General features: G+C 26.4%; 2 protein-coding genes across 3 annotated transcripts; one reads left to right on the top strand and one right to left on the bottom strand.

Moving 5' to 3' along the window:
- Positions 1 to 4956: 4956 nt before the first annotated feature.
- On the bottom strand, positions 4957 to 6110 carry LOC136073985 (uncharacterized). The gene is made up of 2 exons (XM_065786282.1): positions 5975 to 6110; positions 4957 to 5861 (listed from the first exon to the last, which is right to left on the bottom strand). The coding sequence occupies exons 1-2, from the start codon at positions 6108 to 6110 to the stop codon at positions 4957 to 4959; spliced, it is 1041 nt and encodes a 346-aa protein (XP_065642354.1).
- A 20191-nt stretch (positions 6111 to 26301) lies between these two features.
- On the top strand, positions 26302 to 102194 carry LOC136075036 (NACHT, LRR and PYD domains-containing protein 4B-like). 2 transcript variants are annotated; one of them, XM_065787258.1, is made up of 10 exons: positions 26302 to 26608; positions 42169 to 42216; positions 48342 to 48389; positions 56089 to 56205; positions 65405 to 65452; positions 67997 to 68044; positions 70202 to 70249; positions 72344 to 72391; positions 86303 to 87649; positions 101502 to 102194. In XM_065787258.1, exons 1-10 carry the CDS (start codon positions 26362 to 26364, stop codon positions 102077 to 102079), a joined length of 2577 nt encoding a protein of 858 aa, XP_065643330.1. In that variant the 5' UTR covers positions 26302 to 26361; the 3' UTR covers positions 102080 to 102194. The 2 variants fall into 2 exon arrangements, with proteins under 2 accessions (XP_065643330.1, XP_065643329.1); XM_065787257.1 differs by having other exon boundaries at positions 65405 to 65464.
- Positions 102195 to 144179: the final 41985 nt, after the last annotated feature.

The raw sequence follows: 144179 nt of genomic DNA, 5'->3' as shown, positions 1-144179 counted from the left end.
TCAGTTCTCTATCTCCCTTTTTTATATAGAAAGTAGAAATTTTTGTCCAACAGCTTTTGTGTGTTTTTGCTGAGTTTGACATTTTGCTAATTGCTAGCTTTAAATAATGAAACATAAAGAAAAGTTGTATTTTTCAAAAATTTTTCATAATTGTTTTTTTTTAACCAAACAAGGATTAAAACCAACTGTTAAAAGCTGATGAATACGGTTTCAGTTTGGTGAATACTAATAGTTTAGCGCTGAAATTACAAAAAACATTGCGTAATGTTTATTGAAACCATAGCAAACTTTATCAACAAAACTACTTAACATCCGCCTAGATAACGACGTAAACAGAAGGCAAATTATTTGAAGGTAGAATAGACAAAAAAAAAAAAATTAAGTTAAAAAAAAATTGAAAATAATTTTTTTAGGAAAAAAACTAAACAATAAAATAAAAGGAAAAACTGTTAAAGAAAAAGATTGAAAGTACAAAAACAATGGTAACAATGGTTTCTGTTCATATTTAGCTGATGTGATTCTAATATAAGCATTATATAAAAGATTCTTCTTATATTTTAAAAACATTATGATATGGCATTTATGAGATTAACAAAAACTATTTAAAACAGGAACTTTTTTTCACTTTTGTTAAAACATTTGTCATATATAATACGCGCAACATACGATTGCCCATATAAAATCAATAGCAATTTATTATGGGACTTGTTAGGATCCGCTAACAGAACAACTTTGGTACCTGTTGGGGAAACCAAGATGTTTCCTAGATTTTGCTCTGTAGGGCTCCAGCTAGGAACCCAGGAGTATCTATTAGTGAAATTGAAGCATATCTTTTTATATATTTTACACCAATTCATCGACGTAAAAAAGATATAAAACATACGTTTTAATTTGTTTTAAAGTATATGCCTTTGGGATAAATAGATTATTTTAAGGGATACGTTTTTTGGGTTTTAAAGGATACGTTTTATTTAAATTACGCAACGCTAAGTTTTACTAATTAACAAAACAAACAAGATCAAAAGACTGCCGTCGTCGAGCGTTAAGAAACATTAAAAATTCAAATAGCATAAATGAAAATCATTTTATTTAGCATTAAGTTTAACAAAAATTGCCGCGTAGAAGAACTTAAGATCTCCTACTTTTATTTTTAAATAAGTTTTGCGTTGCTTATTTTATGGACGATCACAATCCAGAAATTTCAGTAAAACTCTTATACAGCGCTTTGAATTCAACTCGTTGACACAAACGAAAAAAAGTAGACCAGCCAAATTTAAAAAAAGTCTTATCTAATGCTTTAAAATAAATAAAAAAATTTTTTATTACATTACAACTCACAAACAACCTCGAATATCAAAAAATTAAAAATCACTTTTTATTTACCCGTAACATACAAGGAAAATTTAAGACATGAACTGCAATAAAAATGTAACATGAGAAAACTGCGGAATAATTTGTCAATAAAGTGGGTGTGTGATATTGTTTAAAAGTCAAACAAAAAATAAAGTAATATAGACTTTTCTTTGTTAAAATTTTAGCCTTTGCATTTGCTATTAAAAGAAAGTTGAGTTAAAATAGTATGCTTGCATTTTTGATTTTAAAAGATGTTAATAGTTGAATGTTTTCACTAAATAACATTTAAAATATTTATACTTTTTGTAACTTATTGATAATATTATTGTAACAATAGAAAAAATAAATTAGTCAATTTAGTTTATATTAGTATGTAGTATATCTATATATATATATATATATATATATATATATATATATATATATATATATATATATATATATATATATATATATATATATATATATATATATATATATATATATCTATATATATATATATATATATATATATATATATATATATATATATATATATATATATATATATATATATACATATATATATATATATATATATATATATATATATATATATATATATATATATATATATATATATATATATATATATATATATATATATCTATATATATCTATATATATCTATATATATCTATATATATATATATATATATATATATATATATATATATATATATATATATATATATATATATATATATATATATATATATATATATATATATATATATATATATATATATATATATATAATATAAGAGGTGGGAATTTTTTAAATTTTTCTTAAAATCAATTTTCCCTATTACTAACAGTGGAGAAAAATTATAAAAAGTGTTTTTAAGCTGGTAGTACCCCAAAAAACAGCCTGAAAATTTTTTTTTTCAAAATTTCAATTTTTACAATCTTCATTTATTTATTATGTCTACTCTTATAATAATAAATAGAAATTCAAAAAGTATAAATTAAAAGGCCTAAATAGATTTGGTACTGGATCATAAGCGCCTTAGCAACGGGCCTTAGAGATATATTTCTTGCAATATCTTAAAAAATACAAGTCTAATTTGTATAGTTCTTTTGTTTACTTATGACTAAATTGTTCCTTAAAATGGTTTTATTGACCACCATAATAAAGCAGAAGGTATTACATACAACAGTGGTGGTTTTTATTGTGTAAAAAACTTAATGTACTTTTAGTCTTATTTTTAAATTGTGTTTTTCAAGCGATTAACTTTTTGAGCATTTTTTAATTTTTTAACAAAGATAACATTTTACTGCTCATTAGAATTTTTTAAAATTTTCAGCAGTAATATAAAAAACGGATTCTGGGCCAAAATCAAAAAAATCATCGTTTGGCTTAGAAAGTATGATACATCTCTACCATATTTCAACATGTATATCATAAGATCTCTTCAACCAGAATGACATGGTAATAATTATAATTACATAATTATAATTATAAGGTGAAATCTAGCTTAATCTATAGCTCATTGATGACTTAAGCATAAATGTAATCTAGCTACGCATAGCTCATTACTTATGGCCTAAGCGTAATAGAAAACATTTCCTATTACAGTAAAACTTCCAGATTGCCCCACTTGTGCATCACCAGAGTTTAATGTTACAACTAATCTCCTTCCACTACCAACACTAGGCATGGAATCAGTAAAATATCTGCAAAATGAGATAGTAGTTGTAGGACCAATTATTGCACTTGATTGATACAATAGTCCAGATGATTCATTATTAAATAAATTAATATTAGCACCGTTCCACGAAGAAAGATAAAAGTTTTCTAAACCAGATGAGGCGTATATGCATACACTATTCTGATCAAATCCTTGAAATACTTTATAATTAGTATCGTTATATGGTGTCCAAGGGTTTATAACAGAGTTAGTATTTGTTGGAGAATTGTATGCATCATACAGGCGTACTCTAGATTCCCACCAATTTCATCCTCCAATAACATGCATTCTAAGATATATAAGATAAACACCTTGACCAGCAACGTTTGAAGCATCTAATAACATATATTCTTTACCATAAGTTTTGTTTGTAAATCTAAATGTTTCTGAGTATAATTTAATAGATGACAATGATTGAGGTATTGATGTAGTTCTTGTAATATGAGGTTGTATCCAATATGTAACTGGTTGACTAGTTTTATTGTATAATTGAATTACTAGACTATTAGTAAATGGTAAATATAGTGTAAAGTATCCTCCTAATGCAATAGCTGTATGCGCATTACAACCTTGTAAAGAGTTTGCATAAAATGAGTGGCCAAGTTGGTCAACTGGTGTAAATAAAAAATCACAGGCTAAAGGAATATTATTATCTCCAACACTATCTGTAGAAAGAAAAAAATCTCCTATGCAAAGTGCATGATCTGCGTATATTCTAAGAAATACATTACCTGGAACATTATGATTAGGATCTGATCCTTCTAATGCTAACCATAGTTTTCTGAATATACCAGGACTATAATATTGTAAAAAAACTGTTGTTGCATCAGTCCCTGTATTTGATGGAATAGTCAGTGATTTTAATCCAAGGCATGTTAAACTTGAATTTGGTATTATTCCTAATTCATTAAGACTAAGTGATTTATTATCAAAATAATTTTTTGTAGTAGCATCATTTGGATTTGTAGGTTCTGCTACATTTATTAATTTATTAGAATTCATATTAATGTTACTAGTTGCGTTATTTTGTCCATCTCTCCTAATGAACAAGTTATTAGCTTGAGTTGTTGTTAAACCATCTATAGCTACAGATGAAGCTCTATCACAACCGAATATATCAACAGGCATTTTATATATAAAGAAAAAAAAATTACCATAGATTATTAATAATATTCTGAAAATCATATCCCTCATCTAGTTTTTTCAAAACATATAAACACAAGTGTCCACAGAATAAGGTATTTCCAAACTGAACTCTTTTACTATTATAATAAACAGGACTTTTTAAATAATTAACAATTTCAACTGGCGGTGGTAGTCCATAAGAGTCAAAACTTAGTTTTTTATCTCCGTCTTTGTACCAGCAAATCCCTGCGTACTTGAATCTCCTGTATTTAATATTCCACATTCTTTTCTTTGTGTATTTTTGGGTAATTTATCTCTTACAAATACACCTCTAAAATGTTTTATTTTAAATTTTTTTGCTGCTTTGATCAATTGAAAAATTGTTCGTGGTTTATTTGGTAAAATTATTCCTTCAACATTGATAAGTTTATAATTGTTATTTTCCATTTTTACTTATAAATTGTTTTTTTTCTCAAAAAAACAATTTTACTTTTTCGGCTACCCTACCCCCACTCCTTGGGCTCCCCTACCCCCTACCCTATGGGCTCTTTGACCTATATGACCTATAAATTATTTTCTTTTAGTTTGTAGTGTCCTTATGCTAATGTGTGTATTCATCTAAAATAACTCTTTTATCGACTTCTGCGCTTAATGCTATTTTATTGACCTCTTCTGTGTAAATTTCATGTGAATATGATCTTATTACATTCATCTTCCTAATATAATCTTTTTTATTTAATAAACAATCTTAGTAATCTTCATGTGTTATATACTTTTTAACAACATTATTCTTCACTCCTTTACATTTTTTGTTATCTTTTCCGTGTACTTTGTAAGAATACAACTTTGATCTGAGTCCTACAAATTCTTTAATTTGTGCTCCTCCAGTCTCATCTTTAAACATTCTTATTACTTTCTTATTAAGACCAACTTTAAATCCTACATTATTAATTGCTGGGTGATTTGGGTTAAACTCACTTGTATCAAATTTGCATTCAATATCTTTAGAAATATCTGAATAAAAGTCTTTTGTTTTATTTTCGTATGCTAACGAATCTGTATCTGTGAATAATAGTTTTGCTCGATCAGCATTGTTTTCCTTTATGTAATCATAATGAAATTCATACATTAGAGTTTTGCTCAAATCTAATATACACATTCCTAAGTAAATTAGTTTAGCATATTTTAATTTTGTTCTTTTCATATGTATTGCGACAAAGTTTTCATCAAATATTGTTCTACTTTCAAAGTTTGGTTTTGATGCTAATTTAATAGCTTCATTTCTGTTTGTTACTAATCTAATATCAACTCTGTTTTCCACATTCTCCATTGTTTTTCCAAATACTGAATTGTTCATGAGTTTAAAAAAGTCTTTTTCAAAATCATTTGTTGTTTTAGTTCTAAGGTTTATACTTAGTTCAACGTATTCATTGAGCCATGTTCTTTCTTCAAATTTTATTCCGCTACAAATTTTAGTAATCTTTAATCCTAATCTTTCATACAATTTAAGATTTTCATAATGTACTATATACTTTTCCTTATTATTCAAGTTGGGCACTAATTTTTTAACTTTATCAATACTTAATCTTTCAGGTGCGAGAGGATAATCACTATGTTCATCATGTAGATATTCATGGTACTGTAAATCTACCTCTAGTATACATGGAATTCCAGTTTTCTATTTTATTTTTGACCATCCATTTAAAACCATGTGTTGGAAGTGGTTTACTTATTAATATATAAATTATATAAATATAAATTATTACCATCTAAATATTGGATAAATTTTGATGATTTGCTTTTACAATACTCATCGCCCATGTACTTATTATTAGAAGTTTCTAACCTATTTGATATCATACTAATTCCAGCTCTTATACCTTTCTTTATCGTTAGTATCATATCGTAATCACTAAGCAATTCTAATTTTATTTTTGTTTTCTTCAATGCTGCATCCCAAGCTAATTCTGGTAATGTAAAATACCAAGCAGGATCTAATTTATAAAATTTTCAAAGACGTCAGCTAGTAAAAGCACATCTGAAACATTGTACAAGTCATGATAATCTCTAAATGTTTTGCAATTAAACTCATTCCATGCATTTTGTGCATGTGAGTAATCATCATCACTTATATCTTCATCGTTCAATTTTGAAAAGAATGATTCTTTTGGTGGTAATTGTGCCTCATTAAATCTATTAATAGAATCAACCCAATCATATGGCTATACACCTTTTCTAAATAACAAATCTAATTTTTTGCCTGAATATAATTTTCCATTATTTTTACACTGGTCTTTTGCTAAATTCTTTGATAAAGCATCTAAACTAGAAGGCATAAATCTATAACTATATAAGAAACGAAGCTCACGTTTAACTTCAAATTTCTTACCTTCTTTAATAAACTCATCAACTTTAATTTCTCTAGAAAAGCTAATATACTTTTCTTCATTGTTAGGTATGCAACTCAATTTTCCTCCTGATAATTTCTTTATAAATAAGTGAGAATCATAACCAGATAAATTGTGAAATAGTACTGAAAAGAATTTTGGAATTTTATAACTTAAATTACAATTTTGATGATCTATATTTTCCCTTTATCTTTTCCAAGATTTTTTCCACAAATGTGACATAATATTGCTGCATTAAAATCATGCTTGTTTTCATTAGTAAATATCATTTTTTTTGGAAATTTAATCCTATTACAAATTTTTATGATACCTTTATGTCAACTATCAACAAAAATTTATTCAACATCATCAGTTTCACTACTTGCAGTAAATGTGACTGCACTGCTTTGATAAAAACTTTTATCAAAACATTTAATATAATAACAGAATGAACTTGGAATATGTTTTTGATATTGTTTAGTATAAGATTCATTCGGATTTGGTTCACAAGTGTCAATTTGTTTTATAATACTTTTAAAGTCTGCATTTACTACAAACGGAACTCTCATTGATTTATTGTGATTAGTAAATTGCATTGTTGAATTTGGTGGTGGAAGTTCAATACGTACTGAATCATGTGTTTCACAATACGATTTATGACTAGATAATGATTCTTCAGAATTAAACCCTAATAAACAATTTCTACAAAAGTAATTTTTACAATGATTATTAGATGTTTGTGATGAAAGTAATCTGCTTAAATTTTTTATTAAACAGTAATGGTTAGATCCTTCGGATCCATAAGAATTAGTTTGCCCATTTGAAATTAATAGTAAATCTATTAAATGTTTTCGATCATTATTCTTTGATACATTCAAAATATGAACTTATGAATTTTCATAACCATATACATTGACACTGATATCTGTATTGTTCTTCTCAAATTGTGTAATTTGATTTAAGGATATTGGAAATTCTATTTTATTCCAGTTTATTTTTTCAGCTTGATTTTTAAGCTCTTTATTTACTCTTTCAGGATGACTATCTGTTGGATTTAATGCTCTTGCGATACACCACTTAAAACATTGATTATCTTTATTCTTTATATTAATTATTGCTTTTTTAGTTGCTAAAATTTTATCAAGTGGAATATATGATTTAACTTTAATAGGATTATAATCAATAATATTGATATCTATTTTTTCAACAGAAACAAATCTTCAACCTGATCCTGTTTGTTGGTATAATGATAATAATTCTAAATTTTCTGCTTTGATGTTTCATAAAACTCGTATAAATCTGTTGCTTCTAATACAACACTACTTTTAGCAGCATTTATGAAGGTCAAAGCATCATAACCTTCTATCCCTTTAGCTGTAAAGTGTCTCGTCACATTTTTAATAGATGATTGAGTTAATTTAAATTTTATTGCATTTATGTCTTTATTTTTTTATTTTTTTATTGAAACAACTTTATTTTCAAGTTCAACTTTGTTTCTAACTTCCAATTTATTGTAAAAATTTTTAAATGAGTTGACTTTTTTATTGACTTTATTCTTAATTGTATCAGGTACGTATGACACAATCCAATCTGCAATAGAATCAGAATAGGTTGAATAGAATAGGTTGAATGGGTTGAATAGAATAGAATAGGTTGTGAAACTATTTTTGAAGATGCTTTATCAATTAATTGTTTTCCTTTTTCAACTGTAGCATTTCTAGCAGCTTCTATTGCTGATTTTGAAAGATCTTTTCCTGCTGATTTAGCAGCAGTTATTGCAGTTTTTCCTAAATCAGTAGCAGCCATCTTCTTCAACATAGCTGATGACACTCTTGTTACATTTGACGCTTTTATTCGTTTAAATAAATCTCTTATGCTTTCAAATATACCACTTCCTCCAACAACATGTTTCTATATATATCTCTTATTATTAACAATTAGCATTTTTTATGTACTATATATATATTTTTTTTAAAAAGTGTTTAAAGAATTCTACACTGATATATATTATAAATTATTTTGTATTGCTTTATACTGTGAACTATCTATTATACCTTGTCTTAATAATTCAATACAAATTGCAACAGCTTCATTTCTTGCTCCAGTGTTACCTTCTCTCCATGCAGCTATACATAAGTCAAGCTTTTCAACTAATGCATCAAGGTCGCTAGGAAGAAATAGTTTGTATTCTTGTTCTTATTCTTGTTCTTCCTCCAATTCCATTTCCTTTTGATTGACGGTTCCTATTTTCTTTTATGTATTTCCAAATGGGTGCTATTGTTTCTCTGGATTTTCCACTACGAGACGACTTTGGTTTGTATGGGTTTTCAGAAGTAATTGCATCTGTTTGTATTAATATATTTCGATATTTTTTAAGATTACCTTCACTATATACTCCTTTATTAGATTAAACTTTACTATCAATTCCCAAAGACCAGGAGTACCATAATATATTTCATCATCAGTAGTTATATTATTATCATTAATATGTTTTGGTTTTTTTCCGATATAAAATATATCATCTTTAGAATGTATTCCAAATGTAGTATCTGTAGATTTTTTACTATTAGCATACATTCTTAGATAGTCTGTTGCAATTTTTCCTAGTCTCATACCTTTATATTCTTCATGAGATGGTAAAAGTTCTTTAGTTTCAGTTATCATTATCTCTCTTTTTGCTTCAGGATAAGAATTTGAAAAAGTGAGTGCTAATTTATCAGCTTGATCTTGCAAATTATATATGTTTGCATTTATCCCATCTTGACTATCAATTAATGGCTTGTACAATTTTTCTAAGTCTGACTGTAAATTAGTTTCACCCATCTTTTCATTTAAATTATTCTGACGTATTCTTTTTTCAGTGTCTAAGAATTCTTTAAAAATTTTGTCTCTTTTTTCAGGATCTTCAATTTTTAGAAATGTCATTTTGCTTTTTTTATAAATAAAAATATAAAAAAAAACACAACGTAAATCGCTTTAGGATTTATGTTTTGTCGTTTACATTTTTACTAAATTTGCTTTGGAGTATTTTAATTGCTTCATCTCTTCTTTGTTTAATTAATGATTCTTTAGTTTATTCATTATTTAATTCTTTTGAATTTGTTCTAATTTGCTCAAGCATAGCTTTAAATTTTTTAAGTTCACTAAGTATTAGTTTAAATTCATTGTCATCTATACTTCCATCTACTAAAGCTTTAGAAATATAGTCACTTATTGTATTTAGTTTTGAATCAGCAAGTACTTTAATCTTTTCATGCTTTTCTGCTTTTAAATTTAATTTTTTATTAACTTGCCCTCCTATTAATGATAAAACACCTGCTACTAATGCCGCACCTTTACATGCGATAGCTACTGGTGCTGCAATTATTGTTGCTAAAAAGCCAATTCCAATAGTTCCAAGTGCCATAGTACTTGCTAGTAATGAATTATCAATGGCTGAAATTATTTTTACAGCTCTTTTCTCTTTCACTCTCTGTTCCTTTTTGAATCTCACTAATTGCGTTTAGGCGATATTTATGTGCACTAATAATCTTATTTTCTTCATCAGGTGCACTTGGAAGATTTGGATATATTTTATTGAAATTTTTATCTCTTGTATCATTTTGTATATCTGAACAAATATTATTACACAGCTTTTTGCAATTAAACTCCATTTTAATAATATTGTTTTTTTAATTTTTTTAAATTGTCCCTCTGAAATATTTATTTTATTATTAGTATATTTACTCATTTTTATATGTAAGTAAAACAATTTTTAAAAAAATTACGAAAATTATTTTACTTCTCCTATATGAAATCTAATAGTTAATTTTTCTCCTTGTAAATACAAAAGATTTCCATCTTGATCAAGCAATTTATTTTCCATTTTTGATATTTTTTTAGTGTTACTGTATAAGTAACGTAATTCGGCTCTTTAACAATTTTATATCCATGCATTACATCTGGAAAAAATGAATATTTAACGTTACTAGTTACTCCATTTACATTCGATGATTCTATTATATTACTTGTTACTAGCATACTATTAACACTTAATACGTTTATTATATTAGTTGCTATATAGTAGCCTGCTGAATATATTGCACTGTTAAAACCAAAAACAGTTCTAACTGAATTTGAAGTTGTAAAATCAACTTTATAACCAGTTGAAATAGTTAAAGATGCTTTTAATGTATTATTATTTGCTCCAATTTTAATATTTGAAACTGTTGAACTTGCATCACCGTTTCCTTTCATAATCGATTGGATATAATTATTTATATCATCAATTTCATAACATTCAACTGGAAATATTTATATCCTTCCAAGTTGATCCATTATCTGCGCTATATCTAAAATTGTTGTTTGAAGAATTAATATTAGGAAAACTGTAAAATGTCTCTATACTAACTAGAGCCATTTCATATTCTTTTTTATTATCAAATTCGATTGTAGCAGAAAAATTAGTTCTTATTATTCTGCTTTTTCCGCTCACTAATAAACATGTCATTTTTGTTTTTATATAGAAGATATTTAAAAAAATTTTTTATATCAATTTCGTATATAAAACAATTTAATCCACTTCTATATTTTCCATAACCCTTTTTATAAGATAGATCTATAATAACAAATCCATGAGGCTCTGACCAAGCTTTATTACAAAAATCTTTAAACTCATCTATTGGCATATCACTTGAAACATGATCATTATAAATGTAGTTTAAATTCTTTGAATCTTGAGGAAATGAGCAAATAAAATTTGTATTTTCTCGTATAGTTTGCCTTGACAACATAAAATAAATTTTTGCAAGATAGAAACCATCTACATTACTATGTCTTCCTCTTGTATAATATTTTTCACACTTATTTTCATTTGTGAACTGCAGATCATCAAATATCATCAAATTTTTGTTGCTACTATCAAGATCTTCAGGATCTGGTACATCATCAGCTGTTTCAAAAAACTTACACTCAATATCTGCTTTATCTTTCAAAGTTTTTGAAACTTCTTCAATTATAAGTGCAGGGCTTACGTTTAATTTTTCTATTTCGTCTTGTAGATCAAATATTTCATCAACAATTTCTTTCGGCAATGTTTTTTCAAAAGATTGGTTTAATATTTTGTATTCTGGTTGAAAAAGATATTTTCCAAAAACTTGTAAATTATTATAGTCTAAGCAACCAGGTCTCAAAAGTAAATTCAATAATAAAGTAGTTTTTCCACAACCCGACTTTCCAACAATAATTCCTCTTATACTCTTAGGAAACAACTTACTATTATTTCTCTTTTTTTTATTCGCTTTCCTTGAATAATCTTAAATATCATAAGGCATTTTATATACATATAAGAAAAAAAATCTTAAATATATAAAAAATGTACTGCGTTAAATGTAGAAACAAAACAAATACACTAAACTTGCAAAATGTTGTCAGTAAAAACAATAGAACTATGCAACGTGCAACTTGCGCTATTTGCAAAAAAACAAAAACTCAATTTGTATCATCAAAAACAGGAGGAGATTTAGTGAGTTCGATTAATTCGCAACAAGTAAAATAAAACTACCATGGTCGAAGTTTCCAGATGAAATGCATTTACCTGGATGAACTTTGCAGGTCCTGGCACTAATTTAGATGAACGATTAACTTCTACTGACGCATATAAAGAATGGAGTAAACTTATAGATAGAGTTGATAATGCAGCTTACCATCACGATCTAGATTATAAATACTTCAATGACACATCAAAAAAAAATTGAGCTGATAAAATTATGATCGAAGAAATGAATTCTATAAAAAATCCAACAATACATGAAAGAATTGAACGAGGTATTATAAAACCTATTATAGCTTCTAAAGAAAAATTTGGGTTAGGTTCTTTGAACCCATATGAATTAGGTGCTAAAACTACTCAAAAAAACTACAAACGATCAAAGAAAAAAACTTGAAATGGACTCACGAACTTGCAAACAAACTTTCAAAATTTCAGAAAAAGAAAAGTGATTGTAAATGGAGTCGATGAAATATGGGCTGCTGATTTAGTTGACATGAAATCTTTTTCTAAATTCAATGACGGTATAAAATACTTATTAATGGTAATAGATGTTTTTTCTAAGTATGGGTGGATTGTTCCATTGAAGAGTAAAACTGGAGTTGATGTTGCTAATGCTTTAAATAAAATCTTCCACAAAAAAAGTGTCAAAAAATATGGGTAGATAAAGGCTTAGAATTTTATAATAAGCATGTTAAAGATCTAGGTGTTGAGTTATACTCAACTGAAAATGAAGAAAAAAGTTGTGTAGTTGAACAATGGAATAGAACAACGAAAGATAAATTGTTTAAATACTTTTCAGCTAATTCTACTAGAAAATATATTGACGTCTTAGATGAAATGGTAAATAAATACAACAACACAAAGCATTCTTCAATTAAAATGACACCAGTTGAAGCTAGCGATAAAATGAAAATATTGTTTGGTTAAATCTAAATGGAAATGCACGATCAGAGTTTGTAATACTAAAGTTTTCAATTGGTGATAGAGTTAGGATAACTAAAAAGAAAGGAACGTTTGAAAAAGGATACACACCGAGGTGAACTGAAGAAGTTTTTACAGTGTCACAAGTTCAGTTCACAGATCCACCAACGTATAAAATAACTGATATAAAATATATAGTATAAAACTGATCAAAACATATTTAGGATTGAAAAAGTTATTCGTAAAAGTCATTAGTAAAGTGGTATGGGTATCCTGATTCGTTTAACTCATGGGTTGATAATAAAGAATTGATAAGTTTGATTTAATAGGAGTAATTTACTATGACATTGACGCTTAAGTCATCAATGAGCTATAGATTAGGCTATAAGTAATGAGCTATGCGTAGCTAGATAACATTTACGCTTAGATTACACCTTATAATTATATTTATATAATTATAATTATTACCATGTCATTCTGGTTGAAGAGATCTCATAATATACATATTGAAATATGGTAGAGATGTATCATACTTTCTAAGCCAAACGATGATTTTTTTGATTTTAGCCCAGAATCCGTTTTTTGTCCTACTTTCAGCAATTATTCTTGAGTATATTTGTGATGTGTTGAACCAAAGAAAATCAACTTTTTTATATTAAAGTGTTAAAATTTAAATTTTAGCAAGCTGTACTTATACTTTTTTCTTTTTATTGATAAAACTTAATGATTTTAAAGTTATTAAATGTTGTTTATTGTATAATTTCTAATTCAGAACATTTTCTGAACAAATATAAAACTACTTATAAAGTTTGGTTTGGACAAAAAAATGGATCTTATTTTAACAAGAAAATCTTGGTTCCCAAGATTTTCTTGTTAAAATAAGATTCATTTTTTTGTCTAAATTATGTTAATTTATTGGCATAATTACTGAGCAGGGGGTTAAAAAATTTATTTTGTTATTTTTCGAAATAATTTAATTTAACACTTCAGAAAAACATAAATGTTCCTATAAAATATCAAGTTTTAAATTTTTTTCCTCTTTAAGGGTACTACCACATTAAAATAATCTTGACAGCATCAGATTCAAAAACTCTTTGCGGAAATTTTGGTTTTTAAAATGATAAAATGTTTCATAAATCAATTAGTGCGACAGATTGAAAATTTTTGTTTTTAAAAGGAGTAACTAAATTTTAGTTAAAAAGAATAAAGCAACAAATTTAATTAAAGTTGAAAGTAACATACAAACAAAACTGTGGCTTGAAGGTTAAAGCCACTCATGTCATTAGGGCGTTAAAATCTTAAAAAACTTTAATTTCTAGGTGTATTACTGAAAAAATTCTTATATTTAGAAAAGAACTTTTTAGTTTGAAAAAGGGCCCCCAAATTCGCAGGCTCAGCATATTCTCTAGCGTAGATAGAGTGCATGCTTAAAAAGTACGCACAAAATCTATGTAACTTAGGGTAAAGATATTGTTTGTTGAGTTTTAATTTTTTAGTTATAAGTCTTTGAAAATTGTTTGGTGGAAGTAAATGTTGTTCAAACAGTAAATTAATTTATTACAATAGCACACATAGGCAGAGCAAAGTTATTACTGTGTCTCAGAAATTTGGCTTCTAAGTTTATGACGTTTCTTTGAAGAAATAATTTAAGTTTCACAAGCGACCTTTCCCACACTTCATTTTTTAATCATAACAAAAATGTTTCAAGTGATTATTTAAACGCTGCACACAAAATAAAAAAACAATGTAGTACAAAACGTGAAACATGTAAACACAAAGCATAAAGCCGAAGAAACACGCCCCAACAGACGCACAAGAAAACGCTACTGAAGCCGATTAGTACTTGTTTACATTTGTGTATTTATTTGTTAATGTTGTGATGCCGTACGTTAAAAATAAATATAAGTTTGAAGGTATATAAAAAAATCTTCTAAATAAAAAGCGATTAGATCTATCTTTAAAAATTAAATTATTGAATATAAACTAATGCAAAACAAAAAACTACGTTGCGACATAATTTGGACGCACTGTAAACGTAATTTAAGTCAAGATTTTGAGTAAAGATTTGTGCTCAAAACTGCCAAAACGGACCATTACGTATTTAAATGTGCTTGCACTGTCAGCGTTTAAATGGGTCATCATTGCAAAACGTTAAGTAAACATTGGCAAAACAAATGCCATGCATGTGACAGTTTTTGACTTTAAGATTCTTAGCGCTAAGAACATCTTATTTTCTTGTTCTAACAACTGAACACAGTTATTAGTAATGTTCTTTGGTGTCAAGTAGTGTGTTAAAAATAATTACCGACATTGTGTTGCTTTTGTTTACAAAGGCGCTGTGAAAATGATTGTTTAGAATATCTGCTATCTTATTTTGATTATTTGTTACAGTACCATAAGTGTTCAAAACAGCTTTTACTGATTGCTTTGTATTCCTCTGACTGTTTACATATTTGTAGAGAAGTTTCGGATTTGATTTTTATTTTATTATCAGGTTTCCTTCATAGTCTTTACTGGCTAATGTGGGTTCTTTTGATACTAATTTTGCTATTGTTTTGTATGCATTGACCTTTTCTGCATCTTTCTATTTGGTTGCTAAATTTTTTGTATCTTTGATCTTTTTCATTCTTACTAATGCTCTGTGGTTATCATTAAACCATAGAATTTTCTTGTGTTTGTGTTTTACATTAACATCAATTTATTATAAATCAATTTATATATAAATAACTCATATAGCTTATGTTTAATATTAAAGTATCGTACATTTATTGTGTTGTTGATTTATGAAAATACTTGTTCCAGTTGATTGAGTTAAGTTTTTCGTATATTTTTGTGTAGTTTCTTCTGGCGTAGTCAAAATTTTATTTTGGTGTTCTCCTACTCTGTTTAATATTTATTTCAAGTTTACATGCCAATACTAAGTGCCCCTTGTTTGTACAACCCAGTAGATGTGATTGTACATACTTCATGTGAATGTAGGTCATATATTCATGCGAATGTAGCTCATATATGTTACTATAAGTAACAGAATATATGAGCTACAATCACATGAACAAGTTTAAGCTGTGTTAAATATATCGATTTCTAATTTCTAAAAAATCTGAGAAGGTGGGGGTGGGGGTTGGGGCGAGAGAGGGGACAGACACTCTCCTGGCTCTTGCCCTCACTACGGATACACCTTTATACTAGCTTATCTATTCATGAGAAGGATAAAGATTGATAAAGCTGTTTTAAATTTTTTTGGTTTTCGCTTACAATTAAGTTTACAATAAACAATGTTTTCCTTTAAAAATTTTAATTTTTCAGGTTTGGCCAGTAAGGCGTGGGATTTCACGCCATAATATGTTATTTCTTTATAGTTAAGATAATTTTTTCAACGCGTAACGGCTGTTATGCGGTAAAAAAATTATCTTAACTTAACTATAAAGAAATTTATCGTTTAAGAAGCAAATAAATCTTCGTGAAAAAACTAATGATGAAACAAATAAAAATAACTTAACTAAAACTAATATAGAAAAAATTAAATTAAAACTTAACTAAAATAAAAAAACTATAATGATAAGATTATCTAAATTACGTTTGGAATAAATAATTTTAAATCATTTAGCTTTACTAATATTTTTATAATATAACATTATGCAAAACCTTTTTTTAATTAAGAAAGAACTTACAGCTGACGATTGTTTGATAAAGGCGCACATTTAAAAGTTTAAAAAAGGGTTCTTAACAATTCTTTGCACAAAAGAAAAAATAATTAAATCGTTTATTTAAAAAACTTATTTAATTTTTATTTATTTTATATTATATTATACTTATAATATATTTATATTATAAATACTATAAAACATAATAAAAAATAAATACCTATATAAATTGAATATATATATATATATATATATATATATATATATATATATATATATATATATATATATATATATATATATATATATATATATATATATATATCATTCATAAATATTTTTATCAAAAAAATAACTGGCAGTGATTTGTTACTTCATTTAAATGCGTTTCAATAATATAAAAACGTAAGTAAATATCAAAGTTATTTAATTCAAATGGCTTTCAAAAAAGTTTGTCATTTTTTTTATTCTGAACAAAATCTTTAACGATTCTTAAGACAGAAACCCCCTCTAATTTTAAAATCAATTTTTAGAAAAAAAAAATTCCTCAGATCAATAGCATATATAATAAAAATAAGAAAAAAGTACAAAAAAAAAATAAAATTGTAACATGTTGCTATGGAAACCATAAAAAATTACCAAAAAACAGCAAAAACAGGTTTCACGCCGGCCAATATTGTGGGCAGGGAGCAAAATAACCCAAGTTGAAATTTTTATATGGTGTTTATATAGAGTAGAAGTGTATTTTAAGTTGAACAGAATTTTTTTTTACAAATATAAAATTAGGTATTTTGAAGTCAAAGTCCAATATTCAATAATATGGTACTAAAACAGCATAAAAAGCAGGTGTAAAGAAAAAAAAAACTATTCAACTTAAAACACTCTATACCAGTTAATAAACAACCACTGAAAATTTTAGAAACGGCTCTTAAATGGTTGGCGAGCAATGTTGGCCGGCGTCTTATATACTTCATACTAAGAAAAAAAACAAATTAATAATTTTTTTTATTAAATAACACCAAAAAATGTATAAAAAAGCAATCATTAACCTCAATAAATCTAAAAAACAGTATTTAAAATTCTCCTGGTTCATAAGTTATACCCTCTTTTTGCAAATTATTGTCATTTTTAAAAATTTTTTTTGCTCTATTTAACTGTCGCCTCAACTTATTCTTTTCATTCATTCTAAAATTAGATTGTTTTATTCTTTTATTGTTTATTTTATTTGAACCTTTAACCATGAAAGCACCTGGTAACTGTTCTGTAACTGTTAATTGTTCAAAAACTAACACTGAAGCTTTCATACCAATATTAAAATTTGCTACCGCATCGTTTACACCAAATTTCAAATTATCGAGTGACACATATCTGGTCTTCGGTAATTGGTTCCAAATCATACTTTTGAACGATTCATTTGCATTTTGAGTTTTCCCATGTAAACATTTTTTTAGTTCTGAATCTTTGCTAAGATCCTCAAAAATAGATCTAGTTTTCAAAATTATGTTCATTGGAAGACCTGGACCCGGTTTGTAAGTGTTGGTTTTATTTGCTTTATCAAATTTGAACTTGCACCAACTATTGATGCGGGTAGGACAGTGAGGAAAGTGCAAGTTATTTGTTTTGGAAGATGCAACATGAAATAATGTAGCCAATACGCTTGCCTTCATACCTGCTAAGTTTCCAGCATTTTGCCTAATTGCAACGCCAAAGAAATTTTGCAGACGATTGATTAATGCATCTGTAAGACAACCACTCCCACCGAGTCCTTTTTCTCTTTTCTTTAAATTTCGTAGTCGTGTACCAACAGGTTTTTGGTAGTGTCCCACACATTCTAACTTATTAACTTGAATGCCAGGGTATGTATCTATGACATTAATGAAACTTTTACCGTCCTAAAAAATTCACATATCGCAGTTTGTACTTGTCAATAGATCTTAAAAACACACGTTTTGCACCAGTGGTCTCCATACCGCATGCAGATCCTTTGTAATTGTTTTTACAAATGTGAGAGTTTCTCAATTGGGCATAGGCTGCAGGGTTTGTTTTTAAAAAATCTTTCTTTAAAAGCAACCTTTGCAGAACATGCACATTGGTTTGACATCCAAAACCTTTCCAGTGTCCATTGATAATGCAGAAAAGACACCGTTTAATGATGAAAAGCCTCTTTTCTGTCAAGTACCACCACACGACACACCAATATCAAAAACTTCATCATTAGCAACATGTTTACGCAATTCTGCTACTGCATCAAATATGGTTTCTTCAGCAACTTTTTGTGTGACAGCACCTATTTTCACAGCTAACTTATCATAATTATTTTGAGTCATTGGTTGTGGCATATTCATTAAAGTGGTGAATATTTTTATACCAGAATGTCTCTGTCCAAATGCACGCATTGCGTATACTGTTCTACAATTAATATCATATCCTCTGTTACATTGTTTTGAAGTAAAAAATCTTATTTACATATTTGCAGTTAAAGCATTTGATAAGTAACTTTGAGGCAATTCCTTTTTTGTCTTGCATTTTTTCGGACAATGACAATGATTAACACTCGCAACATTGAGGGCATGCTAAAGCACTAAATATATCAGATAATATAGAGCAATCTATAATCCTATATCCAGATAATTTCATTCTTGTAAAAGCTCTGGAACATTCAATTGGCTTTACCTTCTTCGCAGATACAGATGTAGAAAATAAATTTAATCCAGATTCGTTATTTACAGAGTTATTATTGACAGTTGTATTACTTGAATCAATCAAAATTGTTACAGAAGGATTATCACTTAACTCAATTTTTAATATTTTGTTTGTCAAGACTGTTAAATTTCTTCCCTAAGAAACCTCTCCTCCTTTTTTATTTATTGTTCTTGATTTTATTCTACACACTTTGCCCATTTTTTAAAAAAATTAAGAAAGTTATGGTAACTTTAAAAGCTTCAGAATAACAGAAAACTGTAATCTGACTTGATAAACCAGACTTTATTTGCTCGCTGGATAAGTAGCCAAACCAAGCATTTTACTGCAGCTATTTAAAAATACACATAAGTTATTAGGATTTTTGATGAGGTGCTACACCGTTGCTATGGGCGTTGCTATGGTATTAATTTTAAGGTACCTTAACAAAATGCTAAACTTGAAGGATTTAATGATTAAAATCAGTAAATAAACAAATAATTTTGAATTCTGCATACATTAAAATGCATAAATAAATAAAAATATTTTTTATAAAATTTAGGTAAATTTAGAGGGGGTTTCCCCCTGAAGGGGTAAAGTTTATGAAAGGGGCCTTCGGTGTTTATAAGTCATTGCTTATTAAATTTTATAAGCCGTTGCTTATAAAATTAAATTTTTTTTTTTTAATTTTTACTTTTTTTATTTTTACTCATAAAAAATCTTGTATAATTAAAGAATATAAAAATTATACAACTTTCTATGATACTTTAACTAAAATCGCTAGCTACTTTACGTAAAAGCGTTTTGCCAATATAAAAACTTTAGTAAAGATAAACATGTCCAAGATATTTATTTTCAATGTAATTAAAAAGGATTTTTTTCAGCGCATTTGTCAAAAACCAGAGCCGTAGAAAGAATTTTTTGAGCAAACTCCAAACATTTATATGTTTATACTTATGTCAAATAATGAGGGTTTGCAAAAAATTGCGATGATTGGAGGCTGGGAACAAAAAAGCCCAAAAATTTTTGCCCGCCCTCCTGCCCCAAACGTGAGAGCAACAATTTGATGGAGTATTTTTTGTACTATTCTTAACTAGACTTATTCATCGATAAATTTTAAGTTTCATAGTATTATCTATTAGCGTTTAAAAATTACTGCAATATAAAATTTGCAACCCCCTCAAATTGAAGTTTTATTTTCAAATCATTTTTATTCTCGCTAATAATTTATAATATACCAAAAATAATAATATACAAAAATGCTTGGTAAGTTTATTCAATTTTTATTTTCCAAAATCTTTTTTTTACACATATGCAAAGTGCGCGCAAGTTAATGACAATGAACATTAAAAAATTAATATGCAAACAAACATTACTATACTTTAAAAAAATTTTAAAAACAAGCTTGCAAAATTTTATTTAGAATAGATTCATTTGCTTTAAACTTTTAATGTAATTGCCAATTACATACAAGAAACCATGCTTAAATATTATGAACGCTTTCTTCAATAAAAGAAAGCATTCGAAATGTTTGAGCACAGTTTTTTTTTGAAGTTTTGGCAAAAGCAATTTTGAGTAAAATTGTGCATGCTTTTGTGAGTGCTTGAAAAAACCATGCTAAAACATAATTTTTCTTCTATAGCGTACTTAGTTGTTTCACATATAAGTGACGCAATTGAAAAAAGTAATTATTTTTGGCTTTTTTCTTAAAAGTCTCTGAAAATAATTGTTTTTCATTTTAAATGTTTTTTATAATAAATAAAAAACTATCGATCGAAAAATTATTTTGAAAAAAAATTGCTGAAGTAATGTGTTCGTTTTGAAAAATCTTAATCAAACGGCAAAGTTTGAATAAAGAAAATTAAAGAAACGTGAGATGTTTGTTTTTCTGTCTATTTTTTAACAAAAGCGCACACGCTCGTCAATTTGTTGCGCCCGGTATTCTATTAACTTTTAAATAAAATTTGAAGTTTGCACCAGAAAATTTTATTAAATTTCATGGCACTTTTGCGTTTTTAAACATCGGTTTCAAAAAAATAAGTAGAAAATCTGAGGGGGAGGGGAGGGGGCAGCGGCTTTCATGACCCTTTTCCTCACTATGGATCCACCCTTGTATTAGCCTATTTATTCATGGGAGGGAATGATAAAGATTAATAGAGTTGTGATTAATTTTTTTAACTTTCGCTTACAATTAAGTTTACATTAAGTAATGTTTTCATTTTTCTGGTTTTTCTACTATATATTTTGTTATTCTTTAGGATTTTTATTTTTTTAGTTAATTTTTTGTTAATTTAGTTTAATTATTTTTTTCTAGATTTTGTTCTTTTTTATGTTTATGGATTATTAATTTTAATTTGAGTTTGCTTTGTTTTTTTAGCGTCTTTTTTAAAAGCGCTAATTGTCAAAACTTGCGAAAAGCTGAAGCCAAGTTGTCAAAACAAAGTCTTATATGCGTGGTCATATAAGGCGTACGACTGCATGCCTTTTAACGCAAAAGCTTGCATAGGAGATCGTCTGGTTTACTTGCTGCAAGTTTTGTGTCTCTTGATTTTCTAAGTTCTAAATTTTCATATTGCTCTGCTTGTGTCATATATGGTGAAATATAAATACTTGTGTACTGTGAGTTTATTTTATCCCTGAGTTTCTTTGTCTTGGCTAATATTGAGTTTCTCTCTGACTCATCACTTAGTTGTGATTAACACATTTTAGTTGTGATTAAATGTTATTAGCACTTTAATATTGAGTTTCTCTCTAACTCATCACTTAATTATAATTACCACTTTTTCTTGTTGTGCTTTTGGTGGTACCGTCTGTATACCTGCTGTTGCACCTCTTTGAAATTGTTTTAGACTTTCGACAAGCACTGGTTTGTTGGCTGCTCCTATATGAAAGTTTTTATTTTGTTCTATTTTGTTTTGTTTTATTTTGTTTTATTTTGTTTTGTTTGTTTTTTATCTTCACAAAAATGCTTCTGCCATCTTTTTTTTTATAATTTATATGATATAAATAAAACAAACAATTATGTGCAACTTTCATTGAAACTTTAAACAAAAATTGTTATCAGTCATTTGTTACTTTATTTGAAAGCCTTTCCCTCATATAAAGACATTAGTAAAGAAAAAAGTCTTGATTCTATTAATGACTTTCCAACATATTTCTAATAAATAAATATATAAAATCAATTTTATTCAGTGCGTTTTTGAAATGTTAATAGCCATAGTCAAATCATCAAATAAAATTAAACTTGCGTGGTCATATAATGGTGTGCCATTATATGACCAGCCTGATATACAGTTATATATACATATATATATATATATATATATATATATATATATATATATATATATATATATATATATATATATTATATATATATATATATATATATATATATATATATATATATATATATATATATATAAACATATATATTTATATATATGTATATATATATATATATATATATATATATATATATATATATATATATATATATATATATATATATCTATATATATATATATATATATATATATATATATATATATATATATATATATATATATATATATATATAAACATATATATTTATATATATGTATATATCTATATAAACATATATATATTATATATATATACAAACATATATATTTATATATATTTATATATATTTATATATATATATATATATATATATATATATATATATATATATATATATATATATATATATATATATATATATATATATATATATATATATGAATATATATATATATATATATATATATATATATATATATATATATATATATATATATATATATATATATATATTTATATATAATTATATATATTTATATATAATTATATATATATATATAAATATATATGTTTATATATATATATATATAAATATATATGTTTATATATGTATATATATATATATATATATATATATATATATATATATTTATATATATATATATATATATATATATATATATATATATATACATATATAAACATATATATTTATATATATATATATATAAACATATATATTTATATATATATATATAATTATATATAAATATATATAATTATATATAAATATATATATATATATATATATTATATATATATATATATATATATTATATATATATATATATATATATATATATATATATATATATATATATATATATATGAATATATATATATATATATATATATATATATATTATATATTTATATATATATATATATATATATATATAAACATATATATTTATATATATATATATATATAAACATATATATTTATATATATATATATATATATATATAAATATATATACATATATAAACATATATATTTATATATATATATATATAAACATATATATTTATATATATATATATAATTATATATAAATATATATATATATATATATATATTTATATTTATATATATTTATAAATATAAATATATATATATATATATATATATATATATATATATATATATATATACATATATATATATATATATATATAAATATATATATATATATATATATATATATATATATATGTATATATATATATATATATATATATATATATATATATATATATATATATATATATATATATATATATATAATCTTTTGATGAGATTAAACAAAAATGACAACATGACTTTTACTACTAAAAGTTTTATGCGTTTAGCAATCATCAGGTAATAAAAACCCTGCTAAAAGTGAACTTTGTCATATAAGCAAAAAATACCTTGATACTATAAATAAAAAAATAAAAACTGTATTAAGTTTAAACCAATGGAAAAATGCCACTGATTCAATCGAATGGTTTGAAAATATACCAGAAAAAAAAACATTGCGTTTTTATTGAATTTTACATTGTCGATTTTTACACCACTATTACATCAGAAATACTAAGTAATGCAATACTGTTTGCAAAAAATACACATGTATTAGCAAAGAGAACATCAGAGTCATTAAACATTGCAGAAAATTTTTGCTATTTTTTAAAAACGAAACATGGAAGAAAAACTTAGCACACGACTGCTTTGATGTCACAATGGGTTGTTTTGATGGTGCAGAAGTTTGCGAACTGGCGGGCCTATATATATAAGACTCACTATCTAAAATAATAAATAAAGAAGACTTTGGACTATATTGTGTCGATGGTCCAATGGTACTTCGTAAAAAATCTGGATCACAAGTTGATAGAATACGAAAAAACATAATTAGAGTAATAAAAATGATCGATTTTAAAATAGAGATCCAAACAAACCTACCCACAGTCAACTTCTTAGATGTATTCTTTAACTTACAGAAAAGCTCCTACCAACCTTTCAAAAATCCAAATGAATATCTACGTTACATCCACTCTGATTCCAACCACCTTCCGCAAACAATAAAGCAAATTTTCTATCAAATCTCTATCAACAACAGATTATCACAAAATTCCTCAAATGAAAAAACATTTAATTTATCTATACCAGAATAGGAAGATGAATTAAGAAAAAATGGCTTCACTAATTTTAATTTAAAGTATCACCCCCGTGTAGTAAAAGCGTTTTTACCTATGATGTACATATCTTCCTAAACTTAATCGACAAACACTTTCCAACATCCCACCCCCTAAGTAAACTATTCAATCGAAAAACCATCAAATTGAGTTACAGCTGCACCAAAATTATCGAAAATATAATAAAAAGCTACAACAAGAAAATTAGTTCAGAAAGACCAAAAGCATACCCACCCTGCAATTGCGTAAAGAAAGAAAACTGCCCTATAATAGGAAAATGTAGAGCCCTGATGTTATTTATAAATGTATAGTATCCCTTCCCTAACAGAAAGAAAAAGTAAATATTGGCCTAGCAGAAGGTGAATGGAAGAAAAGATGGGCTACCCACAAACACTCATTCACAAATAAAAAGATGAAAAATTCAACCACCTTTTCAAAGTATATATGGCAGATAAAAGAAAACTTAAAAATAACACCAAAATTAACTTGGTCAATAATTGAACAAGTCCCCGCCGACAGCAAAAAAAAAATGCTTGCTAATAATTAAACAAGTCTACAGCAACAACAGAAATGCTTGCAATATGTAAACAAGTCCCCGCCTACTGTAACAAAAAAATGCTTGCTTTGCCTTCATGAAAAACTTTGCATAATATCATACAAAGTACGCAAAAATTATTAAATAAAAAACCAGAAATTATATCTAAGTGCCGTCACGAAAACAAGTCCTTGCTTGATAACCACGAGCCCAAAGATTAAAAAACCAAACCACGCTCGCAAAGAGTTATAGTTTTATAATTGTTTTTAAACGCCACGATGTTTATTGAATACATTTTTTAACAAAAAAAACAATGTATTTTTGACCTGATAATTGCTAAACGCATCTTTTATTAGTAAAAATCATGTAGTTATTTTTATTTAATCTCGTCAAAAAATCATGTCAAAAATTTATATAGCTCTGATATCATTCATCAAGCACTCTTGCTTAATATATGTTCGCAGCAAAATTAAACTTACTTATATATATGAATATATATATATATATACATATATATATATAAATATAGATATATATATATATATATATATATATATATATATATATATATATATTTATATATATATATATATATATACATATATATATATATATATATATATATATATATACATATATATATATATATATATATATATATATATATATATATATATATATATATATATATATATGTATATATATATATATATATATATATATATATATATATATATATATATATATATATATATATATATATATATATATAATTTTATTATTTTAATAATAAATTCAATAAGTTGTATATTTATACTGAAATAATAATTTTTTTAGCATTATTATACATTGTCAAAGTGTTTAAATATGAAATATCCTGAAATATAGTAAAGTCATGGATGACAAAAAATACAAAGATATCTTGCTGAAAATTGGAGTTAATTTGTCGGATAAAGATGTTGAAGCAATTAAATTTTATTATTCAAAACAGATTGGCAATGCTGATCTTGAAAGGATTACAACTGCCATTAAACTAATTCAAACTTTAGAACAACGTATGCTTTTAGGGATCGATTATTGCAGTTCTTTTGTAGAGGTGCTTAAGAAAATCGGAAGGAATGACTTAGTTATTTATTTCTTAGGTAGGTATAACATATAAAAGCATGCAATTTATGAATTGCATGCTTTTATATACTTTTAAAATCTATCTTGTTTATTCATTCTTCCTAATATATATATATATTTATATATATATATATATATATATATATATATATATATATATATATATATATATATATATATATATATATATATATATATATATATATATATAAACATAAAAATGAGGTCGGCAAAAAATTGCCGACCTCATTTTTATGTTTTATGGTCAGACCTTTGTATCAAATAATTTTTGCCCACCTGGTGCCGACCTCTAAAAGATTGAGGTCGGCAAATTATTGCCGACCTCAAATTTCCTAATTCCGAGGATTGTATATATATATATATATATATATATATATATATATACATATTATATTTAGAAATTGTTTTAATATTGTTGTCTTGAAACTTCTACAATGATTCTTAATAAGTTAATTTCGAAAATTATTGAAAAAATTGATAGAAATCAAATACTTGCAATATTAAGAACTGAAATAAGAATTAAAGTTATCGAAATCATAAAAACTGAACTGAAGTTAGCTTCAAGAGCACTGATTGAAGAATCAAGACCTGAATAAAAATGAAAATAGCATTTATTACATCTGGATTAAAGCTCTCGTCCTTTTATTCCCACCCCACATTGTATTAAGCACCTAAGAGTAACTTGAAAGTAATGACACTGGAGTAGCTTTGACCATATCAAAATGTTCCTTTAGTTGTTGCTGACTTTGTTTTCTTGTTTATTTTATAAAATCTGATCTTAAATTTTAGCAATTTAATAAAATTTTACCTGGGATAAGTTGAATTACAAAAATGCATATGTATAGAATAAATTTTTTTTAAAAGTTATCTTGAATAACTTAGTTAGATAAATCACAATGAAATGGATTTTGGTCTTTTCTAAAACATAAATAAAAGACATTGTCAAATTATTATATAAATTTTAATGAGTAAATTTCAAAATTTTATTTACTATACTAAACAAGTTTTGACTTTCTAAATTAATTTTAATAAGTAATAAACAGTTGTTTTATTATTGATCAGTGGCCAACTATTATTTGAGACAATTACTGGTAAAACACATTAATATTTAATAAATTTGTTTGCTATCATATTCTCAATTTTATTATTTTATCACTTTTTTTATTATATGTGTCGCAACATATTTTATATGATGAAGCATTTATTATTTAATTTAGTTTGGGGTTATAAATTTACAGTTTATAAATTAAATAAATTTATAAATTTAAGTTTATAAATGTAAGATACACGATATTATAAATAAGAATATCATAACATGTATAAACAATCTACCTCAAAAAAAAAATTCAAATATATTTAAATTTGTTACTTATAAAACGGAATTATGAACTAAATTTATTCAGGACGACATCTAAAAAAAAATTGAGCTTCATTTTTGTAATTAAATACGCCTCAGAAAACTTGCAATAAAATTGAAAATTAGAGTTGAGTTTTTTTAAAATATTTTAACTGTTTTACTGGGTTCCTTACCTCAAAATATGTGAGTTAACACATTTTTAGCTTTCCGTTGCCCATAAAACAAAAATAAAGACCAAAACCATTTTTCAAAATGGTGGATTTATGTTGTTCCAAGACAAAGTTTGAATATTCATATTTTTGAAACCGTTTGGAATTAGATAACAAAATTTTGGAAATGTTCATAACTTATTAAAATCTTTGAGTGGTATAAAAATCAGTAACATCTGAGACTTAGGGTTGTAAGGTGTGGATGTTATAAAAATCCATTATAAAAAATATATATTAAAGTTTTTAATACCATGTTTATCAAAACAGTTTAATGGCAATTTGAATTGACTTTCTTTTTTTATAACAATTTAATAAATCATTTTTGAATAATAAGTAACTAGCAGTAGTTAGCATTAAAAAAAAAGAAAAGCACACAGGCTAGTACTAGAGTCTTTCTTCTATATATATATACATATATATATATATATATATATATATATATATATATATATATATATATATATATATATATATATATATATATATATATATATATATATATATATATATATATATATATATATATATATGTATATATATATATATGTATATATATATATATATATACATATATATATATATACTATATATATATATATATACATATATATATATATATATACATATATATATACATATATATATATATATATATATACATATATATATATATATATATATATATATATATATATATATATATATATATATATATGTATATATATATATCTATACATATATATATATATATACATATATATATATATATATATATTTATATACATATATATATTTATATTTATAAATATTTATATATAAATATGTATATATATATATATGTATATATATATGTATATATGTATATATATATATTCTTATATATATTTTTATAATTAATTATATATAAATACATGTATATATATTTTTAATGCAGCTGTAGTGCAGTTGTTGAATCTTGAAATCTTTTGGTACTTATGGATACAGGTTCTGGCCTGTTAAGCGCCATTGATTAGGAAGTAGGTGTGAACTTCCTGGTTAAAAGCTTTCAGCAGTGCTCTGTGATAAGAATGTTAGGTCTTCTTGAAGCATCTAACAAGCAAAGAAGTCTGAATGATCTTGGATCACCTAAAACTAAAATATATAATTATATTTTAGGTGTATGTGTTATCTTAAGTCTTCAGATTTGAACAATTAACTTGATTTTCAAACAGTAAAGATGTGTAAATGATCTTTTAGCAAAGGCTAGCGCAGTTGTAAAGCATTTTATTGATTCTTTGTTTTCAATGAACATGCTTCATAAAATTAAGCAACAGCTGAGTTTATCATTACATTCAATTGTACAAGATGTAGTATTATATTGGATCTAAGCATTTTCCATGCTAGGTAACCTAACTTTTTACATGCGAAGGCAACCTAAAATAAAATAACTTTTTTTAAAAGTCAATAATGTAGTTTGTCCTATCTTTTAACTTACTACCAATGGTTGAATTGCTCAATTTATAACTTAACACTATAAAATCAAATATTGAAGAGCATTATATGAAACTAAATAACAATGATTTTAAAAATAAACCTTTCTTTGCTGACTTGTTTGTATTTTTTTTAAATAATGAATACTTCATTGACTGTTGTGGAGGTTTGGGGAAATGAATATAACTAGAAAGAAAAAGAAAATATTTCTCATATTTAAAAGTGAGACTAGTACTGCTGTTACTTCTCATAACGGCTTTCTATTCAAAATAGTTATAAGTATATTTAATCAATATATTTTGAATGATTGATTCATAAATAAACAAAATTTTCAAAAAGTCAAAAATTTTTTTAAACAAAAATGGAAAAAGATGCAATTCAATCTCAAATCAATTCCGTCCTTGTATGGAATACTATTGTTATATCTGGAGCAGATCTTCCAATGATTCCCTTTCTCGTTTAGGCAAGGTACAAAAACGCATTATTAACATAGTTGGACCTGCATTTGCAGCCAACTTTCAACCATTGTTTGTTTATGCGACACAATGGTCTCAAAAAGTAACCAACGGAGCCGTCCAGTCACGTAGATCTGGGAGAAAATAGAAGTAGATTGTAGATGATGTCATTGGGTGAGAATCATAAATGAATGTAAAGACTATTTTGTAGGAGGAAGAAAATTTTAGGACTCAGGGATTAGGTGAACAATAACTCACGCTCTAGTCATACGAAACAAATGATAAAACAATGGTCTATGAGTAAACAAGTCAATATCGATCCGCTGGTTCATTAAAGACAACCATGGCTAAAATTATCGCACCATACAAAAACAATAAAAGAAGTAGATAATAAAATATAAAGTAAAATGATAAAAAAATATAAGTACAAGCAATATAAAAAGAAAAAATAGGCTAGTAAATGTGCTACTATATATGGTCTAAACTCTAGATAACAAACTGAAAACTGATAATCACCTGTGTGAGATAAAAGTATATAAATGTCGTTAATGTAACAAATTCATAATATAAAGCTCACAAAGCGCTATAATACGTGGGTGTAAGAGGTAAAAAAACGTTGGTGCCATGGTAATCAATCAGAATTAAGTAGTGGATAATGGTGATCTCCCTCCTTAGGAATGCACTGCGATCACCAATGACGTTTTGGCAATCTGTTGCAACGACACGCCACTCGTCGGGGGCGTGTCGTTGCAACAGATCTCACCGCCTGCACAACTTTTAACCATTGTCACATTGTTGTATTATTGCTTCTCTTTCTCTTTTCTTTAAATACTTTAATGGGCGCTGTTCTAAAAAGCTAACATCTCTTGTGCCATTTACTAAAAATCATTCTTGTGTTACTTGTTACTCAATAATATCTCATCCTTTTACTGTGTCTATTCCTAAGTGCTCCAAAAATTTTTTTTTTTCTTTTTTTTTTCCCGCAAACATCAGTTCTTTGGATTTCACTTCCTTTTTCTTGTTTTCCTGATTCATATAATTTGCAAACTATTAAATTGTCTGTTTTCTTTCTCATCATTATCTTTATCTTTCTTTATAAACTTTGTATTTTCTCTTCCAGTAACTTCCAATTCTAAAAGTGGTTGTTGGCAGCCTTGTTGGATGTAATGATGTTAAAAAAAAATTGGATCTAAATTAATGCGATAATGGTTGATTTTATCTGAATTAAAGTTCACCAGCCACTGACTGGCTGGTGAATTTTACATGGGTACACATGAGTTCACCCATGCTGTAGCAGAAGTGAAATACTTTTCAAGCTCAAATACCAACTCCAAACAATCGGAAAGTGTTGGCTTCTTATCATGATATAAATAAATGGTAAAATCATCAGCGAACAATGCTACCTTAGATGTGAGAATATCTGAAAGATCGTTAATGTAAATTAAAAAGAGTATAGGGCCAAGGATTGAGCCTTGAGGAACCTTGCAAAATTCACCACTTTGGTCTAAATGTAGCAATTTTGAGTAGCTTTTTTGTATTTATGGATTGTTTTTCTTGTATAATACATATAGTTCCTATAAATTATACAAAAGGAGTTTTTTGTTTATGAATTTTCTTTGCAATGCTTACAAAAACTTTTTTCCCAAGATTAGTTCGACATCACTTAAGTTAATACTTAACTATATGTTTTAATGATTTTGAATGAAGTTCTAGAGATTAAAATTTTGAAGATCTTTTTTTACTCTTTCTGTTTTTTAACATATTTAAACATATAAAGTGCTCATCATTTTGTTTACCTTAATTAATTTCTTTTCTTTTTTTCATTTTCTTTTTTTTCTGGGATATTCTTGTCTGGCAATCTTTTGTTTACAATATTTGCAGACTTTCTTGCCAGGAGGATATGTAAACTTTTTTTAATCGTAACTTTTTACTCTTTAATTGTAACTGCGTCAAGATTTTCTAAAATAAAAGAGTTGCATAAAGCTTGTTATCCATTTGTCTAAAACTTTAATTTGTTTCAATTTAAAATAATAGAATATTTAACTTTTACATTTACTTTCTTATGATTTTATTTGTGTTAAATGTATCAAGGTTTCTGCAAGATTAAATTTAAAATTTCCGCAATTAGTTTTTTTTTAATTTTAATTAAGCAATTTTTTGTCATTCATAAAAATATTTATTAAGGGTCATCTATAAAGTAGGTCGAGCTAAATTTAATTTTCAAATAAAGGTATAATCATTTGCTCTCTTGCATGGAGATTTTCATTAAACATAAAGCACTTATTTCTATTTTAAGGTAAGATTTTGGGTGATTCAATAAATGGTTAAAGTATATCACAGTAAATTTTTCTATAAACTGCGAGCAGTTTTTAGTTTCATCACCCCTTTTCCCTGATAGTACCATGCTCAATTTGTTTCTTAGGGTAGCAGCCTTATTTGTCAAGATTTGTTTTTCGGAGTTATGAGTTGAGAGAGGATTGTAACTACACTATAGTATCCTCTTCTATTATAGTAGTCCTCTTGGCCTTGGCGAAGGGAACAACATTAAAAGAATAATAAGAAAAAACAACCAGTTAAGTTAGTACAGATAGTACTTAGTTGTTAAATCTACCTAACATGCTCCAAAACATTTGCAAAAGTTATCCATAGCAATGTTTCTATTTATTAGTCTTCCTACCATTATTAGCAAAGTCTTAAAATCCTTAGTTAACAAACATAAAATATCTAATTATATAGAAAAGTTATATTGTGCATTAGGTTCCAATCTCCTCATTAATTTTGCTTCAAATAGTTTATCCGGAAAGGTTTTCAAATTATTGAACTATCATTCACTACTGATCTTTCAAAGAAATCATATATACAATATATTGCAAAGTTATCACCTGCTTATTTGACTCTATTGATCATGGATGCCATTTCCTTTGATTACTGATTCAATTCTCTTCTCTATAAGTCTTTAATTCCTCTCTTGTTCAAATGGAATAATGTTGTCATATTATTCATATGGAATATGGTTGTCAAATTGTTCATATGGAATAATGTTGTCATATTTTCGTTGGTTCTCTAGTTACTAAGCCTAATCCTGTCTCTTTGTTGGCATTTCTTTTTCACCTCTATTAATACTGCTATCAATCATAATTGTTTATACTCCCCATTCCTTTAGCTTTGACAGTTCCTTCATATTCTAAAACTTTTGTTTATTTAGTATTTTTCTTCAAATATTGATTTTTTTCCTTATACATCATTTGGTATTTTCACTTGCTTTGATGTTTTTCCAACTCATAAAATTTGCAGTCATTTGTATACTGCTTTCTTGAACTTCTTGTTTTTCTTTCTTTCTTGAACTTCTATTCTGAACTTTCTTTTTTGGTTTTATTAACTAAGGTATTTTATTATAGTAACAATAATGATGATGATTTTCATTATAATTATTGTGACTTGACCAAAATAAGTTTTTGAAGATATAGAAATCTCACATTCTGCCTTTGATTGTAATTTTATGTTTTTGATGTCAGGGAACTTTTATGATACCTTTGATAATTTATGATAACCTCCTATGAAACTTATGATAACCTCCTATGAAACTTATGATAACCTCCTATAAACAATATGATAACCTCCTATGAACCATATGATAATCTATTATAAACCTTATGATAACCTCTTAAGATCCTTATGAAAACCTCCTATGGACTTTATGATAACCTCTTTTGAACCTTATGATAATCTCATATGAAACTTATGTTAACTTTCTATGAACCTTATGATAACCTTATATGAACCTTATGATAACCTCGTATGAACCTTGTGATAACCTCCTATGATCCTTATGATAATCTCCTGTGAATCTCTTGATAACGTCCTATTAACTTTATGATAACCTCCTATGAACCATATGATAACCTCTTATTAATCTTATGATTATAATCATTGATACTTTGATGTTATTTATCTTTTTTTTTTATTTTGCTAAAGATTTTTAAAGCTTAATTTAATTTTTAGTAAGGATTTCTTTAATAAATTTTAACTAAAATAAATTTTATAAAAAATTTCAGTAAAAAAAAGAAAGGTTTTTATAAGTAATAACTTTAATCAGTTATAATTAAAAAGTTTGTGTCAAATATAACTTTAACTCAAAATAAACTTTTGTTTAACTTCAATCCTAATAACTACCAATAAAAATTATAAAAATTACTTTAATTCATAATATTCACTATATAATATTTACTAAACATATTCCTAATATTTTATTTTACCAGAATGTTTATATTTAGATGTTTTAGTTATGCATTATTATTAAACATTTTTAAAAGTTTAAAAATTAACAAGTAAATTAAAAGATCAGACGAAGTTGTTTAACTTTCTCTAGCCTTTTTTATTTGTTTACGTTTTTTACATTTGTTTTTTAATGTTATTCTCCATATAATCTCCATATAATCTCCATATATCTCTCTATATAATTCCATATATCTCTCTATATAATTCTCTATAAACCCATATAATTCTCCATATAATCTCCATATATAACTCCAGAGGAGGTAAATAACATTAAAAAGGTAGAGAAGTAAATTTTTTGTGACTTTTAAATCTGGAAAAGGACTCCGGATTTAAAAGTCACAAAAAAATTACTTTTTCATAGTTTTTGGTATCCAGGAGCTCTAAAAAGGGTACATCCCTGGTAGTACCGCGCTCAACTTGTTTCTCAGTGCAGCGACCTTGTTCGTCAAGGTTTGTCATTCGGAGTTATAGAGTTGAGAGAGGGTTATAACCACAATTAAGAGGTATCCTGAAGAATAAAATAGGTATGTTTTGGGGACACCCTAATATATATATGTATATATATATATATATATATATATATATATATATATATATATATATATGTATATATATATATATATATATATATATATATACATATATATATATATATATATATGTATATATATATATATATATATATATGTATATATATATATATATATATATATACATATATATATATATATATATATATACATATACACCCTAATATATACATGTATATATTTGAACACCCTAATATATACATGTATATATTAGGGTGTTCAAATGTATATGTTTTTGGGACACCCTAATATATATATATATATATATATATATATATATATATATATATATATATAAATATATATATAACTTTTATCTTTAGAAGATAAAAGTTAGATAAGTGTTTTTTACTAATTAATTATTGCTCTGTTCTTTAAGAACATTGAGCACTCTATTTGTAAAATACACTAACATAATTTACATAAATATATATATATATATTTATATTCGTAAAAATTCATCCATTTAAAACAAGGTTCGAATTTACTAAATATTCTTTTATATGCTATCGTTTTGCAACATTCTTTTTTTTTTCGTTTTTTTTGTTGTTATTTCTGATCAAATTAATCAAGTTTTTTCGTTTTTTCTGTTGTTATTTCTGATCAAATTAACCAATAATAAGCCCTCTCTTTTTATCCATCATTTTTATAGGTGTTGTTGGTGACTTTAATGGTCATTACACTGAATGGCTTGGCTCTAGTGTCAATGACTCTACAGGCGTTAAGGCTCACAACTTTTGCCTTTCCTATTCTTTAACTCAAATGGTCAACTTTTCAACCTGTTTTCTAATTAACCTGTATCATTTACCTTCTCTACTCGACCGATGTCTTGCTTCCGATCCTAGTCAGTTCTCAATGTCTCCACATTCACCCTTAGGTGCTATTATCTCATTCTTCTTCATCATAAGAATCCCCTTATCATCATACTTTTTTAAACAACTGTAAAGCTGACTGGGACTCTCTCCTTGATTTTCTTTGTGATTGCACTTGGGTAGAAATCTTATAAATGTTCTTCTTACATAACTTTTTGGATTCAAGCTGGCATGGAATATTTTATTTCTTTCTGATAATTCTATGTCAAGCCTTACTCTTCTACATTTTCCTCACATTGTTCTGTTGCAATTTCCTATTACAGTTTCCAGAAAACAGATGTCTGTTTACTATTGCTAAAAACCATTATAAAAAGGTTTCGTCTAATGCCAAAGCCCGCTATTCCCTGGTTACGAGTTCTTGAATTTTTATTCAAAAATTAGACTCTCGTGACTTCTAGAGTATCTTTAACAGTATTAATAATAAGGGCAAATCTGTTATTCGACCTCTCTTGTATGGTTCAGTATTTATCACCTCACCAAAAGACAAAGCTGAATTGATTGCTATGAACGTTTCATCAATATCATTTCTTGATTTCACTAGTTGCGTTCTACTTGATATTGGCGATTAACAATTTGATCCATTGCTTGACATTTGTATTACTCCAGCTTCTGTATCGAAAGCAATTTCCTGCTTAGACTTTTACAATATACCTGTTGTAGTCTTGCGGAAGTGTTCTTTGGAGCTGTTGCCTATACCTTCAAAACTATTTAACAAGTGCTTATTTGAATATTGTTTTCCAGCAGGAAGGAAAGCAGCACCTGTTATCTCTATTTTCAAAAATTGTGAGTTCAAAAATCTCAAATCCGTCCTTGTATGGATTACTGTAGCCATATCTGGGGTGGATCTTCCAATGGTGTCCTTTCTCTTTTAGACAAGGTGCAAAAACGCATGGTAAACGTAGTTTGACCCGCTCTTGCAGCCAGCCTCCAACCATTATCGCATCGTCTTGTGTTGCTTCTCTTTCTCTTTTCTAAAAATACTATAGCAGACACCGCTCTAAAAAGCTAGTATTTCTTAAGTTATCTACTAAAATTCATTCTTGTGTTAATCGTCATTCAATTAATTCACATTCTTTTACTGTGACAATTGCTCAAAAAACTCTTATTTTTTCAGTTTTTTTCGTCAAACATCAATTCTTTGAAATTCACTTTCTTCATCTTGCTTTTTTGATTCATATAATTTGCAATCTTTTAAGTTGTTTGCTAGTTGTTATCTTGCTCTATAAACTTCATCTTTTCTCTCCTTTTTTGTTAGATCGCAAACTTTTTTTTATTGATAAACATAATACCATGTTTGTTGCTCATATTGGAAAAAGTCTCCGTTCTTATCAAACACTAATATCAAACTACTTTCTAAAATTAAACTTCTTAATAATATCAAACTTCCTACTAATGCTACCTTAAGGAAGACTGAGATTATTTATGTGATTTTTATTTGGTTTTTAGGCTAATATATTTTATTGTTGTGAAAATTGTGGTTTCTTCTTTAATTTTTGGACACAGACATGAATGTATCTTTTCTTTCTTCTTTTAAGTTTCAAGTCAAGTTTCACTTGACCCTTTGTTTTTTTTTTTCTCTTGTGCAACTGCTATAGGTCTACTTGAAGCACCTTAATAACTAATTTTTATTTTTATTTTTAGATGAATGTGTGATCCATACTTTCCAAATATATACAACTGACAATGTCAAAAATGCATATCAGTCTGACATGCTTTTTGAAACATCAAAGAATGTGAATGATTTTATTGCTAAGGCTTGATTGTCACGATTGTCAAACATTTATACCTTCATTTATGGAATGTTACATAAAATTTAGCAAGTGATAAATTTACCATTACATTCAGTTATACAAGATGAAGTAACATGGTGATAGAACTCATCGTTTTACATGCAAAGGCAGCGTAAAAGAAAACAAAAATTTTTTATTAGAAATTATAAATGCAAAATCTAAAATCTTACAGCAATAATGAGTAAACAATATATACAATGAATATTTTAATTTTTAAACATTATAAGACAGCAAAATTATTGGGCATGAGAGTGTCTTGAATTAATTTATTAGAATTTTAATGGAAGCAGACCTTATGTAATTTTCATGTGCATAAAAGTGCAGGTGGAAAGAGGATTTAGTTTAAATGTTTTCCAGCTTCACTCATTAAAAAAAACTTGAACATTTTTACAGTCCAAGATTTGATCTGAATTATGTCATATCATATAAGATAAGAAATACACCATAAAGTCAAATATTGAAGAGCAATACATGAAACTAAACAACACTAAAAAACACATTTTAAAAGTAAACCTTTAATTACTCATGTGTGTAATAGTTTTAAAAATTATGAATAAACAATGTGTACAGTAAGTAAAAAAGTAGTTTTTGATTTTAGCTTACTAGCTAGTAGACTAATGGGAGTACACTCAGCTCACAAAATATAGGTTTGCAGTTTAAATCCACCTGCCTACTATAAGTCTTCATCTGACGATCTTTTTAAACAATGTTTGTGCTTTTGAGTTTAAAGCTGAATTGTGAATAAAATAAAAGTTGAAAAAAAACTTTCTTTGACTGTAGTAGAGTCATAGACTCTGGAGCCTTAAAGAGTTGGATTTAGTTGAAAATAAAAGTTGAAAAAAAAGTTAGATTAGTTTTTTTGACTGTAGTAGAGTCGTAGACTCTGGAGCCTTAAGTTGTTGAACTTAGTTGAAAATAAAGCCAAAAAACTTGAAAAGTGAGACTATAATTAATGTTACTTTAAAAAAAGTTTTTTGTTTAACATCATTAAAATTACACTCAATGTATATATATTTTGAAATTCCTTAATAAATAAAATTCTATTAAATTCTTAAGATTTGCTTTCATTCTTTCATTTTGTTTTACCATTATAATATCATTGTTGTCAAATTCTTTTATTTTCATTAAATAGTTCCAGTAATTGTTCAAGTGGTTATTACAATTACAAGTGGATGAGCACCATGTCTGATGCTTCTAACAAAACATATTTTTATATAAAGTGACTCATGGGTGAACTAGCACATTACCAGAGGTCCAAATAGTTTGTAATTATTGTTAGACTAGTTTACTGGTTAGTAGAATAGTGGTAATAAAAATACAATAACAAAGAAACATAATTTCTTATTGAGGTATTTTATTGAGATACGGAGTTTTTTTCAAAATTTTCCTTAAAATAATAAATTTATATTTTACTTGAATGAAAGAAAAATAGATATGCAAGATAAAAATATATTAGTTAAGATATATTAGAAAAATTTATATAATAAGATTTAATTTTCCTTAAAATAATAAATTTATATTTTACTTATATGAAAGAAAAATAAAAGAGAAACAAGATAATAATATATTTATATATTATTATCTTCTAGATAATAATATATTTATATATAGTTAAGATATATTAGAAAAACTTATATAATGAGATTTAAGTAATTAGAAAAATTTAGATAATAAGATATAAGTATTTAATAAATACAGTTGATTAAAGTTGATAACTAGTTTTAAAAAATTCAAAAATGAAAGTTAAAACTATTTTCATTTTCTTAAAATATCAATGATTGTATTTTTATTTGTATTTGGAAAATTCTGATAACATATATTTGTATTTAAGAATTTAGAATTACTGTATTGTTATTTGACCAAATGTATTTTACCCCAACACTGGTTAATAGTCATAACTTTAATATATCATTTAGAAACATTAAATTCATCAGAAATAGACAGTCGCATTTCTGCCAAGAAAGATAGTTTTAATACTGCTGTTTTTTTTTTTTTTTTTAATTTACTTAAAACTTAGAAAGATCAAGTTTATCAGAAATAGAGACCTGTAGAATTCTTAATAAATGAATATTAACGATTGGGTTACATATATTTGGACCAAAGAATCTGATTCTGAGATTTTATGTTTGTCATTCTAACCCAGGAAATAGGAGGACTGTTATTGGAAAAAGGCATTTAGGGTTTCTTTTATTATATTTTATTTAATTTTATATTAATATAAGTTTAAATATAAAAATATTTAAAAAAACTTGATTAGAATAAACTTTTTTGTTATCATTATTATACTGATTGATTCTAAGGAGTATAATGAACTTAAATACAAATCAGATTGACTCTCTTTTGGACTAAAAAATCAATCTAACATTTTTTTGATATCAGTGTTATCACCACTAGAAGCAGGAGAATCATAGAGTACTCAATCAAGCGGTATCAAGGAGTAATTTTAACCTCCACGTTCTGCTCAGACCATGTATGAGTCTGTAGGCCCAGAATGAGGTATATTCTGAGCCTACATACTCATATACAATAACAATATCAGATTTTCAAAAAGAATATGGTAAGTTGCAATTTTTTGCCAGTTTACTAAGAGTTGGTTGAAAATACCTCTTCACACTAATGCTACTTTCCTTTGCTTTCACTAGAGTAACAGGACTAGTATAAATAATTGAGTTAGAGATTTGATTAGTCTAGATTACTAGGTTGTTTGCATCTTTAATTTAAAGGGAAACCAATAGAAACCAATTTTATTTGTTTCCTTTAATTCAGCATCATCAGAATCAGAAAACTGATGTTCATAAATATGGTTTTCAGACACATCAAGGTCAAATTTACCATCAACATATACAGTCTGATGATTTTTAGCATTAAGCTAGAATATATTCCAGCAGAAACTCAACAGTATCTTTGACAATACTGCTGACAGGGATAAAGTTTGCTTGTCATCACTGCCTTATTTATTATGTAGCAAAGTTTAAAGACATCCACATCATTGTATCTCAGCTCTTAAGGAAAAAATATATAATATTTTTATAAGCATTATAAGTATTTTAAAAGCATTTCTTAAAATAATAAATATCACCCAATATATTTATGAAAATCATATATATGCATCATTCAAGCAATTAAAGTTTTCGATGTTCGTAAATAATGTATATTTAGTTGTAATATTTTTAAAACTTAACCTGATATTCATAGAAAGAAATAAGTTATACACTAAAGGAGTACTGATATGTTGATTTTAACTCCTTTCCCCATCAATGATCACATCTCTCTTGAACTTCTTTTAAGAATGTTGACTCATCTATTCCCTATTCATTAGTATGTTTTCTGTGATATACACAAAATCATCTAGAATTTTGCTGTAACTTAATTTCTCAGCTTGATCACTTAATTTAATAAATATGTATTTCAATACGAAGTTAGCTAAGATTAAAGAAATATATATTTTAAAGTCGTGTTTTTTTTATTTTGTGTCAAAACAAACGTGTAAAACTTTTCTGGGCACTTTTAACTTGCAATTTGGAGCCAAATATTTATTTTAGAAAAATATAGAAAAATAAAACAATTTTTATTTAAGCCTTTTTTATTTCCTACCCTTTTTTGTGACTTAAGCTCACTTTTCTTCTGTTTCACCAACCGATCCTGCTGCTGCAGTTGGATTACCAGCCAACAGAACTTTGACCTCCGCTTTCTGAGCTTTCCACAAAATGTTTTCTTACTTTTCCTTAAAAAAACTTTACTTTAGTAAATTTGATTAAATTTCCCTAAGATTGTTTTTATTAATTTCCTTTTCTTCATCAAAAGATATATTGTGTATTCCTTTAACTTTTTTTTACAGTTAGTTTTTTTTTTTTTTAAATTTTTTTATTTACTTTGTTATTCACCTCCTTAAGGCCGAGAAGGCCACTACAGATCAGGGGGCTACTTAATAGTGGTTATAACCCTTTCTCAACTCTATAACTCCGAAACACGAACCTTGACAAACAAGGCCGCTGCGCGGAGAAACAAGTTCAGCGCGGTACTACCAGGGAAGTGGTGGGGATATAACTCGGAAACTCTAGCTTATGAAGCGAGCGCTTTACCACTACACCACTACCGCATTTTTACTTTTGTCAAAAAAACCTAACCTAAGTATACTTTTGTTTTTCACTTTTGTCAAAAAAACCTAACCTAAGTTTACTTTTGTCAAAAAAACCTAACCCTGGTTTTCCATTTTTTATAAAATTTTTATAAAATTTTATATTTTCCATTAAAAAGTTTATTTCTAAAATTATAGATTCTTTTTAAAATATAAGGAAACTGTTTTTTCTGTGCCTATAATATACTGAAAAACACGGTAAAGTTATTCTGTAAATTGAAATGTAAAAATAGTTAAGTAAAAAAGATTTACATAATGAAGCAACTAAATTTACTAACTCTGATTGCATATATTTTTGAATTTGGAAATAAAATAATTTAGAAATAGTATGTTTATATTTGATTAAATCTTTCTTCCCTATGCTTGTTAATAGTAATAATTTCGCTATATTTTTTAGAGATATCAAGTTCATTAGAAACAGATAACAGAGTTTCTGTCAAAAAAGGTAATTATAATACTGTTTTTTTTTTTAATTTACTTAATATTTAATTTATTTCAAAACAATATTCAACAATTGAGTATCTGCGTGTTCATTTAAAAAGTATAATAAAAACAAGTTTGAGTTGTTTCATTTATTTGTTTAACTTTTATTTTATTTTCTTATATAAGAATGTGTTACGTTGAAAGAGTAAGATTACTTACTATTTTTGTAATGCACTTTTGAATATAATTTTTTTTGTACTTTATAATTTTTATCAAATTTATAGTCTCAAAGTTTTAACTTTTTTTATAAACAATACTTTTAAAAGCATTTTTAATGAAATTTTATTAATAATAATTAACCAAAGATCCATACAGAACACAAACATTCAAATATATAAAGTGACTTACGGATGAACAAACAACATTCCAAAAGCCCATACAGAATAAAAACACACAGATATATAAAATGGGTTTAAATTTAAATTAAAAAGCACACTCACAACTTTTCATCAGCAGTATTGTGAAGCAGTTCCGCATCCTCTTCAAAGATTAATTTTACCTTTTTAGTTTAACCATAAAAGTTTGCTTTCAAATGATTTGCATGGTTTTTTCCCAGGTAAATCTTGCTTTACAAATTTACTTGAAAGCCAAGATATTGTAACTCTAGCAAAGGATCAAGATTATCCTCTTGATATCCTCTTTACTGACTTTTCTAAACCATTTGTCAGAGTTCACCAAAGAAAACTTATATTAAAAATTAAAATGTACGGTATAATGGGATTCGTTCTTAAATGGATTGAGTTTCTTTTATCAAATAGAAGGCAAAGAGATGTTCTTGAAAACATTGCTTCTACGTGGCTTAATGTTTTAGTTTGTGTATGGCAAGGATCTGTTCTCGGACCAATATTGTTTTTAATTTAGATCAATGATCTTCTGGACAAACTAAAAAATCAATGCAAGCTCTATGCTGATGATTGCAAAGTTTTCCACATAATCCGTGATAACAGTAGTAATGATCTACAGGATAAATAAATTTTATTTTTAATTGGTGCCATAACTGACTTATGCAACTAAATATAGATAAAAATTTTATAAAAAAAAAACAAACATGTAAATAAAAGTAATAAGTTAAATAAAAATATCAATAAGTATTACATTTTCTGATTATCAATTGAGTACTGTGGATTGTGTAAATGATCTTGGTATCATGTTTAAAAGCAATCTGAAATATGGTCATCATTTATCTGAGTGTGTTTCTAAAGCAAATAGAACTTAAGGTCATATCCAACACATGTTTCCATTTTTAAATGCTGACATTGTTTTATGTTTCGCTAGTACACCCTTATCTAGAATATGCGTCTTTTATTTGAAATCCATTTTTAAAAAAAGACATTAGTCTTATTGAAGGAGTACAACATAGAGCAAGAAAACTAATTCCAGGATATTCTGAGCCTCCTAATGAGGAAAGATTAAATAGACTTAATTTAACAACATTACCTATGAGAAGAGAAGAAAGCCATTTAATTAACTTTTTAAAATGTTTTAATAATTCTTTTCAGCTAAATACAGTGGCTTCCTTAAGGAACTTTTGTCAACCAACTGGACCAGCTGGAAGTGTTTACGACTATATCCACAATCATAGATACACTTCTGAGATCTCTAGATATAGATACACTTCTGAGACTCGAGTAGATAGAATTTTTTTACCAATCGTGTTATTCCAATATGAAACAATTTTCCGTTTGATGTGGGACTTAATTATTCAATGTTAAACTTTAAAAAAAGATGAACTTTATTATGTGAATTAAAATTTCAACTTCTAGTTTTTAAACTTGCTGCTAAAGTGGATTACCACTCAGTGATCATTTGCTCACTGCAGCAATTAGATAAATAAATAGATAAAATTTATGTTAATTAAAAAGTCTATATAAATCCATCTGTAGTGAAGATGATTACTGTGTTAAAGTGATTTTACACCTCTACCATGGGGTGGTGTAAGATTAATAAAAAAGTGAATTCATTAAGTATGTAAATTGAGAAAATTGCAATCAGTAAGAAATTATAATTTTATAAGCTTGACAATTCCCCTCAGTTTATGTATAAAGAAACTACTTTTTTATAGGCATAATTTTTCTAGAACTTTTATCAGAATAGTTCTGTTTTGAAAGTTTTTTTTTTTTAACTTTAATGATATTCGAAAATAATTATACTCACCTCAACTTTGGAAAAAATCAGAAACGCTCTAAAAAATTCCAAAATGAAGTCAACTTAATTTTTGCCATTCATTCAAAAGTGTTTACAGGTAATTTTTTTGATTAGCGACTTTTGTCTGCAATAAATGGTAAATATATAAGCAGCTTGTTGCACTTTAGAAATCAAGTATGTATAAAAAATATTTAGTCCATTTGCCCAAAAACTCCGATTTAAACCCACAGTTAGGGAGTACTATGTCTCAAATTTAAAATTGTTTGCTATCTTCTGAAATTAATGCTTAATAGTATTTTATAAGACTTCCAAAGTACATATGGGGTATTAAATTGTTTGATGCCTTTTAAAATTAATGCTTAATAGTTTTTTATAAGACTTTTCATAATATATATGGGGTATTAAAGACTTCTATAATAAAAATTTTTTTTTTTTTTAAAAAGTCAAAATTAAGAAGGCAAACAACTTGTTTTAGTACGTTTCTATTTTATAAACTAGTTAACAATTAAAAAAATATATATCTTTCAATCTATTTTTAATATGATAGAAGGCTTGGTAAGGAAGGCAAGCGACTTCAAATATTTATATGAATACGCAAATAGTATTTTGTTTTGACAATTGAACCACAGTTTTTAACAAATGCTCTGAAAAAATTGGATTTTAATTACAATGAAAAAAAATAACTTTGACATGTTTATCTTTACTAACAAATTTATATTAGCAAGATGCTTTTGAATAAAATAGCTAATTATTTTGAATTAAAGTAGTAAATTAATAATTAAATTAATTTTGAATCTCAGCTTTATTTTTTATACTGTAAAGTATACATATCACAACAGTAACTTTACGAAACTGTAAATTACAAAATCAAATATTCTTTACTACAAAAAGTTAATAAACTGTTTACTTTCTGTAACTTGATAAGAAAGCATAAGATAAAGCAATGAATTAGCTTTATCAACTAACATCTATAGTACTCACGGTTAGGGTTAACCTTGAGGGTTAGGGTTAACCCTTCTCAGGGTTAGGGTTAACCCTGATAAGTTTCATTTTTTATTACTAATCTAATGATGAGCTCAACTTTTTTCATTTCTGATTCTAAATCCTAATTTTTTAATTAAATTATTTTAATTAAAGTGGGAGTTGTTTGAAGTTTTATTTATATTACTTAATTATATAAGGTTTTTTTATAAGTAAAATGAAAAAAAGTCAAAATTATTTTTAAAAATTTTGTTGGGAAATGTTTTTAATTTAATACCTAGTTAATTTATGAATTTTTTTGAAATCCATAAAATGTAATTTCATAAAAGTATGCGAAATCCAAAAGAAAAAACACAAAAAGATGGAAAAAAACAAAAAAAACTAACAATTCTATTTTTGTTAATAAGCTTTATAACTAATAATTTAATATCTCACGACCAGAAGGTAAGGCATTGATAAGGGTGGTAGCCCTCCTAAAAAGATGAAATGACTCTTGGATCAAACCAAGAAAAGAAAGTGAGAGAACTAATTGCTTTTGCAATTAAGCAATTCAAGACAGAGCTAATGGAGAGGATTGACAATCTGGAGCAAATTGTCATTGATAAAAAAGTTGTAATCAATAAAATGAAATTGAAACTTAAAAACCTTGAGAAAAACAAAGTTTGTTTAAATGACACAAACATTAAGATTTCAAAATACCGCCAACACAATAAAAAGACTTATACCAAATACTTAATCTCTAATCTTAAAAATAATAACTTACTTTCTGATCATCAATGTGTGTTTCGATCTTCTTGTTTTACAGCCAATTTGCTAAAAGTAATAACCGATAGCTTTTTAGGTACGTAAGGTGGAGAAGCTTAGGTTATTGCTCTCGACATTTTCGAAGCATTTGATAAAGTTTAGCATGCTGGTCTTCTCCACAAGTTTTCTTCTTACAGTGCATCAAGTAACATCTTTAAGATTTTTGAATCCTTTATATCTAATTGTAGTATAAAGGTTGTCCTCGATGGACAGTACTCTTCTTCATATCCTGGAACAGCAGGGGTTTCTCAAGTTTTTCTCCTTCGCACTATATTCTTTTTAATTTACATTAAAATCTACCAGATATTCTCACATAAAAGGTGGTATTGTTTGCTGAATATACTACCATTTATTCTTTTTTTGATAAGAAGCCAATTTTATTTGATGACTAGGTGGGGGCATTTGAGCTTGAAAAGGATCTAACTTCTGCCAGATCATGAAGCTCACAGTGGCTGGTGAACTTTAATTCAGATTAAAAAAATTTGTGTTAGCCAATCGTTATCGCAATAATTTAGATCTTTCTATATTTATGAACGGTTATGCACTCGAAAAGTCATCTTCCCTTCATCATTATTAATTTAAGGTTAACTCTTACTTCCAACCTTTCTTGGAGACCATATCTCAAATCCATTGCAAAATTAGCATCTGCTACGGTTGCATCTCTCTATAATTATAGACACTTTTTTACTCAAAGTTCTATTTTTTATTTCTATAAATCTCAAATCTGTCCTTGTATGGATTACTGTAGCCATATCTGGTGTGGATCTTCCAATGGTGCTCTTTCTATTTTAGATAAGTTGCAAAAGCGCATTATAAACATAGTTTGAATTAACCTCCAACCATTATCAAATCCTCTTATCTTGCTTCTTTTTCTCTTTTTTACAAATACTATAGCAGACACTGCTCTAAAGATCGAGCGTTTCTATTGCTATCTACTAAAATTCATTCTTGTGATACTCGTCATTCAAATAATTCTCATCTTTTTTTTGTGACAATTGCTCCAAAAACTCCCATTAGTTTAGATTTTTTGTTGAACATCAGCTCTTTGGAATTCGCTTCCTGCATCTTGCTTTCTTGATTCATATAACTTGCAATATTTTAAGTTGTATGCCAGTCATGGTGTATAAACTTCCTCCTTTTTTTCCATTTTTTGTTAGATTTCTTTTTGTTAGATAGACTTTTTTTTATTAATAAACATGGTCGTTGCTCATATCGGAAAAATTCTCCGTTTCTATCAAACTCTTTAACCAAACTACTTACTAAAATCAAACTTCTCAATAATTTCAAACTTCCTACTAATGATACCTTAAGGAAGAGTGAGATTATTTTTGTGATTTTGTATCGGTTTTTAGGCTGGTATGTTTTGCTTTTGTGAAAATTGTGGTCCCTTCTTAAATTTTTTGACACTGACATAAATGAATCTTTTATTTCTTCTTTTTAGTTTAAAATCAAGTTTCACTTGACCCACTTGGTTTTCTCTTTCTCTTGTGTTATTTGTAATAACTAGTAAAAGGAGTCACTCTGTAATAAGAAAGTTAGGTCTACTTTAAATTACCTTAATAACTAAAATTTTTATTCTGAACTACCTTAATAACTAAAATTTTTATTTATTTTTTAGATGAATGTTGTTTTTGATGTTTCAAAAAGCATGTCAGTCTGACATGCTTTTTGAAACATCAAAGAAATGTGAATGATTTTATTGGTAAGGCTTGATTGTCACGATTGTCAAACATTTATACTTTCATTCATGGAATTTTACATAAAATAAGTAATAAATTAACCATTAGTAATTTAGCTTACTTTTGTCCAATAGACCTAACCCTGGTTTTCCTTTAAAAGTTTATAAAATTTCTCAATTCTCACTTTTCTAACATTTTTTTATTTTTAAAATTTTACATTAAAGATTCTCTTTAAAATACGAGTAGACTGTTTTTTCTGTGCATTTAAATATACTGAAAAATGCAGTTATTCTGTATATTTAAATGTAAAAATAGTTAAATAAGACTTTCATAATGAAGCAAATAAATTTACTTACTCTGAAAACATATATTTTTGAATTTGGAAAATTAAAATATATTTGATTATGTTTATTTTTAATTAAATGTGTTTTACCCCCAATGCCCCAGTTATTAGTAATAATTTAACTATATTTTTTAGAGACATCAAGTTCATCGGAAATAGATAACAGAGTTTCTGTCAAAAAAGGTAACTATAATACTGTTTTTTTTTAAGTTACTTAATATTTAATATGTTTCAAAATAATAATTAACAATTGAGTATCTGAGTGTTTTGTTTACTTAAAAAGTATAATAAAAACTATGCCTGAAATTTGAACAAAACATACCTTTATATAAAGTGACTTATGGGTGAACTAGCACCTCAACAGAGATCCATACAGAACACAAACGTACAAATGTATAAAGTGTCTTACGGAAGAACAAACAACACGCCAGAAGCCCGAACAGAATAAAAACACGCATATATATAAAGTGGATTTAAAATAATATTTAAAAGACCACTCATTAACCTTCATGAGCAGTATTGTGAAGCAGTTCCACTTTCTCTTCTTAGACTATTTTTACCTTTTTAGTTTAACCATAAAAGTTTGCTTTTAAATAATTTGATGCAATAGAAAATTACTTTTAGTTTGCTAAATAGAAAACAAAATAGTAATTTACTTATAATGTATTATGCCCAAATATATTAATTTATAATATAAACTATGTTATAATATACCAACGGACTTTAGTTAAAAATAATGTTGTTAAATGTATATTTAGTCTGCAGTTTGTTTACTGATCATTATAGATCATTATAGATTCAAGAGTCTAGCAAATTGCCAAATTTTATAAACATTTAAAGACACTGCAAAAAAAAATCATTGCAATAATTCTATAGTAACTTAATGATTCAATTATTTTCTTTTTTTCATCTTACTATGATGAATTGTTTCAAGGATTTAAAAATTTTCAAACTATGAAAAGCATGAAAGAGATATAAAACACATTGACTTTTCTATTTCATAAATAGTTCAAATAGAGTTAGTTTATTTACAATCTTGTTGAAATAAAACATAATTGCATAAATAAAAGAAATCATATCATATTCTTTTGATAAATTAAGAAATGTTTGTTTTCTTATTAAACGATCATTAAAAGGAAGTTGTTACTTTTTCTAAAATATCATTCCTAATTTTATAAAATATCATAAAGGAATGTTTAGAAATTGTTAATTCTATTAACAATTTCTATTAACAATTTTATTTATTTTAATAATCTTCACTTCCAACAAGGCTGCAAGCAACCACTATTAGAGCTAAAAGTTACGGGAAGAGAAAAGATAAAGTTTATAGACCAAAACAACGATTAACAAATGACTTTAAAAATTGCAAGTTATATGAATCAGGAAAACAAGATGAAGGAAGCAAATTCTAAAGAACTGATGTCATGGAAAAAAACAAGACAAATAAAAATATTTATAGCGATTAGGAACAGTCGCAGTAAAAAGATATGACTTTGACGAGAATCATTAGAATGATTTTTAGTAGATGACACAAGCATTTACTAAAATATCGCACATGGAAAATAGAAAGCACATAGCGCTAGCTCTTTAGAACAGCGTCTCTTGTTTCATCTACTAAAATACATTTATTTACAGAAAAGAGAAGGAGAAGCAACATCATAACAATGTGAGGTTGGAGATTGGCTTCAAGGTCCAACTATGTTTACAATGCGTTTTTGTACATTGTATAAAAGAGAAAGGGCATTATTGTAAGATCTGCCTCAGATATGGAAAACAGTATTCCACGCAAGAACAGATTAGAGATTTATTAAGATAAAGAATCCTGAGTATGAGTGGCAAAATAAAGAAATTCAACATTAGATGCTCATTTTGCAATGGATTTGATATATAGTTTCTCAGAAAAATTAGAAGTAAGAGTTTTATGTTCAAATTCATTTACCCTTTGTCTTTCAATTCTTGAAGACAAAGGGTCTCATCGAGTACTTCGAGTTCATAAAAATAGATCTCAGTTATTGTGAAAATGATAAGCTGAAATAAATGTGATTTGAGTCTGAGTTAAAATTCACCAGCGATTGTGAGCCCGATTGTGATGCTTTATATTAAAAAAAAAGATATATATATATATATATATATATATATATATATATATATATATATATATATACATATAAATATATATAAATATTCATGTACAACAAGATATGACATTGAAACATTTAATATATATATATATATATATATATATATATATATATATATATATATATATATATATATATATATATATATATATATATATATATATATATATATATATGTATATATATCTATATATCTATATATATATATATATATATATATATATATATATATATATATATATATATATATATATATATATATATATATATATATATATATACATATATATTTATATATAAAAATAAATAAATATATATATATATATATATATATATATATATATATTTATATATATACATATATATTTATATATATAAATAAATATATATATATATATATATATATATATATATATATATTAAATGTTTCAATGTCATATCTTGTTGTACATGAATATTTATATATATATATATGTATATATATATATATATATATATATATATATATATATATATATATCTTTTTTTTTATTATAAAGCATAAAAAAACAGCTGCGTACAAACAAAAATTTTTTCTTGCAATATTTCAACCTGTTTTTGCTCAGATCTTCATCAGACGTAAAATATAATACAAAAAAACCATTACAAATTTTGTATAAAAACTTCAAAGAATATATAATAACGTATACATAATATTAGCAAATATTTTTTAGTTCTGTTTTTTTGAATAACTTTTTTAAACAAAGGATTCCAACTGTTTGCAGAAATTTTAATGTCATTGTCCAGGTTGAAAAGTATAGGAGCATGTTCTATTTCCTGTTATGTTGAGGCATTATTAATTTCAAGTGATTCTTTCAATTAACGTTCATTGTACTGTGAGTTTATTACTATAATTTATTTGAGAAATCCTGTCTCTTTTCTGAATAATGTTCTTAGCAGTTGTTTCAAGCTTTAATCTATTAATTCCTTTTTCGGCAAACATGTACACTATAAACTGTAATTAATCATTGAGATTTGAGACTTTTTGGAACAAAATTTAATGGCCTGAGATACAAAACCTTTAAAACAGAAACAAGTAAATATACAGTTAAACTTCCATGGCTCCCAAGAATAGGTGTCAACATTGTAAATTAGAACTGAAACCTTACAACATCAGAATAACTTTAATTACACCACCTACGCTGAAAAACATCATATGCAACAATAAGTCGAAGTTAATTCCCAATAGTAATCCCGGTGTATACAAACTCACATGCTTTTGTGGCAGTATATACATTGGCAAAACAAAAAATAAAATTTTAACAAGATGCATAAAACATCAAAAAAACAATTTAAAAGAAAAATGGAATGCATCTGGTGCAGCTGAACATGGTAGAGAATGTAATAGTATGTTTGATTGGTCACATACAAAAACTCTAGCAATAAACTCAGAGTACAATGAACGTAAAGTGAGATAATCACTTGAAATTAATTGTGCCTCAATATACCAGGAAATAAACACGCTCATATACTTCTCAACCGGGACAATAGCATTAAAATTTCTACAAACAGTTGAAGTAAATCTTTGTTTAAAAAAGTTATCTAAAAAAACAGAATTTAATAACATTTGCTAATTTTATATTTACGTTGTATGTTTTATTTAAGGCTTCTTTTAAAGTCCTCTTCGAAGTTTTTATGTAACATTTGTTATGGTTTTTTGTATTATATTTTATGTCTGTTTCAACGCAGCTGTTGTTTTATGCTTTATATTTTAAATATATATATATATATATATATATATATATATATATATATATATATATATATATATATATATATATAATATATATATATATATATATATATATATTTATATATATGTATATATATATATATTTATATAAATATATATATATATATATATATATATATAAATATATATATATATATATATATATATGCATATATATATATATAAATATATATATATATATATATTTATATATATATATATATATATATATATATATATATATATATATATATATATATATATATGTATATATATATATATATATATATATATATATATATATATATATATATATATATATATATATATATATATATATATATATATATATATATATATAACCCTCAGAATTAGGGTCGGCGTTCGGCAATGCCGACTTACCTGCTGACATAAAAGTGTTTGAGTTTAGCAAAAAAATTGCTGACTGCGTTGCTATGTTTAATAGTAAAACCTTTGAATCAAATTTTATTGCCGGCATGATGCTGACCTTTAAAACATTGAGGTTTATATATATATATATATATATATATTTTTATATATATATTTATATATATATATATATATATATATATATATATATATATATATATCTATATATATATATATATATATATATGATATACATATATACATAATATATTTATTATATGTATATATATATAATATATATGATATATATATATATAATAATTTGTATATAAATATATATATATATATATATATATATATATATATATATATACAGCGGAGAAAATAGAATTAGCCTCACCATGTGCTGATCCAATATTTTGTAAATCTGTAAACAAGTTTGTGCGGTACAACTTTTGTATCCACACACATATAATTACTGTTACAAACAACAACTTTTTAGATTATAATATAGCATAATTAAATTGCGGAACATTTGATAAAACCATAAAATGTATAATACTTGATATTTGCGGTAACAAATAGAATTAGCCTCATCAATAATTATTTTCAGTTTACTTGTATATTTTGATCTGGTGATACGCATTTGTGAGTTAGTTTTTTATTATTATTTGTAAGTTAAACAAAGACTGTGAAATCAGTGCTCATAAAGTTTTTAACATTTGGTTTTTGATACCTTTATTTGAAATGGGACGTGGTAAGCGTTTAACGAATGAAGAATTAGCAGTAATCAAAGCATACAAAGATACAGGCTTATCTAATCGGGAAATTGCAAAGAAAATTAAAAGATCTCCAAAAGTGGTTAACAATTACTTCAAGATTGGCGTTAATTATGGAGCCTATAAGGGAAGTGGTGGCAAACGTAAAATTGATAATCGTACTAAACGAGTTATTGTACGTCGTGCTGCTGCTCAGCACATGACTGCATCTCAAATTCGTGCTGATTTACAATTACCTGTATCTGTTCAACGTGTGAGACAAATCTTACATGAAGATCCAAACACAGTTTGGAAAAAGCGTAAACCAAAACCAAAACTTACTGCTCGTCATAAAAAAGTTAGATTACAATTTGCGAAAGAACACATGTCTTGGCAAGAAGAGTGGCATCAAGTTCTCTTCAGTGATGAAAAAAAGTTCAATCTAGATGGTCCTGATGGCTATCAATATTACTGGCACGATCTTCGAAAAGAGAAAGAAACTCGGATGAGTCGTAACTTTGGGGGTGGAAATGTTATGGTTTGGGGGGCTTTTTCCTTTGCTGGAAAACTTCCACTGGCATGGATTTCAACAAAAATGAATTCACAGGACTACATTGACTTATTAGAAATAAGTTTACTTGAACATGGTGAGGAATTGATGGGTGAAACTTTCACTTTCCAACAAGATAATGCTACTATCCATAATTCAAAGCTTACAAAAGCTTGGTTTAGAGAAAAAAATATTCACGTAATGGAATGGCCCGCACGTAGTCCAGACCTTAACCCAATTGAAAATCTATGGGGAATACTTTCTAGAAAGGTTTATGAAAATGGTAAGCAATTTGAATGCACTTTGGAGCTGAAAACTCGTATCAGAGAAGCTTGGAATGAAATATCTATAGAAACTATCCAAAATCTTGTGACTAGTATGTCAAACCGCATATTTGAAGTCATTAAAAATTCAGGAAGCTATACTAAATACTAAATGAGCGAAAAAACAAAATATTTTCTTTATTTTTTGTATATAACGCTAATGAGGCTAATTCTATTTTCTCCACAAATTGAATATTTTTAATTTTTTTTTCCATTTGGAATTAATTAAACATACCAATTTATAAACTTTTTAGTTGTAGTAGAAGTAACAAGAAATAAAGTAGATTTCATAATTGTTTACCTGCAATTTTTGTTAAATTAGAACAAAAAATAAAGGTGAGGCTAATTCTATTTTCTCCGCTGTATATATATATATATATATATATAAACATCAAGACCTGCTAAAAGTATTAGTCACTAAATTACTGAATAGTTTTATGAATGAGATTACTTAGAATTTAGTGTCCATGCTAAATCATATCAATGAATACTTAAAAGTAAAAGGATTGTCAACAAAATATTAATTCTTTTTTTTTAATGTTTTGAAAGTATTTTTTTATTAAGTTTCTTTATTTTGTTTTTGTGGTTTGTTTTTTTTGGCCAATTTATTTGCATTGATAAAATTTGTTTTAATTTCAATATTTCAGTTTTTTAATTTAATCATTAAGTTTTCGTAATTATTTTTTTTATTTAGAAGAAGGCGCCTTAAAGCACTTTAAATATTTTTAAGCTTAAGTAAAAGTGAAATAAACGAAATTGATAATGTTTAAATCGAAAATAAAAGTAATTGCACCTAATTTTTTCTTATGTTTTGTATTCTGATAGTTATTGTCTATGTATTAAATATATATATATATATATATGTATATATATATTTATTTATTTTTTTCCATATTTATTTGGAAATTAAAAAGAAGAGTTTAAATTTTTTTTTATGGAAACTGGGATGAACCATTTGTAAAATGTGAGAAATTGTTGAATATATGCTTTATCGAGACTTTTAATATATTTACTTCTCCATTGAATTTGTTAAACAAATAAATTTAAGTTGTGTGTAAGTGTCTTAATATGATCAATAACTTTAATATTATCACAGAGGACACTTTACAGTATTTTATATTTTTATGCCTTTTTTGTGATTTATAAATTATGTTACATGCTTGTGTGAAACTCAGAATTATGTTTTAAATAAATCAAGTTTTATACACAAATACAATTTGCTTTCAAATTTTGTGGAATTTTATATTTTTGTATTCCTATAAGCATTAGTTATGGTTGTAGTTATGGTGAGTGAAGACCATGTCAGAGTTTCAGACAAAAAAATAACATACGAACCTAGTAAATTCCATGTGAGCTACAGTAATTTTGACTTATTACTTAATTGACTACAACTACGTAATAGACAAAATAAGTTTTCACCATGACATGACAGATATTAGTTAGTATTGATAACAGGAAGGACTTCTAGTCTATAGAAAGCAAATCCTACAAGGCATCAGAACGTGCAACAGATGATACTGAAATGCATATTATCAGTAATCATGATGGTCATAGTCCTGACCTTACTTAAAAAAAAAAATTAAATAAAATTAAAATCCTTTAAAAAATTTCATTTATGCTTACTTATAGCTAGTGAGAGGAGAGTTCTGGGTAACAACAAATAATGATCAGTAAATAAGTATTCTGGATAACATTATGAATAATGATCAAAAATGAAGTTTTTTAGGCAAAAATGTTTAGGTCAGATATTAAACAATATTTTTAATATTTTTACACTAAAACTATTTTTTCATCTTTAAAATTGTGACACCAATAAAAATCAAATTTGCTTTGTTGTATTGTGTAATTTAAATGTATTAAAAACTTCAAGTTTTTAATACATTTTTATTTTTTTATTTTATTTTGTTTAAAATTTATTTATTTTGAATTTTTTTATTTTTATTTTTTAGAATCTTCATATTCTACAAAAACATTCCTTTTGTTAGCAATCTTGGTTTTGGTTATTGGTTTAATTATAAGTTTTTATTTCCCAAACTTCAATTATTCATTCAAAGACTCCACATCAGGTTATTTTTGTTTTTATTTATTTTTACTTCATTTTAGAACTGCTTCACTTTTGTTTTTCAGTTTAAAGAAATTTTGATTTTTAAAATAAATAATACTTGCATATTTGATTAGTATTTTTATGAAGGCATCATTTCTAGCCTTTACTCAACTAAAAGCCCCATAACAGGGGAATTTTAAGTAAAAACGTTTATTTGTCGTAGGTTTTGCCTAGAAAAACATATCCTCTCAAAAATTGAACATGGAACAGGAACTTGGTTACATATTACCATTGGCAGGGTGATTTTGATAATCTTGAACCTGACCTGGAAGTTGAGTTATTTAATTACTCCTTAAATGATGATATTTTGCAAATCAATAGGTGAATATTCGGCAAGCTAAAGCAAACAAAGCATTTTTATTTTTTTTGTAAAAAAAAACACTGAATGGCCAATAAAAACAAATGGAATGGTTTGATAATTTAGCATATTACATTACTAGGAAAATGATCTCCTTCCCCTTGTGTCCTCCTCATCCTCATAGCTCCCTCCACAAATATAAAACAAAACACTTATACCTGTTTTTTATAGCTATCTCATTAAAGAAAGAAAGTCAAAGTTCAAACCCTCGCATTTGCTTTAATGTTAAGAGCACACATGAAGTCAGAAAAGTATAAAAGTGAGTGGAATTACGGACAAGGATGTTTATCAGATTTTCTTAGTTAAACAACACAAGCCTTGACATTGTTTATATTTTTTAATAAAAATATAATCACAGATCATTATCAAATATATCATGTATTTACACAATTATCACAAATTGATAGCTGACTTGACTCTTATTTTATGACTACATTTTTCTGTATTCAGAAACTTTTCTGTATTTTGTAACTCTGAAACACTGGGTGATGATAAAGATTGAACAAAGGTTTGTGTTCATTAATGAACTCTTTTTTATTGTTATTTGACTCTTTTTTTTATTTTCAATTGTCTACTGCTAAAATAATTGTTTCAATCAAAGAGTCATTTAAAAATGACTAAAAGGAGCTGCTTTGTTTTACCTCACAATGACTTTGAATGTAAAATGAATTGTTAGGAGTAATTTTTGTAAATCAAATCTAAGGTGAGTTCTAAACCAAATTGAGTTTTTTTTTTACTTATTTTCACTTCCAACAAGGCTGCAAGCAACCAATATTAAAGTTAGAAATTACTGAAACGGAAAAGATGAAGTTTGTAAAGCAAGATAACAATTAACAGATAGTAAACAAACTTATTTAACTGTGGCCATAGCTGGTTCTACGGACGGGACTGCATAAACATTGGTGCATATTGAGTTGTTTTTATATATCAATTCAATATGCACCAATATTTATACAGCTCCAACCATAAACTCGGCTTTCGCTCAGGTCAAATACCAGCCCTGGTCGTTTACTATTGACAGACGACTTAAAAGTCTATTGCAAGTTATATGAATCAAGAAAGCAAAATGGAGGAAGCAAATTCCAAAGAACTGATGTTCAAGGGACAGTCACAGAAAAAGGATAAGACTTATTTGAATGGCGAGTGACAGGACAATAAATTTTAGTAGATAGCACAAGAGACGCTAGCTATTTAGAGCATTGCCAATAATAATATTTTTAGAAAAGAGAAAGAGAAGCAACATTACGACGATGTGATAATGGCTGGAGATTGGCTGCATGACCAGGTTCAACTATGTATACAATGCGTTTTTGCACCTTGTCTAAATGAGAAAGAGCATCATTAGAAGATCCGCCCCAAATATGGCAACAGTATTCCAAAAAAAGGATGGCTTTGAGGTTTATAGAGAAAAAGAATGGAATCCGGAGTATGAAAGTGTCGAGCACAATAAAGTGATGTAACCTATGCAGATGCTAATTTTGCAATGGATTCGATATATGGTTTCCAAAAAAGTAAGAGTTAAGTCTAGAAGATGAAAGGTATATGACTCATCAAGTACATTACCATTCTTAAATATTGGAAGATCAAAATTATTGCGATAATTAAATGCTGTAGCCCCATGCTGTAGGTGAAGTGAGATTCTTTTGAAGCTCAAATTCCCCCTCCAAGCAATCAGAGAGTGTTGGCTTCTTATCTTGACAAGAATAAATGATCGTATCATCAAAAAACAACACCACCTTAGATGTGAGAGTATCTGGAAAATAGTTAATGTAAATTAAAACGAGTATAGGGCTATGGATTGAACCTTAAAAGAAGCATTCAATAATCTTAAAGATGTTACCTAATACATTGTAAGAAGAGAGCTAATGGAGAAGACCAGCATGCCAAACTTTATCATAAGCTTTAGAAATGGCAAAAGTGATAGCTCTCCACCTTTATCAAGTGTATGATAAAATCTATCGGTTATTACTGTTAGCAAATCAGCTGTAAAACAAGAAGATCAAAGTCTATATTGATGATCAGAAGGTAAGTTATTAGACTCAAGATAAGAGATTAAGTGTTTTTTAATTAAAGATTCAAATACCTTGCTTATGATAGGAGGAAGACTAATGTGACAGTAGTTAAAAAATTCAAGTCGCACTCCAGAATTTTTGAAAATATGGATAACAAATGCCGCTTTCCAGCATGTCGGAAAGTAAGACTCCGATTAGCACTTGTTAAATATTATGGATAACAACTCCGAAGAACACTTTTGCAAGACTACAACAGGTATGTTGCTTGGACCACAAGCTGTAGAAGAGTCTAAGCAGTAAATCACTTTTGATACAGATGCTGGAGTTATACGAATGTCAAGCAATGGATCAACCTGTTTGATGGCGTTATCAGGTATAACGCAACAAGTCAAATCAAAAAATTCTATTGATGAAAAGTTCTTAGCAAACAATTCAGCTTTGTCTTTAGGTGAGGTGACAAAGTCTGAAACCATACAAGAGAGGTGGTAAAAAAGATTCGCCCTTATTATTGATACTGTTAAATACTCTCCAAAAGTCAAGACTGCCTAATTTTTGTGATAAAAATAAAAGTTTTTATTACCTGAGAATAGAGAGCTTTTGCGTTAGACAAAACTTTTTTACAATGGTTTCTAGCCATAGTGTACACATAGTTAATTGCAGCAGCACAGTGTGATGAAAATCTTGGAGAAAAGTGAGTTTTTACCAGGAATCGTCGAGAAAGATTAAAAGATTCCATGCTAGCCTGAATCCAAAAAGTTATATTAGAAGCACATTTGTCAGCAGGAAGACAAAAGATTACAACCCAAGGGCTATCACGAAGAAAGTCATGGAAATAGTCCGAGTCAGCTTCAAAGTAGTTGTAAAAGGTACAATGATTGGGGGATTCTGATAATGAAGAGGAATAAGATAATTATTTTACAGAGATCAAACCTTGATCAGAAGCATCTAATGGTGAATGCGGAGAAACTGAGTACTGACTAGTATCAGAAACAAGACATAGGTTTAGTAATGAAGGTAAATTATTTTTTACCTTCTCTACTCAAGTGTTGTCTGGAAAGCGAGTTAGAAATTTGACTTTTTAATTAGGAAATACAAAAGTCGAGGGCTTTAATGCCAGCAGAGTTACTGACACTAGAGCCAAGCCATTCAGTCTGATGAGCATTAAGTTCACCAATAAAAACAATATTGGTGGATGGTTATAGAGAGAGGGCTCGGTCAATTTGATCAGAAATAACATCGAAAGTAGTGCAGTCTTGAAATGTAGGAGAGGAATATAGAACAAAGAGAAAGGCGATAGAGTGAAATGGTGCTAAAGTATTGCGCATAAAAAAATAGTCTGTGGATTCAAACCTAGTTTTCCGTCAAATGTGTGAATTCTTGCAAATGTAAATATCCAGGTGAAGCATGTAACTATTGGATTCTTTAGGAATTAAAGAAAGACAACCATCTACACTAAGACCACAAGATGAGACAGCTGAACTCAAATTAGTCTTATAAAGAGCAACTTGGTCTGGTGACTTTGCAAGAGATAAGACTCAACAGTAGAAAAGTTACATCGAAGACCACAAATATTAGTTAATGATAGGTTAAGAGAACTTGGCGATGATTATATTTAGATATTTTTAATTTTTTTAAAAACTTGACTCAAAATATAGGTAGTACTCAATACACTATTTAATAATCCAAGCAATTGCCTCATTACTATTAATAAACCCTAGGCGGTAACAAAGGACTTCAAATATGGCCTCAACAATGCACATCAAAAGTACAAACAGAGAGACCATTTTTCGGGATGGCAGTGGGAGTGCCATCACAAACAGGGAGATATTTGCAGTAGGGCACTGTTAGTACTCTGATTTTTTTCTGCTTTTGATGGAATCAGCCTCTCTGAGAGCTGCCACAGAGTTCGGAAAACCTGACTATTAGTCAGCCTCAGAACCATAAAACTGAGTTTTATGGTTATGAGCTATACCTGTATTAGTAGATAATAGAATGAGTTGCCTTTTCATAAAAATGGAGATACAAGCAAAAACTATGCATTGAGTCAAGAAGATCCAGCATTCAACATCCTAAACTAGAAAAAATATATTACAAATACATCTATGCCAGCCTAATAGATAAAAAAGGGGTGCGAATCTGGTCAACAGATAGAATCTGTTTAGCCCTTAAGTCTTTCCCTTGGAGGACTTCTACAAGACAGTAGCAGGTGCATTTAACATATTCCCAAGATGAGTATTTTTATTGAGATACCAACTCTAGTCTTTACTTAACTAAGAGCCCTAAGGCAGGGGTTGTTTTAAGTTGGAGTTGACTTCTCCTAGCATTTGGCTAAAAAATCCTACAAAGCAGCAAGGCATGAAGCAGGTTGTACAGGGTTACATGTTATCAGTAGCAGGAAAACCTGGCCTAACAAATAACTTAACCAGACAACTGATTTTATATTAGTATATCAAAAAACTAATCAAATTAAGTTTTATCTTAACATAGTTTCTTAGTTATGTCAAATAACTTGCTGAAATTAGAAGAAATCATCGGAATGAGAGAAATGAGACTAGACAAGAAGAACTTAATTGTTGTCAAAATGAATGGAATGAGGCTTGACAAGAAGAAATTTATTGTCGCAAAATTGAAAGGTATGAGGCTAGACAAGTATTACTTAGGCGTGTAATGCATTGTACTGCAAGAAATAATGTTTTTATAGAGAGAAATGGAGAAACCTTGTAGAAATGAATCATATTTGTCAGTATAGTGGTGCTAAATATTTTTTAAATATTTTTTGTGCTGTCATTCCGGAAAAGTTGTGTTGGCTCCACTTTAACCCTATTCGTCGCTCATGGGTGATTTATTGACAGGCAACCATGTTGATTGAGCCATTATTCAAAATTTCTTCAATTATATTCATAACTATGATGCATGTTTATCTTTTGCTTCATTCACAGCCTGAAATAGCTCCTCCATCAAATCATGGCTCTCCTTGTTTTAGGGTTTGCAGACAAATTGTGCATCATGTTGGTAATCTGAGACCTGATCAAGATGTTCTGTCTGTATATTGTCAGATATATATTTTTGATCCTAATATTGAATTTTTGAATGGAGAAAATGATTGTTGCATATTTGAACTTTTGCAGACTACAATTAGGCAAGAAAACCCATTTGCTCTTGCATTTGAAAATTTAGCTAAAATTGAAGATAAAGAAGTATGTCAAGCAGCTTTAGAAGGTCAACCAACTTCATTTCTGAACCAAAACTCTTTAAAAAATTCTTTTTCCTTATTTTAACTCTAATTTTTTCTAAATCTGTTTTTTTGATTGGTTAGCAACATTCTATCTAAGTGTCTATGAGGACATTAAAGTGTCTATGACAACATTTGGTAGTTTTTATAATGTTTCACGTCAAAACGTCATAAAAAATTTTTTTTTTTAATGCTTAAACTCAGTGAAATTGATATTAGTTTTGCTGCTGTCTTATCAATGCCAAAACATAGAAGAAAAATTATTTTGAGGGATACTTAAGAATTTAAAGCTTCGTGTACGGATGTTTTGATTTCAGCTTTTGAAAAGTTATTTAAACCATGTCCTCTTGATTCTATAGTTGCTAACATGAGTATTTGTTTGCTTTTGAATTTTATGAATCAAATGAAAACTTTGCTGTGTTCAATAACTATCAACAGAAGATATTGTTAGGTGACAGGTGACAAAGATTATGCTCACCAACAACCTAAAGCTCTACAAAGATAAAATTATTTCAGATATTGAAGGCATCCACAAGTCTTATACTCCAGCCCATGGAAGAGAGTTTAAAAAACATGCAACTTAAGTCATCAGTTTGTCTGAGATTAACAATCTAAAATTTAAAATAGGTGTCCTTACCAAAACTACAACATGCTTATGAAATTTACGTTTATTCAGCCTTCAAAAGAATAAAGGTATAAAAAGGACATGAGAAATTTTTTGTTAAGGCAGAAGTTTATGAAGCTTTCAAATGGAAAATATTAAAGCTTATTGTTTATGAAAAAAAAAGGAAAAAAACTGAATTGACATGTTAATTTTAATGCTCTACGGTTTAAAATTTTCAACTATTTGAATAAAAGTATTATGTCTGAAAATACTTAATTTTATTAGAAGCATTTTGTGTGAAAGCTTTAATTAATTAAAGGTGTTTTGTGTTAAGAAATTACATAAAATTTGGCAGACCAGTTTTTCTTTGAACTGGTATTACATTTTATTTGGATGCTTGCGAAGTATATGATATCAATTATCTTTTTTGTATTCAATTTCAAAGAAGTTAAACTATTTTTCCACTTTGTACAAGCAACTGCCAAAGTGCTTTGTGCATGTCCTTTCTAAATAATTTTCAAAATTAAAATTCTTTTAAGGGTAGCTCAAGACCCTGAAACATCAGACGGGTCCCTATAGTTATTAAAAAAATAGTTGTACAAAAGTATATTATGTTGGGTCTCAAAAGAAGCGAAATTATATAAAAACTTCAAAAAAAATCATCATTTTATAAAAAAAACAATAATTTTAGATTTCACTGGCTAGAAAATGACATTTCTAAACTAAAAACTAAAAATACGCAAATTTTATTATAAAATTTTTTTTAAGTGTTTTTAAGTTTTAATGTCAGTAAGTTTTTTTTCTGCTATGGTTTGATTTATTAATCAATGATTTTGAGTCAATGAACTGATAATGTTTACAATATATTAGTGTTAGTTAAATTTGTCCTTGAATTTATATTAATGTTTTTGAAAAATTCTTGTACTCATAGAACTTCTAGTGCTCATCCTGTGTTGTTGAGGTTTATAATTAAAAGAGCTAAATCATGCGCACTTCGGTTTTGGCTATCAGTACTTTAATTTTCAGTATAATGTTTTAAAATTTATTCAGTGACATACGAGCTATTATTGATGATATTTTAATTTTAAAAATAAAATAAAAGATACAGGACAAACTACAGATATACTAATTTATCTTCATAAAGTTTTAGTAAATGTAAACGTTTTTGTTTGTTAGGAGAAATAACTTTAATACATTATTTTTATTAGCATTATTAGCAGAAAAATATCTGCTAATAATGCTAATAATAAAAAAAAAATTATTAGAAAAATATTTGAAAATATTTGAAAAATAATTTTTGTTTTTTTGCTAATAAAGATAATTATATAAGTTACTTTAAAAAAATGACTGAAAATTTAAGATATTTCAATCTTTGAGTTTTTGATCAACAAACTTTCAAACAATATATCTTGAGTTAAATAACCTATTGTCAATCAATTAATAAAGTTTTCTATTTTCTCGCTTTGTGACTGATTTGTTTACTGTTATGACTAAACAATTATATTAAACATTAAATGGAGGTGATCAGGATAGGGCTATTGCTCATGACATATCTATCCTCTGTTGTGTTTTGTTACATATCTACATTAATGATATTTGTGATAACTTTACATCTGAAGTGACTCTATAAGCTGATAATACTACTTTTTAATAATAAAACAATATATATCACTCTGTTTTTGAGTTTTATAATTAAAATAACTCAATCATGCGCAATTCAGTTTCGAATATTAGTACTTTAAATTATTACATAGTGTTTTGAAATTATTAATAATTGATACTTTATATAGAAAATAAAAGGATACAGCTAAAACTACAGGTTTTATTTGAGTTCCATAAGTATATTTTATGTAAATGTTTTTTGTTTTTTTGAAGTAATTACTTTGATATACAATTTAATGACTTCATATTTGCCAGAACTATTGCCCAGTTTTTCTGTAAAGAAAAGTAAATATAGAGATATTTTATTTAATTGTACTTTATATTTAACATATTTCAATATCTTCAGGCATTTTATTAACAAACTTCTAACATGCTATCTTGAATCAAATAACTCATTATCAGATAATCAATACATTTTTTCTATTGTTCGCAGATATATTTATTGTAAAAGTTTTTGTTTGTTAGAAGTAAAAACTTAAATATATTATTTAAAGGCTTCAGTTTTTCAAGTTTGAATTTACCAGAAATATCTTCAAGTTTTTCTGCCAAAAAAAGTAATTATAAAAGTTAGCTTATACAAATTTACTAAATACGTATTTATTTTATAAATATACTTATTTATTATATAATTTTTATTAATTATTTTATAATTTTACATCCATTTATACATACAATTATACATATATCTATACATATTATAACTAAACATTTCATATCTTTGAGTCTTTGATCAACAAACTTTTAACGTCCTTTCTTAAATCAACTTATTGTCTGACAATCAATATAGCTTTTGATCTTCTCTTTTTAATGCTAACTTGTAAACTGCTATGACTGAACAATTTTATTAAGCATTATATGAAGGCAACTAATCCATTAGATAGAAAATAGATAAATCAAGGGCTATTGCTCTTGATTTAACTATCTTCTATCCTATTTTGTTATTAGTCTATATTAATGATATTCCTGTTTGCTTTACATCTGAAGTGGCTCTATTAGCTGATCTACTATTATTTTTTAATAATAAAATAAAATATATCGCTCTGTTATTGAGGTTTATAATTTGAAGATCTAGATCATGTGCAACTCATTTTTGTTTTTCAGTGCTTTATCTTATAAAATAATGTTTTTTAATTTATACAACTATATGCAAACTAATATTGATAATTTGATACTTTAAAAAGGAAAAAATAAAGGATTTAGGGCAAACTGCAACTATATATCTTTAATTCCATAAGTATAAATAATGTAAAAGTTTTTGTTTGTTAGAAGTAATAACTTTAATATATTATTTAGAAACTTCAGATTTACCAGAAATATCTTCTAGTTTTAATGCCATCAAAGGTAAACATACAAGTTAGTTTATTTAATTTTACTTAATATTTAATATGTTTCAATATCTTTAAGTCTTTTATTAACATGTTTCAAACATGCTCAACAATAAGTTATTTTAAGTCAGATAACTTATTGTTGAGTAATTAATGAAGTTGTCTATTTTTTTGCTAAAAAGCATTGGCATATAAATTTGTCGATTGGTCACACAGGATAATTATTTTTCGAACGAACCTTATTTTGACAGTTATCAAAACAAAAGTAAAGAATAATATTTAAAAAAGTATTCATATGATGACCAAAATAAGTCAGAGCTAAATAAACTTAACAATAAAAAAAAGCAAATATTTTTTTATAAAAAATTGAGAAGAATAAAGATTCTTAACAAATATATCACCTAACAACATACAAAACAAAATATTGACTAAAAAATACGCATAAAACATTTTAAGATTTAAGAATAGAAAAAAAACATCATTGATAATGTATAAACATAATAATTGTAGCGATTAAATAATAAACACCTCCTCTATGTTGCGTCTATTATTACTGGCGTTTTGATGACGATCAGCAAAAATAACTTACATATCCCGTCAGACAAAAGTCATTGCAACTTATGCTTTACACAGCAACTACTCTGCCTATTCCATTCTGCCGTAAAAAAAAGCAACTCACTAAAATAGCCAAAATCCAATCATTCCCAAATTTGTAAAGCACCAAAATTTTTTTGAAGATATGATATTGATAGTGTAGATCTACCATACAATATAAATAAAAATAACTAAATAAATCACTTACCATACCACTGATAGAAAACATGAAAACACAATAAATTAAAATTCTAATAGAAACACAAAAATACAAATTAATGTCTTTTTAAGACATTAAATCAAATAGTAACTTTTAGCACAAAATTACCCATGACTAGCAGAAAACAGTGTACCTTACAAATAAATTGTTTTAAAAAAAGAAACAAAACAACAAGAGAGTCTTCAATAAATTTCAATACTGTCATAGATACCTCGTTCAAATTATGCAAACCAATGAAAAGAATACGAAAATGAATAACCTGCGCAAACCATAATAATTACAATTAATTAAATAATGAATGATAGCGAAAAAACTTCACACTAAAACCATTAAAAATGTCACTTGCAAAAATGTAACCATGTAGTGGAGGATATAAGAAGTTTTCTGGATAATAAAAAAAAAATTCTGAAAAATTTTTTGGTAGGAAAGAAGTTTTTAAAGCATTCAAATGGAAAATAATAAAGTTTTTATTTTTTGAATAAAAAAGAAGAATGAAACAGATTTGACATGTTAATTTTAATGCACTTTGGTTTTAAACCTTCAACTAATTGAATGAAGGTATTTTGTGTGAAAATACTTAATTTTATTAGAAGTATTTTGTGCGAAAGTTTTAATTAATTAAAGGCGTTTTGTGTTTAGGAATTACATAAAATTAGGCAGACCACTTTTTCCTTGACCTGGTATAATAACCAATTTGGATACTTGCAAAGTATATGATATCAATTTCGAAGAAGTTAAAATATTTTTCGGCTTTGTATAATGAAATGTCAAAGTGCTTTGTGCATGTCGTTTCTAAATAGTTTTCAAAAATAAAAAAATTTTCAGGGTAGCTCAAGACCCTTAAACATCAGACGGGTCCCTAAAATTATCAAAAAAATAGTTGTTCAAAAGTATATTGTGTTGGGTCTCAAAAGAAGCAAATTTATATAAAAACTTCAGAAATAATCATCATTTTATAAAAAAATTATTATTTTAGATTTCACTTGCTAGAAAATGACTAGACAAAAAATTAAAAATATTCAATTTTACAAAGTAATTTTCTTATAAAATGTTTTTTATAGAATTATAATTATTTACATCCATAAAGTTTTTTTGGTTTATATTTAAGTTTTTAGATTCGTGTTACTTGTGGTTCATTTAAACAACAAATTTTTAACGTCCTTTCTTAAACCAAGTTTTTGTCTGACAATTAATATAGTTTTTGATCTTCTCTTTTTAATGCTGACTTGCTAACTGCTATGACTGAACGATTTTATTAAGCATTATATGGAGGCAACTAAGCTAGGGCTATTGCTCTTCATTTATCTATCTCATATCCTATTTTGTTATTAATCTATATCAATGATATTTCTGTTTACTTTACATCTGAAGTGGCTCTATTAGCTGATCTATTATTACTTTTTAATAACAAAATAAAATATATCACTCTGTTATCGAGGTTTATAATTTAAAGATCTAAATCATGTGCAACTCATTTTCGTCTTGCAGTACTTTATCTTATAACATAATGTTTTTTAATTTGTACTATTATATGCAAACTAATATTGATAATTTGATACTTTAAAAAGAAAAAAAAAAGGATTTAGGGCAAACTGCAATTATATTTTTTTCAAAATATAATTGCAGTTTGCCCTAAATCCTTTTTTTTTTTAAGATAAACTGCAATTATATATATTTACTTCAATAAGTATAAATAATGTAAAAGTTTTTGTTTGTTAGGAATAATAACTTTAATATATTATTTAGAAACTTCAGATTTACCAGAAATATCTTCTAGTTTTTATGCCATCAAAGGTAAATATACTAGTTAGTTTATTTAATTTTACCTAATATTTAATATGTTTCAATATCTTTAAGTCTTTTATTAACATGTTTCAAACATGCTCAACAATAAGTTATCTTAAGTCAGATAACTTACTGTTGAGTAATCAATGAAGTTATCAATTTTTTTGCTAAAAAGCATTGGCATATAAATTTGTCGATTGGTCACACAGAATAATTATTTTTTGAAGGAACCTTATTTTGGCAATTGTCAAAACTAAAGTAAAGAATAATAGAAGAATATTTAAAAATGTATTCATATAATGACAAAAATAAGTCAGAGCAAAACAAAAGTAACAATAATAAAAAAGCAAATACTTTTTTATAAAAAATTGAGATGAATAAAGGTTCTCAACAAATATATCACTAAAAAATATACAAAACAAAATATTGACTAAAAAGAATGCATAAAACATTTTAAGACTTAAGAATGGAAAAAAACGTCATTGATAATAAGTAAACATAATAAGTGAAGCAATCAAGTAATAAACATTTCCTTTGAGTTGCGTCTATTATTACTGGCGTTTTGATGATGATCAGCATTAATAACTAGTTTATCCCGTCAGACAAATGTCATCGCCACTTATGCTTTTACACCGCAACTACTATGCCTATTCCATGCTGTAAAAAAAGAGACTCACTAAAATAGCCAAAATCCAATCATTCGCAAATTTGTAAAGCACTAAAAATTTTTTGATGATATGATATTGATAGTGTATATCTACCATACAATATAAATAAAAATAACTAAATAAATCACTTACCATACCACTACACAACACAATAAATTAAAATTCTAATAGAAACACAAAAATACCAATTAATGTTTTTTTAAGACAAAAAATTAAATAGTAACTTTTAGCATAAAATTACCCATGGCACGCAGAAAACAGTGTACCTTATAAATAAATTGTTTTAAAAAAAGAAACAAAACAACAAGAGAGTCTTCAATAAACTTCAATACTGCCATAGATACCTCGTTCAAATTATGTAAACCAATGAAAAGAATACGAAAATAAACAACCTGCGCAAACTAAAGTAATTACAATAATTAAATGAACAAAGATAGCAAAAAACTTCACACGAAAACCATGAAAATGTCATTTGCAAAAATGTAAACATGTAGTGACAGATATAAGAAGTTCTCTGGATAATAAAAAAAGAAAATTCTGCATATGAAATTTAAACAAAATTATGTAATGAATGTGAGATAATATAGCATAATAATTTCTTGTTAATAGTGGTGATATAAAATTCAGCAGATAAATTATGTATTAATAAATACTGTAGTAAGACTAATTTAATACTAAAATAAGACCAGATAAATTTTAGCCAAATAAATGATAAAACAAAAAAAATTTTTAGGTGATATGATAATAAAATATAAAATTGTGATATAAAATTGAAATAAGAAGCAGGAAAAAATATGGTTTTAGAGTAAAGTTTTGTCTACAGTCCAAATCAAAAGTAACTTTGAGACCATATTGAAACCGAAATTTCCAAACAGTGATGTTTTCTCTGTTATCCAAATTAACATAATTTTGAGACCATAACAAAACAACATGAAAAAACATCAACAAAACATGTCAAAAGCAGCTAGTTTTTTAAAAAAAACCCTCTTTACACATGATAATCACATATACATAACATACAAATCAATATTTACATTCCAACTACATACTATATATTAAAAAAAAAATTATCTAAATAAGTATGAGTTCAAGCAAAGATAGTTTATCTATAAAAGAACATAAATCATACAAAACAATGTAACATGTTGTGTGTGCATTTGGGTGTATAGGTGTAATGTGTAAGTCTGTGCTGTTTATGTCGTTCAGTAACAGTAAAGTTCAGTCAGTAATGGTGATTTGGAAAATAGTCGTGCTTGACCGTAACACTAAGCCTTACGGGCTAGGCCTAATATTATTAGAAAACTTTCACATATAAATTTCTTAAATGCTATCTTGAATCAAATAACTCATTATCAGACAATCAATATAGTTTTCTATATTTTTACACAATGACTGATTTACTAACTGCTGTGACTGTTTATTTTTAATTAGTTCCAAAAGGTATATCTAATGTAAAAGTTTTTTTTTGTTACGATTAATAACTTATTATATTATTTAGAGACTTCAGATTTACTAGAAATATCCTCAAGTTTTTCTGCCAAAAAAGGTAATTATAAAAGTTAGTTTATTTAAATTTACTTAATAATGGTTACTCGTCATTCAAATAAGTATCATTTTTTTTTCTGTGACTGTTCCTAAGTGCTCCAAAAACTCTTATTTGTTTATTTTTTTTCCTCGAACATTTTTTTTTGGAATTCGCTTCATTCATCGTCTTTTCATGATTCATATAATTTTCAATCTTTTAAGTCATCTGTCAATCGTTATTTTGCTCTGCAAACTTCATCTTTTCTCTTCCAGTAATTTCCAACCCTAATAGTGATTGCTTGCAGCCTTGCAAAAAAAATCTTGAAGTCTGTCATCCATACTTTTAAAACTAATTACCAAGTGCGTATTAGAGACTTGCTTAACGGCATGCTGGAAAACAGCATTTGTTATCCATATTTTCAAAAACTCTGGACAGCGATCTGATTTGTTTAACTACTGTCCCATTAGTCTTCTTTCCATCATAAGCAAGGTTTTTTAATCTTTAATTAACAAACGCTTAATCTCTCATCTTGACTCTAAGATCTCACTTTCTGATCATCATTATGGATTTCAATTTTCTTGTTCTACAGGTGATTTGCTAACAATAATAACCAATAGGTTTTATCGTGATTTAGATAGAGGTGGAAAGGTTAAGACCATTGCTCTTGACATTTCTAAAGCTTTTGATAAAGTTTGGCAGGCTGGTCTTCCCCATAAGCTTTCTTCTTACTGTGTATCTGGTAACATCTTTAAGATTATTGAATCCTTCCTTTCCAAACGTAGTATAAAAGTTGTTCTTGATGGACAGCACTGTTCTTTATATCCTGTAATTCAATGATTCCTCAAGGTTCAATCCCTGGCCCTGTGCTCTTTTTAATTTACATTAATGATCTTGCAGATATTCTCACATCTAAGGTGGCATTGTTTGCTGATGAAACTACCATTTATTATTGTCATGATAAGAAGGCAACACTCTCTGATTGCTTTGAGGGATATTTGAGCTTGAAAAGGATCTCACTTCTGCTTCAACATGTGGCTCACAATGGCTGGTGAACTTTAATTCAGATAAAACCTAATTTTTTTCAGCCAATCATTATCACAATAATTTAGATCTTCTTATATTTATGAACGGTAATGAATTTGATGAGTCATCTACCCTTTATCTTCTAAGATTAACTCTTACTTTCGATCTTTCTTGGTAACCGTATATCAAATCCATTGCAAAATTGGCATCTGCTAAGATTTCATCTCTTTATCGTGCTAGACACTTTTTTTCTCCGTTTGAAGACGATTTTTTTGTTGATATTGTTACGCTTGTGAGGCACCCAGGCTTTGAGCCTTTTGGCAAATCCCATTGAGTGAAGATGATTGAGGATTGTCTTATCACAGTTCATTTTATGCGGCCAAATCAGCTTCTTTTTTACCGCAATTAAAAGCAAAGAAAAGTGGGGTTGGAAAATGCTGATTTTTGCCACCTGGATATTCCAATTCTAAGGGTCGAAAATAGGAAAAATTAAAAATATTTGAAAAAACAAATAACACAGTTCTGTAGAGCAGAGGCACTTATTTCCCAACCCAATACTATAAAGGGGGCTGCTCTAAAGACCTAGCCTCTTTTGTGCCATCTACTCAAATTCAATATTGTGTTACTCGTCATTCAAATAAGTCTCATCTTTTTTCTGTGACTGTTCCTAAGTGCTCTAAAAACTCTTATTCATCAAATTTTTTTCCTGAAACATCAGTTCTTTGGAATTTGCTTCCTTCAACTTGCTTTTCTGTTTCAGAAACTTTTTAATCTTTTAAGTCGTCTGTCAATCCTTATCTTGCTCTACAAACTTCGTCTTTTCTCTTCCAGTAATTTCAACTCTAATAGTGATTGCTTGCAGCCTTGTTGGAAAGAAGGTGTTAAAAAAAAATCTGGAAGTCTTTGATGAACATATTTTCAGCATGCTATATAAGTAACATAATGTCAAGCAATCAATAAAGTTTTTTGTTTTTTCGCACCATTGCTGATTTAGCTAGCTACTGTGACTATTTATTAATAACTAGTTCTATTAAGTATATTTACTGTAAATATTTTTGTTTATTAGAGTATTAACTTTATTATATTATTTAGAGACTTCAGATTTACCAGAAATATCTTCAAGTTTTTCTGCCAAGAAAGGTAATTATAAAAATTAGTTTATTTAACTTTATTCAATACATATAGTTTATTTAAATTTATTTAATACATATTAAATTTCATTTTTTTTTTTGAGTCTTTGATCAACAAATTTCTAACATCCTATCTTAATCAAATAAGTTTTTGTAAGGAAATTAATACAGGGTTTGATCTTCTTGCTTTTCGGCTAATTCGCTAACTGCTATGACTGAAAGATTTTTCATTGGAGACGATTAGACTTGGGATTTTGCTATTGGCATTATTTAATCCTATTTTAACAGTTGTTGCTGGCAACCTTGTTGTTAGTGAATCAGAACAAAAAAATAATAATAATAAAAAAAATTTCCAAAATAATTTGTGGTAATAAGGTTAAGTTTAAAAGTTATGATATTGTGTTGATGTTAAATTTTTTAGCGATTTTTATTAATGAGTTTATTTATTCTTTAAAAAGTTGTTGATTCAAATAAAATGAATAGTTTATAAATTTAAACAAAACTAAAACGTATTTGCTTGCATCAACATTTTACTCATATTAACATATTGTAAGAACATCACAGGAAAATGATATAAATAATAAAAGTTTTAAAAACGTATCTATTTTTTTTTTAAATAAAAAAAAGTGTGAAGAAAATTACTACTTGAACCAAATAAAAAATGCAACTAGTGCCATTAAAAAAACATGTATATTATTAAAGATATAATTGGGAAAAAAAAGTTAAATCAAATAGCTTACCTGCTCAAATCGTCATTGACAAAACAGAGTACAGTGACAAAAATATGATTGCTAAAAAATTTAACAATTTTTTTGTTAATCAATATAACAAGATTTTGCGCATTAAAATTTAAATTTAAAAAACTTAAAGAAAGCATGTACATAAAGTGGGAAAAACAAATGAACCATATAAAAATGACAATTTCAACCTAGTTCCTTTTACACTAGTCAAATGTAGTAGGTTTAGATTAAAAATTTGATTGCTTCAAAAATTTAGTTTCGTGATATTAAGGAATAGTAAACAGACTGATCTATGAGGAAAACGAGTTGTTTGATATGCATTCTGACAAAGAAATCATTTTTTTAGGGAATTGGAGCAAATTTCCCCCCCACCCAAAGTTTCTTTTAAATATTTCTTAAATATTTTCGAATTTTAATTAACCTTTAACTTGTTAACATATATTGCAATGTCATCTGCATAACCCTCATGAAGTTTCATTCCAAAGCACTGATCGACAACAAAAATATCATAGTTAATGTTGAAGTTTAATCATATAGTTTAAAGTTATGTTTTAAATTAAAAAAAATAGTTCATACTTAAAAAATATATGTGTTTGTGTGTGTAAATTACCTATAGAAAATGATTTTAACAGTTCAATAACTGGACGATAAAAAGGATAATGGTCAAAAATATGTTGTTCCAAATCAGGCAGAAGCTTCCGAATTTTGTTAGCATTTCTACCATCCAACCATCCTCCATTATATCCAGGCCAAAGTATCCTATGGTTACTTTGCCATACAGCAATTTCAGGTTCTTTACATAAAACATTAGAAATCTCTGTAACAATCTTCATCTGCAAATAAAGTTCTGGTGGAGGAACTACATCAAGTAGATGTGTATCTCCAGCTACATCAAGCAGACATGGATGTATAACATTTTTGCAAATCTATATAAAACACTTCTTAGATTTTCTTTCTTTTCCATACAGCAACTTTAACTTATTGAAAATTCTCCAAGATTTGACTTTTCACCATTACAATATAAACAAGAGTATTTTCCTCCATGTCCTGATGAGACTAAAATTATATTTAGCAGTTTAAAATCTGCTGCTAAGTAGAACTTAAGTCTGTTAAGCATTATTTTCTCTATAACTATCTGAAGGTTCGTATAATTTTCAGTAACATTTTTGACAATTTCCAATACCAGAACTTTATTAATACCAGTATTTTTGTTTTCTCGACAGTCAAAATCTGTTTTTATAATAACTTTATCTATTTCTAGTCCCCTAACAATGCAAATATGTTCAACAAGTGATTTGGAATCTCTCTCTCTCTCTCTCTCTCTCTCTCTCTTTCTCTCTTTATATATATATATATACATATATATATATATATATATATATATATATATATATATATATATATATATATATATATATATACATATATATATATATATATATATATATATATATATATATATATATATATATATATATATATATATATATATATATATACATATATATATATATATATATATATATATATATATATATATATATATATATATATATATACATATATATATATATATATATGTATATATATATAATTTATATATATATAACAAATGTTTTAAAAACTATAAAAGAACCGGTAATGTTAAACACTACTCAAATGTAGTAGGTTCAGGTTGAAACTTTGATTACTTCAAAAACTTTAGTTTCATGATATTAAAAAATGGTCTATATATATATATATATATATATATATATATATATATATATATATATATATATATATATATATATATATATATATATATATATATATATATTAATGAGATATTTATTATAAAGAAATTCGCTTTAAAAAATATTATACAGTCAGACTAATGAAATTTTCTGATAATTCGGACGTCAAGTAGCGTGTTATGAGATGACATCGTTTAAATTACGGCAACTTTTGAAGTTCCATTCTGGGCAACATAGGACCATGGTGTTGTAGCAAAAGATTTACATACAAGTAACAACTTACGATATAAGCTCTTAATATCACATAAACTTGAAACCCTTAAAATTTAAAATTTTAAAAAAATTATCATCAAACTCAATATCGTTAAGCTTCTGTAATCGTTTAAATGCAACGATAAAATTAGATCGCAAAAATTTTTTTCTTTAAAAAAAAGTAATTTTATTCACATACGTGCAGTTTTTAATGTATATATATATATATATATATATATATATATATATATATATATATATATATATATATATATATATATATATATATATATATATATATATATATATATATATATATAAATATATATATATATATATATATATATATATAAATATATATATATATATATATATATTTTTATATATATATATATATTTTTATATATATATCAGAGCTTGTGATGAAAAAAATCGTCAAGCGTGTTTTATTGCGCTCGTAAAATTAGAATATGTTTTCATCGAGCTTGATTACGTGCGCTCGAGATAACGTCGGCAAGCGCGATCATGAAAGTTGCTGAAGGCGATGCTCATAAAAAGCTTTTTATTTTTTATATCTTTTTTTATTTGTTACATAATTCTTTCGTCAAAAAATGTTTGAATTAGTATCACACTCATGAAACTACTTCAACAATGTAGATTTTTATACTTCCAAACTTCTTGTATATTGTCAGATCGCGATTTTATTTTTAACTATTAATGTTATAAAAAATAATATCAAACAAAAACGCAACTTCTTATTAATTTAGTATTGAAGTATAATTTAGTGAGTTTTGCGTCATTGTTTTGATATATGTATTTTAAAATGTTACGCTGTAAACTTAATTAACGGTTAATGGTTTTCATATTTCTTGATATTTTTTATTCAAATTAATTAATTAATTTTTTTAGATAGCTATGTATCTATATTATAGCTATATTCTATCAACTTTCCATTTTGAATATCCTTGATTGCGAACATTCTACACAAGAGAATCGTTTTAAATTTGAGTTAAAATAAATAATAGTTAATAAAAAACCTATACTATGAACAAAAAACTAATTTTAAAAATTACTCTATTATTAATATTTATTTTTATTATAAACGATGCATAGAATATTACAAACAATAAATCAAATAAATCTTACTTTATATTTTCACAAGATTAAAAAAACTCTGCAGTTTCAATTTTCTTGCAATGGTTTTCTAATATTCTGTTCTTTTTTTATTTGCGCATTTTTGTATTCACATTGTGTTTCCACGTGCACATTCCATTATTGAAATTAGCGACTAATAACGACTTTAAACTGCTCATTCATTACGTTAGTGCAAAAGAGAACGACGTAGTGCTTTTTATATTTTATATCAGTGCTTTGAAAATAGAATATCTTTAATAAAAAATCTTTTTTAAATATTTTATGAAAATAAAAAAATAATCCCAAACTATTGGACGAGCGTTATTATATACGCTCGTTATTAGCTGAACGAGCGTTGTTTATCGCGCCAAGAACGATTGAAAATACCGTTTACGGGCGCGTTTTGCGAGCACTCAAACCCACCACATCTATTGGTCTAGATGGTATTCCCAATGTTTTCCTAAATTGTACCATTAGTTTTTCGATTCCTATAAGCCAGTTATTCGATACCTTATTAAAAGATGGTGCTTTACCGTTAAACTGGAAAGTAGCAAGTATTATTCAATTCACAAAAATAGACCAACAGTTGACCCATGTAATTATAGACCCATGTCATTGACCTCTACTTATTGTCGTGTAACGGAAAGATTCATTAATAACAAAATGATAAATTATTTCTTACTCAATAACCTAATCACAAAAGAGCAGCATGGTTTTATTCGTAAACGTAGTACCTGTACTTATATTCTAGAAACTCTTAATGGCTGGACTATAAATCTATAGCGCCGCATTCATTCATACAGATATTATTTATTTTAGTTTAAAGAAAGCATTCAATTCAGTTTCACATCCTAAGTTATTAATGAAATTATAGTTGTCAATCTTCTGAATAGGCTGACTAATTTTCTGCACATGAGGTTACAGGTGGTAAATTTAATTAATGTTACATCCAATGCTATATCTGTAACAATCGGTGTCCCACAGGGGAGCGTTCTAGGACCTACTTTATTCTTATTATTTATCAATGATGCGAGTCACATTAATAAAGAGCTTGATGTCAAACTTTTTGCTAATGATATTAAATTTTATTCAGTCTATGATGTACATAGCTCCCAGTCAAATTTTCACACAGCTTTTAATCGTTTCTACAAATGGAGTTGTATTTGGCACCTCCAAATACCAACTGAAAAAACCTTTGTCTGTACAATTGCAAACCAGAGTCAAAACATAACCCATTATGTTTTACCATAAATAACCATGAACTTGCTCATGTAAACTGTCTAAAAAAGAATAGAAAATTAAAAGGTGAAAATAAAATGAATAAAAACAAGAGACCATTTATTTTGGTCAAAAAAATAAAAATTTTAACTGACGCCATTTTATTACTTAATAAAAACTATTTTTTATTTTACGCCTGTAATGTCTTCTTTTTTGACGGGTTGATTTATCTAGGTTTGTAACAATTATTATTACACCTGATAATGCTGACCGCTATAGGTCAACAAAATATTGTAAATATATAATTACATCGAAATATATTCAAAACAAAAAGTTTAAACGCAGCCTTATTAATCAAATTCAACAAATATATGTGTGTGTATATATATATAAATATATATATATATATATATATATATATATATATATATATATATATATATATATATATATATATATATATATATATATATATATATTATTATTATTTTATAAACATCAATTAATACGAGTTTCTCTCAATACTAAATTTAATTTTATATTTTATTTATTTTATTAAAGAAATTTTCGCTGGATTGTTGTGACCAGCGTCTTCAGCTTTAAAGATTTTTTATGATTTTTTGTATCTTATTTTTAAGACGGCTGTTTTATTTTTTGTCAATGGGATAGTTTCATCTTTTTTTGACGTAAGTGCGCCATAAATGATGTCCAAAAATTTGTTGACACATATTTTGGACACCATTTATGGACATAATTTATGGACATAATTTATGGACATTTTACACCAAGTATGGACATAAATGGACACCATTTATGGACAACAATCCAGCAAAAATTTCTTGAATAAAAAAAATTAAATAAAAAACAAAAATAAATTTAGTATCGAGAGAAACTCGTATTAATTGATGTTTATAAAATAATAATTTACATACTCTCATACATGATATCTACATTAAACAATATATATATATATATATATATATATATATATATATATATATATATATATATATATATACATATATATATATATATATATATATATATATATATATATATATATATATATATATATATATATATATATATATATATATATAGAGGTTTCATTAAAAAACAATTTTAATGAAACCCCTATGCTAACATGGTCTATTCTCAAATTAGTACCCCCATACTCAATTATTTCCAAAAGATGCCCACTATGTTTGTATGAGAAATTTACTATTATATCATATCCAAAACCTGAAGAACTGTTAAATAAGAGAACCGAAATTATATCAAAGCGCCGCCACGAAAATAAATTCTTAATAAAAAATTACAAAGCTCGCTACAAACCTGACTAACAACTATAAATAAAAATAACTATACTAATGTATATATATATATATATATATATATATATATATATATATATATATATATATATATATAAATATATATATATATATATATATATATATATATATATATATATATATATATATATATATATAAACACACACACACACACACACACATATATATATATATATACATAAAAAATTGCCGAAAAATTGCCCACCTCATTTTTCCTAATTCCAAGGGATATATAAATATATATAAATATATATATATATATATATATATATATATATATATATATATATATATATATATATATATATATATATATATATATATATATATATATATATATATATATATATATATATATATATATACATATATATATATATATATATATATATATATATATATATATATATATATATATATAACGTATATATATATATATATATATATTTATTTATTTATTTAAATAGAGAAAAAACAACTTTTCATGAAACTATAAGTTTCATGCCTATACGGCAATCATCAGCCATGTACTATATCAAAAACAAACCAAAATTTTTGAATAAAATTACAAAATTCAGTGGAGAGACATCTGACACCTTGAGACAAAACAAGAAACCGTCAAAGAAAAGTTATATATAAATCAGCTAATCACCAGTATCTTGAACTAAAATAAGGAATTTATTTTCATTTCTATTATTCTTTCTAATTTGAAACCGGCTCATTCCTTTTGTTCAACAGATTTTCCTCTGTATGTATTAAAATATAATACTTTTCATTAAGATAAACGTTGCAAACTTTGATCAAATTTTTTTTCTATTTAACAAACTATTTGTTCCTTTTTTATCAGGTGTACGACATCAAAAAATAAATACACTTTTTGTGAATGTTTATAAACAAACTTTGAGCTTTTTAATCATGTAACTTTAATAAATTTGATTAGGTTGAAACATTAATAGCATGATTGTCACATACAATACCTCTGACTCTAAAATTACTCTTGGCTAAAATATCTAAGCAGCTCAAAATTTAATCTTTGAACCATTCACTTTCAATTTTGGCTACTGGCGAAGCTTTAATAATGCAGGGTCAATTTTTTCTTTTAACCCAATTATCATAATACATTTAGTATTTCTAAAAAGTTCATTCTTATCATCCATACCAATAAATTCACTTTTCATTTCATTAAATAAAACTATAATATCCTTTGATTAAGAATTATTTTCCATCAGTAATTTTGCAACTTTATCTTGTTTAAATAGGGAAAGTGAAGGTAAGGTAAACTGTTCAAGAAGAAGTTTATAAAATTTAGGTGAAGTATAACTTAGGAGTAAAGCACATTAAATAATATCAGCTGAATAGACTTGACTTTATTAAAAAAAAATTTTTAACTTTATCTAAAAACCAAATATATTCTGCTCATCCTTAAAAATATAAACGCAAGTTTTCAAGCATATTTTTCTTACTAAATTTATAATTATTCCCATGCCTGAACCAATGTGGCACAGATACAAGAAAACCTTAAAGAAACAATTTCATGTGCAAGTCTTTATCAATTTTCATACATTCCATAACTTCTGGCACTCATCGTTCAATTCGAGTTTATAAGAAATAACATAATCTGCATATTTTGAAAAAATATATCCTTGTGGGCTGTCTGGTTCACTGATTGATTCTAAATCAAGTATAGAATCGTTTATTAAAAATAATTGGTACTCATTTTCTTGAAAAAACCTTTTTTCAAGAGATCTTCTTGGTAGTAAATTTCTATACAATATGGATAAATAGTAGAAATTAAACGGAATCTTTTAAAATTAAAAAAAAAAATTAAACAGAATCTTTGATCTTGTTTGCCCTTCTTTATAAGTTTTTTGTCAAAATGTTTAACACAGACTACTGATGAGAAAGTTGGTTGCCAGTTTTTCATATTCACAAATCGAATCCATCAGTTTTTTATAACTTCGTTTGTTGGAAAAGAAAATACTGAAATCAATTGATTTCCAGAATAATTAAATTGACATACAACAAAACAACATTTGTTAACCATTTTTTACATACAGCTGTTTAAGTTAATGGCCTTCTATTTTTTCTAAAAAAATGCTAGATATAAGGTAATGTATTTTTAGTAGGCCATGATAAATATATATATATATATATATATATATATATATATATATATATATATATATATATATATATATATATATATATATATATATATATATATATATATATATATCATGATATATATATATATATATATATATATTTATATATATATATATATACAAATATAAATATAAATATATTTATATATATATATATATATATATATATATATATATATATATTTAAACATATATCCCAATATATATATATGTATATATATATATATATATATATATATATATATATATATATATATATATATATATATATATATATATATATATATAAGTATTTTAATAAACAAGACAAACTTTTTAATAAATAAAACCATTTTATTAAGTTTAAACAATACATGTTTCGACTATCAACAGTCATCTTCAGTTAAAGTTTAATTTTTAAATTTGTTTAAATACCTATATAGGTGATTTGTTAATACCAATACAAAATGTTATTATCTGTGTACAAACTATTAATTTATTTACAAAAATACAACAAAAACTATTATAAGAATAATAAGTCATACTAAAAAACAAATAGGAAGTTGCGAAAGAATAGGTTAATAAAAAATACATAGAAAGTAATAACTTAACAGAAAGTGTCAATTAGACATGGTTGACCTGTTTGTTCCTACCAGGTTTTAACCATTCTATAAACATGCTTTCTTTAAGTTTTAATTCGAACTTATTAGATGCTGAATCTAAAACGAAAAAACACTTTTCATTTAATTGCATAAAACAATTTCCATTACCATGGAGATGTTTATAGATATGTGATTTTTTGTCTCTCTTATAATGTTCAGTTATTCGTGTCTTGAGATGGCGAGTAATTTCGCCTAAATAACAGGAGTTACATCCTGCACATACGAGTTTGTAGACCACGAACGATTTGAACTCTGGAGGAATAGGATCTTTAGAGGAGAAAAATTTTGAAACTTTTAGTGAGAAAAAAACTTAGTTTAAAATTTACAGAACAGCAATCTCTTTTAACAATTGAATTCAATCTTTTTTTAGTTAAATTAGATATTTTACCTAAAAACGGTAGTTTAAAGTAAGACAAAAGTTCTTTGATTTTTGGTTGTGATAGATTGTTTGTGTTAATTTTGTTTAAATAAAATATATATATTTTCGATATTAGCCAAGATGGACACACGTTTCTTTGAAATACTTTGGAAAGGTTGTTTATGTCGGAGTTAAACCCTAGATTAGTACTATTGATTTTAAATGTTCTATCGATTAAGCATTTGATAAGACTAACTCTGTACGAAAGCGGAGTGAAACTATAAAAATTGGTGTGTAAACCAGAGTAGGTTTTTTTATGAAAAACTGTAGTAGTTACTGTAGAATTTATTTTGTGTAAATTTACGTCCAAGAAGGATATCTTCAAATTCACTTCTTATTCCATGGTGAAAGAAATAGAATTGTGTTTACTATTAATATAGTTAAGGAAAATAAGTGCTTCATTTTCTGACTGAAAAGCAGCAAAAATGTCATCAACATATCGTTTATAGAAAACTGGCTTAACTCCATTGCAATTTTTAATCCAGTTATTTTCAAAATGACCCATAAACAAATTGGCAAGAACAGGTGCTAGTGGAGAGCCCATGGCTACACCATCTATTTAATCATTAGTATGTCCTTTAAAAAGAAAATTTGTTTGCGAGGTAGCGAAAATAAATAGTTTTTTTAAATCGTTTTTAGTAATTTTAAAATTTTTATTGTTGAGGATAATTATATTAAATGCGATATCAATTTTGTGCTAAAAAGAAATTTTGGATATATAATAAATGACATTGCACTTAAGTATACGCATCTTTCAAAGAAAGATTTCAGAAGATTGTAAAAATTGAATTATAAGTTAAATAAAGCCGCTTTAGATATTGTGTTTTTGAATAATTGCAGAATTTTTGGAGTTTTACCGAAAATTATTTCATTTAATTTAAGAAAAAGATTACTAAGGAGTGCATTACAAAAACGCAACAAGGAGAAATTACAATTATATAAGGAAATTAATACTTTACAAGATCGCATAAAAACAACTATTTCTTCGTTTGATTGGTTTATTTTAATTATGGCGCTATAATCTAATATAGAAAAAGAAAAATATAAAATTATAAAAATACATGAGAAGAAATTAAGAAGATTAACAATCGGTAATACAAATCCTTTTAATGTTTCAGATATCATAACTAATCACTCTTCGTACAAACTCTCTGATGATGAAATACACATCCTTAAAAATGGTTTACAGTTTTCTATTCCACCAAAATATCTTAAACGTACTGATATTTACTCTACTTTCGAACTAATTAATTGCTCTCTTCAATCGAAACTGAAAAATAATGAAGATTCAGGAAAACTTAAAGCTGAACTTTCCCATTTAGCAAATTCTTATATTTACAATTATCGTCCTTCTCAAGAAACTCTGAAAAAATGGAATATTAAAAAAATTTCAAATAATCCAGATATTCTTATTCTAAAACCTGATAAATATAATGAAGTAGTAATATTAGATAAAGAAATTTACGTAAATGGTATTTATAAAATTATTAATGACAAAACAAAATTTAAGCAACTTAAGAAAGATGTAACCTTAAATAGAGAAACTCAACTCCAAAAATTTCTAAAGAAACTCAAAGCAAAAGGTTTTTTCAATGATTCCACATACAACAGAATTTATCCTTCCGGATCTCATCCTGCTTGTATCTATGGACTTCTAAAGATGCACAAGTTAACTTCTTCCAAGACTACTATAAACTTCAGACCTATTGTATCATCTATTGGTACCTACAATTATCAACTAGCCAAATTTCTCAAAGATTTGTTATCTCCATTAATAAACACAAAGTTTTGCACTAAAGATTCATTTTCCTTCATTAAAGAAATAAGTCTAGTTAATCTACATGAACAATTTTTAGTATCGTATGATGTAACCAGCTTATATACTAATGTTCCGCTTCAAGAAACCATTGATATTGCAGTTATTTCAATTATACATAATAATAAAAATTTTAAAATTACTATGAACGATTTAAAAAACCTATTTAATTTTGCTACCTCGCAAACACATTTTCTCTTTAAAGGACATACTTATGATCAAATAGATGGTGTAGCCATGGGCTCTCCACTAGCACCTGTTCTTGCCAATTTGTTTATGGGTCATTTTAAAATAATTGGATTAAAAATTGCAATGGAGTTAAGCCAGTTTTCTATAAACGATATGTTGATAACATTTTTGCTGCTTTTCAGTCAGAAAATGAAGCACTTATTTTCCTTACTTATATTAATAGTAAACACAATTCTATTTCTTTCACCATGGAACAAGAAGTGAATTTGAAAATATCCTTCTTGGACGTAAATTTACACAAAATAAATTCTACAGTAACTACTACAGTTTTTCATAAAAAACCTACTCTGGTTTACACACTAATTTTTATAGTTTCACTCCGCTTTCTTACAGAGTTAGTCTTATCAAATGCTTAATCGATAGAACATTTAAAATCAATAGTACTAATCTAGGGTTTAACTCCGACATAAACAACCTTTCCAAAGTATTTCAAAGAAACATGTATCCATCTTGGCTATTATCGAAAATATATATATTTTATTTAAACAAAATTAACACAAACAATCTATCATAACCAAAAATCAAATAACTTTTGTCTTACTTTAAACTACCGTTTTTAGGTAAAATATCTAATTTAACTTAAAAAAGATTGAATTCAATTTTTAAAAGAGATTGCTGTTCTGTAAATTTTAAACTAAGTTTTTTTCTCACTAAAAGTTTCAAAATTTTTCTCCTCTAAAGATCCTATTCCTCTAGAGTTCAAATCGTTCGTGGACTACAAATTCGTACGTGCAGGATGTAACTCTTTTTATATAGGCGAAACTACTCGCCATCTCAAGACACGAATAACTGAACATTATAAGAGAGACAAAAAATCACATATCAATAAACATCTCCATGGTAATGAAAATTGTTTTATGCAATTAAATGAAAAGTGTTTTTCCGTTTTAGATTCAGCATCTAATAAGTTCGAATTAAAACTTAAAGAAAGCATGTTTATAGAATGGTTAAAACCTGGTATGAACAAACAGGTCAACCATGTCTAATTGACACTTTCTGTTAAGTTATTACTTTCTATGTATTTTTTATTAACCTATTCTTTCGCAACTTCCTATTTGTTTTTTAGTATGACTTAATATTCTTATAATAGTTTTTGTTGTATTTTTGTAAATAAATTAATAGTTTGTACACAGATAATAACATTTTGTATTGGTATTAACAAATCACCTATATAGGTATTTAAAAAAATTTAAAAAATAAACTTTAACTGAAGATGACTATTGATAGTCGAAACATGTATTGTTTAAAATTAATAAAATGGTTTTATTTAATAAAAAGTTAGTCTTGTTTATTAAAATAACTATATATATATATATATATATATATATATATATATATATATATATATATATATATATATATATATATATATATATATATATATTTGTATATATATATATATATATATATATATATATGTATATATATATATATATATATATATATATATATATATATATAAATAATATATATATATATATATATATATATATATATATATATATATATATATATATTGGGATATATGTTTAAATATATATATATTTATATTTGTATATATATATATATATATATATATATATATATATATATATATATATATATATATATATATATATATATATATATATATATATATATATATATATATATATATATAAATATATATATATATATATATATATATATATATATATACATATATATATATATATATATATATATATATATATATATATATATATATATATATATATGTTATTTATGTTAGTGTATTTTACAAATAGAGTGCTCAATGTTCTTAAATAACAGAGTAATAATAAATAAGTAAAAAACACTTATCTAACTTTTAAAACTATTCAATAAGTGCTTATCAAAATTTTGTTCTCCAGCTTGCTGGAAGGTAGCATCTGTTATCCCTATTTTTTAAATATTCTGGAGAGCGATCTGATTGTAAATTTTAATGTTGCAAATAATTTAGTACTGTATTATATTCTTTATTGTTTAAGATTTTTTTTAAGTAAGTTAACTTGTATGTTAAATTAGGCGAAATATAGACATTTTCTTAAATAAATTTTAAATGGTTTTAAATAGCTAATGACAAATAAGAATAACATGATCATAAACATCGTGATGATTACTTAAAAATCAAAATCGTGATGATGACTTAACGAGATGTTGCTTTGTTTAGTTTAGATTTGTCAAGGTTGTCTGCTGAACTAAAAAAGTTTTATCATAAATATTATGGGAAAATTGGTGAACTTCAACCGCTAATAAAAGCATCTGCAGATGTTGATTTAATACAAAAATTTGTTGAGCTACGTATTGTTAATCCAGTGAATGCTCAGGCGGATGCAGTTTTTAGTGGTGAACGAGAGAACTTTCTTAAAAAGCAAATGAGTTATACATCAATTTCATACAGTGAAATATTCACAAAAGAAAGATCTTTAATATTAATATCTGGAATAGCTGGTATTGGAAAAACATGGTTGCTTAGAAAATGTTTGCTTGATTGGTCAAATGGTTCAATTTGGAAAAATGTTGAACTTGTTTTTTATTTGGAATGCAGGAGACTTAATCAATATCCAAATATTTCTAATATTAACGAATTGCTAAATGTTTTCTACAAAGATATTGTTAATGACATTAACATTAGTAATGATACTGCACTGTTTATAATTGATGGATTAGATGAATTTAAATATATGAATGAGTTATTAAATTCAAGTTTAACTTGTAACTATCCAATTGTTAATGCTTTAAAAGAAATTCAAAAATACAAACATGTAATTGCTGGTAGAGTTTATGCAATAGATCAGTATCAAAGTCTATCTACAAAACATAGTGATAAGTTAACCATTCAAATAATGGGGTTTAATGAAAATGGAATAAATAATTATGTAGAAAATCATGTTGTGGAAGAAAAAAAAGAACTTGTAAAAACAACTTTAAAGGAGTCTCCAATTGCAAAAGCCATGGCGTCTGTTCCATTTTATTTATCTTCGATGTGTAAAATTATTAGTTATTCAAAAAATATTAATTCAAATTCTTGCTTAACAATGACAGATTTGTATGCAAATATTTTTTTATATTTTTTACGAGAACATGTCATTAAAGACAATAAATTTATATATGAGATAATGGAAGACAGTTCCAATAAAATATATTTTTTAAATATCTGTAAAATTGCGTATAAAATGTTTGTTAACAATAAAATAGTTTTTTCCAAAGAAGAAATTCAAGATTTTATCAGAGACTTTGATAAAAATGAAGGAAATTATTTTGGATTTATTGAAAAGGTTGAAATAGATCTAGGTAGTTATTATCAGTTTGCACATTTGACAATAATGGAGTTTTGCGCCTCTGTATATGCAATTAATCATTTAAGTAGTGATGAGATTATGGCCAATGAGATGCTGAAAAGTTGTTTATCAATGATTTGTGGATTAGCCAATAGAAACCAAAATAGTTTTTTAAAGTTTCTTGTTAACCTGAATCCTTCAAAAAAATATGATGAATCTGTAATTTTGTATTCTATTTTGGGTAAGTTCTAAATCTTTCTTGCATTATTTTGAATCTATTTTAGATAATCATTTAGGTGTTTAATAAGATATAAAATTTTAGGAACTGTTTCTTTGTTTTTATTTAAATTATTATTTAAATAAAATATTTCTGTTAATAGTAGATTTTTGAATGCAAATAAAGTATTTTTGTAACTTTTGATTTTTTATGTTGTAACTTTTTTTATGTAGTATTTTAGATTTTTTATATAGTAACTTTTGATTTTTTATGGTTTTTTAGGTTTTATCATTTGATCTTATTTTTAAAAAAACAATTGTTTAACATATTTGTTTTTTGAATGGTATAAAAAACTATTTTCTGTTTGTTAGGCAATTTTTCTAAAAAAATTCGAAAAAAATATTCTTTATTTAAAAATTTTTCTTTAAAATATTATTTTTTTGTCATAAGAAAAAGAAATTCAATTCATTGTGTGACGATTGCCTTATAAATGCTTGAAGGTGGTTAAATGAATAAAATACTGAAGGTGGTTTTGGTTATATTTATGGTAATATGATTTCTGCTATTTTAGATAAGACTTTTTTGTGTGTGTGAGTTATATTTTTTTTGATTTAGAGTTGATTTAAAGATTCTTTTTAAGGAAACAAAACATATTTAATAATTGACAAACTGTTTGCGTAACGTGCATATATAAAAATATAAATATAAAAGTATAAATCCTTCAAAACCTTTCATCAAACGCAAAACATGAACAATTATGTTTTTTGTTAACAAAATATCTTTTTTATTATCATAAATAAAATATTAAAAAAAAGTCTTTATTGCTATGTTTTTCTTTTAAGTTAAATATTTTAAGCTTTGATTTTTCCAAGACAAAAATATCATTAAACAGCTTATAAAGTCATCATTAAATGTTTTACAAAAAATGTTTACAAGAAAAACTTATGATTTGAGTTCAATCTTATAAAGCCTGTACCAGTTAATTTAAACTCTTTTCTTTGATTGAAATTGCTTTAAATCAACACATAAAATTTTTCTCACCTTGTAACAAAAAAAAGTTGCATTTAGTGAGTTAAAAAAAATAGTTACCATATACCTACACTCAGTGGCATAGCATGGGTGACTTCCGGGGCGGACATCAATGATGTCACCCCTTGAAAACAGTTAAAATTAACATTATGTAAAAGAAAAAAAAACATAAGCTTAAAGTATGATTTTAATTCAACTATTTAATTAAACATTACAAAAAGTACTCCAGTACCATTTATAACGCATATACTAATGCTTGTAAAATAAGTCTTTATAAGTTTCAGTTGAAAAGCTCCTCTAACATGAAACCACAAACACACAGATTGTAAGAAATAATATTTATTTTTATTTTTTATTATTTTGTGGTTTCGCCCTTTGATGGCGTCACCTGGTGCGGCCCGCACCCTCCTAGCGAAGCCCCTGCCTACACTGAAAAAACTTATAGAGACCAAAAATATTTTAATAATTTTTCGAATAATTAACTTTTTTAAAATAAAAAAACACAAAACGATATAAAATTTAAATTTTCTGAAGAAAAGTCATTAGTTTTAAAAGATTATTTCCAAAATCTTGTATTAAATTATAATTTTTATAAATTGTTTTTATCTGTTTAAGTTTTTATTGTGTATGTTAATTTAAAATCTTTAAATAATTTTTATGAAAATATAAGATTTTAAATAGTTCTTTAATTCTATAAACAACATCGACTTTAACCAGCAGTTGTGTCAAAGAAATATTAAAATTCTTCCAATACAAAAGGGAAAAAAAAAAATTTTTGTTCAAATTTAATTGTTTTCCTCATTTCTCATTTTGATAAAGCAAAAATTTGATTTAACTTATTTATTTTAAATAAAAATTGTAATAAGAATTATTAAAAATTTCATTGTCAAAAACAACACAAAATTGAAAATGAGTTTCTAAAAAAAAAATTTTTTTTAGACATTACAACTTTGAAAAAAAATTTTTTTTTTTAAGTTGTAATAATGAGTGCACCATCTGTAAATGGTGCTAATGGTTTTTTATCATTTATTTAAACTTTAACATGATTGGCAATGTGATTTGATAAGTCATTGGTTTATAGAACAATACGTTAATTATTTAGAACCTTTTGCTACTCCCTATGACCTTTAGCTAGTCAGATTTAAAAACGGTATCCTAATTTACTTCTTGTCCTAATGGTTTTTCTTAAGTTTTGTGCCTGTTTTTATTTGACTTCTTATTGCTTTTTGGCTTGTTAGGGATTTTTTTAGGCGAGCATAGCAAAAGTTCTGGTTTGCTACAATCTCTTAAGACATAGCAAACATTTGTTGGAGAGAAAATGTAGAATAAAAGTGCTAAACTTTTCTCGCTAACCTCACTTGAGCTTATCATTTCCACTAATCCTGCCCTCTGGTAAAGTCAAGTGTGTGATTCTGATATTGGTTTTCTAGGACTCAGGCTATAAAAAAAATTGACCCTTTCTGAACTAAAAATACAAGCCTATTACATAAGACTAACTTTTTTTAACAATGTATCTGAACATAGTTAATTAATAATTCAAATAAACAATTAAGGTCTAATATGGTGCTTTATTTTAATGATTTGATGTTTATGTTAAAAACATTTTAAGTAATGTTTTTAAAATTCTATAGGTAATATTGTATACAATTGTAATAATATCAGTGTATAATGAATTTATAACTTTTTATTGTATGAATAAATGTAAAGATGTTTTAATTTTTTTTTAATTTTCAACCAACACTGTTTTTATATAATTTGATTTGTAAAAACAAAATGACAAATGAACCATATGATATTGCGTTTACGATTTTTCTGGGGTTCTAGTTAACTTTTTTATTATTTTTTAATACAAAAATAATACACATTATCACATAAAAAATATTTTAAACAACATTATACATATAAATATTTCACAACTATTAGCTTACTAACAACAAATAATTAATATTTTTAACCTAACTACTATTCAATTTCCGTCCCGTAACGATCCAATATACAAATAAAAACCGTAACGTCCACTAACAAATCGTAACAAAATTAAACTTTTACTACTTGCCTGATGATTGTGGTAACACATGAAACTCAGAGTTGCAATATTAAATTTTATTATAAACATTAGTATTTAGCTAATTCCTGGTACTGCGGGTTTGCATAAAACAATTATTACCTCATATAATAATATTTCGACTTTTAGATTTATTTTCTTTTTATTGATTTATAAATCGTTTCAAAAGACTCTTACAGAAATAACTTGACTGAACATTTTTTTCTAATGGATTGTTTGAAAACTATTATTGGTTTTATTGGTTTCTGTTTTTTTTTATTGAGTAATTTAAGTGAAAACTGTTGAATTATGTGACTTATATTGATAAATGGTTGTTATATATATATTTTTTTTTGTATAATTAAATGCTCATTTGAACTTTTTAGTTAGTGTGATTTGCTTATGAGTACAAAGTTAATTTTGGTAATTTACAAAGATTTTTTAAATTATTCTTACATTTTTTTACTTTTATCGTTTTGTCTGAGTCTGTATGTGTGATCTGGGCTTTTTTTACTCTACCACACTTTCATTTTTTCTGAAAACTATCATCATAGTCGCAGTTGTTTTATTTCACTCTGTTTTATTTTCTTTTGTTTTCTTTGTGTTCCTATTTTTTCTTATTTGTCTTAGCCTTTATATGAAAACTTTGGAGGTTAAGACTTCACCAGTTCTTGCTTGAAATTGTTTGTTTTTTTATCAGTTTTTGTTACTATAGTTGCAGTTTTTTTTCTGAGGGTTGTGTTACGGAATATATCACTTCATTTCTCGTCAACATAATTAGCAAATCATTCTTGAATGAATGTAGGTGTGTCAGTCCCTCTGCACTACTTTTTGTAGGCTGTTTTGCTTCTATTTTTTATAGGTTAACAAAAAGATTTTTAATCTTCTTTTGGTTAGCCTATGCTTCCATTTCCTGCTAAATGAAACAAACCAGGTCTTAGCCAAAAACTTAAGTTTTAAATTACGTCTTATTTTTGTTAAACGTTTATGATATTATAATAAAGTAATATAGCCATTGGTCAGAAGACTAACATAACAGCTTAAGTCACGCCGTTTATATAGGCATAATTAAAACGAAATGAAAAGCATTTCAAAACTTTTTTTTAATGGCTAAGTAATTAGATTAGACTTTGCGTTTGCGTTTTCAAGATTCACTTTCTTACAACAACTTAAAGCAAAGTGAGTTATAAATAAATATTAAACGAGTGTCGATTGCGCCATCTAATTCATGGAAATTAAAAAGCTCTTATCGCAACAATCTTTTGTTGCGATAAGAAATGCCAACAAATCAATGGACTCTAATTTATATATTTTCTAATTTATATCAGAAAATATTGATGGCGACATTGACACAGTTAAAAAATGAATTGCTTGTCTCTTGTTATGAAAGTCCTGCTGCAAGAACTTTTTTTGAAAGTTTTATAAACAGTTAAAATTCATTTTGTAAACGCTAATATGGTTGTGTAACAGTAGGTATTCATATTTGCAATAATCAAGAGGTTTATTAACTAACTTTTTTTTTTAATTTTAAATACATTTTAGCTTAATTTAGTTACATTTGCTAAAGAAATTTGGTGAACTGAGCTGGTAAAAACCACTGCATATATTATGTCGCGACGTTACTAATTTTTGTCAAAAATAAACAAGAATGGTACAGGAAATTTCGGAAACTTCCATTTAGAAAATCCTCTATGTGTAAAGTTGTTCTGTGCAATTCCAATTTTGATTTATGAATGTACAACTAAAATGCTAACTATTTTACCCTATTTTTTTGCGGTTTCAAATCAGGTAACAAAATTAGACGATCAGAATACAAATGTGGATGATGTTGCACAAAAGCACCGAACAATTTAAATTTACTGTTGATTTATGTGACTTCTATTGATAAATGATTGTTATATTTTTTCTTGCATAATTTTAATGCTCATTTGAACCTTTTAGCTAGCGCGTTTTGCTAATGGTAGAAAATTAATTTTATTAAATTACATTGATTTTTTAGTCATTCTCAGATTTTTTTTACTTTTATTGTTTTGTCTGAGTCTGTTTGTGCGATCTAGGCTTTTTTACTCTACCACACTTTCATTTTTTCTGAAAATTATCATTATGTAGGTTCTGTTTTATTTTTCTCTGTTTTCTTTTCTTTTCTTTTCTTTATGTTCTTGTCGAACCCTTTAAATAACATCTTTGGAGGTTAAGACTTCACTAGTTCTTGCTTGAAACTCTTTTTTTTTTTATTAGTTTTTGTTGCTATAGTTTCAGTTTTTTTTCTGAGGCTTGTGTTACTGAATATATCACTTCATTCTTCTTCAACATTCTTGGCAAATCATACTTGAATAAATCTCGGTGTGTCAGTCCCTCTTTATGCTGTTTTGCTTCCCTTTTTTGTAAGTCAACCAAAAGATTTTTGATATTCTTTTGATCAGCCTATGATTCCGTTGCCTACTAAATGAAACAAGCCAGGTTTTGGCCGAAAAATTTTTTTTTATTCTATGTCTTTTTTTCATTATTTTGTTTGCAGATCTGCGAAATAATATGTTGCTAGTCGAGCCAAACTTTGGTTCTCCTTGTAACATTATATGAATTTTTTCTTATGTTGTATATTTACCTTTGCAGATGATTAGATGCCCTTACCTACGATTGTTCGTCTTTAATTAAAAAATAAATGAAGGAAATTTTTTTTTTCATTGATCAGACAGAAAATTATTTCTTTTGTACTTCTTTGTAACCAAAACAAACTAATTTTGGTGTTCTTAGGTTATCTTGACAATCAAACTTGCATAGATTAGGGTTAAAACGGTGGCCAGATGAACTTACTCAGTAAACACAGATTGGCTCAGAGTTGGTCAACATTTAGTTGAAATTGGTCGAAAAATGAATAGAACGTTTAGCGACCTATTATTGACTAAAAATCGACGCTTGATTTGAAATATTATTTCAAACCTTTTTATATATACGTTTACTAAACGTTGATCTAACGTTTAGAATATCGACTTACATTAGTCAATATTGTAAACCTTTAGTCGACCTTAATTAAACGTAAACATTTAAAATCTACGTAAAATCTACGCTATAAATCTTTTAATATATACGTTTATTAAATGTCGATCAAACGTTTACAATATTGACTAGTGTAAGTCGTTATTCTAAATGTTTGATCGATGTTTAATAAATGCTTATAATATTATAATAAAGTATAAGCCATGGCTCAGAAGATTAACAGCTTAATTCACGCGGTTTATAATTAAAATGAAACGAAAAACATTAAAAAATTATTTTTTATTGGCTAAATAAATAAATTAGACTTTGCGTTTGGGTTTGCGTTTTCAAGATTCACTTCCTTACAACAACTGAAAGCAAAATTACTTATAAATAAACTATAAACGTGCGTCGATTGCGCCATTCTAATTCATGAAAGTTCTTATCGCAACAATCTTACGTCCTAAATCCCAACAAATCAATGGACTCAGACGTTTTATGGATGTTTGCTCTAACGTTAACCTGGATTCATTCTAAACGAATAATCGAGCAAATCTGAAGTTTTTTCTAAAAGTTGTTTTGACGTTTAATAGACGTTTGTGTGTTTACTGGGTAATTATGCAAGTAGACTACAAGTATTCAGGTTAAAACCATCTAAATTTTTTTTGTAATATATTTTTTTTAAAAGTATTTAAAATTTATTTCCACAAGAATAGATAAGATTTAGGCGTAATCAAAGTTTTTTATCTAAGTTTCGAATCTACATTGTTTATGGTGCAAAAATGTACATTCATAATGTCTGTGGTGCAATAATGTAAATTGGCATGCATAACAATAGTTCATAAAACTAAAACCTAAGTAAATAAAAATTTCAAATAAATAGCAAATCTGCTTTTGGTTGAATTTGATTTGAGATTTAATTTAAAATTGATAAGATTGATCACAGTTTTGGAGCTTGTCATTTAACTTTACTTAAGCTACGAGAGTTTTAAATTATAATAGTTATAAAAATAATAAGAAAACAAAGTTACTGATCGAACATGTATAATGTTGCTAACATGGTTTATAATTAAGTAGAGAAGAGATTTAGTTTCTAGATATATTTATTATGTGTATGATTAATGAAAATATAATAATAGTTATTGTGATATTATTATAATGATTGTATAAATAATTTTTATTGTGTAAAATATTTGTTCACTGGTTATACTGATTATCAAATCAAAAGACACAGGTTCGTTTAGATGTTTTTAAGTAAAGTTTTTTTGCTTTAGGTTTTTTGAAACAATTTTTTGTTCATCTACAATTTATATGGTCTTTATCTGTTATGCGCCAAAATTCCATTTGATGAAATCAATTATGATTCTATATTTATAAACTATGACCTTGTGAAAGCAATTTATTTTATTTTTTTTTTATTATTTTTTTTTGTAATTTGTCTTAAGCAGAGATAAATACTTTTATAAAGATTTTTTTGTTTTTAAATTAAGTTGTGTGTGCCTCAAACAGATCTCAGTTTGACCTTTAATTTGTGTCTTAAATAAAAGTTATGAATCTGATCACAAACCATCGACTGCAAAAGCACAAATACATCATAGTTCAGATAAGTTATTCCCAATAAATTTGTCTGATTATGTCTTATTATTGTCAGTTTAAATTTGTCAGAATATTGGTTTATAAAATTAAAAAAATCCTTTGCAGAAATATGAAACAAAAATGTTTTATTTCAAAATATAAGTATGCAAAACAGATGGCTTCATTCAGAAAATAAGAGATTTTTTAAGCATTTTTTGTCAATTAAGACATAAGAGGTCTTTTATTGGATAAGAATAGTTTTTTTTATACTATCAGTGAAACAATTTGTGGACCATGAATTTAGATAGGATATAAATTTTCATCCAAATTAAATTTATTGAAGATGCAAGAAACCAAACTTACCAGACAAAATCATATTTTTGATCAGAAATGTAAGTTTATCAGTAAAGCTATAGTTTTACTGATAACATTACCAGATTACTTTTTGTTTAAATGATTGTTATCTAAGTTAAAAGTTAAAAAGAATAAAACAAGGTGCATCTGCTCTTGTAATATATCCTCAATCAATAAAGGAAAGATAGATTCAATTTTTTATATATATATTTTTTAAGTTTAAAGCTTTTATAAAAAAAAACCATTATTATAAAGTTTTTTAATTTATTATGCTTTTTAAGCGAAAATATTTTTTTGTTTAACTCGTAACGCCAGGCTCACTTTTACATGGAGTGTAAAAGCTGTATGAAGCTAACATGATACCTACAATATATATCTCGGTGTTTCGGATTTTTTAATGTCGCGGTAAACGAAATATAACATTTCGTCAATTTTGTGTATTAGCAATTTTTTGTATTGTCAAGTTTTAATAGTGTGTTGACATAAATTAAACATTCGTTTTATTTATGTCAACACACTATTAAAACTAACTACATGGTTTGAGTTAGTCATCAAAAGTTTAACCCTCCGTCGGGTGCGTTTGATCGAAATGATACGCATCAATCGTTTTTATCTTGTACATGTTTTTGAGTAATGACTTAATATTCTGCTTTTTAGTAGCTTTTTTTTCTTCTTTGTTTTATTGCTCTACATCATCAAACATGTTTAAATCACTTCATATGATTTGATTTTGCGCCTAGGGTTAGGACTATTGTAATTGTAATTGTAAAAATTAAATACAATTACACATTACAATACAATAATATTGTATTGTAATATTACAGAAACAATAAAAACATTTTATTTTGGTAATGTATTGCTATGATGAAAAACAATTACAATAAGTATTGTATTGTTTTTTTTCTAACAATACAATAAAATTCAGGAACTATTTTATTGTATTTTTTGTAATGAAATAAAATTACAACAACTATTGTATTGTTTTGTTGAAAAAAATCACAATAATTATTGTATTGTTTTGATGAAAACAATTACAATAATTAATGTAGTGTATTACTATACATTAAAGTAGAAAAGCTAACGTATTTTAACGTATTTATATTCATCTCTGACGAACTTACTATTTTTTTTGCTATTTTTTATTTACGGATTTGCAATATAATGCAAATTTTATTTTTTACATATTTAGATTTCGCATCACCTATCTTGTTATATATTTCTAAGCTCTAAATGGCCGCAAAATATTGCCTGTCTGATGAAAGCCTTACCATTACGAAAAATAACATTCATAAATTATTTTATTCAGCCCTTTTATTTTTTTCTCTTCAATTTAATGCTGCAAAGGAACTTAAAATATATATGAAAATTAACTTGTAACACAAACAGTTAAACATAATAATTCTTATTAAATAAAAATGTTAATGTCTTTTATTACAAAGACGAATTACAATACAATATTTATTGTTATTGTAGCGGGTCATTGCATTACTTTTTTTTTTCAGATATTGTTATTGTTTTATAAAGATGAATTGCAATACAATATTTATTGTTATTGTATTACAGAATTACAATAGTTGTAAATCACAGGTATTGTTATTGTTTCTCAATTAAGTTAATACAATAACAATAATTATTGTTACTGTTGATGTTTTCATTACGATTACAATAGTCCTAACCCTATTTGCGCCATTGTATGTTACATTTTATAAGTTTGATTATAATTAAAAAAAATTATGACTGGTTAATACATTTTTAAATTTGTTGACATAATTTGATATTATTTATTGTTCAATTCAACGGGGATGTATTTTTTTTAATTAAATTATCAAATTGATACATTGCGCCTTTGAGCGTTAATGGTTAAAAAAGTCTTTATTACCGAAGGTTGGATATAAATCTAACCTTTTGTACATATTATTAAAACATTTTTTTTTTATATTTTTAAATAATATTTTTTTTGTTCATTTTTTTTAATATATTAGTAATTCCTCCTATTTCTTAAAGAGATGTTTTTATGAATTAATGATGTCTTAACTTATTTCAAGAAGTTCAAAAAATAAGGGTTACCAAAAGAACTCAGTAATATTTTACACCGTTTTAGAACAATCCCAATTTTAGAACAATCCTAAGATAACATAAGAAATGGAAATAAAAGAAAAAGATGCCAGACATTCACATAAAAAACGATTAACAAGGTATAATGCCATCCACCTAATTGTTTGACACATAAAAAGCTATTGCGGAAATTGCGTAAAAACTGTAGCAGGTTTTAACGTTCAAAAAGATATGTTCGAACATGATGATTAACATATTAAATTAAAATTATATAAATGTTACACTTCTTTTCAAAGATTTCAGAAACTTTTTTTTTTTTTTTAATTTTTTAATTATAGAATTAGCTTTTGAAAATAGTCACTCGAAAGTTATATCAACTTGATAAATGCGCCTCTTTTATTTAAAATTGCAATTGTGATGGAATTTTTAATTATTGTAAATATTTCATATTTGATCAAAGATTATTTAAGCATTTTATCAAAAAAACGGTTACGGTTTAAAACTGATTTAAATAGGAAACATCAAGAAAACAATAAATACAAGTATTTTACATATATATATCATTTGCTTGACTTCGTTACGTTTATATAATAAGAAATTTTTTATGAAATTATTTATAATATATAACTTTATATTCGCTTCATATATAGGTATTACTGAAGTAACTGATAATAATTTACAAACTGTAAATTCTGTTTTAAAAAAAACGCATTTTTACACATGTGGCTTTTAAATTATGATAATGACGTCAGACAAAATAACAGTAACCAAATCTATTTATTAATTTTTTATTTTCGTTTTATTTATTTCACATCAATAATATTATTAGTTTATGTTCTCCAACGAAAATATATAATTTATTATTTATTTCACATCAATTACATTAAAAGTTTATGTTCTCCAACAAAATTATATAATTTATTATTCGACATGTCATAAAGCATTTATCGTGATCTAAACCTTATGGTGAAGCCTAAAATACTTTTATTTGAAATATAATTGCACTAACAACTTTAAACGCGATAAATATACCATAATTAATCTAATAAAACTAAGTAAATAAATATACCATAATTAATGTAATAAAACTGAGTAAATAAATATAGCATAATTAATCTAATAAAACTGAGTAAATAAATATAGCATAATTAATCTAATAAAACTGAGTAAATAAATATACCATAATTAATCTAATAAAACTGAGTAAATAAATACATTTCGAAAAATTCTTTTTAGAAAATATAAAAAATTCCTCGTGAGACCTGGAAAGGCATAGTTAGATTAGATTTGGTTCAGTTAGCTTATGTATGTTTAATTAATGTATGTTTTGTTAACTTCTAAGCAATTTGGAGGTACATTATTGACATTTTTGACATTTATTAGACTTTATATTTCATAAAAACGGTTGCGATAGTTACGATATCATTCTATAAAACTAAACGGTTGATTCAAATTTTGTTCGAATTTGTGAAAATATTTTTTTAAAGTTCGATCGTCGAGTTTTAACTATAAACAACATAACGTTATTTTTTTCTTAAAAAAGTTATACGAACTCATAGCGTCACTATCGTTTATTAAAACATACAAGGGTAACAAAACTTCCTAAAATTCGTAAATAGTTCATATATAGTAATATATATATTCATAAGTAAATTCTTCAGTTTTATATTCATTTATTTGTTTTTATTAAAAAAGTTTTTGTTTTAAAACTAAATTTATATATTTCTAAAACAATAACTTACGACGAATGTCTTTTTGTATAAGATTGATGATAATAAATATTTTGTTGTTGTGGATATATTAAGATTTATTAAAAATATACAAGATTAAATTGCTAAAATATATAAACCTTTAAATTTAATGTAACCTTTTTCATAATATCTTGATTTCTATCTCTAAGCTTATTCTTTTTAATATAAAATAGCATATAGATACGTGTTTATAATTTTCAAACTGTTTATGTATTTAATCCTTATATGTTAATGGAAAGAGTTTTAAATTAATATAAAAATGGTGAAATATTTTATAAAAACAAACGATTTTATATTGCTTCATCTCCATTTGAGTATGAAAATTCTTTATAAGAATATTGCAACTTGAAAATATCGCTCTCACGAAATTAAAGTTTTGTATTCGTTAATTTGTTTTTTTTTTGTTTTTTTAACGTTTGAAAATATAATATGAGTTTCCTCTAGGAAATGCGATAATTGAGTATGAAAGAGTAAGTTTTTCAATTGGTAGGTAAATCGAAAATAGATGTAAAAAATTAAATAAATTTGCTGAAAAAGAAATCAACCTGCCTTCAAAACATTAGTGATGCAAAGTAAAAATGCATATTTATAATCCTTAAAAAATTCTTAAGTTAACACATCATCTCGCCACAAAAACTCTACACTGCAATAAAAATGTTATCGTCGCGTGGAAAACATTGTTTTTACAAATTTTTTACTTTAAAAAATGTTTGCCATGCTTTTGTATGCCAAAAACTAGTACATTATGATAAATGTTTGTACGTATCTATGTCATACTACTTTTATAACATACTGAGGTATTATTCAATTGCATTTTCAACCGACTGTTATTAATCGTTTCTTTTTCGTTCTATATGTTCACAACATTTGCGCAATATGGACTATTTTAATGTAAGTCACCAGTTTGTCCAAGTTAAATATTCTGGCATGAACCTGTGTTTCTTTTGCAAAAAGTTTCGGAGAAATATTGTTTTTATGAAACAGTTGTGAATGAGAAATTATTTTCTTGTTTACGTTAAAATGTACATGGATTTATTTTTTACTTTTTAAAACAATATGTCATTTGATGTAATTTTATGGTAAACTTTAGATTTAATCGGTTATCGGTTTATCCAAGGTATGTTTGTTGCTTGTTTTAATATAATATATATATATATTACATTTTGTAGCTATCCTTTCATGACGAAATAATGTTTACTATGATGTGTAAATGTCTCATTATTATGAATCTTTCTGATTTCTTTGTATTTCATTATGACAGGCTTCGTTTCATAAGTCTGGCGTATTGCTGTTTAGAATTTAATCGCTCAGTATAAATCAAGTAACACATGTTGTATCACATATTATTATATTTTACCTTATAAAATTTTTAAAAATACATCATTTGGAAGATAGATAAAATGCGAAAATGCGGATATTTTCAATGGGTTAACTATGGGAATAAAGTGCGAAATATTTTTCCTAACTTTTTTTTCTGCACTTAACCTGTTGAAAGTTTCAGTGTTTTACGAATACAATATAAATCATCCTTAAAGAAATAAGTTAGTCAAAGTTTTTAATCAACGTCGAAATCGAATGAACAAATATTCTTTTAACAAAATTTCACTTGCTTAATAAAATGTTTTATGTTTTATTAAAACAACCGAACGACAAAATTTTCTTGAAATATATTATTAAAAGAAAGTATTTTTAAGTTATATAAATGAATAATTTTTGTGATGTTATTTTTAATATATTTAATTTATAACTTATAATTAATTTATTTCGTTTCAAAAAAGTGAAAAAATGTTTAAATTAATAAAATTAAAAAATTGTCTAAATTTTTATAATTTTTTTCAAAGAATTATTTTAATTAAAAGTTTCACTATTTTAATATTTTTATATATTATTTTAATTTAATGTTAGTTTATGTATATAAAATTATTATGTAAAATATAATCTATTTAAAAAAAATTAAAATTTGTATATGATTTTTTATGAAAATTATTAAACAGTATATGTTTGAATATGTAGAATATTATAATGTATACAATTTTGATTATTATTTTAATAATTTATTTGTTAAAATTTATAACATTTAATTTTACTTTAGATCGTCTAAGTAAAAGTGAAGATCGAAAAGATTTCCATGATTTATTTGTTGAATGTTTTTATGAAAGTAAATCATCATTTACTGATGAAATAAAATCAATTGTTGATGAACGATGGTGGAAAATTTCGATTGACGATGGAAAAACTTCTTACGAAACTTCTTGCGAAAATTATTTCATAAATCATTACCTAAAATCTGGAAAAAAGTTATCGTTGTTTTGCGTTGCTAAAAATATTTTAAGTGATGAAGAAAAAAAACTTTTAATACAATGTTCAACTAATGTTCGCCATGTCCTCTTTCTTCGTCCAATTAATTTCGAAGGATGGAAACCAAAAGATATGATTAAAGAGTTGTGGATATTTATCTCATATTATTTAATAACAAAAAAAGATTTTGAAGAGAATTTTCTTCCGTGGATTAATCTTTGTGAAGAATTAGAAATTAATTTTCACAACGACATTGATTTTATTAAAGAAATTTATGAATGGATTCGTTGTTCAAATGTCAAAAAGTTTAAGATCACTTACCGCGAAAAAGATTTTTGCAACCTCGATGAATTAAAAAGCTTAACAACATGATATAATATTTAATATTTTAAATATATTATAAAAAACAATAATTATAAACAAATAATGAAATACTTAATGTATTAATTTATAATAAATATGTTTTTAAATATACAAATTAATTTTACTAGTTTATTAGATTTATTATTTAAAAGTTTAAATTTTTATTAAAACAATATCATAAAATAATTCGTTTTCAATTATATTAATAGTTATAATTATAATATAAATTAATAAACTATTAATTTATTAAATATAACTATTATTATGGTATATAATTTTTTATAATTTTTTTATTGTCATAATTATTTTTTATTGTTAACATTATTAATAATATACTTTTCAAATTATGCTACATAATTTATTGTTTTTTTTTTTATATTTTTATATTTTCAGTTTTTAATTATTATGTTATTTGTATATAATTTTTTAAATAATATTGTTTATAAATATTTGTTTAATATTTTATGTATACTTTTATTTTTTATTATGCTTAAGAGTTTTTACTAAATATGCAAATGAAATATATATTTTTTTAATTTTGTTAATAATTTCTTTTCAAGTAGTATTGTACCATATTTAAGATAAAGTCATAAGTTTTTGATTTGGTTGAATTTTGAAAAAACTTAATTTTATATTAAATATAAAATTTATTTTTACATTAAATTTGCAATTTTTATACACTTTTTACACGAATTAATGTTTATGAAAAATAATTTTTTAAGGTTTTCGCCATTATTTATTTAAGAGATATGCGTCGTCAAGAAAATAAAAAAATTCGATGGTTTAGTAGAATTTTTCATCGAAGCTTTTCAGTTCGAAATTTCATTTTTCTGACGTTTTTAGTTTATTTTAAACCGTCTTTAAATTTTATTTAATCGATCAAAATGTTATAAAATATAAAATTTTAATAAATATGAAATCAAATATTTTAAGTTAATATATTTTTTTTCAAACAGTTTTAATTTTTTTTGTGAAAAGTTTTATTTAAAAATTAATTCAACCTTTTTTTTACAAACAAAAAATAGTTCAATAAGTCCAATAAGTGCGCACGCTCATAGGGGGAAGGGGAGAGGTCTTCAATAAGCGTATAGGGGGAGGGGGAAGGGTTCAATTTAGGATTACGTACCTCGATTTTCTTATTTATCACAATTAACCAGCTAATCAACAAAAAGTTAAAATTCTGACTAAAGATCCTTGTTTGGCAACATAAAAGGATGTATGGTATAGGGAGTAGAGGGTATAGTTTCCCTCTACGCACACACATGCATAAACGCCCTCAGTGTTTTTTTGATGTTCTACTAAGGATGCTTTCACGCATCGTGCAAACTCCTAACTTAAGTATGTTTATACCTATCCCAAATAAGGAGGCCTTGCAAAAAATTGGGATGGCGGAGGCCTGGGAACAAGAGCTTTAAAAGGCTTGTCCCTACCCATACGTAAGGCCACTACTGTAGTAAAAATTTTCAACTTTACTACTTAAATTTATCGACAGGTTTTATTATTTGTAGAAAAATATTGTAAAATACAAAAGTTATTACCATGCAAATTTTCCGACCCTTTAAATGAGGAGAGTGTAAATTTCGCAGGGTCATAACTTTTGTTTATTACAAAATTTACAATATAAGATGTAAAATCTGTCGATTGCTCTCACGTATGGGCAGGGGCACATCCCACACCTTAAATACTGGTCCTGAGTAAAGCATAATTCAGGAAACAATTTTTTTAGTTGATAAAAAGCAGGTTAAGCAGCACTGTGGTTAAGGGGGTACCCCCTCTGATTTTAAATCTAAGCATTTTTACAAAAAAATTATTATTGGTAACATCCTTTTATTAAATAAAGAATAATGCACTGTTTTTTTTTTTTTTTCAAAAAATCCATATTGTTGCCATGGTAACCACAAAATACCCCTAAAATGACCAAAAAATGACTTTACGCAGGCCAAAATACAAAGAAATTGGCTTACTTCCACCTTTCCATATTGAACCATAATGTTGTTATAAGCCAGGTCTATGATATGAGTGGAACAGATTTTTCATAACTTTTTATCACCACCACAACAGGACGACCGAAGTTTAAGGTCAAATTTTTTTATCATTTTATTGAATTAAAACTTTTTTTTTCAATTTAAATAAAATCCATATCATTCATATCATAGAATATAATATGGACAACACTTCATGAAAATTTCATAAAAAAATATCATACAGTTCTCCAAATATATTGGCCGGCATTCACAAATTGCTATTCTGAGAGAAACTCGATTAAAGTAAAAATTTTAAATACAGTAATATTTTATTCATAAAATAGGTAAAAAAATCATTTAAATTTTCAAAATCCACCGGGTAATACAAGTCACCAACTTTTTCGATTGTTTTGTCATTTTTTTTTTTAACTTTTCGGCACGTAAAAATTGCTGTCTCAACTTATTCTCAGGGTTTATTCAATATTCAGCATTTCTTTTTCTTTCATTATTAAATACTTTACATCCTGCAATCATATGAAAGCCTGTTTCCATTTTAAGTTCTTTAAAAATATCAAATGATGCTTTTGCTCCAATATTAAAGTAAGCAACCGCATCATATAAACCAATTTCTAATTGGGTAAGCGAGACAAATGTTTGCTTTGGTTTACGGTCCCAAATAATTCTAATAAACGATTCATTAGCATTTTGTGTTTTGCCGAGCAAAAATTTTTGTCTTCACTTAACTCTTCAAATATATATCTCACTTTCATAATAACGTCTATTGGTAAACCCGGTCCTGGCATATATGTTGTTATTTTAGATATTTTATCAGCATCGTATTTGCACCAGCTGTCTGAGCCAGTAGGGTAGTGTGGAAAATGTAAGCTATTATTTTTCAATAAAGAAACATGAAATAGCGATGCTAACACTCCTGCCTTTATTTCCTTTAGGTTACCTGCATTTTGTTTTATTGCAACTCCAACAAAATTTTGTAAGCGATCAATTGTCGCATTTGTAAGACGCCCTTTACCACCAAGGCCTTTTTCTCTTTTCTTTAAATTCCGCAGCCGTGTTCCAACTCTCTTTTGATAATATCCAACGCATTCCAGCTTTTCAATTTCTATATCAGGATATGTATTTTTAATGTTCATGTAACTTGTACTGTCTCCATCACCTAAATATTAAATATATCTTAACTGGCGATTATCAATAGAACGCAGAAAAACACGTTTTGCTCCTTTTGGCTCCATACCACCAGCAGAACCTTGGTAATAATACTTACAAACTTGGGAATTTCTCCATTGCGCATAAGCATTTGAATTAGACTTTTGAAGGTCTTGATTAATACTACAACCTATACAATATCTAGACATGATTTCATCATCTAACACTTTGCCACTAACAATAGAGATAACAGAAAAGACTCCATTCAGCGATGAATATCCTCGTTTGTGCAATGTACCATCGCAAGATACACAAATATCAGTTGGTGCCAAAGATGTTAATTGCAATTTATTTGCAGCATTTATCATTGTTTGTTCTGCTACAGTTTTAACAGCTGTTGCAATCATTTTCAGTAGCTTTTTTAAAGTTGTTTTTGGACATAGGCTTAGGTAAATTCATAAAAGTGCAAAACTTTTTGACTGAGGGTTTGGTTGGGGCAGGCAGTCTATCAAATAATAAAAAAAAACTTTAAAAACAAGAAATTAAAAGGATAATAATATATTCCGTATGTTTATATTAAAAAGTCACCACTTTGAGCAAGTTTCGCAACAAGCGAAAAAATAAAACTATTTTACGCCGCTTAACTGCAAATTTACCGTTGCAATCTTTTTTTTGACACTTAAGATAAAACTAGGAAGATAAACCATGTCGTTTATTATATCTCTCACCTAATGAGAGTGTGGGACTACCACATTCTGAACACAGAAAAGAACTAAAAACAAAAACTAACACAGCAACATCAATGATACGATAAGCTGACAAATTAAGTGAGTTTTCATTATTTTGTTCCAAAGCACAAGTGCTGTTAGCAGCATTTAAATTAATTGTTGGCAACTCAATACTAACATTATCAGAAACACTATCAATGTTCACAGACTTATTATGATTTCCCACAAATCCTTTCCTTTTACGTTGAGTTTGTGTACGTTGCTTCACTCGACATTCTTTTCCCATTTTCACTAATAAAACTAAGCTGATAAATAACACTATAACTGATTTAAATTGTCGTACTTGATGTAGCAACCTTAACAAAAGGGCTAGAGAAATTCATAAAGAAGCTGTTCAAGCTTGTACATGACAATTATAACACACATTTGGGTTGAATAACGGTAAAATATAGGATGTATACTGTTAAACTAGTGCGTTGCTATGGCGTTGTTAGGGACATTATGTAAAAAAGTTTTTTTAAATAGACAAATTAAGATAGTTATAGGTTAAATTGCTACTTTTAAAACAATTTTTATAATCATTCACAGGTAAAAGTAGTTGAATACAATTTTTTTTTTTTTTTTTTTTTGAAAATATTGAAATTTTAAGGGGGGATAGGCCCTTAATGGGTCAGAGTTTCCCTCAAAAAAACGTTTCATTAAGGTCTCAAAAAATCTTCCAAAGTTACCGCTAGGTATTGCTAAATTAAAAAGCTTCTTAAATTAGCAAAAAGTAACGAAAATTGTTGTACCCCCCCCCCCACACACACACCCCCACCACCTCAAATTAAGAGGCATGAGTAGTCCTTCCTCGGCACTGGGTTTTAGTCTTTGTTTTCAATATTACTGATCTCGCGTAAGACTCGTTTTTAACGGACTTACTAAAAAAGGGTGTCTGATAAAAACGTCTGTCTTAAGTATAATCTATCTTTATTTAATTCGTTATTAAAACAAAAAAAAGTATAACCCGGAATATCCAGGAAGTGAACTTCGGTGTTCGCCGTCGATGTCCTACACATTAACCTTAAAGCTATGCACACACATTTATATAATATAATTAAACTTTATTAAAATTAATATTTCCATATATACTTGAAGACGTTTTAAAATCGCGCAAACAAAGGGGTCGTATAAAGCATCTAAGGTACCTCCTCCACCTTTTTTAATTTTGTAAAATTTTTCATTGGAAAAAAAAAGTTTGTTAAAAAAAAAAAGGGGGGACGGTATTTGAAAATGTACGTACTTTTTAAGGGGGTGAGAAATTAAAAGTACGCATGGCAAACGCGGGAGGAGGGGGTCAAATTTCAAAATTTTTGGCGTACGTACTTTATGGACGACCTCTGATATAATGTTTCTTACAGGTTTTAAGTTCTTTTATACATTATTTTTGTTCTCTCTCTCTCTCTCGCTCTGCTAAATATCAGTATTAAACCGTTATTTTAAGGTATTATAATTTAGTTAAAAAGAATAATTTAAATTTTTTTACTTAAAACTAAATAGAAAATATAATAAAATAATTCAAACTAAAAAAAATACTTATAAACATTACTAAAACTTGTATAGCTCTTTTAAATAAAAATGTTTGCAATATAAAGATTTTATTGAAGAAAAACATCAAGAAATTAAATAAAGTGGTTGCGACTTGTTTCTGACTTGTTTTTAGTTTAAACAAAATAATTGGACTTTAGAAGTAGAGATTAGTAAAAATAAGATAATTTGATTTTAATAGCAGATTTAAAAAAAAAAATTCAGAATAATAGGCCGTATGCAAGTATCTCTAAATGTGGCTGGAAATAAAGTTTCATTGCACATATTTGGTGTCTAGCTTCTAATATTTCTTTTTTTTTTTTTTTTTTTTTTTTTTTAGTATTGTATTTGCCGATTGAAAATAATTTACACTCGTAATTTATAAAAACAAATATTTACATGACCCCCCACCCCCCAAAAAAAAAAATGCATATTTATCAAATAAAATGTTTTAACAAAATGCAAAAAATAAAATATATAACGTTTAAAGTATTTAGTAATTCAAAGAGTATTTATATTTAAGAACTGATTAGTAAAATAAGATGATATATAAGTATTAATATTACAAAAAGAATTTACAATAACTTTTTTTAATAAAAATTGAAATTATAAAATTTTACAATATCTTTAGTAATTAGTATTTCAAATAATAAAACTTAAAAAAATCGTTTGTAAATTCAAAACTTATAAGATAAGAAATACATTTACAATAGCAGACTATTGTTTAGAATATTAAATATAATATTAAAGAGTAATTAGTAGGTTAATTTTTGTTTTTGTTTGCTAGTTTAAAAAGCTTTTTAGAAGAACTTTAATTCATTTTCATGTATCATCAGTAATTGCTTAAGTTTTGTTTTAAACTGGTTTAAAGAATAATTAGATTTCAGCTCATTATTTAATATTGTATTCCACAGCTTAGGACCTCGGTTAGCAATTGAGAATTTGGTTGCTGAATAATGTGTTTTGGATTGAATGTAATTGTTTTTTGAAAATCTGGTAGGGTATATGTGGTTTATTTTTTCAAAAAGTGAATTAAATAACATTGGTGATATTTTTTTATCAAGTTTAAACATGAAGATAAGAATATGGTAAAGGTTTAGTTTATATACATTTAGAATATTAAGTTTATTAAATAACGTTTGAGTGTGAGAGAAACGGTCTACGTTTGTAATTATCCTTATAGCCTGTTTTTGTTTACTAAACAGTTTTTTTACTTTTGTTGCGTTTGTGCTGCACCAAGCAACGTTTGCATAATTTAAGTAGCAATGAATTAAAGAAAAATATAAGTTTTTTAAACAAGATAGATTTAAAAACTGCTTGGCTTTATACAAAACACCTATATTTTTTGATATTTTATTTTCAATTAGACCTATGTGGTCCCTCCAGGTTAAATTTTCATCCAGAACCACACCTAAAAATTTTATTGATTGCTCTCTTTTTAATAATGCGTTATCAATAAAAAGATCAGGAAGTTTTAATGGAATATCTTGTTTTTTATGAAGACGATGGAACAAAGTGTATTTGGATTTATTGATGTTCAAAGATAGTTTGTTTGATTTGAACCATTGGGTTAATTTTTCAAGTTCTTTGTTTACTGTTTGAAATAATTTACTGATATCTTTACTAGAATAAAACAAGTTTGTATCATCTGCAAACAAAATTAAGTTTAAAATGTTAGAAAATTTATATAAGTCGTTAATATAAACGAGAAATAAAAGTGGTCCTAAAATTGATCCTTGAGGAACACCACAGGTGATTGACTTATATTCCGTTTTTCCGCTATCATATGAAATAAACTGCTTTCTATTAGACAAGTAACTATCAAACCAGGACAAATTAGTATTTATTATACCATAACTTTTCAGTTTGGATAGAAGGATTTGATGATTGACAGTGTCAAAAGCTTTACTTAAATCGATAAATACACCTAGGGTATACTTGTCTTCATCAAACCCTTTAAATATATCATGAACAAGGTGAGTGATTGCATGATCAGTTGAATGACCAGATTTAAATCCAAACTGTTTATGAAAAAGAATATTATTAACATTTAAAAAGGAATAAAGACTAAAATATAAATATTTTGTTGTAAAAACAAAATGTTTGCAGCTTTAACTTCATGATATGGCTAAATATTTGTCGGGAAACACGAGAGATAAAGTCAGGGAGCGGTATTTTGCATATGCGAAAATTTTTTCGAAACAATATAAAAACAAACAATATAAAAATAAAAATAAACAATATAAAAAAAACAATATAAAAATATACTTTCACCTATCTGTACAAATATTAAATCATAGTAAGTAGTTATAAGAGAGAAAGCTTTTCCATTCTAAGCGCTCTCCCCCTACTCCCCCTCCCCACTCCTTTTATCTTTCAACTAGCTGATATTAATTATATAAAAAAAAAATCACACGACATCAAAAATTTTGTATTTTTACATTTTAAAAATTTTTTTATTAAAAAAATTAAAAATAAAAATACCAGGAATAGAGTTTTAAAAATTACATTCAAAAAGGTCCTATTTATAAGTCAGTGTTTTTAGTTAAATTCTCTTTTTTTATTTTTTCACTTTTGCAAAAATCTGAGCATCACAAACTTTCTTTATGTCAGGAACATTGGTTTATTTTGCCTTTTTTACCTATACAACTTCAGTTATTAAAGGTAAAACGTCAAATGTATTCATTTTATGCATGGCAAACAAATATTAAATCTCTGTTATATATATAATGACGAAAACATAATTATCTTTTATTATATGCTACGAATTTCAATGGGACAATGATCAGAAACAAAATCAACTTATGATAATTTATGTTTGCGAGTATACCAGGTTGTGCAATACCTGGTATTTGTACCTGTCAATTGTGACAGTAAGTATTATTATTTTACACTTTTTATATTTGTTATTCTGTTTTATACTTTTCTTCAGAATGAGAAGATTTTTTAACAATGTTGTTTTGAACACACCTTCAACACATTTTTTGTAGCAACTTGAATGATAACAAACTATAATAGCAGAACAATCTTAGGCAAAAATCGCTCATTGCTACCTATATTCAATAAAAAATTTGATTTACTTTCATTTTCATCTGGAAGTCACTACTTGGCAGCATTGAATGATAATGATTGAATTGATTTTCAGATTTTTTACAAACCTTTCTAAATAAAATATATTATTAAATATTATCTAATACATGTTATAATCATTCTGTAAAAAACTTCACAAAATTAGTACAAGAATTTACTCTTTTAACAAAATCATTTTTGCGTAAATCATTTAGAGTATATTACTTCAAAATTGCTAATAAAAGAAAGAAAAATTATAACTGGATCATAGTATTTTAAACATGCTTTCTTACAGATTATCCATATTCTCGGTAGTAAATTATCAAACTTTGATACTTTTTTATTAAATATGACAAATAAAACTTTTCTTTAAAGATTAAAAAGTCTAATAAAATCTACTAAAGTTTATGTTATAAACATTTTTGATATTTATATTTGTTTCTTTTTTTACCCTTATTAAGGTCCTTTCTAAAATAACGTTATTTGAAAATCATTGATAACAAGACCTATTATACTTAAACCTGGTCTTAATTAAATCTGAAACAACTGCAAATTGTTGTCAATGCTGTATCTTGAAGTTTTTGTTGACTCTATTAATTTGGCAAATTGGTCGTGCTTTACATTGTCTTTATAAGAAATAAATCTTTTTCCTTCTTTTTTTAAGTTAATATTTTGCATAACGCTATTGCATTTCTTGTTTTATAAAAAAAATAATTGGTAAATTCGTTCAAATAATTTTTTATAATTTTATAATCTTTTAAATGTTTTTTTAATTGCTAAATATTTAGCATTTTTTTGCATAATTTTTTTACATAATTTTTCTTTCGACTAAATAAGGGACTTTACCCCAAATACGAAAGATTTGAACCTAAATATCTTTACAACTTGACGTGTTGATAAAAAATGAGTTGCATATTTGAAATCAGCATAATTAATTTGTCTTAAAAACCACCTTGTTAACAAGATTTCAACAAATAAAACAATAATCAAATAAAATACCCAAGAATTGATATATTTACTTTTTAAAACAACAATGAAGTTAAAATGCTAAATATGAACACCTAATCTTTCTCAACCCTTATGTCAAAAGTCTTTCTTGTTGAATTATACCCCAGTCAACATTGACAGGCGGGTACCGTATGGTATTTGTCTGGGGTTACGGGAACGGGATTTTAACGGTAATTGTTTTGGTTTCCGGACGGATCCCATATGGTAAACAAATCTAGCAAATTTGCTTGATTGGTTTTTATGTGGTTTTATCAGGGCTGAAGGATCTGGGGATTTGACGGGTTCTCATAAGGTTCCCAATAGGTTTAAACTGATATTTGAAAAAATCATTACAAAACTTTTTCGATGGTTACCATTTATAATTCGTAATGTGCATGGAATAAACTTAAAAATTTTACTTTGATGCATTATATTTTTTGGTGGCCTGTAACTGGAATAAATTTTGAAATTTCTAAAATCATCGAATATGACAATTTTGATTTTCAACCTACAACTTATCAAACTACTAATTAAAACATGAACTACTAATTTTTAAGCCTACCGCATTTTCAACTTACTTAATTTTCAACCTACTGAAATTTTAACCAACTGTATTTTCAACATACTGTATTTTTGACCTACTATTTTTTTTATCGACTTTATAACTACGTCTTTTGCGGTATGTATTTTATTAATTTGTTGTTGACTTGAATCAGAGCTGAATTTAATCAGCAGTGGCGCAGTACTGGAGCGCTGGCTTATAATTGAGTGGTTTAAGGTACGTCACCTGGTCTAGGTATGTAAAGGCGGCTTGAAATTTCTCCTTAAATGCTCTTCCGCGACAAAACCGATAGGTCTTGTTGGAGCACCATAATAACCAGAAAAAACTGATGAAAATTTATTTTTCAATATTTGATGTTAATGGCGGTATTTTATTCTCCAAGAAGACCTAACAGTCTTATCATAGTGCACTACGGAAGTGCATTTAACAAGTGTGTTTACGCCTCCTTCCATAGTATTGATTATTTGACATCATGTTACTTTCGAGTCCTTAATATAAGGTTGGGTGAGAATAAAGGGAGGGATTTGAATTTTAATCCAGATTTAATAAAAAGGGGTAGGGTGGGAGGTGTTGAGAGTTTTAAAAAAAAGTTGTAGGGAATTTTTTTTCTTCTAAACTATATTTATTTCAATCAGTTTGTAAAATCTTCCGATTGGATGCCATGTTACAAAATAAGTATTTTTTTTTTTTTAATTTTCAGTTAACAAATCCTAAATGATATTATTTAGAAAACACACGTAAAACTATTTAATTCTCGCGTGGCCTAGAGTGAAATGCTCGTTTTCAATCAGCTGTTTTATCAAAATTTAAAAAGGTTTTAATATGGTAATGTAAGTTTTCAACTAAGGTGAGAAATAAACCAAAATTTTTGACGCATCGATATTTTTCATTTTTCAATTTCGACCTTATTTTTTACATTTTATTTTTGACATATCGAGATTTACTATGCCGATGATTTTTAAAGCCTATTTACACTGAAAGTTTTTGACTTTATCGTTGACTGAAATAATTATTTTTAATATATAAGATCGATTTTCACTGAATGTTTGTTTTAGATTTAAGATATAAACTTTTTGTTGATAAGAAGTGAAAAAATAAACGGGGAGGGGAATGGGGGTATTAATAAGCTTAGAGTGGGTGGAAAAGTTTTCCAAAAGTTTTAGGGATTTTTTAGCGGGATTGTTTCATTCAGTTGTTTGGCAATGAATCAATCAAAAGCTTAACACTTACGCATGCGTCATATATACATGTGACCCTTTATATAGACCAGATATTTCTTAACAAATAAATATAAGAGAAAGAAAAATTATATTTAAATTATAATTCCGATGAATATACAACACAAAGTATAACTTTGAAAAAACTTAAAATGCAGCACTAACTTAAAATACAACAATGTGCCAACGTTAGTTTTTTTTTGTTACACATACATAACTTTGCATAGAAATATGCTTTTGGTAGTCGCAGAGTCAATTTTTTATACAAAATTATAATAAGTTTTGTTTATGTTAACGATATATCTGATACAATAAAGAATGATTGTAAACTTTATGCCAATGACATTAAAATCATTTTAAATTTGGATTCCTCAAATAATGGTTCACTATTGCAAAACTTTTAAAAAAATGTTTAATTGGTCTAAGAAATGGCTGAGTTAAGTATAATAAAATATTTTGTAATGCATTACGGTTTAAACATCGTTAGCAATTATTTTATTAACAATATTCAGTTAAATGCAAAAGTGAGCGAACGAGATTTGGGTGTGGTTTTTACAAGTGACCTAAAATGGAAATTACAATTAATTGCATGCATCTTTAAAGCGAACTCTATGTTTGGTATGATTAAACACGTGTTTTTTGTTTTTGAAGTATTTGAAAATTTTGTACAGTATATATTAAAACTCTATTTAAGTTTTCTGTTTTAGTTTAGTTTAAATTTATAAAAACAGGATAACAGGCATGATTTCCGTTATCATAACAACGTTAGGATATAGGCAAAAAAGAGGGAACTGATGTTCAAAGTTGATTCAGATGTTCAAAGTTTTTATAGATATTATCTGTGTAAAACTGTGTAATTGACTAGTTTTTAAATCTAAAGTCACAACAAGAGTTCACAGTATGAATTATTCAAGAGGAATATGTAAACATGAACCCCAAAATAAGTTTGTTACGAATAGAGCAGCAAACAATTGGAATAATTTACCTAGTTAATTAGTAAAGTCGACTTCAATAATTGAATTTAAAAATAAATTGGACAACTTTTTATTAAATTGTGTCTCATTGTTGTTATGAAATGGGTGTCATAGCGTTAATGAAAACACAGCAAGTATTATACTGATATTTTCAAAGTTTTCTGTTTTGCACAAAATTGAATTTAAACCTAAAGTATATACTCTTCCTTGTGTGCATTTAGCAATTGATCCGTACAATTTTCACATAAGGACATACTAAACTTAATATCAAGTTCACACTATAAGTGTGAACGTGTATATAGAATTAAAAATTACCGCAATATAATATGCAAGAAGATATATTGTAAAATTTTCTTATCCAATAACTTTCTAGTTTTATCAACTTTAAATTTTTAAAAAACATTTTGTACAGTTAGCAGTCATATGGCGCCTTGCGCTGCTCATTTTTAGAGATTTTAAGTTAAAGTTACTTTTACTTCAGATTTTTTATAACTTTATATTTGGCAGGATAAAAAACCCGTTGAAAACATATTTTTCTTTTTTTGACCATTTTTCTAAATAATTAAAACCTTCAAAAATGAGGGTGTCCTAGACTTTATGTGGCTGTATCTTTTGAGCGTCAAAATACATTTTGATAAAATTTAAAACCAATATTTCCAATATACAGATGGACAGGGCAAGAAGAAGACACAATTTGTTTTATCGCCAAGCCCCGAGATTTATTCCTTAAAAAATAAATAACTTCGTATAGAGTATATAAATGTTACCAATACATAAAAAATAAAACTTTATTCTTAAAAAGATAAAACAAAAACAAAAAGTTACAGGGTCAAAAAGAATTTAAAAAAAAAAAAAAAGTTTTCATTTAAAGTAATAAAATAATCAATAAAAAGTAAAATAACGAATTCTTAGAATTAATATTAAATAAATAAGTATATAAAGATTAATATAAATTTGCACAAAGTAAAACTTGCAATTAAATAAAAAAAAAAAAAGGTTTTTAACAACTTTTTTTTTTTCTAAATAATTAAGATTAAATACTAAAATTATTAATTAAACACAGAATTGAGAAGAAATTGAACCTTTCCATTTAAAAAAAATATATATGTGTATATTTATATGTATTTAAGCATGCTTCAACCAAATCCATTAAAGGATTGACACAGATAAACTTTTAACTAAACCGAAAAAACTTATCTGTGTCACCCGAAAAAGTCAAGCACTCCATCACTAACTATGAGAATTTGCTTCAATTTTACTTTAAATTTGTCAAGAGTTTCAAGAGTTTTAAGTTTATTAGATAGGATTTTATTCCATACTTTTAGTACTCTAATGGATGATGAAAACTCAGTTGTGGCATAAAAACTTTTGGGCTGAATATAGGTGTTGTTTGAGTATCTGGTTAAGTATCTATGTTTATTTATTTTGAATAACGAATTAAAAATGTTTATTGTTGTTCTTTTATTAACTTAATACATGAAAATTAAAAGATGAAAAATATTTATTTGGTAGACATTAAGTATACTCAGCTTTATAAATAGTTCTTTAGAGTGAGTAAAACGGCCTACAATTGATATTATTCTCATTGCATGTTTTTGTTTATTAAAAAATTTTTTAATTTTGTTTTCATTTGTGCTACACCAAGCAATGTTTGCGTAATTCAGATAACTATGAACAAAGGAGAAATATAACAATTTTAAACTAGTTTGCTTTAAAACAGGCCTTGCTTTATAAAGTAGGCCAATATTTATTGAGATTTTACTTTCAAGATTATGTATATAATTTGACCAAGTAACCTTTTCGTCAAGGAGTACTCCTAAACACTTTAATGATTGTTCTCTTTTTATAAATTGACTGCCAAATTGAATATAAAATGTACCAAATTGAATATAAAATGTGGTGTTCCCTGTGGAACACCACATTTTATATTCATATCATCAGTTTTTCCGCAGCTAAATGAAATGTATTGTTTCCTATTTGACAAATGGCTTTGAAACCATTTAAAATTTGAGTGCCTAATCCCGTAATTTTATAGTTTATTTAATAAAATATAATGATCAACAGTGTCGAACGCTTTGCTAAGATCAATAAATACACCTAGCGTATATTTATTTTCATCAAATGCCTGAAAAATATTTTGAACAAGATGAATTATTGCTTGATCTGTGGAGTGATTTTTTTAAAATCCAAATTGTTTGTTTTAAAGAATGTTGTTATTTTCTTGAAAGGTAAATAGTTTATGATACATAATGTATTCTAATAGTTTTGAAAGGTATTGTAGTATTGAGATTGGTCTGTAATTGGAAACGCTGGTATCATCTGCAGATTTAAAGACTGGTACCACCCTTGAAAGTTTAAGTTTATCAGGAAAGATTCCATGTTCAAGAGACAAAGTAAAAATATTTTTTCAGTCAATTTTTCATCCAACAGACATAAACAAGTAACATTTTTATAATATTGCATCTGTATATAAGGTTTGTTATCAAATTGTTATTTTTCGAATTCATCTGCTAATGATCCGAAAGTCCTTTGAACTCCTTTTTCATCCTTGGCCCACCACGAGTATTTTCCACCTGGACCATTCATTATAGAAAATAACTTATAGGTATTGCTTACTTAAAATATAAAATAAAAGTGAAATAAGATACTTACTAATAATCCAATGATTACGTTGATCAATTTGAGGTCAGAAACCAAGGTAAATTTCAATTGATTGAGTTGAAGAAGTTGAAAAAGTGTTTTCAGATTGTGATGATTGTGAAAAGTGATTTTAGATTTCGATGATAAGTAATAAAGGCGTCAAGATTTTGAACAGTTTTTTTTTTTGGTTCATTTTGAATAGTTTTTTTTTTGATCATTATTCTCCAAAGATAGACACTTTTTGTCTTTATCAACACAACAAAAACATATGCATTTCCTATTTTCTGAATGAAATCTTGCTTTTTGCAAACTCATTTTGTACAAAAACGTTTTTAGTTGGTATTTTCCGTAGTAGAGTTTTAAATTTTGTAAATCATAAATCTAACAAATAGTTTAATTTAAACAAAGTATCAGACGCTCGACGTAAATTACTGAGACTAATTATCGTCTTTATGCCATTAATTTGATATTAGATCATTTTTAATTAGTAATATTAAAAATATATTTTGACACTCAAAAGATATAGCCATATAAAGTTAGGACCCCCTCATTTTTTGAAGGTTTTTAATATTTAGAAAATAGGTCAAAAAATGAAAAAAGATGCGACTTTTAATTCGTTTCCAACGGTTTCTATTTCATGTCACTGCTCGAAAGAGTGGTTAAAAAAAAATCTGATGTAAAAATAACTTCAACTTAAAACCTCTATAAAAAAGCAGTGCGTACCATTGTCGGTATTTTCAAAACTATTTTTTTCATGTTCTAAAAATAAGTTCTCTAAAGGAAAGAGTGTCTATCTTGTTATTAAAATTAGATGATTTCAGATTAGCCATAAACAGCTGATTACAAATGGGTTGATATGACCCGTTGTTTTAAAAAAGATGACAAATACTCGAGTTTTAGAGAAGCGGCTATATCCTTAGATGACTCCCAATTTTAATTGGTTTAAACTTATAAATACTTTTAGTCCAAAACAATTTCGTATGCCGGTGTCCCGTTAAATAAGTAGATTGTTAAATAAGTAGACAAAATGATATTCTATGCATGCGTTAGTTTACGGATACTTACTTAATGTATTAAGTCACGTTAAATAAGTAGATAGTTAAATAAGTATAAAAAATGATCAATCAAGGTATTTTTCGTTAACCCAGACAAACAAATTAAAAAAAAAAACGTTAACCGAACTAAAAGCATTTCCTTTGTGATGCGAATTGTTATTATTTTACCGCATTTTTGTTGTGATAATTTACTACATTTAATAACATTTAACTCACGACGTATATTTTAGCAGTATTTTATATCTTAATAGTATAGTATGACAAGAAACATATTTTTTAAGAAAAGGTTTTTTTTAGGTCATTTACTCGTATTAATAATATCGAATAAAATAGTCATTTCACAAGGAAGTTTATTGTATTCCTAAATAACTTAACAGTTCATTTTACAAAATGCTTCAGGTTAAATTATTTATCTTTAACCCTTAAACCCAACAATTGTAAAATTTGTAATTGCTACTTGATTCTACGCAATTAAATAGTAAGGACAGTATTCTTATGTTATCGTAGAAAAAAGAAAAGAAGTGAATTTATTAATTCGTGTCTAGCTTTTTTTTGTTTGGTAATTTACCTCCTCAAGGCCAAAAATCACTACAGTCAAGGAGGCTGCTTTAGTTGTAGTTACAGCCCTCTCTCAACTCTATTACTCCGAAACAAAAACCCTGACGAACAAGACCGCTACGCGGAAAAACAAGAGGAGCGCAGTACTATTGGCGAGATAGTGGTGATCGAACTCGGAACTTCTCGAATATGAGGCGAGCGCTCAATCACTACTGCACTACCGTTGAATAACAACCTAGAATGGTATTATTCGACAGTTTTAGCGGTTTTAATGTATGTATAGCACAATTATATTTTACTATTTCTTATTATGTGAATGTTTTTAATTTAAAATGACATTAAAGAAACGACACACTTCGTGCTACACTAAATCTTTATTTTTAAAATAAGATCAAATTATCCTTACAAAATGTAAATAGCAAAATAACATGGTCTTTAAGTCCTTTTGGAAAAAGTTAACTTGGTTTAAACTTGGGCATTTTGGAAAAAATTCGATCTTTCCACACGGAATTACAAGCCTTTATAGTATAGAAATATAGTGCATTGATCAATATATGTCATTGAATTGATTTACAAAATGAACTCTAATTGTGTGCCAGAAAGATTTGAACTTTTAAACTATATAAATGTTAAAATCTTAAAACTGCCATGGTATTAACATGACAGAATAGTCTATACTTTCACAATATTCTATAAAAAATTGATCAAATATCTCATTATAATTAAAAATAGTCATAATTTTGAAACTACTTTTGGTGTAGTTGTAACAGTAGCTATATTTAACTGCAACTGCAACAAATGTATGTAAACAAAGAACTGACTTTAATAACTGTACCTATTAACTATATCTTATATTGATAACCCTAGTTGATAAAATGAATAACTGATGACAGTAAGAAAAAAACAACTACAAAGTGATCAAAAAAAATCATCATGCCAATAACAAAATAAAGACAAGCATTAGTTAACCTAAATTAGCCAATTCAATAACTTTATACATCTATAATACACTTACAAAAATAAAATGTGTAATGAACATTTTAAATATAAACTAAAACATATTTTTAAATATTAACTAAATCAAACCAACAATAAAAAGCAAAAAAACATATTTATCTATATTGATTAAATTTAAATATCCAAATAAGTCATAAAAACAAAAATAATAGGCAGCAGAAATAATAGGATACATTCACAACCATGAGTACTAAAGGCACACCTTTTATGATAGTATAACACGGTAACAAAAGAAACATGTCTTATTAACCATTTATCATTTCAACTTTGTGGTGTCATTAAGCCAGCCAGATGAGTCTCTTAAAATATCGAAGACCTTGTCTTTAGACTTTATTGACAAACTTTAAATAAAACTTTAGAAAAATTTTAACTTCGAGAATTTTTTACAATCATACTATAATTAACAAACAATTTTTTTCAAAGCTTTACCATTACCAGTTTAAACTCTGAACCTTTTTCTTGTTGATTGGTTTGAGGAAAATAAGCAGACTTTATCGAATAATCTAAAATTTTAGAGTTTTTTGAAGAGTACTAAAAATCTATAACAAAAAGTAGTTACATAAATTGTTATTTTTTCAATATATTTACTTCAATGATCAATAATTGCAATAATACGTTTTTTCCAAGTTTTGTTAAGGCAAGAGGTCCAATAAGATCTAGGGGAAGTTTGTGTACCTATGGTCAGATATTTTCAATGCCCAAAATGGCCCCAGACTTGTCTACAAATAGCAAAACTGATACGATCACATCTCTATACTAACTACTTTGTATTAGTATAAGTATATTGACTATAAAATATAAAATTCCATCAAGTAGAAGGGTTTAAAAATTAGTGACCCTAGGTACAATAAGCTTTTTCTAAACTGTATCTAGGGTCACTTTCTAATAATTAGGTTCAAATCCAAAATAAATTGACAGTTAATTTAATCTTAGATTGTTTTCAATAAATATTTCTAGTAATACTTAATAACAAAATTGACTAATAGTTCTGAGCGAAATTGACAAATAAGTCAATGCATAAAATGGAAGTCAAAACCAACTGTGGATCTTGAGATGTTAAGGTATAGTACAAAAATAACTTCAGAAACATAAAATAATATAAAATATACAATAATAATAAACTCTTATTCATAAATTATATAAAAGTTTAACTTAAATAGTGGGTTATATATACACATACCACAAAGTTGACATTTTTTTATTATAATAATTTGTTATTCCATCAGAGACATATTGCAAAACATCTTCAATTGAGTAATTATAGGCTGGCATTTTAATTATGTAATTTTAAAAAATTTAAAAATATGATTACTTTTGTTTTTTTAGTTTATACCTAACGGACACGGTTAGTTCTATATCCTTTCGGTTAGTGCTATATCCTGTCGTTCAAAAGTACAATTCCGATTTCACTAAAATCGCAGACCTCAAAAAATGTTTACACATGCGCTATTTTCGTGTATTTTAAAACGATATTAACCCTACTATGTCGTTGCTAGTTGATTTGCACTTGTTACGTTGGGGTCCATACGGACTCCAACTAAATAATTATGTTTTTAATAAAATAATTCGTTGTTTAAAAAGATTTCCCAAGATAGTTTTATTCTGTTTTACCAAGAATAATACATTACTTTGTTATTAAAAAAAAATCTAAACAAATATATGTATTTATATATATATATATATACATATATATATATATATATATATATATATATATATATATATATATATATATATATATATATATATATATATATATATATATATATACGCGTAAATCCGGATTTTTCAAGGCCGTTTTTTCGGCCAAATTCTGTAACACGCTTTATCAAGTTAGTTGAAAAGTTGCATGGCACGAACTTGTTTTGCTCTGTTATTTTTTAGAAATGTGTATCAACATATTTTTTGAATACTAGAATTATGGAACTTTAATTTTACATGGATTTTTTTGAGTTAAAATTTTATTTATTATGAATGTATTGTTGTTAAAAATTTGCTTGTTTTTTGGACATCAAGTATATATCGAAGGAATGCAGGTTCATTTTTCTAATATGTTCTCTCAATTTTAAAAACCTTTTTTCTTACTACCTGCCAAATTTCATTGTAAAAAAAAGCATACTCAGACACTTTAAAACTGTACTCCAATTAGGTAAAATTTTGTTGTTGTTTGGACATCAAGTATGTATCGAAGGAATGCTGGTTTATTTTTCTAATATATTCTCACCTTTAATAACCTTTTTTGCCAAATTTCATTAAACTTTCTTATGCTATCATGGGGCCGAAAACAAAGTTTGGGTTTTATAGTGAATGCAAAAAGTATTTAACTGCTAATTTTGAATTGTCGCAAATAGGCATTGAGTCTAATACAGAGTGTGATACAGTTTGTAGAATTAGACATATTTTTTTATTATTTACAAAAAAAAGTGATTCGTTTCTCAAAACATCTTAACAAGTTCTAGACATTTTAAGATAGAAACATGTAAAAATCAGGTTAGAAGTCTCATAAATAAATCATTGAAATGGTCTAGAAATTATAGCAGGGCTGAGGACAGTAAGCGTTTTTATGAATTTTGCAATAAACCTTTTTTAAGCCATATATCAAATTTGCCTAATATTGTATTATCATCAGACTTCTCAGATGTTTCATATACCAAAATGAATGTTTTATCTCCTTTAAATAGTTAAACATCAACATCTGCAGGTTATAGCGAATGAGACATAACTAAACATATATTTAGAGAGAAATTAGGCCCTATAAAACAAAAAAAGCTAACTCTTACAAATAATGTTGGAACAAGTTAGCTCTTTTAAAAGCTGAATTAAACACCCAGATAACACAACATTTTGGCCCGACGTCGGAATTTAGTAATCGGCCCACCAAACTCAATAGGACGTCCTGCCTACGTCGATATCTTTATGTCGGGCTAACCAATTAAAAAAAACGTCTTACCTACTTCGGTAGGATAACGTTGGGCCAGCCAAAATATTTTAACCGCCTGCCTACCTCTATACGATAAGCATTAATGCTTTACACTTCGTACTTCGCGCTATATTCTATAGAATTTCTTTTTATTCTTTCTATTTATATATAGAATTTATATTTATATTATATTTCTATATAATATTTATATTATATATAGTTATATATTATATTTATATTATACTTTCTATTTATTTATATTATATTTCCATTATATATAGAATTTCTCGAAAAATAGAAAAAGAACTGATCTTTTAAAGTAAGAGTTTTACAAAGAACGGATGACTAGCAAGTATGTTGTTTAATAATTTCTTTGAAATATATTTCGTATTATTGTTTTTGATTAAATCAATAAAATTTTAAACGTTTTCTTGCTAAATATTTGTAAACTTTTAAGTATAAAAACCAATATTTAATATTGGTATTATATTATACAGTAATTATAATATTGGTTATTACACCATATAACTTAATATAATAAACAATATTGGTTCTATGTGTCATTTGTTATGAAAACCAATGTAATTATATTGATTTTCGCATATAATATTTAATATATTTATATATAATATATGAATTTCGTATATAATATACCATATAATATTGGTTTTCATACTAAAAACTTTATAAATGTTTAATAAAAGAGAAATATTGAGTAAAAGTAAATATTTATATAACTTTATATATAAAGGTGGTTTACTTAAATTAAACCACCTTTTTTTTTTTGATATAGATATAAATATAAACCACATATGTGTTATATATATATATATATATATATATATATATATATATATATATATATATATATATATATACGTGTCATAACAAATGACATATGTAAACATTTTTATTGGTTATATTATGTTATATAGTCACTTCAATTGATATATATAAAGTTTTACTTTTACTTATTTAGATACTTTACTTTTATCAAATGTTTAGAAAGTTTTAAGCATGAAAACCAACATTATATAGTTATTAAATATCATTAACACTTTATATGAATATTTCGATACAACTATCCTATGATAGTTGTATCGAAAGGTTCACTAAATAATTAAAACTAAATTGATATTAGATCCAAGTCATATTCTTCTATAAGGCGTCGTATACGTGCCAGAGTTCAAGCACACTTGGAAGACATTCAAAATTCAAGTGCCAAAAATGAAGACGATGTTCAAATTCATAGTACTTTATCAGTTGAACAATTTAATAATACACTTACTAATACATTACATACAGATATAATTAAGGAAGTCTATTTTGATAGAGAAAATAATTTTCATGAACCTGGTGAAATTGTTGATGTATTTGACATTAATCAAGTTCTTCATTATAATTTTATGCTGAATGAAAAAGTTAATAATCATCCATCTGAATTGAATGATAAAGTGTATCTTCAAATGAACAACAGTGATAGTGTGGAATCTAAATCTGAATCTGACAATTTTCCAGATACTGATGAAAATGACACTGATGATAACAAAGGACTGCTTGTTGTTGAAATTGCACATTGGGCTTTTGAAGAAAATATTTCTCACAAGTCAATAAAATCTCTCTTACATATACTTCAACCGCATCATTCTTTTTTGCCCATTGATCCCAGAACTTTATTGTCAACACCAAGATATGTGAGTTATGAACAGTTAAGTAGTGGTGGTATATATCATCATTTTGGTATTGCTTCATGCTTGCAAAAAGTGTTTAAAAGTGAACAAAGTTTTGTCAATCTATCAGAATGTTCTCAATGATCAATGCAATGCAATATTGACGGTTTGCCAATATTTAAAAGTATTGGTTTACAGCTGTGGCCAATTCTTGGTTTGTTAAAACAACTAAGCTACACAAGTAAGCCTTTTCTAATTGGATTGAACGCTGGATATAACAAACCTTCTAATCTTATTGAACTTTTGAACTCATTTGAAACTGAAGCATCTCAATTAAAAAAGAATGGAATAATACTGAAGAAAAACCTTTATCAATTTCGAATTCATAGTTTTGTGTGCGATGCTCCTGCACGATCATTTTTAAAAAATTCAAAGCAGTATAGTGGTTATTATAGCTGTGATCGTTGCATTCAATCAGGAAAACATATTGGAAGAATGACATTTCCAGAAGTAAATAGTCCTTTTCGAACTAATGAAGCATTTAATGATATGTTGTATGAAGATCATTATAAAAATAATATTAAATCACCTCTAACACAGTTGTCAATTGGCATGGTAACCGACTTTGTCTTAGATTACATGCATCTGGTTTGTTTAGGTGTCATGAGAAAGTTATTACAGTTTTGGGTTAAAGGTCCTTTAAAAACTAGATTATCTGCACAACAAGTCATGAAAATAAGTGAACACCAGAAGTTGTTACGTAGTTTGATACCAAATGAGTTTGCACGTAAACCACGTTCCCTTACTGAACTAGATTGTTGGAAGGCAACTGAATTTCGTTTGTTTTTGTTGTATACTGGTCCATTAGTTCTTAAATACAATATTCATCCTATTTTGTTCAAACATTTTTTGCTTCTTCGTGTAGCTATTTCATGTCTTGTTAGCAGTAAGCTTTGTCAAAATATGTGCGACTTTGCTCAAAAATTGTTGACAATATTGTACAACATTCATTGAAATTATATGGACCAGAGTTTGTTACTTACAATGTTCACTGTCTAATTCATTTACCAGATGATGTTCGTCGGTTTGGTGCATTAGATGAAATAAGCGCTTTCCCTTTTGAAAATTACTTACAAAGTGTTAAAAAACTTATAAGAAAACCGTCATTACCACTTGAGCAAGTTATGAGACGAGTTTCAGAAAAAATGCTAATCTCTGTCTCAAAGAAACATACAAAAAAAGATTACCCTATATGTAAATTTGAACATAACAACGGTCCAATAATATGGCCTGAGTTGTTTAACAGCATTCAATATAAGAATATTGAACTTCAATCATTTATGTTTTCATTAACACAAAATAATAATTGTGTACTTCTAAATACTTTCAAAGTTTTTTTTTTTATAAAAAAAATATATTAAATTGACAAATTATTTTTTATAGTATAAATGTACTGGGGGAGAGCAAATTTTTTTTTTTTTTTGTTCTTATATACCTTTTCAAGGCCCAAAGGGACCAATACAGTCTAGGAGGCTACTCTTTTTTTGTTGTTGTTGTTGTTAATCATGGTACAACTGACTCTCAGCTATGTACCTTCGAAACATGAACTGTAATGAGCAAGTGCGCTGTGTGGAGAAACTAAGTTGAGCGCAGTACTTCCAGAGATGTGATGGGAGCCAAACTCCAAACCTCTCGTTTACAAAGAGAGCGCTCTTACCACTACCACATGTTTATATTATATTGTATAGTTAATATATTTAGATCATATTGTATTGTTCACTTTCTTGAAACCAATGAAGTGGAAATTGCTCCTAAAACTTGGATTAGATGTACTGATATTGATGAACATCTTGAATGTTATTGGCCACCGTACAAATCTCACCAAAGAATTTTAAAAGCTGTCCAAGCATCTATTGGCGTTGAAAATGATGAATGGAAAAGTTTTAAAACAAGAATTTTAAAAAATTATGGTAACTTTTTTGATATTTTAATAAAAAATATAATATAAATATATAAAAATTTTGAAAAAAGTTTATAATAATTGTTCAAATACAGTGAACTCCCTATAACTCGGACCTTCAGGGGACCAAGAAAATAGTTCGAGTTAGCAAATGTTTGTATTATCTGGACGTTCTATTAGTCAAACTTTTACATATTTTACTTTTACAGTTATCAAAAGTTGTTTTTTTATTCAATCTGAAATGGTAAATTAAATACATCATAAAGTATAAAGTCTCTTTCTGTCACTCAGTCTCAGTTTTAATGTAATATATCTCTGATTGAAAAATTCAAAAATATTTAATTTAATGAAGAAAATTTTTCACTTTAAATAAGATTTTTTGATTATTTTTCTACTAAAGTTTGAGTTATCGGCAAAATATAAGCCGCAGTGACAAATAAAATGATTAGACTTATTTGTGAATGTTCAAGTTATTAGGGGTTTGAGTTATAGAGTGATTTATATGAGAAAGTATTAGTGAGTGTGTAATGGGAGCTGGAAAGTACTTTGAGTTATCCGGGGTTTAAAATATCCGGAGTATCTCAAACCTAATTAAACCTCAACAAACTGTATTTATAAAAATGTAATACAGAAGTTTGATAGCTATTGAGTGCTTATAAAAATAAATCATGAATTGTCATACTTACCAAATAAATACTTATTGTTTTTAGTGTCTTAGTCATAACTGATGTGTCAGTTAAAATATAGTTATAAACTTAATAAAAATGGGTTTAGATTCATATGAAAGTGCAGAAAAAGATATTACAAAAGCAAAAGAGAAATCTGATTTGGGGACAGATGTTTTAGACAAAGATGATGGAACAATGCAACGTAAACGTAAATGTACAAGGTATGTAAAAACTAAGTTATGTTTATTGATTTATTAATTTATCCAGATTATTTGTGGTTCAACATAAGTTTTGTCAGTATCTTTTAGTTGAAATTTCTTTTTAGGAATTCATATTTTCCTTTATCAGTCACAGATATAAGCAGTAGTCCGGAAATAAATTTTTGTTTCCAAAAGAATAACTCTCAACAAGCTGAAGCTAAAAAAAATCTCAACAAAAGTTCTACACAAAAAAGACCTAAAAAGTTAACTATTGAATACGAAGACCTTCCTGAGCCCCCTGTTTTTTCAAATTCACTCTTGGTTTATAACACTCAAGAATATGAGGCTAGCAAATCAAGTGGTCTGTCAAGCATTTTGTCAACATTATCAAAACCTCATGGAAAATCACATTTAAAAGAATCACCATAGTGCTCTGCAGATGGACGACTGTATTTAGCTGCAATGCGTACATTTTTAATTTATTTAAATATACATTTTATTAAATCTGAATAATAGATTACTTATATATCACATTATAGATTACATAATAGATTTTTAGATTAGTTTAAAAGATTATACTGAATTTTTCATTACAAATTATTTGTCTCAACGGTTCTAATAATATTTTTTATTATGAAAATTTTAAAATGTGGAACAGAAACTAATTCTTCTTCTTGAAGAAATTAAAGCGCAAGAAGACGAGCTTAAGGAACAAGGAGAAAAGACCATAAACCTGTTACAGCACCTTGCAAGTACAAATGAGGGAGATGTACGAAGATTACCTTTTCAATTGCCAGCAAAAACTGTTGAACAGTTTAATCTTACTAATGATCAAGCTGAAGAAAGCGACATTAAAGGGAGACTGGTAAACTCTATGTATTAATGAACTTATTTTAATTAATTTTATTAATTTAAATAATTTTATTTTAATTAATTTTAATTTTTGGTTACAATCCTTAATAAAAATGTTTCATTAAGGAAACTTGTTTTCAAAGCATTATGATAACTAAAATTACCTTATATCCTTTAAATACCTTATTTCTTTATATTACTTTATATAGACAAGATTTCTTGGATTGGTTGGTGGGCTCAATGTAAAGTCAACTACCAGAGCAGTGTTATCTCGTCTATTGATCACAGATGTTGCAAAGTTATGCAATTGGAAAGGAAAAGGAAATAAGATTGGATTCAGCAAAATGCAACTTTATGCAGTTGTTTGTGGTTAAATTACTTATTTTATATTTGTAATATATAAAATATATTTGTGGTAAAATAACTAAATTTATATTAAATTATTTAGCACACACACACACACACACACACACACACACACATATATATATATATATATATATATATATATATATATATATTTATATATATATATATATATATATATATATATATATATATATATATATATATATTATATATATTTAAATATATATATATATATATAAGTAAATATAAGTATATATATATATATATATATATATATATATATATATATATATATATATATATATATATATATATATATATATTATATATGATATATTATTTATGATAAATTGTATATTTTTTATATTATATATTTAATATATATATATATATATATATATATATATGTATATATATATATATATATATATACATATATATATATATATATATATATATATATATATCATATATATATATATATATATATATATATATATTTATATATATATATATGTGTGTATATATATATATATATATATATATATATATATATATATATATATATATATATATATATATATATATATATATATATATATATATATATATATATATATATATATATATATATATATATATATATATATATATGTTGTTTTATGTTAAGATGCAGTTAGAAGAAATCCAGCAACAAGCGGAGCAACAGATAACGAGATAGGTATTGTTTGTCGGGACTGGTTTAAGCATGCAAGTGATCGAGATGGAGGAAGACAACGACGTGCAAATCATGCGAATCAACACTAATTGTAATACAAAGCGTATATAATATGTATAAATAAAAGTTTTATGTCTTTTAGTTGTTATTTTTTTCGTTACTTTTTTTTAACTATTTGATAAAATTGTTGTCATTTAAGTCATTTAAACAATTTGTTGCATATATGCCCAATAATCGATAATAAATTTTGTAAACGTTAGACATGTTTTAATAATAAATTTTGTAAACGTTATGACATAATTTAAAAAATTAATTGTGAACTTTTGATATATCAATTAGTTGATAAACAATCAATCAATAAAGACTAATTAATTGACATCTAAATTTTATATACAAACTTAAGCTGTATTTTTTTATTTGTCGCATATTCAGTAAAAATTGAGCGGTTACGTATTCACGCGATGTCGGGCAAAACTGTTCTAACGTCGCGTGCAAATACTGCAACGTCGGCAAGCTAGCTTTTTCTGAACGTTGGGCCGATTAGGTAGGGCCAATGTGGGACCGGCGATCAAATCGCAGACACGCCGACGTCTTAAACCGACGTAGGGCCGACCATAACAAAGACGTCTAAAAGACGTCGGGCGGACGTCCTTGTGTTATCTGGGCAGCATGCCAAACCAATTACGTGTTCTAAGGACACAATGTTAAACAAAAAGTAAAAATAATTAAAGCTTTAAGGGCAGAAATATCAGATCTAAAAAATCGCACACAAAAAAATAAAATTACAGTGAGCAGATTCGTCACTTTAAAGCTGAAAAGAAAGCTTTGAAAAATAAATGAAAAGCATAAGTTAATGCAACTCAAAACTAAGCATAATGCTGCTGTTTTTTACAAGTAACAGGATAATTGCTAGTTTGGAGAATGATTTGCTCCAGATTAAGGAAGAAAGAAATGTAATTGTGCCAGAAGATGAAAAAACATATTTATTACAAATAAGAATAATAATTTATAATATGCTGTTGTGTAATATAACCAACAAGTAACATTCCATATCTTATGAGCAAAATAGAGTATTATATGTTACTTTTACTAATATTCCTCATCGAAGTACTGTTGAGCAAAGAGCTCGTGAACTTGGCAGTATTCCAGAATTGCAAGCAGCAGAGTGGGCTATGCATAATAATAATCCTCTTACTCTACTAACACTCTTGGGTTTGATGCTAGAACACAAGAAAGTGTCCACATTATTAGCATTAACTTAACATCTTAAGATAAATGTCTTGTGTTTGCTCTAGATCAGTTACCAGGAGGAACAGCATTTGATTATGAAAGTCATATATGCCCTTTAATTGATTACATGGCATTTGTTTATTCAGATTTTTACCAAAGTAGCTTTGATAAATGTCATAACTCGATTATTGAAAATATATCTAACACAATGTCAGACAGTCAACCATCTTACTATAAGCAAAGTTTGTGCAACCTGGGGCAAGAATTTAAATGAGCTGAACTGCCATTTGCACCCTCTTGACAAAATTGCAGTTTCATGTCGCTTGAGTGTGCAGTTTTATGTCGCTTGAATGTTCTCTTGAATGTGAGAGTTGTTAGTTATTTGGAAATGATTGAAGGGCAGTTAAAATTGTTTTTGCCATGAACAAAATGAGGTTTATAGATGTCAAAGGTGATCCAAAAGGATTTGTAAATTTTTTTAATGAAAACAATCTACTACGAAGTATTATTCCTAGAAATTTTGTAATAAAACTGCAATAAAAGAAATGTGCGCGCTTGCATTGTTTGGAAAACTCCCTAGTGAGCCTTGAATGGAAAGGTTTTATATTTTAGGTGAGGATGCAACTTTTGATCATGTTTCTGGTAGTCAGTTTGTGAAAAAAAGTTTTGCAAATAATTACAAATAGTAAATCTAATACAGCTGCTCAGTTTTGCAGAAGAACAGATTTTTTTAGGAATACTCTTGCCCCTAACATTTTAAAATCAATATATGCTCCTTTGTTAACCACTAACACTCGTATAAGCTTCATTGATAAACAACATAAAAAAATGACTTCTGCTTGTCTTGATGCTGTGCAAGTTGTCTTGAAGCAACAATATAAAAGGTATTTCTCACTTTCTATTACATTAAAGACACTCTAGACACTAAAGGATGTAAGAGGCGCAAAAGGGAGGAACTTGGTAGATATATCTTAATGATGTTGAAAATTTGCTTTTTTAAATGGTTTTTTACTAAATAACACTGTTTTTTACAATTTTTATTAAATTTATTTCACATTAAAAATTTTAAAAATTAAATTTACCAGCTTTATCCACGTCATCACTGCCATCTTGCACCCAGAGTGAAAACCAAGACCATATTGGTAAGATTTTTACTGTTTTATTTTTTTTTTTTTCATTTTAATTTTTCGAACACTCATTTAATATTTTTGTTTTAAATATAGACTTGTCTTGGAGTAATTTCTTGGTTTGGCGCCAAAGCCACCCTGGGCCTAAATCAAAAAGGGCCTTCTGCATATGGGCCTGATGATGGAAGAGGTTTTTGAGGAGGAAATTTTTGTATATCAATTTTTGTATATAGTTGAGTTTGATTTTCTTATGAAAAGTTTGTGTTTTATATAAATACTATTTATCATTACAAAAAAATAATATTTAAGTTTTAACCCACCCTACCCAAGATGTGAGGGGTGTAGGGCTTCCGAATAATACCCTCTTGCACCCTTTTCACGCATTTATCCTTAAAACCTTTCTTTCTTTTGATACTAAATTGCATGCATTTTATATGAAGATACAAAGTAATAATCTTGATATTGGGTCAGAGGGTGCGCTCGAAGCCAAAAAGACTTCTAGCCAATCGACCTAAAGTATCCAAATCATATTTGATGGTACCCTGATAGAATATATTAAAAAGTACAAATAAAAATTATGAATTTCAATTAAACAATAATATTTTCTTTAAAAAACCCTACATTTTTTAATATAATAAAAAGTTTTGTAGACGCCCCTCTAGCGCCCTTGGTACACCCTTTGCATATATATATTGCCCTTTGTTAATCCTATCTTATAATACCAAGTTTTATGTATTTCGATAAGAATTGACCAAGTTATGATGTTTTAAGTGAGAAAAACCTCAAATTTGATCACAGTTTCTTCAAGGAGTCCATATATCGAAAATTCGGTAATCAAAATGCCATAACATTTGGTAGAGTTGTTCAATTTTAATAATTTTTTCACCTTTAAAATACTGAATTAAAAACCTTTCCAATGATATATAACAATCTAGTGTTTGATTAATTTAAAAATTTTATGTCATGTACCTAATATATATATATATATATATATATATATATATATATATATATATATATATATATATATATATATATATATATACATATACATATATATATATATATATATATATATATATATACATACATATATATATATATATATATATATATATATATATATATATATATATATATATATATATATATATATATATATATATATGTATATATATATATATATATATATATATATATATATATATATATATATATATATATATATATATATATATATATATATATATATATATATATATATATATAACTATCGTGCCGTTTGCATTTTAGGCTGTTAATAAAAAATGATTTTTTTTTCAAATTTTTTTTTTTAATTTAATCATATTTTTCGTGTTAATAATTAATATAAAATTGTTATTAATTTTTAGAACCATACTTTTTTATTGGATAATTAAGGTGGTAGACTGCTAAAAAAATTTTTTACATCTGACATTATTCAATATGAACTTCTTATTATCAAGATGAATAAGATTTGAAAAAAAAAAGTTTTTTCTCTCTACTTTATAGGCAAATTTAAGTGGTTTTGGGCCTAAAAATTGCAAGGCTCTTGGAAAAGATATCTCAAAAATATATCAAGATATGTAAAGTGAAAAACATATCAAGTCTCAAAATTTTACAGTTTTGTACATTTTAAGTAGATGAATGTCCTGAGATAAAAAACTTGAATATTTTTTAATTTTGAAGTATCGTAAGCTTTTTTTACAAGTCTAAATTTAGGCTAAATTCCTGACCCTAAAACAGACCATAAAAGTTTTAATTTTTATTCATAATTTCTTTATTTCAGGTCATGAAGCTCATTAAAATGAACATCTGTACAAAATTTCCAGTTGATTGGACAAATATTACTCCTGTAATCTTTTCCAGAAAATGAAAAGCCGCACAACAGAGGAAAATGAAAATCGAATTTTATATAATAATTATACGAATAAATTAACACACAAAAACAGGTTGAAAATCCCCCATCTATATATATTGTTCCCTCTTTATCATTTTGTTTATAAGCAAATCTTTTCCTTGATACTCTAAGCTTTTTTCTTTGCATTTATTTAACTTTTCAGCTGATTTTGTGTCCATAAGCTTTAAACACAGCATATCAGTATTTTAGAAACCGCTTTTAGTAAAATGTTTTGGTGAAATTCCTAAACTGCGAAGAACATCTATTATATCAGTTTTTCCATTATTAAACTGTATAAGAGCTGATGCAACACTAAATTCATTTATGTTGACCTACCAACGTAAACACTTTTAGGGTATTGTGTAACAACACCATTGAGCGAGGAAACCCGCTGTCACATTCCATAATGTCAATATGTTACTGTAAGTACAATAACATATCATTCTTCCTCGTCTACTTTTTTTACATCACCTAGCAAAGTTTTAGCAATTTTGAACAAATATTTTCAACAAAATTTATTTTGGCATAATTTAAAATTATTACTGATCACTGTGCATTGGAACGACAATCTTTAAATTAGTTAACTGAGAAAAAAATTCACTTATGACTTCTATACATGATGAGTTATTAATTTTGTCCAGTAAAAGTAAATTATGGCCCACTGTGCTCTGTAAACAAGAAAAGTATCTAGTTATTAAGCATTTGTCTATATCCATAGCAACTCAAATAAAAAAGTAAAAAATTCAATAAAAAATTACTTAGTAAAAGATTAGTCAAAGTCCTTGAATTTTTTTTTTTTAAGATTTATAATAGATTCACAATTTAAAAACTATATTTAAAAATTGGCTAAAGATCTTTTGAAAACTAGAATAAAATGAACCCTAGTAATTTTATACTCCGTAACAACCGCCATAGCAACGGCACAATTTTTTTCATTTACCAATAATTCCTTCTATACCCCTTTTTTTTCATTTAGAAAACATGATACATATCAAATAACAGTTTTTCCCGTTACTTAAAACAACCTTAGGAAAAAAAATAAGTGGATTGCTCATTATTTATATTAAAAAAAGGGTTAACTTAGCTGACTTTTGAGTTTGCTGAACAACGAACTAAAATAAGGCAAATTATTTTTTTTGTAATAAATAACTTGTTTATTGGATAATATTAATATGAATAAAGATAAATAAAGAACTAAGAAACGCAGACAAGCAATTTGTGGGAAATAGAAGAGTAGATATGAGAAATCCCTTGAAAAAGATTGAAATCTAACTGGTGTATACAATGACTTAACTCTTTTAGTTTATGAATATTTATTTACATCGGTTTTCTTAGAAATTCAATCAGTATGGTTTTAAAAAGAATAACTCAGCTGAACACGCAGTAATTCAACTCACTCGATGCATTACAAATTCCTTTGAAAAATCACAGTTTACTTTAGGCGTTTTTATAGACTTATCTAAAGAATTTGATACCATCAATCACGACATTCTCATAAAAAAACTGAAACAATATGGTATCACCGGTAAAGTCTTGCCATTATTAAAAAACTACTTAGAAAATCGTAAACAATTTGTATACATTGATGAATTTACCCCTTCAAATGTATTATAAATAGCCTGTGGAGTTCCACAGGGTTCCATACTTGGACCACTATTATTTCTTATTTATATAAATGATCTATATAGAGCCTCTAACTTAATGACAATAATGTTTGCGGATGATACCAATCTTTTTCTATTTCATGATATGAATATTGAACTGAAAAAAATTTCAGACTGGTTCAAATCAAATAAACTTTCGCTAAACATTAAAAAAACCAAATATATTCTCTTTCATCCAGTTTCAAAAAAGCATATTCTACCATGCAAAATGCCTGTGCTTATTCTTGATTACATTCCTATAAAAAGAATCACGTACACAAATTTTTTAGGTATCATTATAGATGAAAATCTTTCGTGGAAGTACCATATCGATAACTTATGCCATAAAATATCCAAAAGTATTGGAATTCTTTATAAATCAAGAAGTATTTTAATGAGACATACCTTAATTAAGTTATATTACTCTTTGATACACTGTCATATTAGTTATGGCAATGTCGCGTGAGGGAGTACGCACAAAAGTAAGTTAAAACCACTCCATTGTCAACAAAAGCATGTAGCACGTCTTATAAATTTAAAAGATCGTTTTACTCATGCAAAGCTTCTTTTATTTAACATGAACATTCATAATATTATAATTCTCCACGTTCTTTGTTTTATGTTTAAATTTAAAATTAATTTATGTCCAGTTTCTTTTAGTGATTTATATTCATGTAAAGAAAAAAACAAATATATACTCCGAAATAATAATTTTATACGACAACCAAAATGTAAAACAAATTTCAGCAAATCCTGTATTCCATTCCGTGGAGCATTTTTATGGAACAAAATAGTCTTAAATAATTTTGATTTTACTCATGAATGGAGTTATCCAGTATTTAAAAAAAAACTAAAAGAAATAATTTTTAAAATTGATGACATATTTCTTTATTTTTGAATGCTTGGTTTTGATGGCTTCATAAGATAGCTTTATATTTTAGTTTTGAATATATTTGACCACTAACGATATTTATATTTTTGTCAAGTCAAGAGTTTTTATCTTGTAACTTTATTTTATTGTATTTAACGTTCTAGCGGTTCTCGATGACAAGACCTAGTAGTCTTCTGCGAGTATCCGCGTTCTTTATATTAAAAAATATATATATATTTTAGTATTTATTTAATATATTTTAACGATTTATTTTAACATGTAACGCGAGTTTTATTCAGATTGTAATAAAAAGAACAAAAAAAAAAAAAAAAAAATTGTTCAGATAAAATCTTTAACATTAACACAGATAAAATCTTTAAAAACTTTGAACATCTGAATCAAATCTCCTCTTTTTTGTTTTTATTGAAATGTTGTTATGATAATGGAAATCACGCCTTTTACCCTGTGCTGGACACTTTCTAATATTTTATGTCAGCTTTTCAAAATAAATGCCAAACTAAAATAGAGAACTTGATTAGAGTTTTAATATAAACAGTAGAAAATTTCAAAATACTTTGGGTCAAAAACTAAAAACATGTGTTTAATCATACCAAACATAGAGTTCGCTTTAAAGGCGCATCCAGTTAATTGTTATTTCCATTTTAGGTCATTTGTAAAAAAACCACACCCAAAACTCGTTCGCTCACTTTTGCATTTAATTGATTATTGTTAATAGAATAATTGCTTACGATGTTTGAATCGCAATGCATTACAAAGCATTTTTTTATATATAACACACCTAGCCATTTTTTAGACCAATTAATTTTTTAAATCATTTTGCAATAGTGAACCATCATTTTAGGAATCCAAGTTTGATATGATTTTAATGTCATTGGCATATAGTTTACAATCATTCTTTGTTGCATTAGATATGATATAATAAAGAATGATGGTATCGTTAATATAAACAATGAATAGTAAAAGCCCGAGTAACGATCCTTGTGGAACTACACTAAGAAAAGCATTCAATAATAATAAAGTATCATCCAGGAGCACCCTTTGTCTCCAATCAGTAAAGAAAGCGACAACCCACTGTAATAGTTTTCTTTTTACTTACTCATAAATTAGCCTTTTGTGTTGTGCCGAATCAAAATTCTTAATAAAATCTAAGCATACTACATCAATTGGCAGAAATTTGTGGAAAAAAAATGAAAAATAATGTCCGAAGTTACTAATTAATTAGTTGTGCATGATTTATTTTTTACCAAGCGGTATTGGTTTCTGAAGCTGTTTATTAAAATTTTCAGTATTCTGCGCTTCAGTAATAATAAAAAATTCACACTTATAATCATTTCTTTTTAATTTTTTTTTTATAGTATCTTAGGTGCTCCTTTATAGTCTTATCACAAAGCACGGTAGGAGAGCATTTAACTAGAAGTTTACGCTTCTTCCGTACCAATGTCGCTTGTTAGGCTAGTCAAACCACGGACTTCTGGATTCTGTGCCAGAACTATAACCTATATGACCACAATGACAAAACCTGGTTTAAAAACAAAAATTAAATAACTACCAAAAGCTTGTTACTATGCAAAGTTTTCTCTTATATTTATTTATTAAAAAATATCTGGTCTATATAAGGGTCTCGTGTATATAAGACCCATGCAGTTGCGTTGGTATTAGGCTTATGATTGTTATCATTGCTAAACAACTGTCATTAGATCAACATTGTTTGTGCATTGGAAAAAACAGCCAACATTCGCCATGTTTTTATATGAGTATTTGTGCTAGCTGAGTAGCGATAATGGCCTGTAGTTACGGTAGCGATAATGGCCTGTAGTTATTTTTGTACATTAGCGGAACTCAATTTTTATGGCAAAAAAAAAGTTTCAATTGAAATTTTGGAAATTAAAATTATTGGTTATGCCGTAGAATAACTTTTAAAAATTGTTGGTTGAACAAGGACTGGACCGCAAGATTTATAAGATTTAATAGATTTAATTTTGTTAGTGATTCAACAATACTATCATCAATACCTACGGTGTTATATGTATTATCCGGCTATTGAGAATTCACATATATATATAATAGTGTTGGATTTTTTTTTAATTTTTTAACAAATTCTTGTTTATATAATTTCCTAACCAATAACATTTCATTTTTTACTTCATTTTTTACTACTTTACTTATTATTTTGTACTAATTTTAACTATATCTATCCATACAGACAAAAAAACGATGAAACAAAGAATTTTCTTCCTTAATTTATTCATACTATTTACATAACTCATTAGTGAAGTTACCACTTTTATAATCCATTTTATAAATAGCTTGCTGCAGGCTTACATTTTCAAAAATGATAAATTTAAAACTAAGTAACAAATGACTTTTAACTACGTTGCCTAAGATAAATTTTGATTCAAGCTCAGTAATATTATCAATATGCAATGTTAAAATTAGATCTATTAAAGATGTATGAGTTTTTTTTATTTAATTGAAATGTTGGCATACTGTTGAATCAAAAATTGCTCAAAATTAGTTTCTTGAAATAGGAATTCAATGCTACTTCTACTTGATAAAACTAACCATTAGACCATTTAACATTTCGGACATCAAAGTCTCCCATTATTCCTTAATACCGAATTTTCCGATATAAGCCTTAGCACTTTTAAATATATTACTTTGATTTATAATATTTACTATATAAATTGGCCTGTATATACATCCAACTAAATATTTGGATATGCATATAAATATTATTGTAAAAACTTGTTCAATCTTCCGGTAAAACAAACACCTTCAAGTAAATACAAATCTACTTCATTGTCTATATATAACGCTACGCTGCTTCTCTTTTTTCATTGCTTCTATCTTTTTAGTACAAATTATAACAAGTTGTGTTGGTTTTATTTATGGATCTTTAATTAGTTATTTAAGCTGAGGAAGAATAAATAAACCTTTTGAAAATTTACTTAACTTTGACATTGATTGTTTTTTATATTTATAGTGACACAAGTGGAAAATGGTTTCACCATTACTGTGCAAGGGCGATGGTTACTCCGAGAAGGAGGTTCATTTTTTTTGACTTATTTTTAGTTGTACCGAGAAGTCCTTAGGGGTCGTCCATAAAGTACGTACACTCATAAGGGGAGGGGGGAGTTCTTCAAAAAGCGTACGAAAGTAAAAATTCCTAACTTAAGTTTGTTTGAACCTATACCAAATGAAAAGACCTTGCAAAATATCGGGATGACAGAGGCCTGTGAACAAAAAGCCCTAAAACGCTTGCCCTCTCCTGCCCATACGTGAGGGCATTAATGTAGTAAAATTTTCAACTTTACCATCTAAAACTAAATTTAAATTTATTGACAGATTTTCTTTTTTGTAGAATAATATTGTAAATTACAAAACTTATGACCATGTAAACTTTCCGACCTCCAAAATGAGGGGGCCCATGCACACATGCTACCCCTTATATACTGGCCCTGAGTAAGGCCTTTTTTTGAGTTGACAAAAACAGGTTTTAGCAGGGCCGTGCTTGATGGGTTGGAGTCCCCCAAAAAAACGTGTCATTAGCGTCTCAAAATCGTCTAGATTTGACCGCCAGGTTTTGCTAAAAAAAAAAGCTTCTTAAATTAGCAAAAAGGGTACAAATTTTGCTGTATCCCCCTTCCTCCCCTCCAATTAAAGGGTACGGGTAGTCTACCCTCGGCACTGGGTTTTAGCCTTTGTTTTCAATATTACTAATCTCGCGTAGCACTCGTTTTTTACTTACTAAAGGGGTGCCTGAAAAAAACGTCTGCCTTAAGTATAATTTATTTTTATTTGATTGGTTATTAAAACAAAACAAAAGTTCATATGATTTCTCCGGGAATTGAACTTGGGTCAGGGTTTGAGTTAGGGTAGAGTTTAAATTATTATTATTAAATTTGCATATATATATATAAGACGTTTTTAAAATGCGCAAACAAAGGGCTTTGGGGTCGTATAAAGTATCTAAGGTACCCACAACCTTTTTTTTAAATAAAGTTTTTTATTAAGAAAAAAAAGTTGAGGGAGAGGAGGGTATTTGAGGGACGTACGTACATTTTTAAGAGGAGGGGTGGGGACATAAAGTACGCATGGCAACAAAGGAAGGGGGGGGGGGAAATTTCAATAAATTTGGCGAACGTTCTTTATGGTCGACCCCTTACGGTCTTATCACATAGAACCGCGGATGAGCATTTAATTGGAAGTTCATGCCATTTATCAAAATATTTATAAACGTGAGTTTTAATCATTGTAATCTAAAATAAACACAGTTGGCGTCACTTTTCTATGGTTGAGATTCTTTTTACTTAAGTATAGTCCTTAAAGATACATTTTTATTTTATTTTTTTGTGTGATTATTTTTTTGTTATTTTGAGTTTCATTAAAATAAGCTCATCTTAGGAAACTGGTTACCTAAGTTGAGATGATTGTGTGTGCTGAAAATAACGCAACTTTTGGTATAAAAAAATATTTTTTAAATGAACAATTTATTTATATTCTTTAAGAAAAAAGATTACACTATGATTATCTGCAAAAATAAATATAATTATTTAAATATTTCGGCTGCAACAAAACAATACACTGTTAACGTGCTCAACATTAGGCCTGTTCACGAAATAAATGTCATTTTTTTTTAGTGGTTGTATTAAAATCTTTTCAACTGTTTTGTATTTTGTTTACAACTTTTTTTAGTTTCAAAAAAATATGTAAGTTTTTGGAATAAACTTGAAATTAGTTTTAAAAATGACAAAATAAGAAGACGTAAGAGAAAATATTATGCACAAATATTTACTAAATCTTAATAGTAGCTACAACTCGATTGCAAAATCGTTGCAAATACATCCATACACCGTTAGTCGTGTTATTCAACGTTTTTCTCAAACAAAATCGATCAAAGGCAAATCTGGTGGTGGAAGAAAGGAAGGTTTTAAAGATATAAAACTAGTTTGGAAACTAGTTATCAGTTTTAAGAATAAGCCTTTCACTTAGGGAACGCGCAAAAATATATGGATTTTTCATAGTTTTGTTGCAAAAATTAGAAACAAACGTAGTTTTTATTCTTTCAAAGCACAAAAAGTGCCCTACCGTTCCGAAGCTCAACAAAAAAGTGCAAGAACCCGCGGCAGAAAGTTGTATGACAATTTTAATTTCTAAAAACTTCTGTATTATTGAAGACATTGAAATTTATATCAAATACGATCATCAACAAATTCCTGGTGCTGTTTATTATATTGCCAAATAAAAAGAAAAAGCAAATAAGAAATTTAAATACACAAAGCATGACAAGTTCGCAAAAAAAGCTTTGATTTGGAAAGTTATTTGCAGTTGTGGCAAAAAATGAGCACGTTATATTACTCTGTCCACACTTTCTGGTCAAATATAGGCTGAAGAATGTTTACAAAAACGCCTTTTACCTCTCATTAAATCACATAATAATAGACCTGTGTTCTGGCCTGATTTAGCCTCCTGATTGGCCTCAAATCATTATTGTAAACTAGCTATAGAATGGTATAAAAAGAATAATGTGAAATTTGCGCCTAAAACTGAAAATCCATCAAACTGTCCAGAATTGAGAGAAAAAAGCATCAAATAGTTTTGATTCTTATACTGTGCGCAAGCTTATGGGTACCACTAAAGCAAAAGCTCGAAATTTAATTGAATTCCCACAGAAATAATAATTTTTTTTTAATGTTTGATCTTCTTATATTATTCTACTAAAATTATTATTTGGTTCGAAATAAAAATTGAGGAGTACTTTTTTTCCGTTGTTTTTCTACTTTCACATTTATTTCGTGTACACGCGTTACGCAACCTTCCGCTATAATTCTTTGAAAACTGCTTTAGCAGCCGATGTCCTTGCGGATACCATAAACATCATATCGCGTCATATTACCATAACAACATACTTAATTGATATAGCAATAAAAAACAAAACAAAAAGATACTGGAGAAATAGGAATGGATTTGAATACGCTACCTATCTCAAAATTTATGTTAAATCCACATGAAATGACTGTTCTTTGAGAAAGTAGATAATACAACTTATATTCTACTTAACTTATTTAAAAAACATAACTTAAGTAATTACATTCTTGTTTTAAAATGTTATATAAGTTATGTAAAAAAAAAAACGAATTACTTTTGAATGTATGTAAATTATAAAATTTTATATGACGTAAAGTAAGTTACGCTTAAAAGTAATTCGCGTTTTTACATCAAAATAAGTAAAAGTGCCTCCATAGTAAACAGCTTTTTCATGTGACTTGTGTGTGTTTCTTAATAAGCAATGAGCTTATTTAGTAACAAACAAACAGAGAAATATGCAGTGCTCCATTATAAGCCCAAATAAAAAAAACTTCTATAAATGGCTTTATAAATACTAATATTCTAACAAAAAACAAAAATAATAATGACTGTTAAATGTTGTTTCAAAGTATGAATAAAAATTTTATAAAAAGTCTATTATTATAAAGGCTATTGGATTATTCTTCGGAGTTCTTTTCTTCTTTTTCTTTTTCTCTATATAATAAAACCAGTCTATTATTTAATAAATATTCAAAATACTTAAACAAAAAAAACAACCACAGTTACCATGTAGTTAAAAATAATGTAAACAAAAAAATTTACCTTTATTAGAGGTTTCCTCTTGATTCTGCAAAAAAAATTTTTATAGGTAATTTAGTCAAAAGTTTAATTTTCAAGACCCAGAGGCGGATTCAGCAACGAGTCAAACATAACATAGAATAAAAAATCCTAGAGTTTTGCCATAATAATGTATTTTTTTAATTTAACTTTAATAAAAATGTTAAGTAACTCTGAGGAATTAAATTATGCTCAATATAATATACAAACTTTTTTTAATTTATTGACAAATATTAAATAATAATCGATAAAATAAAGCATTTTTTCTATTCCTCGGAAATATTTCCGTCATTGTAATCTTGTCGATTAACATAAGTCTTTCGTCGGAAATAAATCCTTAACCTTAAAAATAAAGAGCAATATATACAAGTTTATATTTCTAAATATTGTAATACGATAAAAACAAATAAAATATTGTGTCCTTATAAATATACAACATCCGCACTCATGCCTAATTATTAAAATAGATTAATAAAATACTTACTCTTAAAATGATTAGTACACTTACAATCAAACAAAGTAACCATATCTAAAATTTTATGACTCATTTTTAAAAAAATTCGATATAGAATAATGAAAAATTTAAACTTTAGAATCATTTTCCTATTTATTCTCAAAGAATATAAATACTTTCTTCATACTTAGTTTGCTAAATCTATTAGACACGATAGTTATTAGTTTTTTATGAGTTTTTTTTTTTGCCAATTTAAACATTCTTTACGATTTATTTTCGTAATGTTTAGCACTGCAACGGACCATTTATGCTTAGCAGCTAAATTTATCATTAATTAAAATAACATTTTTTATAATAATTATAAAGTTTTAAATTTTTTTGTAATAAAAACATTAAGCATAATGTTCTATTTTATTTTGTTATAATTACACCAAAAAATAGTTGTGACTTCTTAATTAGATCACAAGCAACTAACCTCACTCTCGTATAGTTTTAAGATGCCACGACTGGTTTTCAGATCAAATAAATTTCAACTTAACCCCCGGGCTAAGTTGAAATTTATTTGACACTAATTGGGTGTTATTGCAGATAACCAGTCATTAATTATATACTACCTGATGACGGTCATCCTGCTAGTCTACTTAAATTAAATGATTGTTTTTTTGCAATAAATTTTATATTAAGTTTGTTTTATTTTAAAAACTTCAATACGTGAACTATTGAAGTTCTTTTGAATTATTTGCCTATTAAAAACTCTTTTTTGAAACACGAGTAATCGGTCTTTGTATATGTAGAGAGCACGGTGTCGATAGTAAGTTTATATAGTTTCTTAACACCTGAATACTCACGGAAAGTATATTGAGAGACATTACACAAGAAATAACTTAATATAAAAATCATAAAACATAAATATAAAATATAAAAATCTTTAAATCTCTATTCATTCTTTGATAAAAGCAAACTTCATATATTGCAGCGCACGCTGCATAATAAAACTGATTAGATGAAGTATATACTTATAATGTGTTTATAAAGTTACTTAATTTGTTGTAGAAATATAGGTCAACAATATCGCTATACGGATAATTAGAAAATAGCGAAATATTATTCAATTTTGTAGCTTCATATCTTTGTTTAAAAAAGTTTTAACTAATATTTTTTTAATCCATTGATATCTTGCTACACTTTATTGAAGACTAAGAATGGACTTGTTAACATCGACAAATATATATATATATAAATGAATTAACGATAATAAAATGCTCTCTATATGGCATTCTTCGCCATAAACTATGTGTGACTCATCTAATAGAGACTTTTAATATTATTTCATCTCTTATAG

Source organism: Hydra vulgaris, chromosome 01 (assembly GCF_038396675.1).
Source record: "Hydra vulgaris chromosome 01, alternate assembly HydraT2T_AEP".
Classification (NCBI taxonomy): domain Eukaryota; kingdom Metazoa; phylum Cnidaria; class Hydrozoa; order Anthoathecata; family Hydridae; genus Hydra; species Hydra vulgaris.
The sequence above is the reverse complement of the archived record's forward strand: the minus strand, read 5'-3'. Positions and strand labels throughout refer to the sequence as shown.

What these genes read in the sequence shown, in the direction of transcription:
- LOC136073985 (XM_065786282.1), bottom strand. Translation starts at nt 6,110, where the DNA reads ATGATACTAACGATAAAGAAAGGTATAAGAGCTGGAATTAGTATGATA. An exon ending in ATTTATCCAATATTTAGATG is followed by an intron (nt 5,862 to 5,974) that starts GTAATAATTTAT and finishes CATGTATACTAG; the next exon opens with AGGTAGATTTACAGTACCAT.
- LOC136075036 (XM_065787257.1), top strand. Translation starts at nt 26,362, where the DNA reads ATGGATGACAAAAAATACAAAGATATCTTGCTGAAAATTGGAGTTAAT. An exon ending in ATTCAAAGACTCCACATCAG is followed by an intron (nt 56,206 to 65,404) that starts GTTATTTTTGTT and finishes TATATTATTTAG; the next exon opens with AAACTTCAGATTTACCAGAA. An exon ending in CATCAAAGGTAAACATACAA is followed by an intron (nt 65,465 to 67,996) that starts GTTAGTTTATTT and finishes TATATTATTTAG; the next exon opens with AAACTTCAGATTTACCAGAA.